This window comes from Amphiprion ocellaris, chromosome 16, assembly GCF_022539595.1.
Source record: "Amphiprion ocellaris isolate individual 3 ecotype Okinawa chromosome 16, ASM2253959v1, whole genome shotgun sequence".
NCBI lineage: Eukaryota > Metazoa > Chordata > Actinopteri > Pomacentridae > Amphiprion > Amphiprion ocellaris.
In genome coordinates, this window is record NC_072781.1 from 8738230 (window position 1) to 8882408 (window position 144179).

General features: G+C 39.0%; 7 protein-coding genes and 1 long non-coding RNA gene across 10 annotated transcripts; 3 read left to right on the forward strand and 5 right to left on the reverse strand.

Annotated features, from left to right (window-relative positions):
* Positions 1–4939: 4939 nt before the first annotated feature.
* Positions 4940–6132, reverse strand: LOC111575546 (otoraplin). The gene is made up of 4 exons (XM_023280746.3): positions 5940–6132; positions 5643–5782; positions 5269–5379; positions 4940–5153 (listed from the first exon to the last, which is right to left on the reverse strand). Exons 1-4 carry the CDS (start codon positions 6052–6054, stop codon positions 5130–5132), a joined length of 390 nt encoding a protein of 129 aa, XP_023136514.1. The 5' UTR covers positions 6055–6132; the 3' UTR covers positions 4940–5129.
* Positions 6133–8453: 2321 nt separating this feature from the next.
* On the forward strand, positions 8454–19560 carry gtpbp2a (GTP binding protein 2a). Its single transcript, XM_023280741.3, has 12 exons — positions 8454–8870; positions 9945–9971; positions 10392–10576; positions 11094–11202; positions 11297–11494; positions 11722–11896; positions 15318–15537; positions 15685–15820; positions 15934–15992; positions 16095–16266; positions 16464–16628; positions 17457–19560. Exons 1-12 carry the CDS (start codon positions 8679–8681, stop codon positions 17637–17639), a joined length of 1821 nt encoding a protein of 606 aa, XP_023136509.1. The 5' UTR covers positions 8454–8678; the 3' UTR covers positions 17640–19560.
* A 106-nt stretch (positions 19561–19666) lies between these two features.
* Positions 19667–25022, reverse strand: polh (polymerase (DNA directed), eta). Of its 3 annotated transcripts, XM_023280738.3 has the most exons (11): positions 24906–24985; positions 24719–24795; positions 23671–23805; positions 23360–23592; positions 23075–23253; positions 22888–22991; positions 22649–22768; positions 22197–22320; positions 22009–22074; positions 21743–21915; positions 19667–21649 (listed from the first exon to the last, which is right to left on the reverse strand). In XM_023280738.3, exons 3-11 carry the CDS (start codon positions 23754–23756, stop codon positions 20689–20691), a joined length of 2046 nt encoding a protein of 681 aa, XP_023136506.1. In that variant the 5' UTR covers positions 23757–23805; positions 24719–24795; positions 24906–24985; the 3' UTR covers positions 19667–20688. The 3 variants fall into 3 exon arrangements, with proteins under 3 accessions (XP_023136506.1, XP_023136504.1, XP_023136505.1); XM_023280736.3 differs by having other exon boundaries at positions 24719–25022; XM_023280737.3 differs by lacking the exons at positions 24719–24795; positions 24906–24985 and adding an exon at positions 24466–24698.
* Positions 25023–25453: 431 nt separating this feature from the next.
* On the forward strand, positions 25454–43592 carry LOC111575529 (uncharacterized). The gene is made up of 28 exons (XM_055018764.1): positions 25454–27761; positions 27882–28211; positions 28468–28600; positions 28993–29084; positions 29165–29199; positions 30364–30438; positions 30526–30591; positions 32702–32786; positions 32870–33184; positions 33379–33678; positions 33812–33872; positions 34003–34091; positions 34212–34246; positions 35674–35730; positions 36098–36154; positions 36253–36279; positions 36604–36629; positions 39974–40044; positions 40320–40634; positions 40829–41128; positions 41264–41324; positions 41431–41525; positions 41646–41674; positions 41949–42002; positions 42109–42162; positions 42460–42543; positions 42645–42719; positions 42922–43592. The coding sequence occupies exons 1-28, from the start codon at positions 27377–27379 to the stop codon at positions 42982–42984; spliced, it is 3369 nt and encodes a 1122-aa protein (XP_054874739.1). The 5' UTR covers positions 25454–27376; the 3' UTR covers positions 42985–43592.
* A 7759-nt stretch (positions 43593–51351) lies between these two features.
* Positions 51352–57270, forward strand: vdac2 (voltage-dependent anion channel 2). Its single transcript, XM_023280745.3, has 9 exons — positions 51352–51510; positions 52723–52794; positions 52915–52964; positions 53586–53738; positions 53881–53933; positions 55737–55964; positions 56404–56554; positions 56661–56718; positions 56874–57270. Exons 2-9 carry the CDS (start codon positions 52728–52730, stop codon positions 56963–56965), a joined length of 852 nt encoding a protein of 283 aa, XP_023136513.1. The 5' UTR covers positions 51352–51510; positions 52723–52727; the 3' UTR covers positions 56966–57270.
* Positions 57271–58901: 1631 nt separating this feature from the next.
* LOC111575537 (neurofilament light polypeptide) lies at positions 58902–62291 on the reverse strand. The gene is made up of 3 exons (XM_023280735.3): positions 61194–62291; positions 60996–61120; positions 58902–60590 (listed from the first exon to the last, which is right to left on the reverse strand). Exons 1-3 carry the CDS (start codon positions 62136–62138, stop codon positions 59369–59371), a joined length of 2292 nt encoding a protein of 763 aa, XP_023136503.2. The 5' UTR covers positions 62139–62291; the 3' UTR covers positions 58902–59368.
* An 11276-nt stretch (positions 62292–73567) lies between these two features.
* On the reverse strand, positions 73568–77147 carry comtd1 (catechol-O-methyltransferase domain containing 1). The gene is made up of 7 exons (XM_023280725.3): positions 76990–77147; positions 76773–76891; positions 75354–75459; positions 74590–74708; positions 74144–74198; positions 73924–74057; positions 73568–73804 (listed from the first exon to the last, which is right to left on the reverse strand). Exons 1-7 carry the CDS (start codon positions 77078–77080, stop codon positions 73652–73654), a joined length of 777 nt encoding a protein of 258 aa, XP_023136493.2. The 5' UTR covers positions 77081–77147; the 3' UTR covers positions 73568–73651.
* A 13473-nt stretch (positions 77148–90620) lies between these two features.
* On the reverse strand, positions 90621–122149 carry LOC118471017 (uncharacterized). Its single transcript, XR_004848230.2, has 4 exons — positions 122066–122149; positions 107478–107547; positions 99683–99775; positions 90621–90963 (listed from the first exon to the last, which is right to left on the reverse strand). It is a non-coding gene; the product is annotated as an uncharacterized LOC118471017 (long non-coding RNA).
* Positions 122150–144179: the final 22030 nt, after the last annotated feature.

Consider the following 144179-nt stretch of genomic DNA (forward strand, 5'->3'; position numbering starts at 1 on the left):
ATACGATATGATAAACCTTTAATATACCAACAGTGGGGAAATTTGAATTGTTACTGCAGCACAAGTGCAAACATTTAACCCTTTGATGCACAACATGGGTCAAAAGATACCCATATTCAAGAGAACATGGCTCACTTTTGACCCATCAAAGGGTTAAGAAATATCTATAGAAACATAAAAATATACATAAGTACTAGTTCAGATTGTACAAATTCCTCTGGATGTAGAAATAACAATATTTTTCAGCTTTTTTTCAAGAATAGAAATACTGACAGACACATATTAATACTACACAGATTGCACAGATTTTATCTATACATTTATTTGGTGTTATGGATATAGGTATCTCACACTGACAGCTTTGTTAAAAGTGCAAAATCTGAGTACCTAATGAGATATATACAATATGCTTTGCTGGATTGTCTTCAAAATTTAAATCTGATGAGATTGCACACAGATTTCTTCCTTTTAGGTGGTACCTACAAGTGCTTCAATTTAACTTTGGAGAGCAAAAGATGACAAATTGTTTCATTAATAAAACACTGCTAAAAGCTATTTTTAGTAAAAGTAATAAACTCTCTGTCATTCAGGGATGATTCTTAGATTTTTTTTCGACACCGTACAATCATATACTCACGAGCTGGACTTTTTTGTATCAGTTAATGCACCTATAATACATCAAAGCAGTCTCAGATTGAGGTCTCTTGATTTGCATTAGTTGAAATTCATATGGTAGTGCAGCTAATTTCCTAAGAGTATCATTAATTTCCTGCCTTTTTCTTTCAGCCTTATGACCCCACTGACCTTAAAGAACACAATTAGCCAAATAGAGACAGTTAGTTGCTTCACATAAAGCTCCTCTTGGATCACGGCTGAAGGTCCACTAATTCCCCCAAACACCAGCCACACACATATACACGGTAACCTTTCACTGACTCATTCTGGTAACCACGGTGACTGGCAACAACAGAGGAGAAAAAAAAGAGAATGAAAGGAAGTTGGTTTTCTCGGACGGACAAGGTGAGGAGAGGGTTGTCTTGAAGAAATGGGTTTATTCAGGTGTGACAAAAAAAACGGAGGTGAATGCTGAGTTGAGGAACAAGAGTGGAATAACCGGAAAATCATCAATACCTTTTTCACACTCATTCAGATAGTCTTCTTCCTCTTCACTCCCACTGAGACCATCCCACATACACTCTCAATCTTTCTAGGAGACATTTAAACTGTTCATTGAAGGATCTATGTACACTGACTCACTTAAAAGGCGAAATGTCTGGAAATGTCGCCTATTCAGCTATTTAATACTTGTTTCTCCTTTTTATCCTTCCAAAATGCAGGTTCTCATGTGTCTTTCTTCCTCTAGAATTGAACAGTAGACATCAAGCAGTGGATACAACAGAGTCCCGAGTCGTGTGGAGGGTTGAACACACAAGACATGAAATCAATGGCTTCTTTGTGTTATTGTGTGACTGAGAAAATGGGGGGAATTACACTAGCTCTTGCAATTACATGACTCAGAGATATAACACAGACACAGTGAAAGAGAAGGAGAAAACGAGAGTAAGTTAGATAAATAGAGCCAGAGGGAGAGAATATTGTTGAAGTTGCACTTTTCTTCACAATGAATCACTTCTTTTGTCACATATCCTTGAAATATGGCAGCAAACACACGACACGGTGAGCTTTTTTGGACACACATTCTTGACACAAAGCAAGACTGACGAATGCGTTTGGAAATGCAGGAGATATTAATCAAGCGAGAAGGACGCCGCTGATCCGCAGGCTTTAGAAGTGATTGATTGGAGCCGACTGATTGATTGATTAGTTCAAAACAAGCAGTGAGCTGGCATTTTCTGACATTCTGAAGATTATTTGCGCCGACAAACCCCGATCATTCAAGCACCTCGAAGACACTACGGATTAAGTCAGTTCTTTGCCTGTAGTTATGCATGTATACATAAAGCAGAGAGGCTTCCATCACACTAGAGAATACTAAATTAGTTTTCTGTCTGTCATTGTCCTGAGTAAATACCTTTATTCTCAGGCTGGACAATGGGACTTCCATTTGCCAATGGATGGAAATGAGCTGCTTCAATGAAAAACATTCACGCTGAGTCATCCCATGTCTGGGGAGCAATACAGCGTGTCTGCGCTTCAAATGTTCTTCTTCGAAATCTTTTTATTTTCTTATTCCCACGTCAGTCCTGCTCACTGTAAGGTTACATCATTTTTCATGACTTCAACACAGTGCTCGGGGTGTTTTGTCGTATCCAAGAACTTTTCCCAAAAAATGCTGGGGGTTTTTTGGGTGAAATTATCTTTTATTGGTAATATCTTTCACTCCTTTTCTTAAAATTGCTTTATCTTCGGAACAAGAAAACTTGTTTTATAACCGAGACATGATGAGTTTTTCTGGAATGCAAATGACAACAACAAAAATACTGCTTTCCAACTCTAAAATGTCACACTCAGATGCTAACCAGATCTGAAGTTGTTGATCTCTCTGCTCTACAGGGTGCTGTGCTCTTAGCTGCAGAGGTGTGGGTGTGACACTGGGTGGAAAAAAAAACCCACAAAAAAAGAAAAGAAACGCACCTACTGTAGCCTGCGTTTGGCAGCTGCTCCTTTAAGCTCACATGGAGGATACATGCACACACACACACACACCAATGTGTGCGCATACATCAATCTCTTCTGTCACACTATCCCTGCCTGTCACCATGGTAACACCCTAAAGCTACAGCTGTCTCGCTGAAGATTGACTTAACTTGCTGTGATTTGTGTATTTTGTGGATTTGCATAGGCCCACGCATGCACACTCTTACAACTTCAATTGGCAATCAGCTGAAAAGATCCTGAGCTTTTCACCTCGTTGGGACAGTTGTTAGTAACAACCCTCGAATTTAGCATCCAGTTCCTCTGCGGATACTGTGTAATGATTCCGGTTTCATTCCAATAGCACTACATATTGAGACAGATGCTATTTTTCTGAGATTATTTTCTCAAGTGCTTTAGGAAATGTTTCATTTCTTCCTTCTTCTCTTCTCTTCTCTTCTCTTCTCTTCTCTTCTCTTCTCTTCTCTTCTCTTCTCTTCTCTTCTCTTCTCTTCTCTTCTCTTCTCTTCTCTTCTCTTCTCTTCTCTTCTCTTCTCTTCTCTTCTCTTCTCTTCCTGTCTTCAGACATGCCTCAGGTATGTTTTTGCTGAGTGACATTTTGTGGTTGCACATCTGAAGCAAGTTTGTATTGATCTGTGCTGAGTAGGGGACGGCAGGAGATTGATCGTTTGTGTGACAACCCTATTTCCTAAACTTGTAAGCACAACCAGAGAATGCCTCTGGTCAAACAGAAATAAACTAATGAAAATAACCTGTCTGCAGCGGCCGCAAAAATCAATGCATGCAGCAGTTATGCAATAGGCTTCCTGAGATGGCAGAGAAATTAAATGGCAGCTCTAAAGAACATAAAGTTTTCCTTTATCATAATGAAAGATGTTATATTCATCCACGTTATCTGGATGGGGGCAGTGACACAGAAAGAAAACATGACTCAAAACCAATCAAAAAGAGATTCCAGTCGACCTTTGGAAAGAGTCTTAACAGCGAAAATATGTCAGGCCACGTTTAATCATGATACTTCTTTGGAAGCTGTGTGGGTGGGTGCATGAGACAGACGGACTGGTAAACAGATGTAATCTCCTTGAGGAAATGATAATTTCATATCTCGTGTTATTTTAGCATTTTTGAACTCGAATGCTGTATTTACAAAATACTTGGAATACTAGCAAAAAGCAGTCTTTGCAAGCTTCTAAGGAGGTCTGGAGCTGGGACACTGACATAATTCAAAGCAACAAGATATATCTAAGAGAGATTTTAGCAAAACTGATGCATTTTTTGTCTGTTGTTTCTGTTTCAAGGTCAAAACACAACATGCACACAAGAGGAGCAGCTAAATCAACTGTACTGTAGCTTGACAGCTTGACAACTTTTCATGCAATCCACCTTTGTAATAGCATTTACACTGCTGATTTTACTCCAATTTGAATATGTGTTATGCCATATAGTGTTTTTGTTATTTGCCTCGGGTTTACTGAGATCTCCTGAGCAGATGCCACACCACATACAATCAAAAGTCAGCACCTCACCTGTACTAATGCCCCACATTAGATTCATCAGAGAACGCTAAAAGGCAAAACAGACGTGGTCGACAATGAATGGATTCTGAGACAAATATATCTTTGTGTCATTATTTCTTCCTGTGCCCTCGTCCTCAACTTCATTTTCATTCTTATCTTTCTCCGTCACCTGAATCCCTCATCCGCCTGTCCTGCAGTAACACCTTTTACCCCGTATTTTTGTAATTTTCCTCCCACTTAAGCACTTGTTCCCGTTTTCTCATTAGCCCTGCCACTTTTCATACTTGTTCAATTTTGCTCTACTTTTCAGTTTGTCACTGATTTTTTTTTTTCTCCCCAATGTGTTCCAGCTATTGCCTGTAACTACCATGCCAGTTTTCTGTATCCTAACTTGTACTTATCTGCTGTTAAAATTACTCTGCATCTTGGCCTTCTGCCCTGAGTTCTGCACACCAGTCATGACACCTTCACGCAATTATTTCTCTAATATCACATTTCTTTTCGGGAGGAAAAGATAATCAATTGACCTCCTCCCCTCTTGCTTTAGAATGATTCATGTGTAGCACAAAACTGACTTTGATAACAGCATAAAAAACCTTGACACTTGAATAAAAAGACCACATCAGGGCTACAAATTGAATCTGATAATATGTTTGCGGCAGGTGATGGTCTTCACAGCAGTAGCAATTCCATGGAAGTTACTAGATGTGTTAGCAGAAATGCACAGTAAAATTGCAATTACAAGTCTTTTAAAGATCAAATTAGCAAACTGGAAAATTGATTCTTATCTTTTCATATCATCACCATTTTGGATTTATGTGGGGGAAAAAAGGTTTATTGAGCAAAATATCTTAAGCAACACAGAGCGCTTGAATGTCTAGACACAACAGGATATAATGACACAGTCTGACACAGGGACTCAACTGAATAACTCTCCTGTTAAAGTCAGAGCTACAAAAAGAAAAGCTTGAAAGGAAGTTTCCAGTCTGCCATGCCTTAGTCACAGTAGAAGTCCATGTCCTGAAAGAAATGTAAAGCATAATTTTGACCCCATGTACGATTCTATAAAATAAATAGAGGAAAAAAGTATTCATCACAGATTATAAGAAGACATAAAAGACACAAATATACTCACAGTTGTTTGCATCTTAACCGTTTCTACCGCAAACTTGTGCGTCTCCTTCACCACAGTTGCAGGAAAGTATCCGATGATGCCCATCTGGTCCACATACCGCTCACTGTAAACCTGTCAGCGAAAAGAACAAGGGCCTCTCTAGCAAATTAGCATGCACCACCCTGTATATGTTTTATGCATTTAACCTTCCTTGTGAAACTTGACATAATTAAATGCTTGCTCATTTCAGATACAGTGGAATTCTATATTTAACCAAATGTCTTTCTTGACATTTTGCTCCTGTCAAGAATGGCCAGGATGTTTGTCACAGAAAATCCTCTGTACCTTGCAAATGTGCAGTGTTGTTAAATAACATGCCACAAATATGCACATACACTTCCAGACCAGAAGACTCCAGTGCCCTCTGCTGGTACGAGTTTAGAATACACATAAACCATCTGACCCTTCCTGATGTTGATGAATCTGCAGTCAGGAGCAATGAAGTCATCCAGGGCTGTGGCCATGGACAGAACATCTGATAAAGCACAGAAAACAAAACAGAAACGTGAAATACAAGAATCCTCGAAAACACTATCAAGCATATGTATTTTGTTATATGATTTTGATATGAAATAGCTTTCCAGATGCATTTTACACTCATCATCATGCTTTTATTTAATGCTCTAACTTACATGAGCATTCTGCATCGCCACAGATCTTGTTGTCTGCTAGTTTGTCCATGACGACAGCTCTCGCAGTCTGATGCAGAAGTCCCACACAGAGCAGAATCACCAGTGGATAACTCATGCTGATCACAAGAGCAGAACCAAGAGAGTGTTGTGTACGTGTGCAGATGTGAATGGGGACGTTTGAAGGAACTTAAGGCTATAAAAATCCCAAAACACTTCTCTCAGCCAGGACTGAATGGGCTGAGCCCTTGCATCAGAGGTCGCCTGACCAATCAGTGTTGAGTTTCAGAAATGCCAAACTCTGGAACTATTCATCTCCCACAGGGGAGTTGGCTGACTTTTCTCAAATCTCTGTCTCTTTTGAAGGAACAAGGAGCCTCAGTTCATGGGAAATGTGTGTTTTGAGCTCTGTAAAACAGCTAAAAAATGGCCAGAAACACAGTATGTTGCTTTTTGAAAAGGTCTTTGTGTGCCATATTTGTGGACAGACTGCACATACAGAGATATAACTTTTAACACATTTTGTGTAACTACAACTAAATCTATCTGACCCTGACCCATCTTAAGTAGACTTCAAAATGAGTTTGGAACATATTTAGCTGTAATTCAGAGCTTCTGTAATGCTAAAATTTCTAAAATAATAAGTCATGCAAATTTGTTTTAAATGTGAAACTTACAAACTGCAAAATATAGTGTAAAAAGAAAGGATGGACCCAGACTTGAAAGAATCACTGTGTACAAAATGTGATAATGTTTGGAAATAAAGTATTTGATTCTGAAAAACGTAATAATGGCACAACCAATGTGCATGTGTACTAGGTACTGTAAGTAGCTGTAACAAAGGAAGCAAATGCATCAAAGCTTGGTGGTGACAACTTGCCGTCTCGTCTGGAGGTGAATTAACCAATTTGCATGACAAATTAATAAATTTGAACATCTTCATCATCAGATAAAGCTTAAACTGTGATTTAAGTACACAGTGAGGTCTTCTTTCAAATGGTATCAAAACTGTGTCAGCATACTTTTAAATTTGGCATTGCAATCTTTTAGATTTTCTCAAAGGGCCCTGTGGACCTCAGATCAGTAAAGAGGAACATACTGGTATTTTCAAAACACTTTCAAAACAGAGTGTCCTTAGGGGGCGCTCTTGTCCCTTCACTGTCTCTGCAGGAAGACAGTCAGAGTTCATGAGACCTTTGCTTTGAGCTCTGTGAAATTAATAAATTACTGAACAGAAACACCCAATTTTGTTTTTTCAAAGGGTCTTTTAGTGCCATATTTGTAGACAGACTAAAATTCCCAGTGTAAGAAGAATTACTTTAAAGGCATTTTATGTGTCTAGTTCAACATGACTGTGAAGTATGTTTATCTTACATATGCAGTGCTTGTGTGATGCTTAAGAGGCTAAGTAATGTGTCAGTCAAAATAGTTTTAACTGCAAAACTTACAAAATGCAAAATATAGAGTAAAAAATAAATTGATTCAGACTTAATGAGCTGGAAAAAAAATCACTGTGTACAACATGTGATGATGTTGGGAAATAAACCACTTGAACCCGAATAACCTAAGAATAATACAACCAATATACCTATATATTATGTACAGAAAGTGATAGTAACGGTAGGAGCAAACGCATTGGAGCTTGTGGCAACAACTTGTGTAGCCTGGAGGTAAATTAGGAAATTTGCATAACAAATGTATTTGGAACTGGAAAAAATCCAATACAGCCTTCATCATGATGAAATTGTTGAACAATGCTTGAAATACACAGTGAGTGCTTTCAAATTCTATCAAAAATTAAGCCAAAAATACGGAGAGGTTCTCTCAAGGGACCCATTGAAGCTCAGATCAGTTAAGGACACTTATATTGTGTACCTAGGGGGCACTCTTGTCCCCTGGCTATGGTTATTTTTCCTTTATTTTGTTTGTTTGTTTGTTTGTTTGAAATGGGAGGGGAGGGGGAGGAAGTAGTAGATATATAAATATAATAGATATGACTACCTGTACTCTCTAATCAGCCTTTAAGGGTATGACGAGAGCTTTTAAGAAAGTAAAACAAACCTTAAAACAAAACAAAGTGATGACAAGGTGAACTCCTTTTGCAGCCAAAATAACAAAGCAAACACGTCACAGAAAAAACAAAATATTTAGAATACACAACATCAATACAGAACTGAAAGGGTATCAAAGCCTCTAAATGCCAGCCTATAGGTCAGACACTGCGTGTCTAAGGCGATGAAACATTTCTTCGATTTTGTGTCCTCATCTTTTGTGAACAGACTTCCCAAAGTCTTTGTAAACAAGCACGCAAATATTTCCTTTTTCGTCTGATGCAAAGCGCTGCAAATCGGTGCGGGTGTGCGAACGCTGTGTCGACCTGGTTCAAATAGGCGGGCGGAGTTAACAATACAAGGCGGCCAGAAAACAAAAGCAACCGCTCGCCCGCGTTGTGCAGTTTGATAAAACAGGCACACCCTTTGACGTTTCGGGCCGTGACGTTGGCACACCGTAAACTCAAAAGGATAGTCTCGGACGGTGCTGTTATTGTTCGGATTCAGGAGTTTGGGGGGAGGTCGGTGCTTTGTTTTTATTCTGGGGGCAGTAAGCTACCACTAGCAGGGAAATTTCGGTCAAATATTAGCACCTTAATTCCTGGCCTGAGGTCTTTTTTTTTAAAAGTAACATAGCGCCTTATTTCGTCCAGGTAGTGGTAAGCTAACAAGTTAGGTCCTAAAGTAGCCGATGGATGCGCGGGTTTCGGACTTATTTGGCTCAGGAAATGGACACGGCTCTGGGTCTCAAGGTGTTGCGTCCAAGTCGGGGAATGGCTTTGGGGTAGCCCCTAAAAAGTCTTCAGCAAAGAACAAGAAGGCAAAAGCTCGATTCTCCCGCAACTTCAAACCAAGCAATAACACCCCGTATCTACCTCCAGAGGTAAGGTGGAAATTATGGACACAACTAAGCTAGGGGCAGTCGAGCTAATATTATTTACGACACATAAATGGTGGTAATAACAGTAACCTAGCCGGTGTTTGGGTGCTTGATGGATGTTTGGTTTCATTTCCTGTCCCCGGCGCTAGCTTCGCTACTCCTGACTTGAACCTGCAGTGACACGTAGCTAGTCGGTAAAGGAAAATGAATGAAATGTCGGTTCCAGATTAGCAATCTCACATGTGCTATCAACTGATAATTTGCCATTTTCTGTACTTTTTTGGAGTCACATGCTACATGTGTGTAAATCAAAAGCCGTGTGATATAACTAAATGGCTAGTATTATGCTAGCTTAGCATTGCAAACAGCTGTGTTTGTAAATAGGGGGGCGGGTGTGCTGTACTATATAGCCTGCCAGCCTAAATATAATGTTACCAAGGACTGGACACTACACAATAACAAATTATCACTTGGATCATTTTAATACATGAGTTACTTCACTTTTGGCTCACTCGATAGTTGCCATTATCTTTGTTTTCTCAGAAAACGAGGAAGTAGACATTATGTTGACTTCGAGCTACTAATAGACCAAAATATGTTATTGGAGCCAAATACAAAACATATTGCTTTCAGGTCTAGATTGTGCTGTCATTTTAATAAAACTTATATGTAATTAAAGAGATAAAGTGTACTTTATCACAGCACCATGGTCATAAACTGTTTATGAGACATATTCCATGATCCTAAAGTGACCTCAATTGTTAGTATATTTATGGATTTGTCCTATTTCTACGGACATCGCCTAGTTAACCTTACACATATTTAAAAGAACCTTTCCGCCTTTCATGCTTGTTTTAATAATGTGTTAAGTATATGTGTATTAAGGCTAACTAAGCAGTTAGTTAGTTTGTATAGCTGTCAGTGTTTGCCTATTCACAGGAGGACACTGACTGCTTAGTCAGTCAGATTGCTTTTCTTTTTGCCTTTAAACAAATCAATAGCCTGTTGTCTCACTTCTCTACAGTCTGACAGCTGTTGTTCCTTTTCTGTCTCTTTGTCTCTCTCCCCGTCTCTCAGGCTGAAGAGGGAAACATAGAGTACAAGGTAAGCAAATCAGCTATGATGCGAGAACCTTGTTTTGATCAGATTCTATATTGGTTTCCTTCAGAGAGAGCTAGTTGCCTTACATAAATCTATGAAAAAGGGTTCATGTAGGCCATACTGCTTCATGTCAATAATGTACATGTTATAGCTAATTTATTACTCCAGTCAGTCAGCAGTATGTACGTCAGAATATACAAGTACAGTCTCACCATGGAAATTTAACACCACAGTGGATTAACAAGAGCATTTTTAGTATCTGGACAGCTGTTTCTCCTTTACACCAACACTGACTTTATTTCAGTTTCTTATTGCCTCTGTCCTACAGTAATCATTTGTAATGTTAGTTATTTGAATCAGTATTATTAAATACTCTCCACAAGTTAGGTTTAAGTTAAACACTGTTGTCTTTCCCTTGTCTAGCTGAAGCTGGTGAACCCCACACAGTACCGCTTTGAGCACCTGGCCACACAAATGAAATGGAGACTGCAGGAGGGTCGAGGCGAAGCTGTCTATCAAATAGGTGTTGAAGATAATGGCATGTTGGTGGGACTATCAGAGGAGGACATGAGGGCGTCACTAAAAACCCTCCATAGACTGGCAGAAAAGTAAGTCCACAAAGATAGACATTAATACATCTTTTTCACGGCAGGCATTTGGCTTAATAATAAATAATAATAATAATAATAATAAATTGTATTTGTAATGCACTTTTCATTTAGGCAAAATCTCAAAATGCTACATTTAAGATATAAAATGGCTTGTCTTTGTAGCAAAAGCACAGGAGTAATAAATAACGTTAACAACAGCTGAGTTCCATTAAGTGTCTATTTCACCCATTTCAGCCAGCCAGCATGTACAATAAATACAATGCTTGGAAAAGGGCTCACCTAAATGGATTGCAACCATTGTTGCTGTTAGCAGGTACACCTGTGCTTTTCCTGGGATAATCTTGTCTATAATGTCTGCTGTGAGTAACATTTATTATTCCACTTTGACAGTAACATTTACTCTAAGATTCCATAGCTAAACCCGACCTAAACTAATGGAAAGTAAAAACTTACCAAAACTGGTGAGAGATTATTATGCAATTTAGATATGAAATCTTTTTTTTTTTCCTGACAGAGTTGGAGCTGACATCACCGTTCTCAGAGAGCGGGAGGTGGACTATGACTCCGATGTTCCCCGTAAGATTGCTGAAGTTCTCATTCGCAAGGTGCCAGATGACCAGCAGGTTAGTGGGCCTACTGTGAAGGCGTGTTGTTTGTTGACTGTTCATTTTTAACTGTATGGCATTTTAATTTTTTTTTTTTTTTTTCCGTCTGCAGTTCCTAGATCTGCGGGTAGCTGTACTGGGTAATGTGGATTCGGGCAAATCCACTCTGTTGGGTGTTTTGACACAAGGTGAGCTAGACAATGGACGGGGAAGAGCGAGGCTCAACCTCTTCAGACATTTACATGAGATCCAGACTGGACGCACTTCAAGCATAAGCTTTGAGATCCTTGGCTTCAATAGTAAAGGAGAGGTGAGAAAAGAATAAATTCCAAAGAATAAATAATGTATATGCTAGTTACATAAGCTTACAACATTCGTCTTAAGTAGCAGCGAGAGTTAAATATGTTATGGTTCTTGCAACTTGGGTTAAATTCCTGTACAACTTAATGTCATTGTTGAAATGAAATTGTCATCATACTGCTGCATCAGCAACTAGTGTGAGTAACTGATATCTAGCTTTACTTTTTTCCCTCCTAGGTCGTGAATTACAGCGAGTCTCGGACAGCCGAAGAGATTTGTGAGAGTGCCTCTAAAATGATCACATTCATTGATCTGGCAGGTCACCACAAGTACCTGAAGACCACCATCTTTGGCCTCACCAGCTACTGTCCAGATTTTGCTATGCTGGTCGTCAGCGCAAATACTGGCATTGGTGAGCATTTCTTTTCATTTGATTGTGTTTTTCATTTTTTGGTGTGTCAATTGAAATGTGCTTGTGTCTCCTCCTTCACTCTTCATCCTTTGTCTAGTCACTTGGACATTTAGTTCAGCCAAATTAAGAATGAATCTTTCACAAGCTGGTGATACAAACTTGCAGGGCTGATCTGACATTGAGCCCATGTTTGTGTACACCTCACCTCCACACTGTAGTGGACTTAACCAGCTGTGCTTGACACTTTGCAGACATGTGATATCTGAGCTTACATAACAAACTGCCCTTCCTACCACGCCCCCTTTATCCCTCCTCCTCGTCCCTGCCTGCTACAGCCAGTCCCAAAATATCTCAAATACCATCCATTCACGTCGACCCACTGGAGGTAGTTCTGTGCTTGATCTGAGTGTTAACCTGACTCCGGCAAATATGTCCGTAAACTCGTGTGTATTTTAACATTGCTGACTTTGCAAAAGGACATAACACTTAACAGTCATTCCCTAAATACTTGCAGGCAGCCTTTTAAATAGGGTTAAGGCTTTCTGTTTTGTGTGATTAAATACCCAAATATTTTTTTTCTGAATAAGCCGACCATTTTAGATTGTATTCTCCGCTCCTCTGAAAGCTGCTGTGTTTCTTTCTACAAGGAGATACTGTGCAGGATACAGGGCAAACAACAACCAAGCAACAGCTCAAAATACACATCTGGTACCATAACTAAAAAGGCAACTAGGAAGACAATGCAAATAAGTTGGTCATGTGCTACAAAAGAACACAGTAATTTACACGTTTTGTGTTGCAAAAAGGATTTTCACAGTCCAACTTTACCCAAATTGGAACCATTTAAAACCAGTTAATCTTTTTATTTAAAGTACTCTCTCCTCAATTCTGGTCTTTATCTGAAAGAGGAAAATAATGAGCCTCACTTAGGGTATCATATTTCAGCTCCTTGTTTTATTTATAGATTCTATAGTGCATGATGTGCTTTCACCAACCCAGACCCTTTATGATAACAGTAAGTGAAAGTGAGTGCAGGAAGCCTGTGTCCAGGGAGGGACATACTTTGAAACCTGAGCTGCTTAAACTAGTGGGACAGGCCAGACTGTTACTGGCCTGACTGTACTGTGCTTGTGATGATATGTTGTTTGTTTACTCTTGTTGCTGTAAAAGTAAAACACATTATTACGTAGTTTGTAGGACTTGGTATTAAAAAGAATGTTGTCAAAAGTGGGTTCAAATCCACACAGCACCATCAGGGGATGCTGCAACATTAGATTGCTCAAATATTGTGGCATGTCTCTGTTTATGTCAACTCTGTCAGATGATGGGGTGAAGGTGGTGCTTTGACAGTCACAAGTGAATCCAAATAAGACCTCCCCTGTGTTTGTGTGTGCTTTTGAAGGTAATGGTACAAAATCACATTTGGTTATTAAGAAATCTGCAGCTATATTTCATTTTGTAAGTTACAAGGAGACCTGTACATGAAATCTGAGCCTTTGAGAAAACGCTTGTTACTTAGCTCTCCAGGTCACCGCCTGCTTATTAGATGAACTGTACTGAGCTGCTGTTACTGTACAGATGGCTGTGCTTAGCTATTTTTAGGGTCCTTTCTAACATATAATTTGAGTAATTTTTCAAAAGTTTGTTGACCCAAACACACAAAAGAGTTGTGTGTTTGTGAGTTATTTTTGAGTTAACTTTTTTTTTTTTTTAAATCAAATTTTTGTTTACTTTTGTCTAACCACAGTAGTAGAGGATATATACAGACACAAGTAGAAAACTATTAGAATGCTCAAAGGTTTTGTTAGGCACAGTCCCAGAATGTTTGAAAAACTGGCATCAGTAGAAAGAGATGCAAATCTCTGATTACTCTGTCTATGGCCTGGATGTGACCCTCAGTGTACAGTCAGTGTTTTATTTATATTTATTCATTATTATTATGCCACCACCAAAAGGAAAAATATGCCCAGTGCTGTAAAAACACATAATTAAAATATTTTTTTCTACAAGGAAATTAAGTTCAGTCCTGAAGTTTAGAAATAGAGATTTCCCCTGATAAGAAAGGACACACGCATTTGCTGTTTTATTATTTTATATATTAGAAATTAGCTGATTCTGAAATTGAAATCTGAGGAAAAAACTCCATCTGCAGTACTACGCATTTTTAAAGCCTGCATCTCCATCTTCTTTAATTAATATTTATCTGTGCTTGAATTTCTGTATTGCACAGTAGGCATTGCTGTGTTTGCGCCTCTGAAGTGGGGCATGCTGGGGAAAATGAGGTCAAGAATGAGGACCATCTTAGCTACGCGACAGACAGAAAGGGACATGCTGTCTGCAACCCAAGAGCTACGGCTTTAATTATGAAACAGAGTAATTGATCTGTGTAATGCATAGCGCTCGTCTTAGGTTGTAACTGTGACAGGCCAAACAGGCTAAGGGGATGTAATCAAAGTCTAAGAACGAGGTACTACACTTTCTTCTATGCATCTTTACCCTGAATGCACCAACAATAACACATCTAGCAAAACACTGCAGCTCATCTGACAAGAGGTCAGGTTGTTCTGAATCTCTGGCAGTCAGCAAATGTATGTTATGGGACAGTACCCTTAAAATCCTCCGTGACCTAAAACAAGTTGAGACCTATACTCAAACGGAGACATAACCTACTACAGGTATCGTTTTTTCTCACGTGCCAGCTTTGTTTACAAAGAAATATAACCCACCAGACATGCGCTCAGGACACGGCTGACTTTGGAACAAGTCGCTTGGTTAAGACTGGGTATTAATTGCCATTCTGGATGACATACAATATGCATAAGTGACATAATTACTATATATGGTATATATCACTCTGCTCTGCAATCCTGTCTGTTCTCTCCAATTACATAACAATAAATACGTCATGGGAAATTCTTCCCAGTCTTGTCAGTCTTTATGTCATCTTTGACTTACATTAATTGCCAGCTTATAGATAACCAATGTTATCTGAGGTCACAACAGGTCTTAACTGCACAGATTAGAATGCTGTAATGATTTCCAAAGAGCTGCTTGCCATTCCCTGAGAGAGCAACTGTTGTGTTTGTACACAGAATAAATTTCCATACTTCAGAAGGCTCATTGATTTGATATTTTAAGTTCACTATGTGGCCCTGTCTGCATCGTGACATTTCCATACTTGGTGGCTTGTAGGTTTGATTCTATCTGAGGCAGCAGTGTGCATTGATATGTTCTGCTTGGTTGTGTTTAAGTCCTTCCTTCTTATTTAATGTAAAATTGCCCTGGATCAAATATAGTCCATCATATTGAACAGATCAAATAAACAGGGCCTCAGTTGCGAAAGCTCTTTTAGTGATAGGAGGCAATTTCAGGCAAGAGCAGCTACAATTTATCACTTCTCCCCCTTCTCACTCTTTTCCAGCTGGTACAACACGGGAGCATCTTGGCCTCGCCATGGCCCTGAAGGTCCCCATCTTCATTGTCATTAGTAAGGTGGACTTGTGTACACGGGCCACGGTGGAGCGCACAGTGCGGCAGCTGGAGCGAGTCTTGAAGCAGCCAGGCTGCAACAAGGTTCCTATGGTTGTAAGCAGCACAGACGATGCCGTCACAGCAGCACAGCAGTTTGCCCAGTCACCCAAGTAAGAAACACATTCATATACATAATTACTTGAACTTGTTGTCCATTTAATGCTTTGTAGTTACATGGCTGCTTCCTCTAGTAGAGGTTAGAAACTAGACTGTCTTACCTTTGTGTCCTGATGATGTTCTTGTACTCTTCCTCCCAGTATAACGCCCATCTTCACCTTGTCCAGTGTGTCTGGAGAGAGTCTTGACCTGCTTAAGGTCTTCTTCAACATCATTCCTCCCCTTAGCAACAGCAAAGAGCAGGAGGAGCTTATGCAACAACTAACTGAGTTTCAGGTAAATCTTGGTATAACTTTATTCATGTGTGCATGTTATCATACACACTTCCAGATGCAATCTAGGTACTAGGTGATACTGGATGTGATTCACAGCAATGTGCATCATTACAGGTGGATGAGATCTATACAGTACCAGAGGTGGGGACGGTAGTGGGAGGTACTCTGTACAGGTCAGTGTGTGGAGTTATTTTTTTCCTTCAAGTTGCACTTTTTCATTTACTTCTCCATTTAGCATGAGCTACTTCTGATTCGCTATTTTTAAAAACATGCAGTGGTATTTGCCGTGAGGGGGATCCTCTTGTGGTAGGGCCAACTGACTCAGGCCAGTTCCACAAGTTGACCATTGGCAGCATCCAAAGGAATCGCTCGGCATGCAGGGTACTCAGGGCTGGCCAGGCTGCGACACTTGCACTGGGCAACTTTGACCGATCGCTACTACGCAAGGTCAGACTCGTGAGACTTTTACAGTGTGTCTCTGTTTTTAAAGGAAATATTTGGTTCTTTATGATGGTGCCAAAGTTGCTACTAGAATTCAGAGTTTTCAAATACATATTTTTTAATATTAACACACTGTATACTAATTGTATTTTATTATGTGACGTGTGGAAAACCATCCATATCATCTTGTTTACCATTGACAGGGCATGGTAATGGTGAGTCCAGAGATGGATCCTACCATTTGCTGGATGTTTGAGGCTGAAATCGTGCTGCTTTTCCATGCCAAGACCTTCCACAAGGGCTTCCAGGTCACTGTGCACATTGGCAATGTGAGACAGACTGCAACTGTGGAAGCAGTGTATGGCAAGGTTAGTTAATCTACTAAGCAAACACTCTTCCTGTTGGACAGTTGATCCCAGCATAAATCACAATGTTGCCTACTGTTTTGCAGTTGTGTCGACAGAAAATGTTTCTCTTAATTAGTCTAATTTATCAAATACATGTTGGGGTTACAGCTGCTTTGAGCAAGGCGAGACTATAAAATTACATAACTTGACAGTTTAATGCTGGTTATATATATATCTACCTGACACACCTATTCTCATTACGTTTTTGGTTACATTGTTCAATTGTTAAGTTTATATACATCGTCAGTTTGGGCAGATACGTCTGCTTAACAGAGCAAGGCTGGTTTTACTGCATTGCATACATGACTTGTGGTGAAGTTCAGTAATCCTTTTATCTCTAGTAGTGCTACAGAGCTGTGTTTGTGTGAGTGGGTCCCTTGTTTTGCCTTGTTTATCTTACATATGCACGCACATGGGTGATATGATATAGTCCTGCTAATAGTGTCACACTATTCCACAGCTGTCAGAGGCGTGCCAAGATATGCAAAAGTGCTGCAGCAAACGCATGACTGATTTTTTTTTTTTTTTTAAAAACTGCCTTTACAAGTGTTTTATGAGGGGAGAGATTCACTGCATATGTTTGTTAGCCCTCAAGGATTTACAGTATAAATAATAAATTTTAGCAAATAACTTTGAATCTAAGCAGTTGTGTCCAACAAAGCACCACAAAGTTATTTAAATTTATAACTCAATACCGCTTAAACCACGGCCCTTTGCTGCACTTGATCCAACTGACTTGTTCATAATGTTACCTTTGTTTTGTTTTTGTCCTACATCACTGTACCACAGGAGGAGCTGAGAACAGGGGAGAAAGCAGTGGTTCTCTTCAGGTTCATCAAGCATCCAGAATATCTGAAGGTGGGAGCGAAGGTGCTCTTCAGACAGGGGGTGACCAAAGGTATCGGTCATGTCACCAAGCTGCAGCCCATCGGCCTGTACCAGCCATCCCAAAGGGAGGATGAGGAAGCTTGATGTTGCTTGGACAATCACAGCAGAAAACACCGTCCCACCCCCAAATAAGGTGCTTTATAAACCACCTCCTACTTTCTCCAAAGGCCACTCTGCCCTTTTCCTGGCACAGTAAACCCCTTTTACAGGGTTTTGTTGTTTTTTTTTCACCCTTTTCCAAAGCCTTGTTACCACCTTACTTGTTTATCATCTTCAGCCTTTTAAATGACTGCTGATGTTTTAACGTGCTTTTTGGTGTTGAGATTTAAAAGGGTGTTACTTTTCATGGCACTGATAAGAGGATACCTCTCAACAATCACTTAGCAACATCTACCAAAGTGATATATATAGAGAGAGAACATTTTGTTGCAATGCACAGATCAATAGGTGGATACTACAAAATTGCATTCTAATATCTACAGTGAAGTGCTGCTTACAGAGTTTACACCGAAACGCACTCCTAACACTCAATTCAACCAACACACTCACACACACTTCGCACTGAAACATAAAAGCCAGTGTAGATACACCTGTGGCAGGTAACTGTTTACAAACTCAACAGTTGCAAGTATGAGATGCTTTGACATGAAGGTTGTACCATGTATCACCAATGTGATACTCCACAGCAGCTTGTCTGTGTTACCAGCATAGTGCCTGACTGATAATTACAGACCTCTGATCTCACATATTTGATCTCCCTTAAATCATATCGTCTTCATAGTAACTGCTGCTGAATTATGTGAGATAAAAGCAATGAGATCCAATCATGGGTTTCAGACATGGCTTGTCAGTCACACAGAAGCTAAACCATCTCACTTTAAGCTATGTTGCTGACAATGGCACTTTACAAAGGTGAAGGAGAGCATTGTGAGGTAGGACTTGACCCAGTTTGTATGTACGTCTGACAAAATAACTCACAGTGGTGATCACCTTTTATCTGTCACGTTTGTCTGTGAGAATTATTTTTTATTCACTAATAATGCCTCACAATAGTGCGGTGAGATGGTAACGATCTTGCTGCCTATGTTTCAAGTGCTTTAGTTACTCAGGTCAGTGTAGATATTGTATTAGACAGCATTCCACTTTCACAGAACTACTCCAAGGGGGTTTCTGTTGCAGATTTAGAGGAGGGGTGGTAGGGAGATTTGAGGAAAAAAAGACAAAAATCGTTTCTCCCAAAGAGATTTGTTTGATTATGCATTAGTAATGAAAAGCTGCCTATTCTTGCAGCTTTGTTTAAAAGCAATTATATTTGAGGTACTTGATGTCGTCTCTTCACCTAAGTTACTGATGTCACGAACTTTGAAGGGGTTTTATCACAGTGCCTAATGGAACTACAGTTTGAGTAGCCTTCCATTACAGCCCAAAGTTTTTACAACTACTTAAGTTGGTGCTACTACTAGAACAGCTTTTGATATTTAGTAGACAACTTTGAAAAAGAATGTTAAATACTACTCTGTTCTGTTGTTGGCCTCACCATCTGTCTTATTATTTCATGTTATAGTAATTTATACACACGTTATTGTCCGACTGGCATCAGTGATACAGAGGACAACTGAACTCTGCTGGTTTCTTGCTCATGTGTTGTTCATGCACAGTTTGTGTGCAGTGAAAGACAGATAAACTAAGAATGCATTTCAACCAAAATATTTTATAGCATTTATAAAGAGTTCAGGTGTTGAAGCTTGTTTTAATGCATCTCTGAAGTATTTTCTAGATTTGTAGTTCAGATTTTACAGTTCATTCAAACACATTTTTCACAGATGCAGTGTTCTCAATAACACCGGCACATCTTCACGTTTTGGAAAATCACATTTAAGGCCTGTATTCATTTGAATTGAAAGTATAATATTTTGATCATTGTTTGGGTGAAATGCAATATTTATGTACAGATCCAATTTGTGTGTCATGATGTACATGAATATAACTTTTATTGCCTCTTTAACTGGTGTTTTATTGTGTCATTTTAAGTAAAACAAAGATCCTCATCAACGACCCCGAGGTTGCCTTCTGGCTTTCACATCACAGCGTGATGACTCACTGAACAAAAGTGAATTTTAAAAGGCTTTATTTCCTGATCTGGCTCCTCCTATGCTGTTTCTCATCTGATGCAAGACAATGCAACTCGCTCAGGTCTGTCAGTGCGCATGAACTGTAGAACAATAATCCCCATGACATAAAAACATAAAGAGGGTGGCTTTATGTGGGTGCATTGCTCTCCTGGCCCTACTGACAACTTTGTTAATGGTCTGACACACCCGTGGCTCCTCATGATTTATGTCCTAATGAATAAAGCAGATCACAATCAATCACAGACTTCTGAACAAACACATTATTTCCCTTTACATTATTTTTTCACATGTAGTTCCAATTACAAAGGTAGTTGTTGTGCTAAACAGCAAAATGACTACTTTTTGGATTTGACGAAGAGAAATTAAAGTTGAATCTTCATGTTGTTTGTGCAGGTCTTATCACCAGTGTGACCGGTGCTCTGGGTTTGCCTGATTAGTCATGTTGTTTTCTGTCATAAACACTGAAGTAAATGCACTTAGAGTAGTGTTTGAGCTGCTCACCAACATCATTTGAATTTATTGGCATTTCAAATACTGTATAATGTCTCAGAGAGCCAATAATCATCTACAACTTAAGTTCATAAAGCTTTATATTGACCAAGTGATGTTTCTTTTTTTCTATATTAAACTGAGTACTGGCACCTGGTGGTATGTCAGAGTACTACAACATATTGTGCACTATTACTAAGTGTAAGATTTTTTATATACTTTACAAACTACTCTCTTAAAAGTATTGTATTTCCCATTTTAATATGAGCATATGTATAACAAATTAAATAAATAAGCATTGTCTTCTTTAATTTGTACACTGATATAATATAAAGCACAGTAACATTGATGATTTAGAAGTCCTAGTGTATCTTGAAAGAATATGGCTTTCCATTCTTTGAGCAAATACAAGAACAAATCAAATTACTTTTACACAAATTTTGCTATAAATATGTGCATAATCGGAAATTAGTTTCTTATTTTACATAAAAATGCAGTTCTGTGGCACATCTTCAGTTCCTCTTGAAAAAAGAGTCCAGAGTACCTGTACTTCCTCCTTGGGAGCGGTGCCTTTTCGTCGGAGGTCCAGACTGGCCTTTGGTTTTTGTCTTGCCCCGGGAGGACTGGGCTGTGCCTGCTGCTCCGACTCTGGGAGCATTTAGAGAGGCACTGGAAGAAGAAGAAGAGACGGCAGATGAAGAGGAAGGGATGTTTGCTGGACCTGTGGGTGAAGAGAGTGAATTCTGGAGGTCCAGGGCAAAATGATAGTCGTTGTGCTCGGGCATTTCCCAGACCAACACCTCTTGACCACAGCGTTCGCACTTTAACAAGTCTTCTCTGGCCACACTGGGAGGAAGGTGATTTAATTCTGGATCAATGTCCACTTCATCCTTTAATTCTTCACATAGCGGCTGGTGAGATGTAAACTCTGAGGCATGGTTTGATTGCAGGCTTGACATGCAAGCAACAGTGTCTCCAGAGTCTTCATTTTTGACAGATTCCGGCATTTGTTCTGTTTCAGGATCAGGTATTGTTGAGACTGAGACCTGTGAGCTTCTTTCAAGGCTCTTCTTGTGGAAGAAGGAGGAAATGCCAGAGTGTGAACCAGTTTTGGTTGAAGCAGGGCAGTTGGTATCTTTTTCCAGCTGGCTATCAGCAGCTGGGGTTTTGTGAGGGGAGGAAGATGTGAGGAATCCTGTGGAGTCTAAATCATCACCACCCTCATCTACATCCTTTGTATCCTCTTGTTTTTGTTTCTCAGCTGCTTTTTTAAAGAAGGACTGGATGGTGCCAGGTTGTTTGCGTGGAGATTCATTTTTTGGTTCAGAGGATGGCGGGATGGAGGTCTGTGTGTTGGAGAAAAGTGTCTGGGTTGAAGTGACTTCACCGGAAAGAAAGCCAGCAATTCCTCCTGCAGTGGGAGCATCACTGAATTTGCTAGCTGAGATGTGCAGCAGGGTGAGGGGTGGAGTCCTGGGGACATGACACAAGACGGAGGGTATAAATCACACAGCATTTCTTCAGCTAATGACTCGAAATGTTACTGCATCAGGACACTCTAATTACCATGCAGCCTGGTGGTTTCCTGCCGTGTTGAGACTCTTGATAATGGCAAAGCTGTCACCGGATATTTTGGTCGCCTCGTAGCGAGCTAAAGCACAGCATCGAGAGAAGCTGCTCGGCCTCTTATCACCAAGCTGACGTACACCAACTGTCAACAACTTAGCCACTCGACCATTCTGTAGGATGGCGAGAAATGACAGCCAGTCACATGAAGGTAGTTGTATTTATTGTATCTGACATCATTGTGAAACCCTAAAGCTCTTTCTTACCGCATCTCTGTCCTTGGTCAGCCTCTCCTCCAGCTCAAGGGCCAGTTGATGAAGCCAGTACTGTACCTACAAGGAGGTTATTGACAAATAACATGATAGATGTATATGGATAGAACAGTATGTAAAATAAAGTAATACATTTACTATGGTGATATAACACAGAGGGAAGAGAAAGTTATGGCCTGTACCTTCTCTTTAGTTGCCAGCGATGTCCTCCCAGGGAAGTTTTTACTGCAGCCAATGGACTTGGGAAGCTGTCTGGGTTTCACAGCTTCAAACTCAATTCCTCGACACAAGTCATACAGCCACTGGCTGCAAAGCAGAGGGATTCAATAATAAATGCAGTTGGAAATCAAGTACAAAGAAAATGTTCACAGTTGATGTCCAGTTCATTGCTGAAGCACCGTATTAAACAGGTTTGTCTTTGTAGGGGAAACCTTGATATAGATTCCATTTTGTTTTGTTTGTGGCCAGACAACAGCTGATGTTAAACAACATATTAGGACAAGAATGTAATTATTATCTTAGGACTTTGCAATCATTATGATAGTGTCTGAGATATTAAATGCAAAGATGAGGCAAGTTTACCGGTCATCTTATGACACTTTCGACTTCTAAAGGGAAAACCGTCTTTTCTTACCCCGTTTTATCTCCAAAGTGCTGTCCCAGTTGGGCCTGAGAGAACTGAATGAGATCTCCCATGTTTTGTACTCCCAGAGTTTCTGTAATTGAAGCACCCAGCTTGCCCCCCAGATTACGACTGCATGGATGAAATAAGGAATACAAAAGTAATTTGTTAGTATTTTTTTGTTTTGTTTTCATGTTTCTAAGATAGAACATGAAGTAATGTGTGATGAATAAGTGATGCTTTGAACTTACATCTTGCTGATGGGCAGAGAGTTAAAAAGTTCTGCGACAGAGTCCAAAGGCAGAATAGTCTGCCTGTTAGGTTTGTTCAGACCACAGGCTAGTTTAGCCAGTACCTGATAAAAACAGGCAGTAAGTCATTACCATTCCAAAGATAGCTACTGCACTTATATTAGCATTACATGAGAGTTTGGTCTACCTTGTTGTGCGATATCCCTGCTGAACAGCGGAAACCTGTGTGTTTCTCCACTGCGGTTCTCATTTCTTCAACAATGAGGGCCCCAACAGTAAGCTGCAGGTCTGCAGAGCTCTGCCCCCCTGATAAAGGGCCACGTAAAGATGCCAGCCACTGCAGGAGACCTCTGGACCGTTGTTCCTCTGAGGACAAAACATGATGCTCTGATGTTTTGTTAAGTGTCCAGCTTCCTGTGTCTAGTGGTGAGACAATTCAGTGAGTAACTGATTAGCCAAAGTTAGGTCATACCTTTATCCAAGACAGGGTCCTCTGCTGATGACTCCAGTTCAGCTGAGCTTTGCGGGTACCCCTGGATGTAGGTGGTCTTCAGGAGGTGAGGGTCTATTTGTTCATCACTCATGTTTTTCAGTCGTTGCTGGACTGCAGCAGTCAAATCCATGTAGGCCTCATCAATGCTGGCTCTCTCAATCACAGCAAAACGAGACATCACCTCAATCACCTCCACACTCGCCTCCCTGTAACTGCAAAGGACATGCACAGATTTACAATTCATCCAACTAACCAGAGGAAGTTTGGGGGTGTCCATCATCAGCACTTACAGTGTCAAGTCTGCCTTGCCATGAGACTCGCGCACTCGTGCCACCTGGAGATCCTTACATCGTGTTTTTGCATCATCCACCCACATGTTCCTGGTGACACCATGGGCCCTGGCCTCGTAGCTCACTGCTATGATACTAACAGAGGATAATATTTAGTTTAAAACCATGTATTCAAGTTTTGCTGTAAGAACATGTTAGTAATAAATCCAAAATGGTCTTCTGTGGGAGATGAGGGCGGGTGAGTTGCCAACATAGAGACGACAATCTAAATGGCCAATGCAACTGAACTGACAAACACTGAGTACAGGTTCATCTGTGTGGATATGTGTTGGACAGACATATATTTATAGTTTGTTTAAACAATATAGCCACCATCTAGTTGCATGCTGTGTGCTAAAATCATAGACTGTGAGGGGGTTCGAGCCTTTAACCAGAGGTCAGTGAAAGGCCAGAGAAAGATTTAAAAAAACATTAAAGATCCACACCAAACACCATCTTTTAGCTCAGCAAGAAATGGTCACAGGGATGCACATTCAATCCACAAAACTACACAAAATCCATCTGCTGACGAAAAATTTGATAGTAAAGCTATAGAAAAGCTAAAAAATAATGTGTTCAGAACGTTTGATTCTATTTCTTTGTTATAATTAACTCCAGGTTCAAGTATTCTGCAAAAAAAACTCGTTAAGTCATTTATCAGGCTCTACAGCTAATTGTTTTGAGTTTTTTTTTCTAATATAATAATTTTAGTTTCACTGGGGATAGCCATCTCTATTCTAGTATTTAAGCTCCTACCTGTTAATGCAGTAAGGGTGGTTTGACACCTCTTTTTCTCATAGCGGGAACGCTGTCTTGTGAAGCAGAAAAAGTTGAACTAATTGGAAAACAGCCGCGAATAAAAGAAGGAAACAGATGTTTGCATAACTTCCGGTTTTGCTATGAAACGTCACCGAGGTGTCCAGAGGTTTGACAGTTTGTGAAACGGTCTCAGCGTTCGTAGTCAGTTGCGTTGGTCAGTAAAACTGTCTTCTCTGTGTCTGAAACTCACCTGCCTCCTTTCCACGTCTTGTACTGGGCCACCACGCAGGGAGTGTTCCTCAGAGCCGGATTCAGCCTCTGTTCCACCTGCACGTAAAAACAGTCCATGTCGACTAACGCCACCACTCTCTCCTTTCCGTATTCCATTAATGACGAGAAGAGATGGTTTAGTGAAAAGAAAGAAAAAATACACCCACACTGGCTGGAAAGCTGTGAAGTCACTGCTTTTAACCACCTGCTCTGGGTGATCAGTAAAGTTAAACTGGGCGCCGATATAAACCTCCGTCGCTTTGCATTTCGCGCGGTCACCCGTAGTTACATAAAAACGTCATCAAAAGTCGACGAAGACGTATACAGCGTTTACAGCAGCGTCGGAGGCGGGCGGCCATTGTGGTGAGGTCCTGTCGTAACTACACAAGCTACTATTTTTACAGGGTTAACACAAGTACAGTTTTTACAGCGTAACAATGGGAGTTATTTTAGTATTTTTACACTGTTAAAACTTTACATTTTTGTGTTGTACATCATAAAAGAAATTCAATGTGGGAAAACATGTACAAGTTTTGGCAATAAAAGTGATAACACTTTCAGAAACAGCATTGATAGTTTATAAAAAAAAAAAAAAAAAAAAAATATATATATATATATATATATATATATATATATATATATATATATATATATATATATATATCAATTAATGTGCACTACAACGAAAACAAAATCAAGTCAGCATTTGTTGTCTCCACCCTTTGTGTTCAAAATAGCATGAACTGGCCTTGGTATTCATCAACACCTTTTGTCATGGTATATGGCATTCATGGTTGTTCTTTGCTTCTTTCAGATCTTACGTTAGATGCTTCTGTCTCTTTGTGTAATCACAGACTCAGGCTCTTAGGCTTACACTGATATCAGAACAGTGATGGAGGGGGAAAAAGACCCTTAATCGATGGGACAAAAAGACAAATGCGAGTTCTAGGCTCCTGTTAACTAAAGCTCGACTAACTTATGTGATTGTATAAGCCCATTTAACAAGTGGCAAATAGCAGGGTTGATAATAGATATTTTAAAGTAAGTCCAACAACAGCAGTTTGAGCCATTTTTTGGGCTACCGGTGTCACATTTGCATACTTTGTCGACCATACAGCCAGACAGACAGGAAGGCCATGTTCTCTTTAAAGAGAACAGTGCAGCTCACACTTCTGCAAAGTTACAGTGTTTCAGAAATGTCTGATGTTCACATAAGCTTTTATAGATAGTTTGACAAATTTAAAGCTGAGACAGAGCTTTTTCAGAAATAAGGGCAATTTAAAATCCTTTAAATCTGATTTATGACCATCACTTGTCGAAACTGTATAGAACTGCTAATATTAGAAAACCAACGGGCGTACACTAAAAATAAACATGCGCACACTGAGAAATGTAAATGCTTTTTGTCTTGTTTCTGTATTCTCAGTCACTACAACAATATATTGCAGGTTTAAAGGATGACATAAGGTAACTAGAACATGATCTCCTGTCACTTGCATTGTATAGACTGAAATAAAAGCCTCTAAATTCATGCACTGTTTAAATCAAGACATTAAAATTAGTCATTACGACAGATTTGTTGACAGACTATTTTAACTGTCAAAAATAGCTATTCAGTCACAATCCTTATAAAAAAAATATGTCTATACTTTTTCAGTTTTAATACATCTAAATTGACACGTTGGCCTTTGAAATCCTGCATCAGTAAGGTTTGGCTTTTATTGAGGTTTGCTTGAGCTCTTACCCAAACAGGAATTGCAAATTCATAATTGACACCTCGTAGGAACAGAGGCATGTCAAATTTTGCATCTGTCTGCATGCTGAACTCTACATCAATATTTGATCCTAGATAAAATGCAAATGCTAGCATGTCTGGCAAACTAGCTTCGTCCGAACAACAACAACAACCTATCTTGATTTCCAAGGAAAAGCATTGGCACATGGTTGACTATGTATTCTTCTTTTGTTTGGTGTGTTCAGGCATGAAACATCCACTGTGCCATCTAGCAGTATCCAGGACTGAGGCAGTCCTAGATGCCACTACTGTAGTACCGGCAACTTCAATTGGAATTCAAAACAAAACTTTATGAGATTAAATGTAATGTACAACATCACACCTAAATGATCAACTCTAATAAGATGGATGCTTGTGTATTGTACCTTGAACCTTTTCTGCTTTATATTGAAGTATAAGCCAAATTTAAGTTTTACAGTATAGTGAGAGGTCCCGGATAATGTTTAACTTATGTGTGACTACAAATAAAGTAAATAGAATTCAATAATTACTGATCACATTTTGATAGTCTTGTAAATGAAAGCCTGAAATACTATAACATTTATAGCAGGACCAAAGGAACCATTGTCAAAAAGAGGAAGTAACCCAGTTAGAAATAGCATCTGTGATACTGAAAGGGCTCATTTGCTGAAACCACTGATGCCAGCATGACTTTTTTATATATTCCTCATCTAATTCTTGCTGGACTTGTGGGTAAGTGAGCTAAACCCTGAGCTGTTCAGTCATAAAATATGATCCGTTACGTTTAAAATGATGATTGGTTATTTTCAATTATTAATATTTGGTTTTGATAAAATCTATAGTCTGTGACAGATATGTTGGCTATGTGGTAGTAACCTGTGGATGATAGTGGCAGTGCATTTAAGGAGCATCACTGCAATTTACCTGTCTTCTATTGCTTTGTCAGGAATTCACTGTCACATTACTACAGTGAGTAAAGTGCCAATGAAGGTTGGAGATTCCATTTCTATCCCTTGTCTCTATGAGCAGAAATACAGTGATAATGTCAAATACTTGTGTAAAGGAAATGTATGGATTTTGTGCAAAATCGTGATTGCAACAAACCAGCAACCTTGCTCGGGAAGGTTTTGCATCTCTGATGACACAAAACAAGGAATCTTCACTGTGACTATTACTAATCTGACTGATGAAGACAAGTTTTTTTGGTGTGCTGTGAAAATTCTACTTCCAGATGTTCATCAATATTTTGAGCTGTCAGTTACCACAGGTAAACCCTTTAATGTTTCAAACAAATCCTTTTTTAAAAGTACCTGTTAGAAAAAGAAAAAAGATTTTCTTACATTTAAAATACAGTCAGATTATGATTTATTTTGTGCTTTTTTTCAAGGTACACCAAGTCTCTATGTGAGCCAGAAGGAAATTACAGGACACGAAGGAGGAAGTGTGACTGTTCTATGCCGCTATATTTGTCCAGAGGTACCTCGGTGGTGCAGGCTGGGCAGCAGCTGTGTAACAGCTCAAACTGGATCAATAGATGGAACAACTATGGAAATCAATGCAAGTGTTCCTAATGTTTTCAATGTGACTATGAGTGAGCTGAGGAGTGAGAGCAGTGGCTGGTATTGGTGTGCCAGTGAAAACCAACAGATGCCAGTGCATATAACTGTTCATGAATTATCCTCAACTACTGCAACTATACTGAGGCCCAAAACAACAGGTAAGATACTAACCTAACTCATTTATTTTAATCTTCTTAAGCTCATGATTTTTCTTACTGTCACTTTGACAGTCATATTCTATTCTATTCTATTCTATTCTATTCTATTCTATTCTATTCTATTCTATTGATTACAATAATGATTACAAATCTTGTAATATACAACATGCTCACTAACTGTAATATAATGCACAAAAAGCAGTAATACCCCAATATGATCTACAAAATAAATTAACATGACTTGCTACATTAATAGACCTCACAGGGATTCCTTCAACCACTTGCCAGACTTCCTTCTTGCTCACAAGTACTGAAACACACGCAGCTCCAGCCGCAAACGTCACCGTAAATGGAACAGGTAGTGGAAGTCCCCAAGATGAACACCAGAGGTCTGTACTCTAGTTTATTTCACTTTTGCAATTTAATAGGTTCAGGTCTGATTTCTGCATGTCCTCCCCTCTCCACCATTAGAGTTCTTCTCTGATATGATCTACATTTTCTCTTAAAAACACCAGAAGACAAATTTGGGCTTGAGAGATTGTTCTTCCAAATCAGTCTTGAACAGAAGTTTTTGTTTTTCAAAAATCAGTTCAACTCAAATTCTCTGTACCCCATAGATGAGAGATGCTTGTATTTATTTTATTTTTTTTAGTTTAGCAAAATAAGCATTAAGCATATAAGCAAAAAGGAATCCATTTCTGACAGCATTATGAGTTGTACAAGGAGTGTTTTATTAAATCCACTTGAATATTTGTCACATCTGCATATCTCTGTCTTCTAGTTTCACAACAGTAATAATTGTCACTACCACCATGGTCTTGCTGCTGGTAGTTGTTCCTGCTGCTTGTTTGGGATGGAGGATGATCATGCATAGTAAGTCAACTATAAACTCTGCTAAAACAAATTCACATTTAAAGAAAAAAATCTCTTTTTCAAAAATGTATATGTTTCAGATAAAAGCAAACCTGAAGTATGGGACATCAATGTGGTGAGTGATGCCTGTTCGTTTTGTAACAGAGATAATATTCATCATCGTCACTTGCATATTTCCTCTTTTCTTGGTAAATATTTTACAATATTACATACACGTTCTGCTGATAAAACAGATGAAGTAAACAACATTTAAAGAACTTGGCTAATCAGGTGTACAATGTAGTTTAAGTTGCTGATTACAAATGCCTAGATTGACATCAGCTGCATACTGTGGGAATACTGTGTTGCATTACGTTGATGAAATTAAGTAAGGAAGACTTTTTTCTTTCATTTGAACACTTTAAACTCACCTGCTGCTTAACATTGCACTTAGATTTATACAAGCCAGCATAAGGATTCAAAGCCATGAATATTATCAAACATTTTACGTGTAAATGGTGTTTTCTGCTACCTTTGAAACATTTGCAGAATTGTTATTTGCAAGTTTACTTCTTTCCAAGCAGCCTGAGGTGCACATACAGTCAGATTTGTAAGTATTTAGACGGATGATACAATTGTCATAATGTCTCTGTACAGCACTACAATGGATTTACAACTAAACAAGATGTGATGAAAGTGTAGACTTTCATCTTTAAGTCAAAGAGTTTAACAAAAATGGTTGCATAACAATTTAGCAATTACAGCCTTTTTAAAATTTATTTCACATAGTCCCCACCTATTTTTGTCAGCTTAAAAGTAACTGGACAATTGACTGATAAGCAGCTTCATGGCTAGATGTCATCTGTTTCCTTGTAGGTTTATGGCAAATTAAGGATAAAAAGTTTTGAAATTGATTCCAAGTGGTTGTTTGATAGCTGTTCAAGAATTTACAAATAAAAATACATGGTTATGCATTAAGCAGTGCATAACCATGGGGGAAAAATGTGAAATAGGGTTAAAAATAGACCACTTATGAACACTTCAACCCAAACAGGAAAAAACTGTGTTCTTGAAAAGAAGTCCAGGTCATAAACATATACATACGTTTAAGCAGAGTTTACAAAAGTTTTATGCTAGTGCTGCTGGAGATACCTAGAGTTTGTCAGTATTCAGTACAGCATTTACATACCCCAGTGATATTCAAACTAAGCAAACAAATCTACAATTCAACAGGAGGAGCAAGCAAATAAACTGAACATATTGTCTATTTATTGTTATAATTGTAATTCATTCCTCATAGGGCACAGAAACTCCTGATTCTGATATGCCTTACGCTACCATTGTTCATAACCAGCATGCAGGAGCCAAGACAAAGGTGAACACTCTATATAAGGAAAACTGTGCCGAAAAAGATATTTCCCCATAGATTATTTTTTCATATTCACCATATCTCGTCCAGCAGGACTGCAGTCTTGCGGAGAGTGTGACATACAGCACCATTGTCCTGAAGGATAACATGCAACAAATGGTACATGATTAAATTTCAGTTCATACAGACCCCAAAATATCTTGGTTATCTGTCACTGACACACATTATGGTACTTAATAGTGTTGTTGTTCTGATTAATTAATAGATTTTCAGCGTCACTTATCAGTGCTTGTTTTCTTCCTTAGGCTGAACCAGCTGATAGAAGTGTGATCTACAGCACCATAAAACATAACGAGCTCTAATGAGCAAAACGGGATGAGAGGACATCAACCCAGAAAGTTTACAACACTGATGAAGTCATTTTAATGGTGTGTGAGGGTTTCCATTTGCTGTGAAGAGAAACAGGACATTTTTAATGTAAATGTTTGTATTATAATTTCAACACTCATGTAACAGTGGTATTTCTAAAGTTTCAGTAACTTACTGTGAAAAAAAACCCACAAGCACATTGTAGTTCCTCAAGAACTCAGAGCGAGGAGAAAGAGAGAATTTACGAGCTACGACTTTTTGAATATTTACAAAATGTAGTAGTGCTGCTAATGCATTGGGCCTTGTGTGATGTTTTGTTCTGTTTTATAGAATCTGGAGGCCCTTTGTGAAACCATCAATTAGCATAGCAGTATTTATGCTATTCTAAACAATAAATATAATAATCTTCAATATGCAGGTCAGGTTAGTGTGTGTCATTGTATATGTTTTTTTTATGTTGTTTTGTTGTTTTTTGCAGGAAATAACTTCACTACAGTGATTAAGATGCATCTCTATGCAAACATTACCCACAATACAGAGATCATGTGACATACTTATATATAGGATATTGTTTGACCTTTTGTACACATGAAGTTAAAACAAACCATGTACCTGTCACTAAAAATAATCTGGCAGATAAAGACACTGATTATTACTGGTGTGTATTACTGGATTCTTTTTACATTTAATTTGCCAGAGGTAATAACATCACGAAATGTATTTCAAGTCTTTCAAATCTTCCATCACTGACATCATGAATGTGGGAGTTGCGGTTTACTGTAATGTTTATTGGGCCTAAAGTTCATATTTGTAAGTTAATAATATGTGTATCATATGCAAATATGCACATACTAACATGAATAACTGCATTTATCAAAACATCTGTTTTAATTAGTGTATATTTCCTTATTAAACTTTGCCTTATGCTTCATTTAGTTTTTTCCTGTTTTTAAACGTGTATTATCCATTTATTGTCAACAGTCATGTAGAATCTAAGCCAACACTCTTACTACACTGAGGTGCTGCACCTTGATGACTTTACTGATGTGCTGATTATCGTACGTGATGAATTACAGTCCAAGACATATTTTCCATAATACACAACAAACAGGAACATAGAGAAACACAAGTAAATTCTGCAACAACAAAGTGCTTCAGTGGTGATAAGACTGTTTACCTTCTGGGTGAAACATCTGATTACAGAAAGACCGTTTCTTACTCATAGAACTGAACGCTAATTGCTTCCTACAGGGCTGATCAGGCAAACCAACTATTTAGGTTATTGATTATTAGCATTTGCATGTACATCAATGGAGAGTAAAAATCGTTTCCTGTTTGCTGAGTTTAAGAGAGGACAGAGACAGCTTCCCTAATGAACTTGCACTATGTTGTAATAGTACGAATAACTTCCAGTTTTCATTTACCTCTGTTTGGAAATTCCCACAGAAATTCTGTGGCACTGATTCCCTTTTGCAGGAAACACACAAACTCGACAACACTGCATTGTGAAAGAGCCAAAGTAAGGAGCTGGCTTTTACTCAAGTTACTCAAGACTTGACATCTCGAAGACATCTGAAGATGTTCTTGATCAATGGAAATCCTTTTTTTTTTTTTTTTTTTTTTTTTTTAAGAGATTAACACATTTGCCATTTCAGATTTAAGACATTTTTTACTCATATCAATATTTTTCTCAGTGACTTCCAGTACTTAAAATTTTTCCATTAGTAATTTGCCAAATTTTGCTAAGAATGTAGCAGGAGAGTCACCACCTCACCGAAGAATAGATATTTTACTGGCCATTAGTCAGTGTAGGTACATGAATATTTGGGACTTTTGAAAGGAGGAAGAATGACTGTGAATGCAGTCATGTTTGCATACTTAAAAAAATTAGGAAGTGTAGAATCAGTCTTGTAGTGTAGCCGTTCAAGTTCACATCGATATGGCTGTTCATCTCAGCACTCTTCTTATCCTCACTGGACTAACAGGTTGGTGTCATCGCTCATTGCATATATATGGCTATAAGTGTTACATTTTATTTTGTATTGAAATGTTGTGTTTGTTGTTGCAGGAATTTGCTGCGTAACAACGGTCAGTGAAGTATCAGTGAAGACTGGAGACTCAGTCACCATCCCCTGTCTCTATGACAGAGAGTACATAAACCACGTTAAAGGCTTGTGTGAAGGATACTATTGGAATCAGTGCTCATTTGCAGTTAAAACAAATCAACCAGATAGATCAGGAAAGTTTTCCATCTCAGATGACAAAAACCAAAGAATTTTCACTGTGACTATGAAAAGACTGACAAATAAAAACACTGATTACTGGTGTGCAGTGGAGAAAAGTGGCTCAGATATCAGACATTATTTTCACCTGTCAGTCACCAGTAAGTACCCTTCTTTTCAATCTTTCCTAATTAGTAAAAAAAAATAAAATAAATGAAGGATAAACCCTAAATAAGGTATTAAATTTGTGACAGTAACAGCTTGTGTTTTTACTGTTACTTTGTCAAAGTTTATGATGTAAAATAAATGTGAAGTCTTTGAGCTACCAATGATTTTCTCTTTGTTTTCCATCAAGGTACACCCAGTCTCTATGTGGATCATCAGGAGGTGACAGGAATTATTGGAGAAAACGTAACCATCAACTGTCACTACAGTAACACTGGAATAATGAGGTGGTGCAGGCTGGGAAAGAACTGTGTAACAGGGCCATCTGGATCAATAGATGGAACAAGAGTGACTATCGATGCACAGCCTTCGAAGGTTTTCACTGTGACTATGAGTGAACTGAATGCAGAGAGCAGTGGCTGGTATTGGTGTTCCATAGGAAACTTCCAGATGCCAGTGCATGTGACTGTTAGTGAAAACCACTTCACAAGTAAGTACTCTAAGTGATTCTAAATTATAAACATATGCATTGCAACCATCTGTAAATGTTTTGGTAGAACCCCAGGAGATATAAGGAATAACAATTGTCACACTACTAATAGTTGTCTTGTTTTGAATTATAGCCACAAATTCTTACAGTACTGATGTTGGAACAATCACCACAGTTGCAAATAAACAGAACAGGTCAGAAGTGTTCGCATGGTCAAAGAAAAGAATCCTGTACAGGGAGCACCTTTATAAATGTTTTAAAGATGTTATCATAATTGATTAAACTTAACCAATTTTCTTTGTGTTCTCGAAATGTTTCTTGCAGTATTGGCCTAAAGAGCCCCATCATCCGTCTGAGTGTGTTGGCCTTCATTGTAATTGTGGGTTTGATCGTCTGGTTTATGTTGAGACACAGTAAGTGTGATTATACTTCCAGGCCACAGTTCTTTGTAATTCTTGAATATTTTTACTTTGAGTTCAGATTAATGTGCATTGTCACAGCAAGTCAGTAACAGCAGTTTTGTTTTCCTATAGAGCAGACCAAAGCAGAATCATCATCCAGAACAGTAGTAAGTTATTAATTCATTTCCCTGCTTACATGGTCAGTGATACTACAAGAATTGTGAAGTGAATCAAACAGAAGAAGAGGCTGTTGTCTTCTGCTAAGCTCTTCAACACGATAAGCATACCTGCAAAGCATCATACTGACTGTAACTGAGAGCATTTTGTCAGTTTTTTGTCAAATTTTTACGACTTATCTGAGCTCATCTGAGATGAGTATTGATAGTTTAGCAAATGTTTCATTTATGACTGCTTTCAAAAGGATTTATCTGCTGTACATAAAAATATATCATTAGTCAGTACAGACTTGTCTATATGTAGTCTTGCAAACAGTGTCATACCCTCCACCTCCACCTCAGCTTAGTTGGCAGCTCTCTCTCTCCGGCCTTTCCACTTTGCCTCATGTGGGTATGATTTCCTCCATCCTCCATCCCAAAACCTTTGGACCCCAGAAGCTCACAAAACCTTTCAAGATCTCAGACTCTATTTTGTTTCTGCCCCCATCCTTGTTCAGCCAGATCCTGCTCTCCAGCTCCTTGTTGAGATGCCTCTGACACCAAAGTGAGAACAGTCCTGTCTCAACAATCCCAGTGCGACAACAATCTCAACCCTGTGCTTTCGTCTCCAGAAGACTCTTCCTTGTGGAGCGGAATTACAACATTGGGAACTGAGAGCTGTTAGCAGTCAAGCTCACTTTAGAAGAGTAGAGACACCGGTTGGAGAGGGCGGACCAGCCATTCATCATCTGGACAGACCATAAGAACCTGGCCTATATCCAAACTGCCAAGAGGTTAATTTTCCGCCAAGCCCTGTTCTTTGGTAGATTCAACTTCTCCCTGACGCACTGTCCTCTTTCCCATAACATTAAACCTGATGCCATCTCCAGACAGATCTCCACAGAGGACTATCCTGCCTCCTCCCTCCGCCCCTCCCAGTCACTGTTCTTTGTCTTGTCATACTTGGTCTTGGTCAGTACCCCTCCTGAGAAGTGTATATTTGCCCTCTAGGTTTAATCTGTAATGATATTTGCTTGCAGCAATTTTGCATAGCTTGGCCCCTCTAGGTCCTCGTAGCCTTTCTGGGTCTTGGTCTTGTACTACCCAGTTGGATAGCTTATTTCCTCCAGCTACCTCCAGTGTCCCTTTAGCTCCTTGTTTTTATTTATTCCTCTATTGCCCCAGTACAGTTGTTAGAGAGTTTCCTGGTCCCTTCACATTCATCGTTCCCCATCCTAATTATTCACTGTGTTATAAATTTAATTCACGTAAATCTGTGTTTTCTGTCATCACTTGGGTCTCTGATTTTGTGTAATAAACAGCTTTGGGATTATTTTATCTCCTGTAGCTGTTTTCTAACTTATGGATTTTTGAAGTTATCTATAGGAAGAACTGCAGAAAGTCTTCTGACATGACTCTGGTCTTCTCCTTCACCACAGGTGGATGAGGGCATAACATTTTCTACAGTCAAACACAATAATGAAACTTCAAGCCAGGTAACCTGCAACTGCAATGTTATTAAGAAATCAAGTTGAACATTTTCCATGAACGAATAGTCCCTCAGCGTGTAAGCAGCAGGACTATGCCATAACAGATGGATCTTCAATATTCTTGTTAAAAGGAATAACAATATAATGTTCTGACTTTTTTAACATTAATTGTAGAGTACAAAAACCATCATCAGAAATAAATACATCATGTGATTACTAGACCATATTTTGCCTCCAGTAATTTCACAGATTTTGATGGGTTTGTTTCTAAAGGGACTCATTGTTAAATGAATGCTTAAATGATGAACTAAAGTATTGAAATTAACTGTTTCGTCTTTCTGTAAGTGACAGTTGGTTTGCTCATTCAATACAGACACAAGAGGACGCAATCTACTCTGAAGTTGAATTTATTAGAGAAAATTCGCCTCAGGTAACCTGAAGATACTAACACTACATTTGTACTTTATAAAACACTTGAAAATCAAACAGCTGGAAAATATTCCGTTTTTCACATCTGTCGTTACCTAGAGGTCAAATGCTGAAAGTGATGTGGAGGTGATGTGAAGTTCTGTCGCTGCCATAAACAAAATGCAAAAAAGGTAAATATTAAGAGACCTGAAACCAACCTCACAATGTTTCTAACTTACAGGTTTTTTTAAAAATTAATTTCAAATCATTTTTGTTCTTTGTTTCAGCGTGTTTTGGGAGTTCCCTTGAATTAAACTGAATTTGGCCACATTAATGCCATGTTTGAGGAATTTTTATCCCTTTCTTTGCTTTTCCATTCTAATCTCTGTGTTTCTGTCAGGTTTCAGAATTTTTTATGTCCTCTTTTGCTTGAACTTTCTAATCTCTGTGTTTACTTCTGTTCTCCAACAGGGTGAAGCAAAAGATGTGGTTGTTCCGTACATCACATAAGCTGTACACCACCAAAACATTTAAATGTTACAACTGTTTGTCTTGTTGTCTGTCTTATTGGACAGTTTTATTTTTTCTTTAGATTGTTGCCATGCTGTGGTTTCTGCTGTTAATGACTAGATAACTTTTCACTTCTCCTTTTTTATTGTAAGCTGTTACATTTTTTCTTCTCACATAATTTCTAAATATTTTTAAAGACGCATTGACCCATTTTTGTCTTTACAATTTAATTTATATTTGTATATATAATATAGATAACCATGTATTGGGCTCCCTGGTGGCACCAGCCAAAAGCCTCCAATTCTTCCAATGCGTTGAAGGTAGATGGGATTTTTTTAAAAAATTGAATTTATGCTTGCAGTGGGTCCTAATTTGAAGTCTGTGCTCTCTTGACAATAAAATGATGTTCAACATCAGCAATAGGGCACATCATTTCATGAAAAAATATTTATCAGTCAGTAAATTGAATGTTTATCTTCTATGAAATAACTTCAGACTAAAATAGTGTCTTATACACATGACATAGCATGCAGTCTTAGCTCATATCGGACATGGTGTAAGTAAGAGGATGTGAGAAGGAAGGAAAGAAGGTATGCAATAATACGGTTTGAGGAAGTTTGCTTTGTTTCTCAGCACTCCTAGGTGTGCCTGGCTTCAATAAATTAGAGTCTATCTCAGCAAAACAGTTTTGGATGACATTAGTGTTGGTTTTTAGGTAACAATGGCAAACAGATGCAGATGGACCAGATGACGGTTGATTAAATTTTAGACTTATACATGTCACACAAATGACATTTACCTGAATTGACTGAAAACTAAATGATATCAGAATCAAAGGATGGTAAGTAAGCGTTAAAGTACCATTGTGGATTGTGCTTGAGATACAAGTTACAATTTGTTTTCCTACATTCTATGCAGATTAATTAACATTTTTCTCATACAGTCTATGGTTGGAACATAGCAGCTCTGGGAAAGTCTCTCTCACTTTTACAGCCGAGAAGCTATCTAGTTGTGTTAGATGCTTGATAAATGGCAGAACTAAATGTCTTTATAACTTAACAGATTTTATGTCACACTTCCAAATTTATAACAACCATTAAACACAATAAAAATGAATTTTCACCATAAAGGACCTTTAATTTTCTACTTTTATAGGTTTGTCTTATATTAGTTAGTTTTGTGGGTCCCCAAGGATCTCAGTATGTATTGAAAGGCCTAAAAATTAATTTTAAAGCCCTGAAAACAATGATGAGATTTACCAAAGGATCAAAGAAACCACTGTCAAAAATGAGAAAGCCTTCCAGTTAGAATTAACCTCTGTGGTAATGAAAGGGTTCAGTCACTGAGACCACTGATGCCAGCTTGCCTTTTCCATATATTCCTTGCCTAATTTTTTGCTCTCTTGCTCATATGAATTAAAACACAACCGTGTTCCAGTCACTAAAAATATTGTGACAGATAAATACACTGATCATTACTGGTCTGTTGTAGGAAAAGTAAAAATGGAGGATCAGATGTTGGCGAGTCTTTTTACCTTTCAGTTGCCACCATTATGTGTATTTCAGATCTTTCTACAAATTTTCCTTCACTGACAACATGAATGTTGGATTTACTGTTTACTGTAATGTTTATTAGGCCTACAGCTCATATTTGTGGGTTCATAGGGACTCAGTGCAGTAATGAAATGTCCTAGGATCAGTAGGGAGAAACAGCTTCTTTTGTTGTTATGCTGTATCATTATTAGTATGTTCAGCGCCCTCTGCTGACAAAGCTTTGTCTAGTTCACTTTTGGCTATTCAAGTGGCCTCGATGAGCCTTCTGCTTTTGTTAAATCCAGATAAGACTTGTTCGTCACCAGATTGCAAATTAAAACGTGTCCAAGTTGTTCAATTAGCTCTATAAGTGGAATTCAGAAGTGAAAAAAGTCATGTTTTCTGCAGCTAATTATCTTTTAAAGCTCACATTGAGGAACTGACTAAAAAACTTACTTAGTTACTTACATAAATTACACTTGTTTTTTTTTTGTTTGTTTTTTTAAAGCAGTGCCCTTCGTTCAGCAGTAGGTTGAAGATTGTTCTGAAAGCATTTTTATCAGGGCAGGAATACACACATGGGGTTTACATGCAATGCAATTCCTCAGACCCTCAAGCCTCGTGATGCTAAGTTCTTTTCAGAGTTTTGTGAATGTTGATGTTGCGTGTGTGTGTGTGTGTGTGTGTAGCATATGTAAATATGAACAATCTAACAGAAAGAACTGGGCTTTCCAAAACATCTGTTTGAATTCGTATGTATTGCGTGTATTATGTACTAAACATGGCCTGACGCATCATATTGCCTTTCTGTTTATGAATTTATTTCTTCCATTTATTGTCAACAGTCTTGTAGAATCTAAGCCAACACTCTTACTACAGTGAGGTGCTGCACCTTGATGACTTTACTGATGTGCTGATTATCATACGTGATGAATTACAGTCCAAGACATATTTTCCATAATACACAACAAACAGGAACATAGAGAAACACAAGTAAATTCTGCAACAACAAAGTGCTTCAGTGGTGATAAGACTGTTTACCTTCTGGGTGAAACATCTGATTACAGAAAGACCGTTTCTTACTCATAGAACTGAACGCTAATTGCTTCCTACAGGGCTGATCAGGCAAACCAACTATTTAGGTTATTGATTATTAGCATTTGTACGTACATCAGTGAACAGTAAAAATTCTTTCCTTCATGCTGAGTTTAAGCTTCACTGATGAACTTAAACTATATTGTAACACTACTAATAACTTCCAGTTTTCTTTTACCTCAATTTTGAAATTTCAACAGAAATTCTGTGGCACTGTTGTAGCTGTACTGTCAACCTTTTGCAAGAAACACTCAAACTCGACAACACTGTTAGCTGTGAAAGGCCAAAGTAAGGAGTTGGCTTTTATTCAAGTTACTCAAGACTTGACATCTTGTCATTGATGATGATCTTGATCAATGGGAAAGCTTGGTTTATTTTTACACAATAACACCGTTATCATTTCAGATTTAACATATTTTTACCACAGCACTCATTATGTAATTATTTTTCTCAGTGACTTCCAGTACCTTCAGTTTTTCCATGAATGTTTTGACAGATACTGTTAAGAATATAGCAGGAGAGTCACCAGCTCACCAAATAATCGATGTATGTTTTGCTAGCCATTAGTCAGTGTGGGTACAAGCAATACTTACTTCATCAGCCCACATTTGAAAAGTGACTGCCTTTACAAGAGGAAGAGTGATTGCAATGCAGTCATGTTTGCATAATTACAAAAATTAGGAAGTGTAGAATCAGTCTTGTAGTGTAGCCGTTCAAGTTCACATCGACATGGCCGTTCATTTCAGCATTCTTCTTATCCTCACTGGACTAACAGGTTGGTTGGCTTATTTTAGAGTGCCTCTGTATGCATTTCTTCATCTTCATACTTCTAATGTCAGATGATATTTTGCAATAACCAGTAGTCAGATTCAGAATCAGAAAGGTTTTTTTGCCAACAAGGTTTTCACGTACGTGGAATTTGACTGTGTGTCTTAGTACATATCAGTCAGTGTTTCATTTCATAAGTTGCAAAATTATCAGTGATTTCATATGTGAAACATGCAGGTTTTAGAGAGTGTTTGCATTAAAGTGCTCTGTTTGTTGTTGCAGGAATTTGCTGCGTAACAACGGTCAGTGAAGTATCAGTGAAGACTGGAGACTCAGTCACCATCCCCTGTCTCTATGACAGAGAGTACATAAACCACGTTAAAGGCTTGTGTGAAGGATACTATTGGAATCAGTGCTCATTTGCAGTTAAAACAAATCAACCAGATAGATCAGGAAAGTTTTCCATCTCAGATGACAAAAACCAAAGAATTTTCACTGTGACTATGAAAAGACTGACAAATAAAAACACTGATTACTGGTGTGCAGTGGAGAAAAGTGGCTCAGATATCAGACATTATTTTCACCTGTCAGTCACCAGTAAGTACCCTTCTTTTCAATCTTTCCTAATTAGTAAAAAAAAATAAAATAAATGAAGGATAAACCCTAAATAAGGTATTAAATTTGTGACAGTAACAGCTTGTGTTTTTACTGTTACTTTGTCAAAGTTTATGATGTAAATTAAATGTGAAGTCTTTGAGCTACCAATGATTTTCTCTTTGTTTTCCATCAAGGTACACCCAGTCTCTATGTGGATCATCAGGAGGTGACAGGAATTATTGGAGAAAGCATAACCATCAACTGTCACTACAGTAACACTGGAATAATGAGGTGGTGCAGGCTGGGAAAGAACTGTGTAACAGGGCCATCTGGATCAATAGATGGAACAAGAGTGACTATCGATGCACAGCCTTCGAAGGTTTTCACTGTGACTATGAGTGAACTGAATGCAGAGAGCAGTGGCTGGTATTGGTGTTCCATAGGAAACTTCCAGATGCCAGTGCATGTGACTGTTAGTGAGAAACCCACCACCAGTAAGCACACTAAGTGATTCTAAATTCTAAACATATATACATTACAACCAGGTTGCTTTGGTAGTATCCTAAGAAATATAAGGAATACTGATTGTTACATTCTTCTACTAATAGTTGTCTTGTTTTGAATTATAGCCACAAATTCTTACAGTACTGATGTTGGAACAATCCCCACAGTTGCAAATAAACAGAACAGGTCAGAAGACACTTTAAGAAAGTCTATTTTTAAATGTTTTAAAGATATAATTATAACTTCTTAAACTTAATTAATTTTAATTGTGTTCTCAAAATGTTTGCCGCAGCACTTCTGTTGACCTAAAGAGCCTCATCATTCCCCTGAGCTTGTTGGTCTTCATTGCAATTGTGGCTTTCATCATCTGGTTTATGTTGAGACACAGTAAGTCTGATTGAACTTCCATGCCACAATTCTTTGTAATTCTTTAATAATTTTAATTCAAGTTCAGATGAATGTGTATTGTCACCGTGAGTCAGTAACAGCAGTTTTGTTTCATTATAGAGCAGATCAAAGCATCATCCACAGAAATGGTAAGTTATTCATTTTGCCCTTTTTTTTTTCCATATATAAGGCTTTTCTGAATGCAATTGAGATGAGCATTGATAGTTTAGCAAATGTTCCCTCTATGACGGCATTCTAAAGGATTTATCTATTATGTCTCTTTCAGCACAGGATTCTCTATATGTTGACTATTTTATCAAACAGTGTAGAGCCATTTTTAATCTACTGCAGATGTGTTGTAATCCATGCATTTCTGAAGTTATGCAAAGGTAACCTGACCTCTGGTCTGCTTCTTCTCCGCAGGCTGATGAGGAAATAATGTACTCTACAGTAAACAAGAAAAAAACTTCAAGCCAGGTAAACAGTGGAGACCTATTTTTAATCTACTGCAGATGTGTTGTAATTCATGTACTTCTGAAGTTATCAAAGGTCGCCTGACCTCTGGTCTGTTTCTTCTCCGCAGGCTGATGAGGAAATAATGTATTCTACTGTAAACAAGAAAAAAACTTCAAGCCAGGTAACCCACAACTGCAGCATCACTGGGAAAACAAGTTAAACATTTTCTGTGAACAAATATTCCCTCAACAAGTAAGCAGAATGACCACACCACAACAGATGGATCTTCAATATTCTCGTTAAAGGGAATAATACTATAATGTTCTGGTATTAATAATCGAGCACAGTAACCACTATCAGAAACATACATTATATGATCACTAAAGCATATTTTGCTCGAGGTGATTCCACAGATTTTGATGGGTTTGTTGAACTAATGTAATAAAGTTAAACTGTTCATTCCTTCTGTAACTGACAGGTTGCTAGGTCTGCTCATTCAGCTAAGCCTCAAGAGGACGCAACGTACTCCAATGTTGAATTCACAAGAAAAAGCTCACGTCGGGTAACCCTGATACTAAAATTCAAATTTGTACTTTGAGTAAAACCGTTTAAAATCCATCAAAGCTGGAAAATGTTCAATTTATCTCATCTGTCCTTACCTAGAAGTCAAATCCTGAAAATGATGTGGAGGCGATGTACAGTTCAGTGGTGACCATAAAGAAACCAAGGGAAAAAAGGGTAAATATTAAGAGACGTGAAACCAAGCTCACATTGCTTCTAACTTCCAGTAATTCAGTCGTTTCAAATCATTTTGTTCTTTGTTCCAGTAAGTCAGGGGATTCCCTTTATTTTGTCTACTTTCTTGTCAGGTTTTAGATTTTTTTATGTCCTCTTTTGCTTTTCCTTCCTAATTTTTGTATTTGCCTCTGTTCTCCAACAGGCTGAAGCTAAAGATGTGGATGTTACATACAGCACATTAGCTGAGCACCACCGAAACATTTAAATGTTGCAACTGTTGGTCTTTTTGTCTGTGTCCTACTGTACTGTTTTTTTAGATTCGTGTCACACTGTGTTCTCTTCTGTTATTGATAATCTCTTGTTTTATTATAAACTGATGCTATTTTTTCTAGCTGCCAAAAATATATTCATATACACAATGAATAATCCTGATATTTATTGTCAAGATGTTTGGTTTTTAATGTGTATATTTAACATTTTTGTATTTACAGTTTATTATATATTTGTTGATGTTGTGTATTCAAGAAATGCATTATTTGCAAATGAATGTGGATAAATGGACAAACTTGCAGTGTATAGAATGGCTGAACTACATTAGAGCAAACAAAAAAAATTGAATCTGAAAAAATTTTATTCAGCGGTACAGATTATATTATTTGATAAATATATTTTTATTAACTATTCTGTTTTTGCTACTGTCATAACTCACTCCGCACAGCTTTTAAAAGTGTTTGTCTACAACAAAGTATACTAGATACTTTCACACATCTAACTTCCCAAAAATGTAACTTCCTTACAGTAAGGGGGAAATGGCAGACAGGCAGGGTGGGACTGTTACACTTGCATTTATGAATAAACCATGAAGTAGATTAAGATGTGTGGTGAACTTGTTAAATGTAATCTGCTCATTCACTTGTCATTTTGTTTCTGATGACCTCTTGTGCTTGTTTTCTGTTTTAATTGGTGCTTTTTTAAAAAAAAATTAGGATTATTTACTGAGTTCACGTTTGCATCTGTTGATGATGTTCAGTCAAAAACATTGTACATCATTTCATGCTAAAATCTTTTTCAACCAGCATATCAAATGCTACTCTTCTATTAAAAAAGATAAAACTAAAATAGTGTGTCATGCATATGATAGACTTCGGACAGTCAGAGCTTGTATCGGACATGATGTTAGTGTGGGAAAAATGCACGAATGTAGCCATTTTCGAGGGTGAAAAGAAAGAAAGATATGCAAGGAAAAGGTTTGAGGAGGTTTGCTTTGTTTGTCCAAGATGTGTTTGACTTAAATAAATCTAGGATCTATCTCAGTAAAATAGTTTTGGATGACATCAGTGTTAGTTTTTAGGCAATGATGGAAAGCAGATCCATCATTGCTTTTTGTTTGTACTTGGTGTGTTAAAGAATATTTAAAGATTAGGATGTATTTTTGTCGTACACTCTATGCAAATTAATTAACAGCTCTAAAAAATTTTTTCTTCTTTCAGATGGCATGGATTTCATAACTAATTAGTGTAGAGAAGAAATTCGTTAAAGGTCCCATATTGTGCCCAATTTCAGCAAATTAATGAAAACCTCGTATGTCTTCACAATGTTCATTTCAATTTTTCAGCTCAAAAAATACTGCATATGTTTAATTTTACAATAAATGTATAGCCCCTGCTGTTAGAGCTGTTCTAAACGGGCTGTTTCTGTGTTGCTGCTGTCTACCCCCCCTTCAGGAAGAAGACTCTCTCTGCATCTGTCTGTGATTGGCAGTATGAAGTATAATAGCTGATCGCCAGGCAGCCAACACAGACTCTAACTTTCTGTCTGATTGATCATTTTACCTTGAAATAACTCTGAATTTTCAGCCCAACTATAGTTTTTAACTCATGTGTTGGGTGACTTTGCTGGACATCTTTGTGGTTATAAAAAGTGACTGCCAGATAACAAATAGGATGCATTTCAGTCACTATTTCATATTCGTTCCATTGTCCGACAACAGAAACTGCAAAAATAAAAAATTGTGAATGAGAAAAGCTTTATTTGGAATTTTGCTCTCCTGAAATTCAGTATATCGGAGCACAGAGAGCAGGAGAGAAGAAAAGAAAAGTAATACACTGGATTTTCAGGTTCCTTGGATGCTGGGAGTGCATGGAAGCTCTTTTTACACTCTTGCAGGAAGCAGGATTTAGTGTACTTTTCTTGTGACTGAGACATTTTAGAATAAATACAAGGAGCTCTAGCAAGTGAACAAACCTGGCAGACTGTGAGGCAGCTCAGACTCATCTCACAAGCAGCAGCCAGTAAAGGGGAAGGATTATCCATCCATCCATTATCTATACACCGTTTAATCCTCACTAGGGTCATGGGGGGGGGCTGGAGCCTATCCCAGCTGACTCAGGCGAAGGCAGGGGACACCCTAGACAGGTCACCAGTCTGTCGCAGGGCTACATACAAAGACAAACAATCACTCTCACATTCACACCTACGGGCAATTTAGAGTAATCAATTAACCTCAGCATATTTTTGGACTGTGGGAGGAAGCCGGAGTACCCGGAGAAAACCCACGCATGCACAGGGAGAACATGCAAACTCCATGCAGAAAGATCCCAGGAAAGCCGGGACGCGAACCAGGGACCTTCTTGCTGCAAGGCGAAAGTGCTAACCACTACACCACCGTGCAGCCCTGGGAAGGATTATGCAAAGTTTTATTTCTTTTTTTAGAAGTTCTATTTCTAATCCTAATTTTTAAATTTCTATTTAATTTATAAAAGTATTTGTGTATTTTACCATCTAATTATTTCTTTAACTGTATTTCATTGTTCATTTTATTTTCTTTTAGCCTTTATTTATTCATGTATGTAATTATTTTACTTATTTACTGTCAATACTATTATTATCATTTTTAGTCTTGTGTTTATGGTTTGACCTTGTATGTTTCTTTTAGTCTACTTGTTCTTTCCCTTTCTTGGATGTGCATTTTGTTTTCAATCTGGTGTTGTACTAATTTATATTGAGAATCTCTTCCCACGTTTGGACTGACCAGCCCTCTTTTTCATTGTCTGCCTTGCAACAATGGGAAAGAGGCACCGTTTATGTTTTGACAACCTATATCTAATGAGTTATTGATGCTGGAAGTCTGAATCTGTGAATATCTTTCCAACTTTACTGAACTTGGGGCCACTACCACCTAAGGAGTGATATATTTAATTCTGAAAAAAGCATTTAGCCATACTTAAAGATTTAAGTGCTTTATTAACATGGAACTAAAAATTTTGTATTGTTTTATTATCCCAGGTTCTGTCTGAAAAGAGGTGGCATCATTTTAAACAGTGAAATCAAACTAACAAAATGTAATGACCAACCAGTGAGCAATACTGGATTCTGCAAAAACATAAACAACTTTTTTTTTAGATCTAAATCTTATCTTAACACAGTTAATGTATTAACTTATTTTTGTGTGTATGCATGTATTTATTGATTTATTTAGTACTGTTAACATATCAGAGTTCTGAGTGAGTTTTTCTTAAGATAGGCAAAGGCCATTTATTGATTACATATAGGCTGTTAAATGTTTATTAAAAACTAAAAAGCATTTAAAAAAAAAAAACAACTTAGGCATTTATTGAGTCACTAAAATACTGTAGAGTACAGACCACATCAGCATGATTATAAGCATCCTCTGGTAAATGAACAACCAGATACTGATGTCTCTCACCATATGGACTTCAGGAGATGACTGGGGGATGATAAACTGTGACCTACTGGTTGGGTTCTCTCTGTTCTCATGTTTCTTACATGTTTGTCCCCTGACAGCCGGGTCCTAATGTTTTTTGAGCAACACACCATACTATGATGTTTTTACAATGATGGTTCTACTATGGAACCAGTTTGACATGTTCAGGTGTTCTTTGTGTGAAAACTCAGAGATTTCAGGTATCAGAAGGTGGTTTTCAACTTTCTTTGTTAACTTTCTGCTTCAACTTTAAATTAAATTTCCTTCACTAAGCCAGCCCTCTGGACTTCCAGGAAGCTGTGTTCCTATTGGCTGTCCAGGTGGCTGCTTGGTGTTATCAGGAACACCTGAGCAGCTTGGTGTTATCAGGAACACCTGAGCAGCTCAGTGTCTTCCTGCTTTATTTAGCTGCAGACAAACATTTCCTCTGCTTCTCTTCACCACTGAGGTTTGGCTCTGTTGCTTCAGTTTGTTCTTTAGGCGTTGGTTTGCAGCTTCCAGCAGTAAAATCATCTTTAATGTGTTTCTTGGTGTGTTTTAGGGCTTTGTACTGGATAGTTGTCTTGGTAAATGTGGTTCTTTAGCCACAGTTAGCACATGGTGCTAATGTGTGCAGTGATTAGTGGGTTTGATGCAGCTGAGTTGTGTCTTTATCTTGGCTGTAGTGAGTCTTCAGAGGTTTTTGGTCAGACACATTCTGTATTCTTGCTTGAGAACCAGCGTTGGTTGTCCAGAAGGTAAGAGTTCCTGTCCTGATTCTCTGTTCTCAGAGGTTCTCTGGTAGGCTGCAGGAGACTTTAGTGTTTGGGTTGTACTAGTTTGGTTTTTGTATGGTTTCATTTGGACGACTATCTTGAGGCCCCTCCATGTGGTTTAGTCAGGTTTTCTGGAACAGTTCTACAAAGCAACCTGCAGCAGAAGAGACTTTGAGAGTTTTTAGGAAGTTCTGGAGACCAGACTGTAGAGCAGCAGAAACATTTGTCAGCAGTTTGAGCAGGAGAAGGTGAGCTTCAGAGTAGAAATGAGACAGAAACCTTCTTGACCCGTGTGGTGAGGTCCTGTACCAAGAGTTTGAGCAGGTTGTGAAGAGTCTGTAGTTCTTTGGTCTGAAAGCACAAGAACAGTCGACTCATTAAAGGAGAAAACAGGAGATATTGTTGGTTTTTCTGTCGCTCTGCAGTTTCCTTAGACTGAATATCAAGTTTATATTTTAAATGATTTCCCTTGTGAGCCCAAGAAGACTTCAATAAACTCCCTCCATCCCCTGGACACAACATATTTTATTACCATGTTAAATGTTTTTTTGTTTTTTTTTTGAATGTTTTTGAGTTTTAATCATAGTTTTTTCTCTTTGCTTGTTTAGTTTTGTCATCTGTGTAAAAGGTGCTAAACAAATAAAGTTGAATTGATAAACTGAATAATTGACTAACTCATGATTGTGACAACAGAAGTATTTTCATTGTGATTTAAGGGTTTATTTCATTTTTAAGGTTGGGGTTAAAATCTTGACAGAAAAAGAAGATTAAAGAAATAAACTACATAACAAAAAGCAATTAAATCAAACAAAAAAATTGGTACAATAAAACTTTTTAAAAGTTTTATTGTTAAAAAGATTTAAGAAATTTAAGATGTAATTTTCTAATTAAACATTTAATTTTTTAATTAAATGTTTTGTCTTTTTAAAGGTTTAATAATCTAATTAAATGTTTAGCATTTTTTAAAATGTTTAATATTCTTGTTTAATTTTATTTTTTAAATGTTTAATTATGGAAAATATTTTATCTGTAATTTTTAATATTTGTATTTTAACAATTTTGTTTAATTTCATAATGACATGTATTGTATGTTGTTGAATTATCTAATTCAATATTTTGTCTGTTTAATAGAGTTAAACATTAAATACAATTAAATTATATGTACATATACCACCTTTTAATGTTTAGTTTTCTTATTAAATGCTTCATTGTATTTTCTGTTTAATTCCTATTTGAAGTTTTATTGTCTTTATGATGTAATTTTCTAATTAAACATTTAATTTTTTAATTAAATGTTTTGTCTTTTTAAGGGTTTAATGATCTGATTAAATGTTTTGCATTTTTAAAAATGTTTAACATTCTTCTTGTTTAATTGTATTTTTTAAATGTTTAATGATGGAAAATACTTTATCTGTAATTTCTAATATTTGTATTTTAAAAATTTTGTTTAATTTCATAACGACATGTATTGTATCATGTTGAATGATCTCATTCGATATTTTGTCTGTTTAATAGAGTTAAACATTAAATTACATTAAATTATATTAAACAGACAAAATATCGAATGAGATCATTCAACATGATACAATACATGTCGTTATGAAATTAAACAAAATTTTTAAAATACAAATATTAGAAATTACAGATAAAGTATTTTCCATCATTAAACATTTAAAAAATACAATTAAACAAGAAGAATGTTAAACATTTTTAAAAATGCAAAACATTTAATCAGATCATTAAACCCTTAAGACAAAACATGAGTGCTCATATAGCTCAACGGGTTAAGCGGGTGACCCATGTACAGGGGCTGGTCCCCGACGCAGCGTCCCGGGTTCGAGTCCCGCTAGTGGCCCTTTGCTGCAAGTCTTCCCCATTTCCTGTCTGTCTCTCACTACACCTATCCAATAAAAAGACAAAACATTTAATTAAAAAATTAAATGTTTAATTAGAAAATTGTATCTTAAAGACAATAAAAGTTCAAATAGGAATAACACTGAAAATACAATGAAGGATTTAAAAAGAAAATTAAACATTAAAAGGTGGTAAAACATTTAAAAAGAAAAACTTAAAGATTTAATCGAAACATTAACAGACTGTCTGAAGGTTCAAACTAACAGAGACCTACTCAAGAACTTTTAAGATTTCAGTCCTCAGACTGTGTGAAGGTTCAAACTAACAGAGAAGTACTCAGGAACTTAGAAGATATCAGTCCTTGGACTGTCTGGAAGTTCAATCTAACAGAGAACTACTGTGGGACTTAGAAAATTTCAGCCCTCAGACTGTGTGAAAGCTCAGGTCCTGAGGACTCGGGAGGTCTGGAGGCTTTGAAAGTCTTGGAACTGAGGGTTCAACCCTCCAGCACAAAGGCTGAAGTCCAACCTCCTGAGAAAAACGATCGAGTCGAGACTCAAGTTAAAAAAAACTCGAAAATGGCAAAAAAAATAGATGATAAATGCGCAAAAAAAAAAAAAAAAAAAGTATCGCGCGCAGCTTAGAGGGAACAGTGGTCCCAAAACTGTTGATAAATTATTTCTCAATAAAACCTCATAACCAGTTACATAAGCACACCCTCTTTACTGACCTCTTTACCAATAAACCCCAAGACATACTTTGCCAAAATCCATAATAATCCATAAAATCTTTATTTGCACCAGCCCCATGTGAAAATGACATCAGTCTGTATTTGTAGAGCATCTCATGAATGTAGCAGCACCGTTTAAATGTTTCATAACACAGAATATAAGCAAAGAGTATATAGGGATACAGACAAACATGGGAAATAAGAAACGTGCTCTTCAATAGTTATTGTCATTATTATTACTAGTAATATTATTTTTGTGTCCACTACAACCCATACAATCATCTAGTGTAGTCAAACAGGAATGTGTGCATGGCGAATCAAATCCAAAACAATCCATGAACCAACGACCACGTCTTGATTGCACTTCATATTATTGACCACTAGATGTCCTACTCGAGCACTGTGTGTCATTGAGACCTCGAGTAATGAACCATGTTTTGAATGAAGTGTCGAAGCTTCAACAAAGCCTCGATCAGCCATCACTACTTGTACAGCTGAGAGAAACGGCAGAACTAAATGTCTTAGTATCTTAACAGCTTTTACTTTACACCTCCAAATATTTAACAACCACAACACAACAAAAATGTCTTTTCAGCATATGGGACCTTTAATGTTTTGTTTTGACATTTGTTTCCTTTAGTAGCTTAATTCTTTGGGTCCCCGGGGGACCTTAGTAACTTAGTACTACTTGTTTAGCTTTTTTAGTGTGTTGGTCTCAGAAAATCTGCTTTGTTATATCCTCGTGAGACCCAGCGCATTCATTTATGTCCTCTGTACTGGACATTTGTATTTGTTCTATATCTCTGGACTCATTTAAGCTACCCTACTAAATCCTAATGTGTTCAATAGAGGACATCGTGGCTTTTCCAGTGATATCTCATGATTGGAATGGGAAAATGGGAACTTTGTTTTCTTCCAGGGACAAAATGGAGGCGGCAGCAAAACTCGCTTGCCAGGAAAAGAGAAAAGTTAAGTCAAATACTGTTAAGATACTGTTGTTTTACTTATGGTAGTCATATATTTTCTTGTTTATGAACATGTCAGGAATTATAAATTGGGGTCAGAGTTCAGTTAAACGTTTGTTCAAGATGTGTTTGACTTAATCTGCACTTTATGAATGTCAAATGTAATGGACATGAGAATGATTTAATATATTTTCTATGTAAAGTAATTAATGTAATAAAAAATAGTTGTTTCTAACTATGTTTCATTCAACTGCTTAAATTTTGCACTATTGTTATTTAATTTAGTTTCTTAAAGTTTAATTAGAAAACAGATCGGCATGTTTTCTTGTCAGCCTATTTTGATTTCGATGACTCGCTGTTTTTTTATGGTAAAATCGTTGTCTACTACAGTGGACATGCTGTAAAATTTAAAATAAAAAGATTTTTTATAAAATTCTAAAATGTGAGTTGTTTTTTTCTTAGCTCTAAAAAGGCAGGAAATAACAACAAAAAAAGGTTTCATATCGAAGATGCTTTTTTTTTTCTTCGGTTCACAGGATGACATTGTGGCAAATACGCGGACGACAGTGACGTAAAACCATTTCTGCTCAGGCACATGTGCGGCCCTCCCGGGTCCTGAGGCGGGATGTGATAGGTCTGGTTTCATTGCAGTGCAGTCTCCTTCAGCTCGCCCTCCAACCGGTGACGCCTGCCTCGGCCGTGCGGTGTGAGGAACATCTCCAAAAAAGTCACTTTCGTTTACCACTAGCTCCATCTCCTACCGGTAAGAGACTCTTTTATTCACTCTGACAGTGTTATTCTACTTAATAGCAGGAGAGAATATGTGTCAAAGCGCGCTTTACACAAGCCGGTACTCTGCAGGCTAACAGTTAGCTATGCTAGCTGCACTTAGCATGCTGCGTCTGACACGTCGGGTGAAACGGCCAGGTTTGCGTGATTTTTCACGTTTCCTTCTGCCGACAAAAGCACAGTGTGTCCTTCAGAGCTACTCTAGAAGCACGTCAACAACTTATATTTTAACCATTGACGATGTTGGTGTTGTTAACTACCCTCTGGCCTACTTCACAGCTTGGTTTAACAAGCAAGGGGACGGTTTGATTAACACATCTCACTAATTGGCACAGGCATGTACCTTGCCACGCCTAGCTGTGGCTGCCAGTTCACGGGTGGAGCAGTTTTAATAAGAGCCAGGCCTGAAAGAGGTGCACTAGTGCGTCAAAATGGCTCCTCTCTTAGTCAGTAACCTTGTCTGTCGACTGGTAGGCACTAATGGGACTACCTGCACCACTGGAATGCTAGAAGAGGTGTTAAATAAAAAGTGAAACCAACTTTGTAACTGTCATGGTTAAGATTGGGAAAGTCTAACTAGTAAGTCTGCAGTAAAGAAGCCCATTCATCTGGCTATCAACATGATGGTAAGATTGGTTAAAAATGGGCAACAATGAAAGGCCCAGCTTTCCTCTCAACAGGTGTGACAACTGCAGAAAGGTTACATACTACTGCAGTTGGCGTCCTCATGTGAACCAGGCTTGTGTTCTTCAGCCTTAAAAATAATTGTATTAGATGCAGAAATGTAAAATTACAAAGTTGCTAGCTTGAAAATGTATTCATATTGTTACTACAACCATGATTCAGACAAACTTTACATAACTGAATGGTTTTTGTTCACTGCAACTTGTAGAGGCATGACATGAATGGTGTGTTTAAAAGAGATCTGCTAATATATTTAATTATTGGTGCCATCCAACTCATACAGAGACACTTGTCCAGCTTGCTGTTCAACAGTTTCCTTGCATTTTCAGTTGATTTATCAGTTGTATACATATATCATTCTCAGTGAATTTTTAATGGTGTTTTTTGTAGTCCACACAATTCCCCTTTTGCATTGTTGTAACTGTGTGCAGTGTGCTGTAAACACATTTTCACTGTAGATCAGGGGCATAATTTGACTTTTGTATTTTGCTTCTATCTACAGATACAATGGCCGTGCCTCCCACATACGCTGACCTGGGCAAGTCTGCCAAGGATATCTTCAACAAAGGCTATGGTATGCCATCTACAGTTTGACCAAGTAGTACTGGGATATTAAAGTAGCTTAATTGCTAAGTCTAGTTGATATAGTTCACTAACTATGAAATAATCTGAATAATACAAATCTTTCTTTCAGGATTTGGCTTGGTGAAGCTTGATGTCAAGACAAAGTCAGCCAGTGGAGTGGTAAGATCATTTTTCTTGTCATTTTATTTGTGGTTTAAAAATAGAAACTAACCTCTGACTCCATAGTCGCTACACTGTATGGTATTTCCAGCAGTAACAATAACAAGCTGCCACACAGAACAATCAACTTTTAATATTGCTCACCCGCACAGATTGTCTCTGCAACTGATTTAGTTTTATTTTTTTCTCAACATTTTGCAGATTTTATTTATGTATATGTTCAGTATCCAAAATTTGCCAGAACCTAATTTGAAATCTAGAAATTGCTTGTTTTGTCTGACCAACAGTCACAAACTTCATGGTAATCAAATTGTTTTACAAAACACAACTGCAGACCTAACCTTATGTTTGTGAAATTTTAACCTCTTTCTGTTTGGCATTTTTGCTTGATGAATTGCTTAATTAATCATCGAATGTACCAATTAATTTTCTGTTAAAATTATCCTTTGCAGCAACTTTTTAAGTGAAGTAATTGTCTTTCAAAATGTTTTTTTGTCATTAACAAGAATTGCTAGCAGCCCAGTCAAACTCAAAGCAGGCTTATTTTTTATTTGTTATTGTTTGATCTAGAGTAGCCTGCTTTTCTTGTGACTGGCATTCTTCTAACACTGTGTCTTGCAGGAATTCAAAACATCTGGTTCCTCCAACACTGACACCAGCAAAGTTGCCGGCAGCCTGGAAACTAAATACAAGAGGTCAGAATATGGTCTGACCTTCACTGAGAAGTGGAACACTGACAACACCTTGGGAACAGAAATCACTGTTGAAGATCAGGTGAGCAGACTCCTCGAGTATTTTCTGCTCTTGTTATGTAACAATGGATGTCAAAAAGAAAAGTACCTACACATGACACATGCATGACCTCCAGTATTCATATATTTTATTGTTAAATGGTTTATATTGTTGCTTCACACAGATTGCCAAGGGACTGAAGTTGACTTTCGACACAACCTTCTCACCAAACACCGGGTAAGGCGATAATTAAAATGAGTTCATTTGAATTTCACTTGAAATGTTAACAAATGTGGGCTGCAATGCCTGCTGCCTTTCTACACGAGTAATTATGGCAACTTGATCTTTGCTGCACATGCTTCTGACAAGTGTCACTGCCGACCATGTGACCCTAGTCCCCAGTATGGAGCCAGTCTGTTGTAACACATTACTGTGATTGGCTGTCAGTTTTTGCACCTTTTGTGTCCCTCAAGTGTGTTGCAGTTCACTGGAAAAATCAAAACAGTTTTAGTAATGTGCACAGATACTCAGTTTCAAATGTGTTTGCTTTAGAAGTTTAAATCACATCAAGAACAGAACACATGGCCCAGAAGATGCGTGTCCTCTTTCATATTGAGTGCTGTATGGTTGGTGACGGTGGAGTTATGTGCCTACATTGAGACAGCATGTTCAGGGCTGCAGTGTCATGGTCAGAATGGCAAATAAACACCAGCATTGAGCAAAATGCTTGTTTAGTAACAATAATTGTCATATTAAAAAAGAAGTTTAGTAGTGTCTCTTTATCTATTAATGATTTTAAAATTAATGCAGTGATTCATAAATCGTGTACCTTGTGTTTTAAAGGTCGACCGTGTGATTCTAGAGAGAGATTGATGTTAGTTTCTTTAGAATTTGTATATAGATTGTGTTACATTGACCGTGACTGTTGCTCCCATGGCTCCCTTTCCCCAGTCCTTTATACAGTTACTCCAGGGCTCCAGACAGACATTTCCACTGGTAGCACAGGTGCGACTAACCTTCTCAATTGGTCGCACCTCCCACCTTGTCACAGGCAAAACACATAACTTGCTGAACATCTGCTTATCGATAGACACCACATTTATCCATGTTCAATAAACGCCCTACATTGCAGACTGTGGTAGCTGTGGTGCACTCAGACAGATGTGTGACCAAAAATGACCTTGAAAAGACTAAACTTGGACGTTCTAATGTCAGACTGGTCCTAGATGAAACAGTGATTTCTTTACTACATCTGGTCTTTGCTATGAGAGGAAAAAACATTTCATGAGAAGATTGCAATAGATAGTGTTCATGTAATGGTGCACAGCTAAAATCATTATTGTGATTAATGTTCATTTAATTTTGTGACCCTACTTCTGCATTAGCCATTGTAAGCGAATGAATAGCTTGTTTTTTCCCTTCATCAGTTCAGTATCTTCCTGCCTCTACCTGCCTCCTGATCATCACGTGTCTGTCGGTCCTCTTTGTCTGCCTCTTCCCTCGTTTTCTTTTTAAATAATCAGCTACAGATCACTTTATCTTTTAAACACACATCAACTGAACAGCTTGTTTTATGCAACAGATAGGGACCGACTGACAGAGCCGCCGAAGTTATGAAAGTAATACAGCCACACCAATACAGCGAGTAGTGATCATTATTCACTCGCACAAATGCATCCAGTTAGAATTTCAGCTCAAACTCTCTCAAAAAAAAATCACTAATGCAAACATTTTCGTCGCAGTCTGGAGCCCTGTGGTGTATCTTGTGTGGATCAGTCTACTTTGTTTCCCCATTTACATAACGAAGGCTGTGTAGAAATGTCAGGTTTTTGTATTTTTATACTGAATGAATTGCAAGATGGTGATATACTCTGTATCATAATTTTAAACATGCAGTTAATTTTTGTGTCACTTTATGATGGTCAGAGTACGCTATTCATCTCCCCAGAGAAAGTTGCAGTATAAATACAGCATTATTTATTTGCATTAGGCAAAATGTGGGTTAGTTTGAGCTCTGCAAAGGTTTCTTCTCATCAACAGCAAGAAGAGTGGCAAAGTTAAGACCGCCTACAAGCGCGAGTATGTCAATCTGGGCTGTGATGTTGACTTTGACTTCGCTGGTCCCACCATCCACGGGGCCGCTGTCGTTGGCTACGAGGGATGGCTCGCTGGTTACCAGATGAGCTTCGACACTGCCAAATCCAAAATGACCCAGAACAACTTTGCCATTGGCTACAAGACAGGAGACTTCCAGCTACATACCAATGTGTAAGTAGAAATCTTTTTACGCACAGTTTGGATTTTTATCAGGTGTTGGCACTTTATTTTTATTCTAATGAGTCTTGAAGGCTACATTAAGAATACACAAGTAACCACAGAAAGAGCTTATAAAAAATGGGCATCTGTAGGTTGCTGTATACACACATCTTTCTTTTTTTTTTTCTCCTTCCCCTATGGTGGCACGAAAACCCCACCACCAGATGCTATTCTTGTATGTGATATGTGATACTGAAATTGTTTTAAGCTTGTAACAAAATTTTTAATTGCCCCCTGGGGACAAATAAAGTTTTCTGAATCTGAAAAAAACATGACAAATCAAATGGACGGAAGGTGGAAGAATATGGTTTTACAAGCAGATGGCAAGACATCAAATCCCCACATAAGTTCCTGTTGCATAACATCTTTTCTTCTTTTCTAATATTTAAAGCAATGATGGCGCTGAGTTCGGTGGCTCCATCTACCAGAAGGTCAGCGACAAGCTGGAGACAGCAGTCAACCTGGCATGGACCGCTGGCAGCAACAGCACACGCTTCGGTATTGCAGCCAAATACCAGCTGGACAAAGATGCCTCCATCAGTGTAAGTAAAGGCAGCAGAGGATTGAAGATTGAGGTGGATGAGAAGACTGTAAAACCTAAAGAATTAATTGTGACTGACTGACTTGTATGTTGCCTTTTCCCTATAGGCTAAAGTGAACAACAATAGCCTTGTTGGTGTTGGGTACACCCAAACTCTTAGACCAGGTAAGTGGTTTCCTAAAGTTTGACTGGCCACTGACCTATTCAGTTTATTACGTCTATTTTGGGAAACATCCTGCATCTTCAGAACCTGCGTTTGAGACGAGTAATTTTGTGTTTGCACATGAGAGGATTAATGTTGGTTGCTGTTGTGTGTGCAGGTGTGAAACTCATCCTGTCTGGCCTGGTCGATGGAAAGAACATCAATGCAGGAGGCCACAAGCTGGGTCTGGGCTTGGAACTGGAAGCTTAAGCTTTCCTCAAACTGCAAGGGACTAGGGAATATCAGAAGAATCTGGCCTTAAATGTATGTCCAACTCAAACCAGCAAGGGGATATCTTGGAGAGATTGGTTCAAAGGCTACTGCAACAAACTCTTAACTTGAGTACCACTTCAAGCTGGTGCTTTTGTCATTGGTACATTTTACCTTTGTTGCTTTTTACTTAGTAGTTGCATCTACTCAAGAGACAGTTTCTGACATGTTATTTAAAAATCATGTCTTTGTTCCTGTCCAGCACTGCCATAATAATTTGATCAATACAATCCCTCTGTCATCAACTTTGTGTGGCTTTTTTGTGCTGCCCCCAGACACTCCGTTTTTTTTTTATGTGAGAACATTAGTTCACGGATTTGTGTGGTGAGCGTTGCCATACTTTCTCGCTGATTTCAAAAATCATAATCATCTGATATTCCTTTGTCATCTGAACAGTTTTCATTTGCAAATAATGTTAAGTACACTAGACATTTTTTTTCTGCTGATATTTAAATACTGCTGCATCCCTCCTGTTCATGCACACGAGGACAAAGTTAAAGCTCTGTAATGTTCTGGTTTGCGTCGGCCATCGGGGTTTGTGATGTTCTGTTAAAGCTGCACACGTGACCATCCCTTAAACTTGGCAGTTTTTGGGTTGCTTAAAGTTGGATCTGTAAGTATGAGAGAAACCTGCACACACGGCCGACCAAGCAGAATTCATTTTTGTTTATTCTGTACTAACGGACGACTCGGGGGCACATCGTTATTGTTCACAGCAATGCCAAACTATCATTCGTGGGAAGAGGTGTGACTTAAAGTTGCACATGTGCACACTCAAAGTGCTTCCCTGTACTGGGCAGAGACAGAGCCCACAGGAAGTCTTGGAGGTCCTTATGTGTATGTATAAATTTTCAATAAAGTCTTTGAACTCCAAAAATGCATCTTAGTATGTGATGTTGGAAGTGCTACAAGCTCACTAACGTTAACCACCACTCTCAGCCCACCGCATCCCACTGGTTGATGCAGCCTTACATTCACCGTTAACTAGCTTGTTTGGTTGAACAATTGTTTCTAGTTAAGTGTTCAAGTGAAACTTCTTAATACTCTTAGCTTCTCTGGCTTGTTAAGGTACCTTTTTACACAACACAGAGTCTTTGAAACTTTGTGTAATGTTTTAATTTACCTCAGATTGCATTGACGCACTCTTCAACAAAAAACATGTTTTGACAAACTGAATAGGGAGCATTAGGAAACTAATGAGCTTTAAAAAAATCAGAAAAGTAATTGTAATATGAATCTGTTTTTGCCGTGTCTAGTTTGATACAGAAAAACAAACTGCTTGGGTAACTTGTCTTCTAGTCACATTAAGTTGTGCTTGCTTGTACTAATGAGTTAGATTTACCCACATGCTGACTATAAAAAGGTTAGAGGAAATAGGATAGATGACACTTGGTGCTGCACTTTCTTGCAACATGCTGAAGCATCAGGGATGCAGTGGGGGAAAAAATACAGTTGTCTATGAATGATGCACCTTCATTGCAGCTGCCCAGTCAATGTTAAAGCTGCACTTTAAAATGCAATCAGGATGATGTAGCCATCGCACGATGTTTGATTTATTGCCAAGCTTGTCATTAGTGTAGGGTTGGTTCAGGCATTTGTCCCTGTGTAAAATGATTATTATTAATCTAATGATCTGATCGTAAGCTACGGTGTTTTTGTTTTTTGCTTCAAGTACAAGTTCTTGGTCGGCGTTGAAACCAATCGATCTGATGACATGAGGTTGTTTAGACACATAATGAAAGACATAGACTTTAAAGAAAGTTACATTTATAGAAATACAACACATGTAAGTGGACTGCTTTTATTTCAAGAAAGCTAAAATAAAGCATCTGTCAGCACACATCAGCCGTTAGAGAAATGTAACCCAGAGCCACAGTATCTTTTGATATTGCATTTATTTCTCAGCGCATACCAAAGCAGATAAAGATCAACAAAAATCCAAAAGTGGACCCTGCATTTAAATTCATAACCACATTAGTTTTATGGTGAGTCAAGAGTCTTTTTTTATTCATTGCATTTAAAGTTCAAAGGCAAAGCTGTTGCAAACTTTAGAAGGATCATGTTCTCTCCCTTAAAAAACTTTGACTTTGAAGAGAAATTACAGCTTCGCTCTTTTGGCCTGACTCAGCTTGTGCCTTGAATTTGCATTTGCATCAGATAAGCCATTCTCTATTTTCAGTCTCTCTATCCCTGATATTTGCATTCCTCAGCTTCTGTCTTTAAGGTGGAAATGTCCCTTATCCTTTCTTCCTCCTCCATTGCAGATATGTTTAGGTTTTTGTGCACTTTTCCTTGTCTTTCTCTGACTTTCTACTCTCCACCCTCCCAGTTTTACCTTAAGGATCATTTATTTTCTGCAGACAGCTTTGCTTTCTGAACCTGACTGCTCTCTGCTGCCACCTGATGTAAGTCTTTGATTTCTGCAGTCCCAGTAGTCTTTTCCTTTGGCAAAGCAGTTTGAACTGTCTGGATGTTATCGCCACTGTTTGACTTCATACCCTCCACTTTTGGAAGACTTTTTGCCATAGATTTAACAGATGACTCTTCATCTTTATCTTTATTGCTTTCATGTTTTGCATGTTGAAGGCTTTTTGCTACTTTATCGTCACCATTTGCAGCATCAGGTTTACTGATTTCCTTTGGTTCTGCATGACTGTCTGCCTTTTGTACATTTTTTGGTGTTGAAGTTACTTGACCATTTTCTAAAAGTTCCCCTGTCTCTTTGGACAGAGTGCCTTTTGCCTCTGCTGTGAAATCTGTTTTAACCAAGGTTTTAGCTTTATCCTGCACTTCATCAACACTGCTTGGCTCTTGAGTTTTGTCCGAGGTTTCATCTACAGACTTCTTTGCTTGAGCTGAGTCCAAACTATCTTCCTCAGCATCTTCTTCTTGTTTCCCACCTTCAGATTTTATTAACTGTTCACCATTCACAATGACCTCTGGCTTTAAATCAGCTGGTTTTGGAGACAGATCTGTCTGAACTGTTTCTATGATCACTGCAGCTTCTTTCTCGTTCTCAGTATTTTCTTTCTTTTCCTCATCAAAGCCCTCACTCAATAAAACTTTACTTTCAGTATTTTTATCTATGCCACTGTCCCCTTTTTCGCCAACTGCCTCAGTGACCTCCGGCTCCTCTTCTCTATTTTGATCTTTTTCACCATCATTCACCTCACCTGGGCTCTCCTCACCCCTGTTATCACCACTATTCACTGAATCTTCCCCTGACTGATCCTGCTGACCGTCAGACATCTGGTCACCTTGTTCCTCTCCACTGTCTTTATTATCACCGTTCTCTTCCTCACTGCCCCCTCTCTCTCTTTTGGTACACTCATCTTTTTCCTCCTCCGATCCCGTCTCCTCAAACTCTGACATCTCAATTTCCCTGGTGGTCTCGGTGATGATCTCCTCCACAAACTTGTAGTGGGGCTCCACTCGCCTGTGCGGGCCTCCTGGCCGGCTGTGGCAGGGCAGGGTGTAAATGGGGGACTGGTGGTAGATGTAGGGCAGGGAGATGTGGGTGTCTGACATGGTGGAGAGCCGAGCCTCCTCTCCACAGAGAAGTTTCCTGCGGGATGGGAATAAACATATTTTAAGTGGTGATATTTAATCAAAGATAGTAGATGATAGCTACTAAAACAGGTGCAAAAACTACTCTTATAGCCTTTTCCAGTGTACTAGACTTAGCAAAAATATTGTTTTTTAATAAACTGTGGGTTGCCTTTATGGCTTAATTGCTTGTATGGGTTCCCCTTCGACTTATAGGTAATTCAATTACACATTAGCATTTTATGGACTGTTGTGATACTGTGATTCCCATAGTGCAACATGGTGTATGTTTGGCCAGGTACTTACTATTGCATTTAAATGCAGATTCAATGACAGCAGATGAGGATGAACAGTGGACACTTAGAGCAACAAAAAAAAAGCTAACATTTGGATATTTTTTCAGCATAAAAAATACTTATAATACCTGTAAGACAATATCTCCACATCCAAAGCCATCTTCACATTTAACAGGTCCTGGTACTCCCTCAGATATCCAGACATGTCAAATTTGCAGTTTATGAGCTCATTTTCAAGTTCTTTGATTGTGTTCTGCAGCAAGAGAAGACATTTGTTAGTGTATGTGCACGTGAACAAAAAGCATTTCTTCATTAAAATGTTATACCTGGTAGTGGATAATTTCCTCCTTGTGGCGATCCTCCACATCATGAAGTTGCTTCTCCAGTGCCTCTCTGGTGCCTTTAGCGCAGTCCAGTTCGACGGTTTTGGCCTGCAGGCGCCTCCTGTACTCCTGGATCTCTTGCTGGGAGGCTTTTAACGCGTCCCTCTTGCTTTCCGCTGCTTCCGTTAATCGTGCAAACTGAGATCGGAAAGTTTCCCCAATCTGCTGGACGTCGCACACGGTGTGACCTTCCAGCTGCGTCCTGATGTCCCGGAGTGCCGCAGTGACGCCGGGGTGACCAAATTCGTGCGCTCTCACAGTCAACTGCGCATCCTGTATTTGGTCAAACATTTCTGACACCTCGACCTCATGGTTTCTCTTCAGGAAGTGGATTTCGTCCACCAGAGACTGCGCCTTCTTGTCCAGCTGCAGTTTAGCCTGATACGCGTCGCTGATGTCCTTCTTCAGGACCATGATGTGTCCCTCTGCGTCGGATCTGCTGCGCGACTCCTTCTCGTGTTGCCTCCTCAAGCTGCACAGTTCCTCCTCTAGACTCTGATGCTCGATTTCAATCTGATGCTTCTGATGAGTGATGTCCTGAACCAGCTGCCTCAGCTTCCTCAGCTCTGGTCCGTACTCCTCCTCCAAACACGATGCGGGCTTTGCTTTCCCTCGGATCTCTTCGATTTCTCTCTCCAGCAGATGGTTGTGGCGCTCCAGCTGGTGCACCTTCTCTATGAATCCCGCAAGGCGGTCGTTCAAGCCGTGCATTAATTCTTTCTCATTAAACTTCCCAGATACGGGTTTGGAGGAATTCATGTCCGCTGACGTCCCCCTAATGGCTACGCTGGTGTCTAATCCCAAACGTCTCGGTTGGCGCTGTGAATACGCATCTTGAGCGGTTCTGTTCAGGATGTGGAGCCTGTTTTCAGTCATGCTGTGAGTCATGCTGCCTCTGTGAATCTCCGGTGCAGAAAGGCTCCATGCGGGCTTTTATAAGCGTCGCCATCTGCTCGGTCTGCAGAACGGAGCTGTCCGCGGTGCTGAGAAGGTGAAGAATCAGCTGATGCTTCAATGAAGCGCTTACTGCTCAGTTTGTCGCAGGCAGCACTGACGCAGGTGAACTGACTGTACGTGTCAATGCAAATATAATTTACAAACATTATTATTGTTATTATTATTATCATTGTGCTGCATTTACTCAAGTACAGTACTTAGATACACTGTAGAAAAAAAATCAAACAAAGGGTGAAAATCTGGCAGCAAGACTGCTAGGAAAAATATGTTATATCCTAAGCTATAGAAATTATTAGGCTGGTTTGAATACAGTAAAACCGCACCACACATCGTGAAATACAAAAGTGCTATTTGTAAAAGTACAGGTTTTTAATTTTGACATTTACAGTTTTTGTTTTGTTTTCTTTTGTTGCAGTCAGTATGTTAGTTGGGTCAATATATAATTGCGGGACTTTTTGTAACATAGTTGACAGGTATCATAGTTGACATTTTTACTGTTTTCAGGCCTAAAGTCAACATGGCTGCCTATAACCAAACACCACATGACGTTTTCACAGAAAGATTCTTCTAAATATTATGCATACAATTGAGTAAAATTGAAATTGAAAGTTATTTATGAAGATATTGTAGTAAACCTGTTGGTATGCGATAAATCCACACTTGACTCACACACTACTTTATATTAAATAACTCAGAAAGCCGCCTTCAGGAGGAAATGACATCATGTGGAGCAGGTCATGTGATTTGGAATTAACACACTTCCTTGAGAGGTGTTTTTGTAATGGGGAACTTAGTTGAAAGTGATTTCTCGGGCACATATGCAATTTGTTATTTTCTATATAAAATTTGATATCTTGCCAAAAAATTGTCGTGATTATCTCAGCTTAATAAAAAGAACACAATCAAAACAATTTTTGAATAAGCTCATTTTATTATTGCTTTCTAATTATAAGGTGGTTGTTTTTAAATTCGGATGGATATTTCGTTGACATTTTAGTGATATCCAGTCATTTTTTTCATTAATAAGTGATTGTTTCCAAAATAAATAATTATGGAATTTGTAAAGACATGATAATAATGAATATATAAAACATTCGGATCTTTTTTTTTTTTTTAACTTTTACTTTTAGACACTTAAATGAAAATACTTTGAATTCTCCTCAGTACACTTGCATATGGTTTATCAGGGTACAGTAGGTTGCTTTAATCACCATGGAAAATTTCCAACTGTCCTCGGATTTTTTGTCTGAGCTGCTTCTGTCTCTTTGTGTCAGACTGACTTCATGATGTTGAGATCAGGGTTCTTTTAGGGTCAGATCAACTGCTGCAGGCAATGTTTCCTCTAATTTTTCCTGAGTCTGAGCAAACACACAAACTCCCTGAGCGTCCCTTGGACCACTGTGAGCAACATCAGACGTGTGCACTGTGGTCACACCAGCATCACATCCATTCAAGTTACATGGTTCATTAAAAGAATCAAATTACAGCATTTACATTTCTGTTAAAACACTTTGTCAACAGGAGCCAGTTGAAGGCTGCAGTGATTTTAGTGACACGACAATGTATAAGAGTGAAGTTATTGAATATTTGTCTCTCTTTACTGTTGCAGTGGTTTTGCAAATTGCAGACGGACCCTGTTCACTCCATAGACACCAATGTTATTCCTGTAGCTTGAAAGACAGCTACTTTTGATAAAACTGGGCTTGTAGCACATTGTCTGCCTTGCAACAATGGGAAAGAGGCACCGTTTATGTTTTGACAACCTATATCTAATGAGTTATTGATGCTGGAAGTCCGAATCTGTGAATATCTTTCCAACTTTACTGAACTTGGGGCCACTACCACCTAAGGAGTGATGTATTTAATTTTGAAAAAAGCATTTAGCCATACTTAAAGCTTTAAGTGCTTTAATAACACGGAACTAAAAATTTTGTATTGTTTTATTATCCCAGGTTCTGTCTGAAAAGAGGTGGCATCATTTTTAAACAGTGAAATCAAACCAACCAGTGAGCAATACTGGATTCTGCAAAAACATAAACAACTTTTTTTTTTAGATCTAAATCTTATCTTAACACAGTTAATGTATTAACTTATTTTTTTGTGTATGCATGTATTTATTGATTTATTTAGTACTGTTAACATATCAGAGTTCTGAGTGAATTTTTCTTAAGATAGGCAAAGGCCATTTATTGATTACATATAGGCTGTTAAATGTTTATTAAAAACTAAAAAGCATTTTAAAAAAAAAACAACTTAGGCATTTATTGAGTCACTAAAATACTGTAGAGTACAGACCACATCAGCATGATTATAAGCATCCTCTGGTAAATGAACAACCAGATACTGATGTCTCTCACCATATGGACTTCAGGAGATGACTGGGGGATGATAAACTGTGACCTACTGGTTGGGTTCTCTCTGTTCTCATGTTTCTTACATGTTTGTCCCCTGACAGCCGGGTCCTAATGTTTTTTGAGCAACACACCATACTATGATGTTTTTACAATGATGATTCTACTATGGAACCAGTTTGACATGTTCAGGTGTTCTTTGTGTGAAAACTCAGAGATTTCAGGTATCAGAAGGTGGTTTTCAACTTTCTTTGTTAACTTTCTGCTTCAACTTTAAATTAAATTTCCTTCACTAACCCAGCCCTCTGGACTTCCAGGAAGCTGTGTTCCTATTGGCTGTCCAGGTGGCTGCTTGGTGTTATCAGGAACACCTGAGCAGCTTGGTATTATCAGGAACACCTGAGCAGCTCAGTGTCTTCCTGCTTTATTTAGCTGCAGACAAACATTTCCTCTGCTTCTCTTCACCACTGAACCGGGTTTGGCTCCATTGTTTTAGTTTGTTCTTTAGGCATTGGCTTGCAGCTTCCAGCAGTAAAATCGTCTTTAATGTGTTTCTTGGTGTGTTTTAGGGCTTTGTATTGGATAGTTGTCTTGGTAAATGTGGTTCTTTGGCCACAGTTAGCACATGGTACTAATGTGTGCAGTGATTAGTGGGTTTGGTGCACCTGAGTTGTGTCTTTATCTTGGCTGTAGTGAGTCTTCAGAGGTTTTTGGTCAGACACATTCTGTGTTCTTGTTTGTGAACCAGTGTTGGTTGTCCAGAAGGTAAGAGTTCCTGTCCTGATTCTCTGTTCTCAGAGGTTCTCTGGTAGGCTGCAGGAGACTTTAGCATTTGGGTTGTGCTAGTTTGGTTTTTGTATGGTTTCATTTGGACAACTATCTTGAGGCCCCTCCATGTGGTTTAGTGAGGTTTTCTGCAACAGTTCTACAAAGCAACCTGCAGCAGAAGAGACTTTGAGAGTTTTTAGGAAGTTCTGGAGACCAGACTTTAGAGCAGCAGAAACATTTGTCAGCAGTTTGAGCAGGAGAAGGTGAGCTTCAGAGTAGAAATGAGACGGAAACCTTCTTGACCCGTGTGGTGAGGTCCTGTATCAAGAGTTTGAGCAGGTTGTGAAGAGTCTGTAGTTCTTTGGTCTGAAAGCACAAGAACAGTCGACTCATTAAAGGAGAAAACAGGAGATATTGTTGGTTCTTCTGTCGCTCTGCAGTTCCCAGTTTCCTTAGACTGAAGATCAAGTTTATATTTTAAATGATTTGCCATGTGAGCCCAAGAAGACTTCAATAAACTCCCTCCATCCCCTGGACACAACATATTTTATTACCATGTTAAATCTTTTTTTTTGTTGGTTTTTGAGTTTTAATCATAGTTTCAGCATAGTTTTTTCTCTTTGCTTGTTTAGTTTTGTAATCTGTGTGAAAGGTGCTAAACAAATAAAGCTGAATTGATTAACTGAATAATTGAGTAACTCATGACTGTGGAAACAGAAATATTTTCATTGTGATTTAAGGGTTTGTTTCATTTTTAAGGTTGGGGTAAAAATCTTGACAGAAAAAAAAGATTAAAGAAATAAACTACAGTAAAAAAGCAATTAAATCAAAGGAAAAAAACATTTAATATAATAAAACTTTTAAAAAGAAAATTAAACATTAAATACAATTAAATTATATTAGACAAAATATTTAATTAGATAATGAAATGGAAGATACAAAGCATGTAATTATGAAATTAAAAATTTTTAAACAAAAATATTACACATTAAAGATGAAATATTTTAGATAAACATTTAAAAAATACAATCAAAAAAGAATATTACACAATTAGAAAAATACAAAACATGTAATTAGATTATTAAACCTTTAAAAGTCAGAACATTTAATTAAAAAATTAAATGTTTAATTAGAAAATTAAATCTTAAAGACAATAAAACTTTAAATAGGAATTAAACAGAAAATACAATGAAGCATTAAAAAAGAAAATTATACATTAAAAGGTGGTAAAACATTTAAAAAGAAAAACCTTAAAGATTTAATCGAAACATTAACTATTGGGAAAGAAAAGGAAATTTTTCAAACAAGCTGATAAAACATTTGAAGAAACAACAATTAAACATTAAAAAGACAACATTTTGAAATCAGATCAGACATTAGAACAGAATAAAAGGTGAGAAAAGAGCAAAACTAAACATTTAAGAAGAATCAAACTAAAGATAAAACCTTTGAAAGGGCACCAGTTAAACTTTAGAAAATCAAATTAAACAGAGGAGACAAAAAAATTATCAAAAGACCAAAAACAGATAAAGGCCTGAAAGTGTTTTCTAGTCTGAAATGAAAACATCAAGTTGTTTCTTCAAACATTTCCTCTTTCTATGTTCTTGGTTTGATTGTGGATAGATTTACTAAGAACTCATTTCAGAAAACTGCTTTCCAGATAAAGTCTACTAGTAGTTGAAGGCATTTATCAAACTAATGTTACCTTCTGATCCCCACAAACTTTACTGTTCAGTGAAGAGAATCAAAGTTTGTTCACAATTTCTAAAAAACCCACAGGTGAAAGTCTGAGAAGAACTCAGATGGATGGTCTAAATGTGAAATCAAGACTCATGGTCACAAGTTTTAAGGCTTCTGTTAACTAGAAAGTTCAAACTAACAGAGACGTACTGAGAAACTTTTAAAACTTCAGCCCTCAGACTGCCTAAAGGTTCAAACTAACAGAGAACTGCTCAAGAACTTTTAGGTTTTCAGTCGTCAGACTGTCTGAAGGTTCAAACTAACAGAGAAGTACTGAGAAACTTTTAAGATTTCAGTCCTCAGACTGTCTGAAGGTTCAAACAAACAGAGAACTACTCAGGAACTTAGAAGATATCAGTCCTTGGACTGTCTGAAAGTTAAATCTAACAGAGAACTACTGTGGGACTTAGAAAATTTCAGCCCTCAGACTGTGTGAAAGCTCAGGTCCTGAGGACTCGGGAGGTGTGGAGGCTTTGGAAAGTCTTGGAACTGAGGGTTCCACCCTCCAGCACAAAGGCTGAAGTCCAACCTCCTGAGAAAAACGGTCGAGTCGAGACTCGAGTTAAAAAAAAACTCGAAAACGACAAAAAATAGATGATAAATGCGCAAAAAAAAGAAGATTTAGTATCTGAGCGAATAGCTCAGGGGAAAAGAAGAGTGACTACCAACTGGAAGGTCGCTGGTTCAAGACCCACCACCGGCCTTTTTCTTTCTTTGTCTTTGTCAGAATTTTGAGAAAATTTAAGAAGGGACTGGTCTTGAACCAGCGACCTGCAGCTCCATAGGCAAATCCTTAACTCACTGAGCTACAGATCAGATAAAAAAACATAATTTCGTCGTCCCTTTGTCATCGTAGTTTCAAAGTGACCACACAGGCGGAGCCAAGGCGGAGTCTGGGTGGAGTCAGGGCGGAGAGTAGGCGGGGAGTTGGGTGGCGGCCTCCCCCCCTCTACTCCCCCACCGCCCACCACACCTTCCCCCGCCCGACGAGTTCTTCGAGTCTCGAGGAGTTCCTCGAGTCTCGACAGGTTTTCCCGAGTTTCTTGAGTTTCCACGAGGTCGGAGGCAGAACAAGTTGTCATGAAGAGGTGTTGAAGTCGGCTGGGTAGACTGACTTTTTACAGCGACTAGAAGGAAGACCACTAGAAGAGCAGGTCTTTAACCACCATCCATAAAATCCATGGAGTCGCTCCAGAGAAATGAAGGGAGGTCAACTTTTATCAACCTCCATCCAGATGTTCAACTCGATATCTTTGAGATTTTTAGCACCACAAACCTTTAGTATCACACTTTATTATCCTTTATTAGGACTTTCATGGAATCCACCAGCAGATATAGTTTTTGTTGAGAAACTTTATTCTTGTCGTCGTGGGACTGCAGTATTTAAAACTGTTCCTTCTATTTGACCTCATGTTTATTAGTTTTAGTGGAGAAAGTTATTTTAGTTGTCAATTAGTCTCTTAAAAACTAAATAATAAATTGGATTAGTCAAGAGGTTTAAATTTCTTACTTTGTCATATTTTAAATATGACAAAAAATATAAAAATGAAGCATCTTGAGACAATTTGACCTGTAATTGGCATTATATAAATAAAATTGAATTAAAATTGTATGTATCTTGTAATGTTGGAGTAATTCAGCCATATATGCTTTTCTTAGTTTTGTGTTTTTATGGGTTTTATGGTTTTATAGTAATCAAAAACTGCATTGTTTTGTTTATTATTCTGCCTGGAAAGCACTTTGGTCTTCTTCTATGTTGTTGGAAAGTGCTCTACAAATAAATTTTTGATTTTGATTTGATTGATATATGTTAGAAAACACATTTTCTTTCTACATTAATCTGTTGTTTTCTCTAGTAATTCATTTCTTGTTTTGGTTTATAAAATGTCAAGCCCAAATTTATTCAGTTTACGGTCATAAAAACCAAAAAGATTTACATTCATGATGCAGGAATCAGGCAGTTTTTCACTTTTTATCTTAGTTTAGTCAGAAAGATAGTTGATAATGTGTGAATTGTTGCAGTTTGTGAGCCGTAGAAGGTTTTAATCTTTGGGGCCGAGTGTCAAAAAACATTTAGAATACAACATCAACAAAGCACTCAACAAAGGGAAATCCAACTTTTGCATGACAATGTCTAATTAAAGGACATTTATTTCCAACGTAAATGTGTGATATTCATCCTCTGGAGCTTTCTCTTCACATCGTCTTCCACCTGGACTGGTTTGGTCGGAAGCATGTGCAACAAACATTTGAAAAACTGCACTTTAACATCAATGAATGACACTGAAGTTTAATCTCTACATAAATGAGACTGAGTCTGAATGTGCTGCTCTTTCATTAACTCCTAAGTTTAGGGAAAGTTCAAACAAAAGAGGACAGTTCAGATATAAGTTGAGAATGAGCTTATTTTGAACAAACATCTCAGACTTTCTGAGCTTCAGTGCCTCTAGCAAGATAATTTAACAACAAGCAACTCAAGAGATTCAGAAGTTGGAGAGAGTTAGCTTTAGCTGAGCCAAAGAACATGTGGGACGCTAACCTAGCAAACATTTCAGACTTTTCTCTGTGAATTCTGAGAAATAATTTACTATTTAATGACAGAGCTACACATCTTAACTCAGTCTCATTAAAACAGACTCTAATTCAGAGTCATCCATCGATATTAAAGTGCAGTTACCCAAAATGTTTGTTGCATGAGCTCCAACAAAACCTGTCCAGGTAGAAGGCCACTTTGACAAACAGGAAGTGGAAGATTCCAAGCAGATTTATAGAAGGGGGAACCAGACTGTACTAAGTGTGGTGGAGTATAGAGGGGTATTTTGTGGGTTTTTAAGGCTGATAATGATTATTAGTGAGACATTTGGAGTAGATATTCATTTGCAGTAAATGAAAGTATTTAAAATCTTGAGTTAAACTTAGAAGAACACAAGCTCTAACAGAAAACTTTGATACGTTTTTGTTTTGTTTACAGATGTTAAGTTAAAGGAGTTGTATTCCTTACGTATAACCAATCAAATCACTCCAGAAGACAGAGCGACCACAGGTAGATAAAGGTTCAGAGCCGAAGTAGCGCCATTTTTAAATGTATTTATTACTGTAAATCAGTAAAAAATAAAATACTGATAATCAGTAAATCAGTCAGCCCACAATTACTACAATTCTACAATGTATGTCTCTTTCCTTTGACTTGTTATATGTACAATATACGATGTATATGATGGTGTTTTTTCATACCAAAGGCTATACTATGATGTTTTCTGAGAGACATACGATGCTACTCTGGTTGTTCTGGCTCTGGGCTGCTGCACTCCTCCTCTGTTGTTTTCTGGATTGTACTCAGCTGCATGCCTTCGTCCACCAGGCCTCCGTTGACTCGTCCCGCCTGCCGTCTCTGGAGCTGAAGCTGAATTGGAACAGACCAAAGTACAGTCCAATCACGATGCCAGCTGCCTCTCAAAAGGCTCCTTCATCTGGTGGAACTTCTTCTGAGGGGAAGCTGAGCTGGCCCGGCAGAACTTTGGAGATGTGTTCCAGTGGTTGGTTGATGTGTGGGGAGATAAAGAGGGATCTTTGAATTGTTCACAAAGGAAAACAGGGAACCCATTAGTAGTTTTAGTTTAGGGTGCTACTGCAGTGTGTTTTTGGGTTTTAAGAGGTGAACAGGAAGAGTTTTTTTTCATATTGATTATCTTTTACTTTGTTCCTGGTTGGAATGCCCATCAATGTCAACATGAAGTTCGTTTTAGTTCTGTTTATTTATTTTTATTTTACTAACACCCATTTGTTTTTAACCCCCTCACATGTCGTGTTGTTGTAAACTTACTCTTTCAAATAAATTCTCATCTAACCCTCTGGAAACCAGCGTTTGGACTGTTTTTGTGTTGCTCCTCACCTACTGACAGCTGTGGACTAAAGGCTATACTATGTCGTTTTTAGAGCAACATGCTATACTATGATGTTTGTTGGGCGACACGCTATACTATAGGCTTTTTTAACTGACATATTACTGTGACCTTTTTTTGTTTCAGTTTTTTTAGCAACATATAAGAATTCGAACAGTTTTAAAAGTTACTATACTTTTACTTGTGCAATGAAATTATTATTCTATGGCATTTTTTAGATGACATATTATACTCTGATGTTTTCTTGAATTACATACTATTTTGACAATATACTGCACTATGACATTTTTTGAACCACATATCATACATGACAATTTTAGGCAACATACTATCATTTTGCGCTTTTTGATCCACATAATAATCTATGTTTTTTTTTTCTTGCCAACATGCTGTACTATGAACTACATGCCACACTATGTTATTCTTGAGTAAAGCATACTATACTTTAACATTTTCTGAACTACATCCTATACTATGGCGTTATACACAGAGTGCTTTGGTTACATGTTGATTTATAATCTCGATTTTTTTCTGTTTTGTTTTTTGACGGGATTACCACAGACCTGACCGTGAACACCGTTGACACCCACCTCAGGGAGACGCTGTCTAAGATCTCAAGGCTTTTGGTTGTGGTCTTTCTGGCACGTACTCTTCCAAGATGAGCCGGGAAGTTTAACACTGATGGAATGACACCAGGTCTAAGCCGACAAACTTCCACTTCCTCCTCAACCCATAGTCTCTGGGAAACCTACATGGAGTAAGAAAATTAGACAGAGAAGTAATTAAGTCTGTACACAACATATTAAAAAGAAATCATGCTAATAAATTAAGTACAAAGAGCCGAATTCGCCAATACACTGGAGACCAGAGCTATTTAATTTGATAAGTATAACCTTGTTTAGTAACATTTCAATTATTTGAGAGCAGTCCTAAAGAACTGCCTGTAATCCCAATCATAAAATGGGTTTGGAGGAAGAACATAGATGGTAATCTGGATATACATGAGTTAGGCTTTATAACTACAATTGGTAGTATTGGTGGTAGTAATAGCAATGTGACTACTACTAGTAGTACACTCACTACTGCTGCTGATACTGGCACTGCTACTACAAATTGTAATACTATTACAAATGCTGATACTACTTCTACGACTCTAACAGCTGTTTATACTACTACTGCTGCTTGTACTTTTAGTATTACTACTACTGCTTGTACAACTATACTACAGCTACTATTAATCATTTGGTATTTGGTTGTCAAGCTGCTTGCTCGCCTTAGCGTTTTGCTAGTGGCTAACTAGTTAGCTCTCATAGACTGGGAGCTCTCAACAAGATTTCATAATGAAAAAAGAGCCAAAAACTATTCTTACCGATGAAAAGTCATTCCAAGTTTCCTTGTCTCAATCGTACGACGCAGTGTGTAACTGTATGCAGCACAGTGAGCCGGCATACTTGTTTCCGGTTTCACGCTGTCTACATAAACTGAATGCACTGAAACTTTTCCCCCACTAGCTTAGCCTCGCTGTAGCACGCAGCTCAAAGGGGCGTGTCCTATCTACTCATTCATATCTATGAGAACAACGGTGGCCGCACATAAGGACGTCTGACGTTGATTAGCTGCGTAAAAACAGTGGCTGCAGGTCTCCATATTCTTGTCTTTTCTTTATGATTCTGACTGTATGTTTAGGGTCATTGTCCTGCTGCAGAATGAATGATCAAACTCTTCTTGATTATATTTTCTGATGGAGAAGAATTCAGTTGTCAAAAATGCTCAATGGGCTTTGTTAAAGTATAGATGCACTGATGCAGCATGTCCTTCTGAAAGCACAGTACTGAAAAGTAAAAGTGTAATATTTACATCTTAGTTTGCTGTTCCCACTTCACTACATAAACTGATTTAGCATTTAGAATGCAGAAGTTTTCCTAGTAGTGGATTATTTCTACACTTAAAAGCATAAAATGACGTTTTCATTTTGTCTTGGTGTCTTCATATCATTTCATATCATATATCACTTTTAGTTCTAGTGTGAAGGATTTGGTGGCATCTAGTGGCTGAGGTTGCAAAATGAAATCGCCAAAATACAGCTTGCCTCACCTTCCTCTTGTAGAACACTGGGCTTCCACTGAAAACGTGAAAAGCCCTCTGTGGAGCAGTGTTTGGTTAGTCCAGTTTGGCTTACTATAGAAACACTCTAATGAAAACACAATTCTATTTGCCAGTGATTAGATCATTGAAAACATTAATATGATGAGTAAATGCCATTTCTGGGTCAGCGTTCCCCTGTAATAATATACACTGGACCTTTAGACTGAAATGTTCACCAGTTCAAACGTAGTTCTAAAGTATAATAGAAAATGTTAAAACCACTGGATTACAGAAATCAAAACACATGCTTTGGCTTTATTACATTTAAACCTTTAAATTTTCTGATGTGTGATCTGTTGTAGTTACAGTCATGTCAGCCTTAGGACAAAGGGACATCTTTCATGTTCATTTTCTTACATTTATCTCATTCTGAGCTGTAGCACTGTGCTATTTATTGATTTTTATGCTTGAAACTAGTTGTGTTGTTCACTTATAAAGACAGTTAACACAGAGAGCTAGTTGTAATGTTTAATCTGATGTACAACACACACACTACTGTACTGTTAAAAAAAACACGCGCAGTGTATAACTAAGGGTTTTAACGTTTAATGGCAAGGGTCAGCCCATCTCCCACAGTGAGCATGCTCAGATCAATCCTCTGGTCCTTGTGCAGCTTCTTATTGAGAGCATCCAGACTCTGAGAGGTCTGGTCACTGGGAGCAGGATTCACAACCTTTCCGCTCCACAGCACCTTCAAATACAGCAACAACAGAGATGCTTCATTCTGCTCACAGTCAAGACATGATGTAGTTACCACAGTGCCTCAGCGTGAATTCTCTAAGAGAAGCTTCTCGTGTGAGATGTACTTACATTGTCAATCGCGATAACGCCTCCTTTTCGTATGAGCTCCAGGGACTTTTCATAGTAATTGTCATAATTGCCTTTATCAGCATCGATGAACACAAAGTCATACGTCCCAGCTTCTCCGGCTGCTATCAGTTCATCTGATGAAACAGAAATGACAATTAAATTACAAAAAAATGGCATTTTTAAATCAAAAATCAGAACTGAGATATACAAAGGCACTTACTAAGGGTCTTCATGGCAGTTTGATGTTGTATATCTATCTTATTTTCAACTCCAGCCTAAAACAAAGAGCATGGATTTAGAGTTACACAATGATTTGTGGGTTTTTTTCTTCTTTAAAGAGAATGTTAGTGAAGGCTAAAACAGGAATTGATTTCACAGCTTAGGTTTGCATCTTTATGTGACACAGTTTCCTGAGCAGACACCTTTTAGTGTCCAGCCTGCAGGATTCTGTGGAGACGGACTGACAGCACCTGGATGTACAGTTTGCTGTCTGCTGCACAATTTTGCTCTGACAGAAGCAACAATCAGTGGTGCTCAATTTGCGAAACGCCAAATTCCAATGTTGTGCAAGGAATTGAACATTATGCACTTGTGTCAAAGGACTTTTACAATATTGGAAAAAAAAACACTAATGTAAACAACATATTTATGGATGATTGTTCTCACCTCTTTAAAAAATGGTTTGGCGATGTTGATGTAGGAGTCCTGTATTTCACAAGCTACAACACGTCCATTCTCCGGCATGGCCAAAGCCATACTTAGTGCATTATACCCCGTGTACATCCCTGCACAATAAACACCGATTAGATTATTTTAGAGTGTTATGATAGATTCTTTTAAGGTCATTAACAGAACCCTGAGAGTAAAGAAAGGCAGTGTGGATCTGAGCATTACAAGCAATTGAATTCCTGCCTGTAAAATCAATAATAATCAGTAGAGAATATTTAGTGTTGTAATTTAAATATCACTGAATTTACAGCATTGAATCATCTGTCTGAGGAAGTCTTAAGATGGTGAATTATCCTCTTTGAAATTAATTAATTTTATACAATCTGAAAAACTGGAGTAATAAGTATTTAAAAACACTATGGTCAGGTTGCTCAAATTCTAATTGAAATATTTTTAATGTGAAAAAAATACATCTTTTTAGACAAAGCAAAAAAGCCTGAATAGATCAGAACTGATTTCTGTCATTTTAAAATAATGTGTTTGGTCAGTCACATGATCCAAAGCACAACAATTTGAAACAAATAAGAAAAGAAAAAAAGATCTTATATCTTAAATCTTATATCATAATAACTTTTTTAAAAAACGGTGATATTTCATTGTAATATTCATTAGTAAATTAATTCCACTATTAGATGTTCTATTGCCTTCAAAATTTACTTTCTTTGCCTCCAAGTCTTCCAGTTAGTTTCACATAATCTCACCAATTTCAATAGCTTTAGTGGCATTAATCAGTCTAATGAGATTTGCCATAAACTGGGCTTGGTCACTGGAAACCATCATGATGCTCCACTGGTCTTGCAGGGTCCTCTGAAATGCAAATATCAAATAATTCAATAAACAGTACATCATTTTATTGTCTTGTCAGTAAACTGCATGTAGCTGTGCAGTTCTGTGACACTGTGCTGCCCTCTAGTGACCAAAACATGTACTGCTTAGATCCTGAAATCATGAACTGTGTTAATGATGCATTCTTTGTACTTCTAAGCGAAATACAAATAGACCCCAAAAAAAAAATAAGTGATAAATAAACTAATGGAATTCCAAGCAGGTACTTTTTAAAAGTCTTCACTGGTGTTAAATCTAGCAGCAGTGAGATCCAAAGTTTAGAAGCTACAACTTCAAAGTCACAATCATGTTTTAGCTTGGAGCACAAGACGACCAACTGGCCTTCATCTGACCTAAATAACCTGCTGGTGGCTACAGCATGTAGATTAATGTTGGCAGACGTCTGCACATGCAAAGTGAAAGTGATCCATACATTAGCTATATCCTTAAGGGGTGTGCAAGAGAAATCTGCCATTCCAGCTGAAATTACAGATGAGTCAACATATAATAGAGGGACTTTTAAAGTCCATGGGATATATCTTGCATACATTTTATGAAAAGTAAAATAACTAAAGTTTTTTTATGTTCATCATGATCATGTCTTTACAAATTACATAATTATTTATTATGGAAACAATCACTTCTTAATAAAAAAAAATGACTAGATTTCACTAAAACGTCAACTAAATAACCATCCAAATTTAATAACAACCACCTTATAATTAGCTAAACAATAATAAAATGAGCTTATTCAAAAATTGTTTTGATCATGTTCTTTTAATTAAGTTGAAATAATCATGAGGGATTTTTCTTTTTTGGCAATATAACAAATTTTAGGTGGAAAATAACTAATTGTATCTGTGTCCGAGAAATCACTTTCAACTAAGTTCCCCATTACAAAAACACCTCTGAAGGAAGTTAATTCCAAATCACATGACCTGCTCCACATGATGTCATTTCCTCCTGAAGAAAAGACTGGCCAGACTCCAAGGCTTTCTGAGTTATTTAATATAAAGTAGTGTGTGAGTCAAGTGTGGATTTATGGCATGTCAGCAGGTTTACTACAATATCTTTATAAATAACTTTCAATTTCAATTTTACTCAATTGTATATATAATATTTTAGAAGAATCTTTCTGTAAAAATGCCATGTGGTGTTTTGTTATAGGAGGCCATGTGGAGTTTAGGCCTGAAAACAGCAAAAATGTCAACTATGATACCTGTCAACTATGTTACAAAAAGTCCCACAATTATATATTGACTCCAATAATGAAAACCTGACTAAGTTTTCCTTACCAGTCTGAGTTTGGTGAGGACTGGATGCTCCCTCAGTGAGTTGTTGACTACATACTGCAGCACAAGATCTTCCCCTCCTGAACCGTGGGTCTTCCCAATTAAAGCAGACTTCCCCACACCTGATCAACAAGAAACAAAAACAGCAGCTAAAATGACCAACTGTAAAAAATCTGTGTCACCTACCAGGTCACATTTCCTCACTCTAGTTCTTTCGTACCAGTTAATACAACAATAAGTCCGACACAGAAAAGCATTTTAACGTCAGCAGCCATTGTGTCCTGAGCTCTGGGCTTCGTCAAAGAAGACATTGAACAGCTCTTTTCCTGAATCTGCTGAATCTCTCAGTGTAAGTTTTTTTTTTTTTTCCACACAGCTCCATGTATGTTTGCTTTTGGATAACCTTTGAGAGGGAAGCTCAACTTATTGATTTTTCAAAAATATTACAGAATGGGGATCATTTTTGTATGTTTAGTTCATTTAGAATGTTTCAGAATCATCTAAAATTATCTATATATTCGTCAAAGCAGGTAAATCAGGTTTGACTTTCACTTTTAAAGAGGTTGCAATGATCCAATGAAATAGTTGAAAAGCCCATTAGATTTTGATGACGATTTTTACATGTTTACAAAGGCAATAACACTTTCCAGTGGTTAAGTCAGTCAGCTCTTTTTATTTGCTGAATCCCTGAAACTCAAAATACTGCAAACAGTCCGTCAGTCATTTTGCAATCCAAGACAAGCACCCTTTGAACTGTTTCATCTGTGTTTGTTGTTCTGACTGTCTTCGCTACGCTATTACTCAGTACTCTGTATCACTGGTGTTCAGTTGAAGCTACTTTTAAGCACTTGTGTAGCTCACAAGACTGTCACTTTCATACATTTAAGCAAATGGCAAGCATTTTGAGATCCGGTTTATTTTAGGTAAAAGTCAAAAATACAATAAAATTTGGTAAGCAGAGAAAAGAGTGACATGACTTTGTGTGTTTGTTCCAATTAAACCAAGCAGCTGCAATTCTGAAGAAGCTGCAGATCTAAAAGACATTTCTACCTAGTAATGTGAATCTAAGTACATTAAAATCGAGAGAGAGGTTCGTGTTTTGTATGTATTTTTGCTATTATACATACTTGGAAATGATGGACATACATTCCTTAAAATCTATTTTGATAGAACTTTAGGAAAGCACTAAAAAAATATTCGAAATTTCTGACAGAGTGCAAAGATCACAACAAACAATTCAAATGAGTCCAAACAGAACTCTTTCTGATTTGATTTCTTGAAAAAATGACGAACATGTTCTGCAATCTGACACTTTACAATTGATTCCTGAGGATATTAGACTGTTACTTGACAGACAGGCCTTTTGCGTGTATGTTCCTTCCCTTTGTTTTATTTCAGGTAAATGCTGTGATTGCTCTATACCTGTGTGATTCAAGGAGATCCACGTTGGCTACTACATACATGAATCAGCCTATCATTGTTCAGGGCCTTCGATAAACGAGGACATCAGGAGTTCATTAGCTTCCCCTTGTGTCCACTCTGTCTGAATGAGTTGTGCTGGTTCGTATTAAGTCTTTGTTAAAACGATGATAAGATCGGTAGGAGGAGGTTTGTAGATTCAGATAAGTTTGTTTCATCTGTATAGATACGCTAGGTTATTGGTTGGTGCCGCCTTTGTGTTATTCAGTGAAGCCTTTTTCTACACTAGCAAAATAGGTGTTTAGTTTCTACTTTTTTTTAGTGATAGAAGTGAGTCAATTTTCTTTTATATTCTTTTCATTCATTTGGTACAACCGCCTCACATATTCCACATTTTATGAGCCTTTTGTCTTGTTGCACATTTGAGTTAAATTTGAGCTAAATAATTAAATAAAACTGTTAACTTTTGCCAGATCCATTTTGTCTCCTCCACATTATTTGATTAACTTGTTCCCCTTTATTTACATTCAAATAGGACATAACAAAGACTAACACATTTATTACTGGCTTTCTGTCTGACAATGCTGCCTCCCTGTGGTAAATATGTGAAAGAGACTTTCTTTATTTAAAGCAATACACTATAGATCAGGGTTGCTCCAACCAGTCGATCGCAGTCTACTGGTCGACCGCGGGCTGATCCCAAGTCGACCGCGAGGGTTGTAGAAATTTTTTATTTATTTTTTTTTTAAATAAAGTTTTTTTTTTTTTTAATGTGTGACTGTATGTTTTGTTGCGCATCCTATCAGTCTCTTAAACACTTCCACATAAAAAAAGTATTTTAAAAAAGGAGAAAAAGAAAAAACTAGGTCACGTTTAACCTATGGTAGCGCGTGACATGCATGACAGGAAGTTGACAGCTGTCAACAGTAGCTAGCAGCTAACAGCTAGCAGCTAGCCGTCAGAGCGGTCACGCTAAACATGAACATGGCCGAAGGGAAACGAGCCAAGACCTACCATTTTCACCCTGAATGGGAGGATGATTATTTTTTTTGCTTACTCTCATTCAAAGCCTATTTGTTTGATATGCAATGCAACGGTGGCGTTGGCAAAGAAAGGCAATCTGGAGCGGCATTTTAGAACAGTACACGGGAGCTACGAGAGGGATTTCCCGACAAAAACGCCTTTGCGCGCCACAAAAGTGCGAGATTTGAAAGCGCAGTTCGCAGCATGACGGTCAGTGTTCACCAAACCGAAGACCCAGGGTGATATAAGGCCGCAACTATTGCTTCCTATCGCCTCAGTCACGTCCTTGCTAAACACAAGAAGTCATTCGGTGACGGCGATATTGTGAAGGAAGCCTTTCTCGAGGCAGCAGATAGCCTGTTTGACGACTTTAAAAATAAAACTGAGATCGTGAAGGCCATTAAAGAAGTACAACACTCCCGCGATACTACTACAAGCTGATGTGAGGGAATGGCTGTGGATGTGGAGGAGCAACTGAAGAAGGATATTGACGCTTGCAAGTGTTTTTCCCTCCAGTTTGACGAGTCGACTGATGTGGTGGATGTGGCTCAGTTGTGTGTTTTCATCAGGATGATTTTTGAAGATATGAGTGCCAAGGAAGAGCTACTCACCATTTTGCCATTAAAAGGACACGCCAGAGGTGAGGATATTTTTTATGCTTTCATGAGCTTTGTTAGCGAGACAAAACTGCCCTCTCCAAGCTGATCTCCATCACAACTGATGAGGCGCCTGCTATGATGGGCCGCAACGCAGCGTGGTAACCTGCGCAACTTCCGTCACATGCAAGCAGAACTACAATGTCAAGGTAAAGGTGTGACACAGCTTGACAGCGCACGTTATGAAGAGCATGTTCAGAGCATCTCCTCAGAGTTTGAGAGATGTTTTACTGACTTTGCATCCATCGAGCCTGTAGCCAGCTATATGTGTTATCCATTTGGTGCAAGTATTGATGTTGGTGACATTGCCAAAGTCAAATCACTTTTTGACTTGGAAAGCTCCGCTCTTGAGGACGAGATTCTGACATTGCAAAATGACATTGAGATCAAAGCCAGATCAACATCTGCTCAACCTGGAGAGCATGTGGTGTTCTGGAAACTACTGGTGGAGGAGAAGTATCCCAATCTCAGAAGATGTGCCTGAACCTGACAGCTCTTTTTGGATCAACTTATTTGTGCAAGTCTGCTTTCTCGCACATGACAATCATCAAGTCCAAGCACAGATCAGCAATGACAGATGACCACCTTGCTGCCTGCCTACGCCTTGCAACCAGCTCCTACACTCCTGACTACGAGAAGCTAGCCTCCTCCTCCCAGTGCCAGGCCTCCCACTAAGGTAGGAAGAGATTTCCTTTTTTTCAAACTCAGAGATCCACCTGTTTTGTACCTTGTTTATTTTTCTGTTTAGTTCATATTAAGATCAGTTATGGCTATTGCTCACCATGCAGATTGGCATGCGTGTGTGAGAAAGAGGACCAGAGAGAGTGGGTTTGTGCTACAGCACACTATGCAAACTGGCAACTGTGTGAGAGGAATTTGTGTCTGTGTGTGTTTGAGAGAGGGAGGGTTTGTGATGTGATGTCGAGCGGTTTTGTGACAACAAGAAAAAATGTTGTTCGGTTCTTTACTGCAGGCTGGAAATGATGTGTGTGGGTTTGCGATGTTGACACTGGACTGGTAGATCTCAGGAGGTTGGCTACTTGAAAAGTAGATCTTCAAAAAAGGTCAAAAAGGTCAAAAAAGGTTGGGCACCCCTGCTATAGATGAATAGTGTAACATTTTTATTTAAATTCTCCCTCCTGATTGCATACTTTAAGATAATTATAGTTTATATTATTCAGAAATGTTATGTTTTAATTTGCAAACTAGGCATCATCTAATCAAATATGCACTAATTTGCACATTGGATAAAGTCAGTTATAAAGTTCTTGTTTTATTTTGTTGAGATATTAGAGCCAAAGGTTGTTTTTTGTTTTATTGTTTTTTTTTTTACAAAGTTAATTTCATATATCTCTTTGTGTCATTCAATAAATCAGAAAATACTGTCAACAGAATGTTTTCAGGAATAAAATGTTATAATATGTATAATATAATATATAATAAAGCAGGCTATGAATAGTGTATGAACAAGCCTGTCTAGATAAACCTTCAGACTATAGAACTGAATAAAACTGGTAAGACTGGTTTATGTAAGTGATACTAAAGTGGACTTTTTTTAAAATTATGCATGAGAAATAACTCATTTTGACAGAAGAGCCTTTAAAGCTGTGGAATGTAATTGGAATCCACAGATGCAAATAGACAAAGTTTTGCAAAATAAACACCTAAATGTGTATTTTAGATGTTCTTCTTTTCCGCTAGTCTGAAATCAGATGATTTATAGAAGAAAAACAATCCAAATCACAAAACTGACCAGTGCATAAGAAATGACTGTACTAGACATTACAGTTAATGTGAAGTTCTCATCATTACCTTGTTGAAAGGTTTGCATTAGTTGAACCTTATCAGGCTGCAAAAACTTAATTTGTCCGGTGTTTAGGTTTCCTGCACGATCACACACACGCTGATGGATTCATCCTTGGACACAGAATGCTAAATTGAAAATCCCTAGAATTTAAATTCATAAAAAAGGTGGTCTTTGAGGGGTATCCCAGCAAGTCAGCAGTGATTGCCTCAGTCAGTATTTCAGCTGTTGTCATTTGGACCTGCAGCGCTGTTTATTCAAAGGCAGAGTACCAAACAACCCAGGCCAGTGTGTGCAGCCTAAGTGCTCCCAAAAACAAGGCAAAGGTGTGGTGAAAAGCAAGAGGAAGAGAGAAAAAGAGGATAGACTATGCAACCGGACAGCAATATTAACACAATCATATATTTAAAAATGACTCATAAGCAATAAAACACACACAGTGCACTCAGGGGTTCTGCAGCTACAGCACCACTTAGGTTAAATTAGCTAATATTAAACAACAAATTTTAGATGGATATTGCAGTGAAGCTGACATTTTTTTTGTGAATCTTTTCTGCTTGTGCCTACAATACCTTTGAGTCACACAACTATAGAGGAAGAGGCCAAACAAAGGTCAAACCACAAGCAACAGTGACAAAGCTTTTAATGGATGAGTAAGTGCAATAATGTAATATTGAAACCAAAGCGAACCTGAGCAAGCAGCCACACGTGTGAGTCAAAGCTTCAGTTACATGGTGCTATAACATCACAGGAAGAAATAAACTACAGAGAGACTGTCAGAGTCTGATGGTGACAGTTTATTTCTTTTACAAACAGAGACATTGAAGATTTTACCTTGCTTACAACAGCTACTATGACTGAAATACATATTTACCCTGCGGCATTTGATGAAAGGTTAGGGCTGATAATGGTCCCCAGTTCTGTGGCAGACAGTTTGTGTTTACATTTAAGTCACTTTCACATCTTCACCTTTTCTATTTGCTCAGAGTAAAAAGAAAATTTTTAAAGAAAACCACCCTGCCCAAAAGCTCTGTTTTCTTGTGTAAGTTTGGTTAAATGCTGACGCCTTGTGTCACTGACAGCCTTTATTTCTATCTATTTCCGTGGCTGCAAGGTTGACCTCATAGCCTACAGCAGTCCACTCATAACTTGAAGTTTCCCCACAGGTTCACAACAGCGTTTTCCAAAAATCAAGCCTGTCATATTGTATCCTAAATGAAGTAGAAACCTAAACAATTCATTATAGACTCAGAACGTAGGTGTCAAATACTCTGGGATGTTTGAATAATCAGAATAAGACAGAATAATCCCCACACTAAGCTGGAAGTTAGGGCAGTCTGTCTCACTCTTGTAGTTTTGCTGAACCCAGTTCATGCAAAGTTCAGAGTTTTGAAGAACATGACACAATTTACATATGACAAGGAAAACCTCTTTACCATGAGTTACTTTTTTAAAATAAATTTTCAGAAATTATTAAAAAAATAAACAAAATATGGAACATTTGCACAGCAAAGAGAGTTTTAAGGCTGCAACATTTACAAGTATAACTTTCACTATAAAAAAATTAATTATTTTTTACGGTAAAATCTCAGCAGTAATACATGTAGCATTTTTCCATTAAATAATTGAAAAATCTATTTTTTTCAAGAGAAAAAAATGTGAAAAATACAGTTTTCTCCTGATTAACTGGTGATTCAGTGTTATATAAACTGCATCAAACTGTTTCAGAGTTTATAAATTTTTACTGTCATGGTTTGACAGCTTTTCACTGTAAAATATACATTTTTCAGAGTGTATCTACAATGGTATCAGCAGTTTTGTGATATATATTTTGATAGATATAATTACTTGGCTGAGCAGGCCATTAAACCTTCTTGGAGCTATACAGCATATGCTTTTCCCACATTTAATATTTTAAAATGTCATAACTCCTCTCTTGTGAAGTGAAGATTTGTCAGAAGTAGAGAAGATGTTTCTGAAATCCTCTGAGACCTTCCACAATCTCTTTTCGTTCTTGCGGTTCCCACCTTCATTCAGTCGCATCCATCCGTTCGATATAATTTAGCTTCCATGAGGTTTTTCCCCAGATTTACAGCAGATTAGGGTGCTCTGTGTTTTAACTGGCTCCCCACAAGAAGTGATGGAGTCCTGCAAATACGGAGATGTGATGGTTATTTCCCATTAGATATTTCTGTATTGTTCTGAGTAGTTTAGAGTGGGTGTGTTAGAAAAAGGTGATGCTTGCATGCAGGAATCTGATTTTAATAATACAAGAATCAAAATTAGAGTATGAAAAATAATATTAAAATCAGACAAAACACAAGCACAGTGTTAAATCTGTCTAATTTACAACTGTGAAGAGTTGTTTTCTAACTTTAACTCTGATAATTGATGTGATAGAAGACCCCTTAAGGAATAGATTAGAGTGTTTTTGCTGTTTTTTCCCTCCACTTGATTAGAAGAAGTTAGACAAAACCGTGGATTTTATTCTCCCTCTCTGTCTAACATGAAAACAGTGTTTTCATGTTAGACAGAGGTCACTTCACGGCCAGGAAGTGATTTCAGTAACCAGTGACTCATATAGTTATGTGACTTTTAAGACAGACTTGAAACAATCTGCATTTGGGGCCTTTACAGAAAATACTCCATTCTTTTTAATGTTCAACATTTACTTTGAGCTTCTCTGTCAGACAGGTAAAGTTTAATGAGCAATGCTTCGTAGAGCAAGACTAGTCGAGCGTTTTCACAAACCACTCTTTCAGATCATCTCGTCTTGTAACTTCAAAACGGGAACAGGGAAGACGGTAGCCAGGAATGTTCAAAAAGGAATTTTGGGGATGTGAGTGGGATGCAAGGTCTCTCCAAGGACACGGAGCTTCCTCTGTCTATTCCCTAATTAAGAATGCACAGATACAAACAAAAACACGCCGCCGACAAGAGAGCACATCACTTAAATGAGCCATGACACAAACTGTCTCTAAAAAAATGTTTGAGTTGTGACGAGGAAAGGAAGAGGATGTCTCAGAGTGTGCACACAGCTCTGCTAAAGTCCTCTTGGTGAAAATGAGATGCTGTGTTTTTCCACCATCCTCTCCCTCTCTCCCGCTGCTTCAGGCCTCTGCTTATGTGACGCTAATTGTTTCTGCTACTTGTGCCAAGTACCTACTCTTCCCCGGCACATTCTACAGACAGGCCCTGGTCCCTCAGCTGCTTTTTGTGTCTGTTTAAGGAATGAAAAAATGTGTGCTGCCATCTGCAGCGAGCACACCACTGTTCCTCCTCCCGGCCGTTACTGTCACAGTGCCACAATGATACACATTCACATACTCTCTCTGAGGTGGAAGAAAAAAAAGAGCTATGTGGTGGAGAAACAAGAAAACAAAACTGACACGTACAACTGCTAATATGAAACAAAATAATTCAAGAGGTTCCTGTTTTGATGCATTTAGCGTGTGGGAAGGAAGACACTGTACATCTGAAAAAAAGGCTTTTAAATTTTGCAAACTATGCAGAATAGAAATGTAAGTGTGTAGTAGATTAAAAAAACAAGTCCGGGGCTGCATTTGAAGCATTAAAAAGAAACTCCTGCAAGAAATCTGTTTAAGTTTTTGGCCTTACAGCACATCTGAGTTCATTCTGGCTGTACAGTGCCTTTATTTTTTTTGTTTTAGTGCATAAATGTGACCAGCAAGTGGCAGTGTTGATCAGCTAATGCACAGACTTTCCTCTGCACAAGCTCAACATAAGCTCATGGCACAAAGACAGTCAAGCCCTCAGTCTGCTGTCTGGCAAGTAATATCACTTTCCTCTTGTTGAATTGACCTGTGACACCATCAGAGAGTATGCTGGTGCCATATATTGACATGTTTGTAATGCCACATGGCTGTTACATCATCCGTGTGTTTATCGCAGGGGAGGCTGCCTCTGATGCACTCTCACAACAAGAGTCAGCTTGGCACCATCTCAGCAGTCAGATAAGCTCGCATGAATATTAAGTGATGCTAATCACAATGGAGAGACCAACGTCAGGACGACTGACAGACATTTCTCAGCATTCAATTGACATTCTCAGATTTGTCCTCCGTTTGACAGCAGCATCTCCCAACATGACAAGTCTGTTTAAAGCTTCCAGAAGTGGCTCACACACACACACACACACACACACACACACACACACCTACACCCACACACACACACACACACACACACACACACACACACACACACACACACACACACACACACAAGCACCGGCGCGCACGATTACAGATGCATTGACACTGATTTTACTCAAACTGGGCCACTGTGTGCCCAAGACCCAATCCAGTGTTTCTCAGCACATGTGCACACAAAGAGGCATCAGTTTATGTAGGCCATTCACAGGGCTGCAGAATGTAGATGAGGATATAATAAAATATTCCCAAGAACTGCTTTTCAATCATGGAAATCTGGATTTATCGTCTCTGCATTAGACAACACTGTATTTTGCAGCAAGAATGTTGAGGATAAGCCGTTCGGTTCATTATCATCCTCTTTTTGTGTATTCAAGCCGTGCAGAACAAAACACTGGATCTGCTTCTTTGAAAGAAAGAAAGGAAAAAAAAAGCAGAAATGAATGGCAGGTGTGGTTGTTTGACTTTCAAATCACCTCGGCATCTATTCTATTAACCTGCCGTGTAAATAAATACAGAATTCAATTTCCATGGAGTCACGCAATAAGTTGACAGTCCTCAAGAAGATCAAACAGGCTGCTCCAGGGCACGTGAACCACAGTGAAAAAATCTCGGGCATATGAAAGGTGTTGACACCTTGAGCAAGCCAAGGAAGAGACAAATGTCACATCCTCAAAAACAATTACTGGATGAACCCCTGGTTTTAAGCCAGCAGGTCTTCCAGCATTCCACATACAGTAAAGCTGCACCTCACGGTGGTTGTCAGTCTTCGTGTCAGAGGATGGGTACTTGCTCTTTGTAGCGCAAATATTCTAACTGGCCATTTCCACATTTCTCTAATGTTTCGGGAGCAGAAAAGTTGCGTTTTTATTCCCTCATCTCCACAAATACTATCTTTGCCTTTGTTCGTGTCCAGAGTGGCTACATCCTCACTTTCGTTTAGCCTCACTCTCATCTGACTGCCGTGTCCCATTGTGACCGCACTTGAGGCACTAATGATAATGTTATAACCCAGACCAATTTGCCATGGCAATCAGGCTCACTTAATTGAGTTAATTATAAGCTCCCTGTCTGAGATGACCCCTCCGGACTTGAAAAAACTAAACAGAGAGAGGGAGAGAGAAGGAGGGTGTGGATGGAGTTTCTTCAGGCACTCCATCACTGTGCAATAGACACATGGAATATGACTGTTTGGAGGCATGAACTGAGGCATATGTGCATGTGTGTGTGTCCATGACAGTTCTTCGTGTAGGGAGATGGCGTGTTGGGGAGAACAGGCCTTCAGGGTGGTTGTAAAGGAGGAGAGGGGTGGGACAGTGGTTGAGGAAGAGGGTCATGACGGAGAGGACGGAAGGTGGGGGAGGAGTTGGGCTCGAGGTTTGAAATCACAACAGAGTCTGTGTAATAGACCCGGACACACACCACATCTGAAGTTAATCCAATCAGGGGGAAGCACAGCACTGCCATCCGCTCAAGACACAAACATAAGGTCAAGAGCAGCTTGTATTAGCGCGATGATGTCAGGGAGAAGTGGTGTAGATAATTGACTTTCAGCATGTTTAAGAGGCTAAGAGAGATGAAGAAATGAAGGAAAGCAGAAGCTCTGCACCAGTTCCAGACGAGCAGATGTGAAACGAAGGCCAAATGAGTCAGTATTTAACCAGCAGGTTGACATCAACTTTTGTTTTACAGGTTGTCTGGCTGTTTTAGTGTTTCAGTCTGTGCTTTTAATCCAATAATACACACCAGTAAATGCTCGCAAACCTTCATGACAAAGCGTCCATATCAAATTAACCCTTTTATAGAATGTCATACACTGATAGCTTTAAATGACAAATTTCTTATGTTCCTGTACTTTTCTTTGATTATATATTTCCAGATTTAAATAAGGGTTTTGTCAGATTTACATTAATATATTTAGGTACAAGTGGAAGCATTTGAAGAAAAAAATTTGATTGGCAAATTTTTTAAAAATAGGTACGATGTATCAGAAAATATGTATACTATCTTTTATTCTTCAGCATGAGGTGTCAAAAAAGTGTAACAGCTCAGCAGTGACTTTGCCTTCTCTAAATAGTTTTTAGCGGCTTGAGGACACACAAAAAAAGAAAAACAAGAAGAAAAAGTTTGAAAACCAAATTTTTGAAAGTCAGAATATAATTTATTCTCATTTTTACCCTGTAATTATCCCTTAGATTCATTTCCCCTGCTTGCAGGGATCTTTATGGTTTGAAACACAGTTTTAAAAACTTACAGTACAAAGAGAGAGGAAACAGTTTTGAATGCCTTGTCATTTATGGTTACATGAGTAAAAAAAAAATAACACGATTAACAACATGAAACATATAATTAAGAGGTGGAATTGTCAGTCAAGTGTTGTTTGGCTGAAGGTGCTTTAGTTTAACTGCTTCTGCAATATTTAAGTGTAATCCCCATACATGCCAGCACAGACACAATACATGCAGTGCTGCTTAAGTGCTAAAACCAGAAGTACATAAAGTACATGTGCGTAAATGCACATTTGGAATGTAACAATAGAGGACAAGCATGGCAGGGCTGCGCCGAGAATTGTACTGTTTTATTCACAGTAAAACAGGACACACTAATAAGAGATACAGAGCACCGCGCCGTGATATCTGGGGATGGAAAGCAAATGGGCTTTTGAGAGCCAAGTATACTGGTCCCTTTCATAGGCGACTTGGTTCCACCCATGATCGAATGCAACATTCTAAAAGGACTATTTACTCTTTTCATTTCCTCTTGTGTATAACAGACGAAGGAGCGTGTGGCTTGCTGTATGAAAACAGGACCTGGCCTAATGTTGCATGAAGACCATGGTGAATTCATATTGATGGGAAAGCAGCCTCTGAAGCCCAGCAGCCATGATTTTTTCATAAGCCACCGGGAACAAGAAGTCAGTCAGCTGACAGGTGCTAACGCCGCCAATTGTGCCGTGGATAAGAGATGGGACATGGAGAAAAGAGGGAGAGAGAGAGAGAGAGAGAAAGCAAAGGCAACAACTGGCTCCTCTTTTCTAAAGCGCCTCTGTGTGCAGAATGTGTACGTGCTGCGTTGTGTGTGCTCCCTGCACCCTGTTCCCTTCTATAGCTGGAGAGGATTTTACGGAGGAGACTGTGTAAACACCAGAATGCATGTCAAATATGATGAGTCTTGATAGCTGTAAAACATACCCAAGGACTGCTCCTCACTTATTATCTACAACCAGAGCCCTGGAGCTATGTCTGCATCCTTCTGCCTTCCCTCCACTCATGTCGCGCCACAAGTCCCTCTCTGGAAAGCATTGATTATTTTGGCATGAGCCAGGGAGAAAGAGAGGTGTGATTTCTTTTGTGTTTCCTCAAGAAAAAAATCAGCAAAAATAAATATTTTCGCGAGCATGGTGCAGCCACAAGGAAAATATGAGCACATTGGGGAAGAAATAAAGATGATGGATTTGCTAGCTGACGTGTGCGCATGCTTGTGTTGCCTTGTGGAAGAGTGCGTGTGTGTGTGTGTGCACGCCTGTGTGTTTGTTTTAGCTCTGCAGAGTTTTTTGGCTGCTACAATTGGTGCGTTGCTCTTCGCTCACGTGCGTGTCGTTTCTGAACTGTACATCTGGAATAGTATTATCTGTATGTAATTGTGCGGCCCTGTTTTGCTGTGTCTCTGACTGTGTGTGTGTGTGTGTGTGAAAGAGGCAGAAAGCCTGCATGCTGAAGAGAGCGACCGAAGCTGCAGGCAATGTGAGGCTCCAGGGAACCACTTGAGATTGCAGGCAGAGGGACTGATAAGGCAGCTAGCCATTCATCAGGCCAAATGAAGGCAGTAAAGTTGACTGGAGGAACCCAGGCATCGCCCCAGGATGCCTGCCGGCCCCTCAGTGAAGACCTGTGACTAACACATGCAAGCGGGCATGCATACGCGTACATACACACACAAATAGCTGAAAGAATGGGGGAAAAGGACAGGATGAATGAACTGGGAGGAGGTATAGGATCCTGGACTGGGGCTCAGGAGAGCAGGGGGATGTAAGTGTAATAGACCTCTAGGAGCAGAAGCCCCATCTCCTCAGAGCTACACCCAGCATCTGAGGCTCCTGTCTGGGGTGCACGTGGCCCTCTCCACTCAGAAAACATCCATCAGACAGATATTACTGTAATCCAGAGGTGATACATTAGCTCGGGTGCCAGGGGGACAGTGTGTACTGGTGATGGATACCTCTAGAGCTCCCAGCCGTTGTCACAGGGGCCTCTCATTGAGAGAACTGCTCGGCTCACCGCAGCTGCTGCTTTATGTCACGGTTTGAATTTATTCCACTGTAACTGTCTTTGTATTTTATTCTTAATCACACCACCCAAAGGATGGAGACATATTTCCGCCAAAGAAGGTGCTACAAAGTTGCACACTTATGAAAACAATACATTACTTAAGCACTTAGGCCAGCCGAAGAGGAGAGATGAAGCTATTTTAGAGTGTAGCTGGTGTGTTTATAAGACTATATTAGTGTCTCACTGGTGCTTTGATAGAGCTTGTACCATCAATTTGCACAAAGACTCTATCTTTGCTTACATAAATCCCACCTCAGGGTTATTATGAATCTGATTTATTTGCTCCGCTTATGTTTATTATTGTGTTTTATGGTTTATATTCTGTGTTAAACGCCATCAATAGGACTGCAGAGCATGTGTGTCTCATCCTGCAAGGGATGAAAATGGTTTATGGAGCACTGAGTGCCAATAAACAGGCAGCCACAGCCTTTTGGATGTACATCTTTAATGTTTTATGCATGATGAATTCAATAGTTTAGCCCAGGTTCAAGGCCAAATGGTAAGCGCTGACAGGACTTCCCGAAGGCAGCTACACATGACAGGAACAGGAGATTGAGCTGTGCGTTTGAATAGGGATCCTGTCATATTCTGGTTCTTCTGGGTGTATGTGTGCACCTGCCAAATGGACAGAATGAAGGAACCCACGAGCCAAACAGAGCATACGCATTTGGCAGGAATACCAACCACCTTCTCATCCGCATTTAGTGTCTGGTCATCTGGACACCTTCATCCTCACGTTGTCTTGGGCCAATAAAGAGGTGTGGTGTGGGAACTGTGGGCCGCGTACGTGATCTGTCTCAGGAAAAATGAAAAGCAGACAGCTCACCAAGGACAGCACAACAGATTGATGTTATCACCAAAGCAGCATGCGGTGACACACTGTCTTCAAAATGTTCTGTAGCAGCCAATAATAGGAAAATAAAGGCAACCGGTGTGGGATTTTCCCGTTATAGATCACTGCTCAATTGATCACAATATCGACCATCGAAAATATACGACTGAACTGCTTTCTGCTGAAATATTGGCTCTGCTGTAGTGCTTTGGTTGCATGACCAACCCATCAAATGTTTACTGCTGAATGATTTGTCACTTGGACTTGTCACAGAAATGACCAAGAAAAACAAAGAAAAGCATTAGAACCACTGTCAAGCTGGTTTCATTACATGGCTATTGTTTGTTGGAGGCATGTATTTAGAATTAATAGATCTGTGTTAAGCCATTAATAAGATCAGCTTTTGGTTTTATACCCACTGTGTTGTTTCATTTTAGTTGTAGCCATCATCTTGCTTTGGTGTTGTATATTCAGTTTCTAAGGACAATTATTTTCAATATGTATTAACTTTAACATTGACAAATTTTTTTTGCTATTTTGAATGGATTTGTGTAGAGAAAACACTAAATACTAACAATTTATGCACCTACAATATATAGCAGCAGGCATAAAATGAAAGTCTGTCAATGACTCCTGATTAAAATAACTTTCTAAAAAGGCATCAAAATGAATTAAGCTAAAAAGACAATGCGAGATAAAGCAAGGATGATATTCACTGGGTAATTTTGCAACCTGGAAGCTCAAATGTAAAACATTAATAGAGTATTATCCATTAAAAAAAACATTAGTTATACTGTATAAAAGTACATTTGATTAGATAGTGGAGTCTAAAGCAGTATCTGAACAGAATAATGTAATCTAAGTCAAAATATTTTGAATTTATAGTATACAGTGCACTTTTTTATGCTCATTGCTTCGAGGCCAGGTGAGAACGATCAGCTCCATCACAATTCACAGACCCAGATTTCACAAAGTTTATACGGCAGGTGTAAATGAGCGAATGTGTGGATTTCCTCGTGTTTCCAGCCCGGCGCCTGTCTCTGCTGTGAGTGAGTCTTTGATAGCTGCTGCACTGCGAGACAGACAGGCCTGTGCCAAGACGATGGCATCAAAAAGCCCACGATTGACAGCTACTGACAGCCATCTTCCTCCTAAACACACTTCAGGTCCCCTGCGCTCCCCCCCGCCTCTCTCCCCCAATCCTCCCCCCCCCCCATCTCTCTTTTTTCTCTCTGTCGGGGGAAATTGAGGAGACTCAGAGATAAAGAGAGGGATGTCGTAAACTGGCACCTGTCATCATGTTTTGTTTTGGTCAGGGCACAGAGAACATTCGTAAAGTTTTAAAAGACATTTTGAAGGATTTAGTACTTTCACAGCTACAATTTGAATCTCTAGGTGATCTGCATAGTCCCTCACATTGGTTTATGTAATTTCTGCGCATAAGCATGAGTATGAAATATACTGTATGTGTGTGTTTGAATTCATATGAGCCCAAAGGGTGAAAATTTTCCATGCGAACAATCTGACAAATTAATTTTTTTACATTAATTTGGCTAAAGTATGTACTGGAGATACTTAGCCCTCTCAGTGTTGTTTTCCAAGGCACGGCACATCAATGTGAAATGCTGTCACCGAGACCGAGACGCCTGACATGAAACACAAAGAACGTGAGATCTTTGCCAGGCACATATGCACACGCATGCGCCCGCAAGAAAACAAGCCCGCATTTAAACACACGGATAAACACGCACGCACACGGATTTCTCAGTTTGTTGCGGTGTTTCATCAGCTTCAGGTTTTTAGCCAGTGTTTCTTCACGGCATCTCAACCTGTGGAGCCATTATCTCATGACACACTTATCCTCCTCTAAATGATTTCTCTTCATCTTCTGCAAGTCACCTAATCAAAATTGAAAGAAGAGAGCTTAATGCCATTCAGGGATCCCACTGCTTTCAACTGCATTTACTGTCATTATGAAAATGAATGGCGGCAGCTGAGAACTCAGATGTTCTTTCACATCGTGACGGAGTGCCTCTTAATGTGTCTTATGATCTTTGCCGTTTGCTGCCTCTTGACTGAAAGGCCTTGGTTGGGGACCCGGCTAATCACACTACACATCTCACGCATTGCATTTGGATTCTATATCATCTCTGTTCCTCTTTTTCTCACCCGCTGCCTGTCTCGGTGGCGTATGTATTGCTCATCGAGATCATTAGTGTGTGTTGAAAAGAGCACAGACAGAAGGGACGTATAAAGTTTCACCTAACTTGAAGCCGGTGGTCTTTTTGTGTAATGACAGAACGTTGGCTCAGAGAAGTCTAATAACACAAGGATTGTCAAGTCTCTCATTGGACACTGGGGGAGCAGGAGGGAGAGGACTTGAAGTAAATGTCTTTCTACTCGGGAAACCTGGCATAGCTGTTCACAAATGTAACAACAAAAACATTCCACAGTAGCTTGAAACAAAGTAATTCTTTACAAGGATAATCCTCAAGATATGTCCTTGTGTGTTAAATAAATACAACGATACACTGAAGCCAGTAAGAGGATTTCAGTGTAAGTTCAGTGTGACACATAATTAGTTTCAGAGGTCGTTGTCTTTTTGTTGAGTCGAGGTGTTGATGTTCCTCAACACAGCTTGTCTTTGGGTTGTCACTGCTGCACTAACTCCTACACAGTCGAAATTTATTTGGAGACTTTTTTTATTATTATTGAAAGAACCTATCACCAGCTGTGTGTTTCAGAGTTATATTCCAGATGTGCCATTGTGAGGATGGGGGATGACGTCTCCATCTCACCTCTAATCCGCGACCGTCTGCTGGGCGTGTTTGCTGAGGTTTTATACGTATTTACAGAGAATGTAATTACCTCTTTTAGACATGCAGCTGTTAGAAAAACTGATTTTTATGGATCGTGGCCATTGCCAAAAAATGTAAGCTCCCTGGGTTTAATTTGTCAATTATTAAATCATAATTACATTTTCTTTGAAGCCATTAGTTACAGGGGTTTAACAATCATTTTGTATTAGGCCAATAACTTTTTTTTCACAAAAGAAAAAAAAAAGTCATTTAAATCTCAATGATGTGTCTGAATTCTTTACCCCAATTTAGCCAACACAGAGCAGAGATGATTCATGGCAGATGGAGGCATGATTTATAATTAGATTATGGCTTGATGGAGTAGAATTTATTAATGACGAAGACACATACACACACACACACGGCCTTGAACGCGTTTTTCCTCCAACTTCATCAGCGTATTGCTCACTCATCTGTAGTCAGCTGCTGGGTTGAGTTACCAAGTTGCGGTAACACATTCTTACAAGAAATTATGCACAAGCATGGACAGGCCAGCCTTTAAGTGATGGCCACAATATGCATTTGCCTTTAAAACTTAAAGGGGGAGTTTAATTTGTTGAGGGTGTCACATGGCAGGAATGAGTAATTATTCCCAACACCCCTGTGGACCCTGGTGGTTAATGTATTCCAGGGCCCTAGGGGGAGCTGTCAGGAGGAGGACACCCTCTCTGCAGCTCTGCTCACTGGCCATGTTGGATGGCTCAGTGTTCAACATTCCCAATACACAACCACAAATCATTCTCTGGGGGTATGCATTGTGCTCTTTCCTCTAAAGCTCAAACCATTAAGGTGTTATTTGGGCGGTGCTTGCTAAAGTTTGTTAGCTATTCTTGAGGCACACAAATGGCTACTTGGTTTTCCACCTCAACAGTTGGACAGACAATCAGAGATGTCATGGCAGGAAGGGAAGCGATCATAGATTTTGTGTTGTTTTTTTTGAAGTCGGAGCCATCAAACATTTGTGTTTATCGCTTGAGAGGACCATTGTTTTGTTGTCTTCCTGTGTTACTGTTCAGTGTGAGGTTCTGGCAAACTGGTCATTTCTTGTGTGAGCAGCTGTTGACAATAACTTATAGTGCAGGAGAATACAAGCTCTGCCTTTGATGTTGAGCTGTGTTTGGGGAGGCGGTCAGTAACTGGGTCAAACTGCGCTTACAAATAGGCCTGCTTTTGTTTTAACCCACTTCTTGTGCCAAACTGGTGCCATGCTCAATATCGAGATTTAGCAATGACTTTTGGTTGCTTTTGTTGTAGCTGTCCTGGCCCAAGTTTAAAGCTGCTACTATCTATGTTCTGTTCTATGGTAGCACCTCAGTATCATTCTGCTAACTGCTATCTGGCTTGCTTGTATTTCTATGAACCGACTGCAAAATGTCTTGGGCAAAGCTAAGCCAAGGGTGCAACTTTTCAGAGTGGTAGGTTGCTAACCTGGAGGTTGTTGTTGTTTTTTCCAGTAGCAAAGTGAATTTTGAAAACTATAACTGCAGCTCACATCTGGTGAATCAGACTAGTGTCATAGATACAAAACCACAGATATTGTTTAGCTTTTGCGAACACAACTTTACTGTTTTGCTTTCCTCTCACAGCATGCAAATGTGAAAAAGCTAAAGCAAAATTGTAAAACAGACCAACACAGTGAGCATTTAGCAGGTTCATTGTGAGGTGTTTCTCTCAGGAGTTGGTGGAGATCAAAAGAGAGCTAAAAGGAGGCTGAATATCACCTTAGAAATTTTAAATGAATGCTGCTCCATATCTGCAAGCTTTACCATATCAGCTTGAAGGCATGTCATTGCAGTGTGCACAGCTCGAACTACTGTCCATAAAAAACATGTGAATACAGATTTAAAGCATAAATACTTCAGAGCACTTTGAACAACCCGCATTAATTAAAAATATCAGTTAATTTTTAAGAACAATTTGTAGTTTAAATAATTAGATTTTAAATTCATAGGGTGAAATTTTCCAGGATTTTCTTAGATCCTCAAAAAGAGGCAAAAACAGGCAAACTAAATGTTATTGCCAACCTTTTAATTTTATTTATTCCTTTAAAAGGTCTTGTCCTACAGGGAAAAATTGGGCAAAGCTAGAAATGAAAACATTAGCTCCTTTGTGATTGTGATGCATAACGTTAGTAAAATAGTACAACTGTAAATCAAGAGCCATCATGAGCTACTGCACAAGAGCTTTTTTCAGTTCTGGAATAAGGTTTTGTTCATTAAGATGCTCGAGCCTCCAGTCGTCATAAGTTGACACAGTTTAGAACATGTTGTCTGGGGCATTTGTCTGGAAGCACTGTGAAACTGCTTTTACAGAGTTCAAGCAAAGTGTAACTTTTATTTGTAGCTCTCTCGCTACCCGAGAGTGTAGCTCGAAGACAAATAAGAGGCCTTGCTCTTTTAAACAGCACTGATAATAACCGTGCCTTTTGCATCCATGAGAAATCTCCCATTATCTATTGATTCAGTCTCACCCTGTGTCTCGGTGACTTACGCCTCCCTCTAATTCCCATTACCGGGAACACTGTACCCTTATCAAGGGAAACAATAAGCCACTTGTCAGCGTTGCAAGAAAATATGAGGAAGCATCTGCCCGGACCAGAGGAACTCATGATTCTGTGGTGAAAAAGCGCTCCGCCTCCCTCCTTCTGTCTGCCCTCTCTCGCTGCAACCCTCCCCTTTGTCAGTCCTCCCTGTGACCTCTGGGAAGGCGTGGAGGCAGCGGCAACTGAACAGCAGAGTAAATGTGATCATCAGGGGATAAGTCAGAAATTAAATTTTGCTCCCTCTGCAGGGGGCAGCGTTTTCATGTTGGGGACAGGAGTGATATGAGTGTTTGGGCTACACACAGGTGGGTGTTAAGGGAGGTGTTGTTAAGGTGGAGGGGGACCTCGATGCTTTCTCGTCTTCCACCCCCAAATAGCAGCCCTGCTACTGAGCCGTAAAACCTGTCACTGAGATATGTCTCTGTCGATGATGGCATCCGACTTTTTTTTTTTCTCTACTTCCCCCAGCTGCCCCCGTGCAGGGCTGTTATCTCCTTCCTCCCTGCTATGTCTCCATGCTCTTTAAGACAAAGGGTAATAAAGCTATAAATTGTGTGGTCTGCAGAAGGTATGGACATTCTGTCTGGGAGACGCTGTAAGAACTGCCATAAAGCACCCTCAAAGTCATAGCTAAAGATTTACAGTTATTTAACATCCTCCTCTTCCCCTAAATCACAGTGATAAGAGAATTAAGTGATGGCTATAGGTTCTTTGTCCTTAGTCTATTGATTTTCTTCGCCCCTCAGAAGGATCCTGAACATTATAATTATTGAGTCCTGCAGTTTAATGCAGGTTTACAGAGTAGGAGAGGCGCCCTCAGTTCGATTCTAACACAGTTAAAACAAAAGGCACCCGTTTTTCAATTTTGTAATGGGCTTCCAATTATGCTTCATTTACCTTGTTTGGCCAGAAAACGGTTTATCCGGGGCCCCTGTGCTATAAACAGCTTCTTTGTGCGGTGACAAAACGTCAGTAATAGCTCTATTTATCTTGAATACTGGCCTGCTTCTTCAGCAATTATTCAGCCATGTGGATAGAAAGGTTTTTGTAACCCAGTTTTTCCATTAAGAACATGGCTCACACAGTTAGTCATTTTCTCAATACAGCGATCCATGATATCATAAAAGCATCTTCTGTTAGATAAAAATCAAAATCAGCTGGTGTGTGTCACTGTTTATCTCCACATTATGAAAGCTTTATCCGCCCTGTAAACTGTTGGTCTGATGGTAGAACAAATTCTTGACCTTTTATAGATGCTTGGTCACTAAAAATGTGGCCTGATCTTCTTGAAGCCTTCACTCTGTTTTTGTGAAGGTTGCTCCCATGAATAAGGTATCTCAAACGTTAGTGATCAATACGTATCTTCGACAGCAGACATCTGGATTGATGAAAGATTGGAGAATTCAGCTGCTTCGGAGTAGGTCTCAGTCTATTCAGAGGTTTGGTTGTGAGCTGTGTGAACACGTTCTGTATGTGTGTATTTGCATGTGCAGCATTTAAGTAACATTCCTGTCATTTTAGTCACATTTACTTGTTTTTAAATGTAATGGGAAGCCAAGCCTGAAATTACCTGTTGTACAAGGTAGCAAAACTCGCCCAATTAAGAAATCATGTCAACTTTGAATAGAAAGCAGAGGAATACAGAAGGTTTTTATGTTTGCTGTGATGGACTGTGTAGCCTGAGCAATTTTTCAGGGAGAATTAAAGGCAACAAATGTCTTTTCTAAAGGTAAGATGTCATGTTTGCTGCTAAAAATACAACTCGGCATATAAAAATAGTACAAGACAGCATAGTGGTCAGAAAACAAATTCTTAGTTGTCAAAATGACACATTTGCAAATGTTAGCCAGAGATATTTTTTCAGATTGTGAAATTCCAAAACCAAACATCCTTATCCATTTCTGTAAATTTTGTTCTTTTACTTTGTGCTTTTAGATTAGCACCATTTAGACAAATAAGCATGCTAACTGACAAATCCTCACACAGAAATGTCATTTCCTTCCAAAAACATCCACATCACCACTAAAACAAAAGGATATGTTGAAAATGAAATGTTTACTCATCTACTACCCCTGTGATAAAAGGTGCACTCACTGATATTTCTACATGAAAAATGTATCAAACAACAAGTGTAACATGAACAGAGTCAGTTGTTATGATCAAGTCACATAATTACTGTTCAACTTTGCAATTTTAGAATCTTTCAGCTCACTGTTCTTGCCTTACTGATACAATTTTGTTGTTTTGGTTCAGTATTGATGTTGAGATCAACGCTGTTTTCTGCAGATGCAGTTGTACACAGTTGTAATGCAGCACATTAAAAAATACAGAGATATTTACCTGGCTCTGATAGGTTTAATCAGCATTGGGTGAACTTGCTTGAAAAGGACTTAAATGTAATGGAAACTCATTTATATGTAAAATTCCACAAACCAGCTTTAAGTTTATCACAAACTACTTGGTCAATATTAAGGAAGGACATTGATCTTGAATGAAAGTAACCAGTTCCTGTAAGAGATGAGATGTGCAGTCTGTAGTGTATCTAGACCATGTGTACATTCAAGCGGTGTAATCCAATAACAAACACTTGTTAGGGGACATCTGTGTGCTATTTGTACCTTTTTTTTATGACAAACAACAAGCTCGCTTGTCAAGAATACACACAGCATCACATCACACATTTTGAAGAGGTGATTCTGTAGACTCTCAAACTTGCAAGCACATTTTTTGCAAGTATGCTAATACATTCCCTCTTTTTTTCTCTTTTTCGTTTTCTGTTCTATGTAAAAGGACACACACTCGCACGGAAACACAAACGTACTCACATTCACACACCCACACTCACCCCTGAGGCACCACAGAGGGCCACAGCCCCACTTACCACTGCCTGACAGTTGGCTTCTTAACAAAGACGCAGGGAATATAATTAAATCATTTACCTTTGATACTCAGCCAGCTTTGTAATTAATTAATTCACCCAGGGTGTGCAGGAATTACATTCAACATGAGAAGAGAGAGGAAGAAAAAAAGGAGGGAAAAAAAAAAAGCTGCATACTTTGGGGACAAAACCCGACACTGTAACTCGCCTTTCTCTCTCCGTCGTCTACCTGGCCACTGCGGTGTCCTCGGAGACAGGGAGTAAAGAAGTTAAATGCTTTTCTAGTTGAAATAATGACCCTGTGCTGATGCTTAGGCCTCATCAGCCAGAGTGCCTGAGGCCAGATAAGACTGTGGCAGGAGGACAGGCCCTGCTTACACATCCCTCTCATTTGGTCTGACCTTTGCGGTGGCTGTGATGTGGGAAGGTGATTGCTGTCAACATCATCAGTGTCACACGGCTCCAGGAATAGCCTCGGTGGAGATCGGTGGTACCTGTGGAAGAGCATGGCGTAATGAACCCTTACACGGGTTATAATGTAAAATCTGGACATCGTGTCAAACGTTAGTGACACTCTTTATATTCCAGTGCAATCAAAACACATTATTAAATCATCCCTAAGATTGTTTCCACTTCAACAAGATCTGCTAGTTCTCTTTGTGTTGTGTTTCTAGTTAGACTATGCAAATAGAGTGTTTGGTATGAATAAGTGTTTTTTTTTTCTTTTTTTTGTACTCTGCGCTGTCTGTTAGCTCTTTGCCTTGGGTGCGTTTTTGCTGAAATGATTATCACATTTTCTTTGCACTGGATCTGAGTCAGACCTCTGTAACGCTGTGCAAGAGCAGAAGGCAGCCTAAAGCAAATTCTTCAGTGTCATCCTTGTGCCTTTCCAAGAACATCAAGCATTTGAATCAATGAGCTTTCATCAGCTATCTAATTTTTTACCCCTCCGTATCACTTAGCTACTGCACTGCCAGTCAAGTAGAAGAAATACAGCAGTGTTGTTTTCATTTTTTTCCTTTCCTCTCAGTTTGTAAATTACTGCCACAGCAAAGTTAAAAGCATCTGAATGCCACTTCTGTAAATTATTGTCAATAAATTGCAGTGAATCATATGGATCTGCAAGAAGTTTGATTTATAATTTGAGGCTGACGTGCGTGTGGATGTATTGCTCCGAGAGCTGCTTGGAGGATTTGGTGGGCTCTATGGGCACATTCATCATTCGATACTGAAGCCATTTTTAATGTGTACCACTATTACAGCTTGTACTGTTCTGCCTATAATAGGATCATGTACTAGCTTCTGAGCATCAGTCAGCTATGCTTTCTATTGTGTGCTTTCTTCTGAAATTTGACAAAAATCTTGCAGAGGACAGCAGCATTTTGTTTTTAGATGCATGGTGTGTGTCTGAAACTTCTGTATAGCACATATTTTCCCATTTTTGTAATAGTTTTTCATCAGCTGAAGATGTATACCGGGCTCTGTGAATCAGGTTTGCCAGCAGCACATCCCATGGATGCTCTGGAGAGTTTGGAGGCCAAAGATGAACAACTTCGGCTCTTTGTCGTGTTCCTCAAGCTGTTTTTGTGGTGTGGTAGGGTCCATTGTCCTGCTTGGGGAGGCAGCTGTCTCTGGTTTTAATGTTGTGGCTTTTCACATTAGAGGCTTTGTATCAACTGTTACTCAATTTCTTTATTTCTTCCATTTCAATTTCTTTCTAAATTTTAACTCCATGACCATGACTCGCTAGTGTTTCCCAAACCAGCTCTGCAAAATTTCTAAAAACAAACAAACAATAACAAAAAATCCATCCCTTGATGAACACAGTGAGGTGCAACTGAAATCCTTCAAGCAGCATATAAACTAATTTTGGTCCATTTTCTTGTAAATATGAGCACATCAAGGATCAATTTAATGTGTTTGTACAAACATAAAAATATTGTTAGTGGAGTAAAAGTGCTTCAGTCAAATTTGAGCAAAATGTTCTTAGCAACAGGAAACAATCATTCATCAAAAAATAAGAATAAAAAAAAAAAAACCCTAATTTTTATTAAACTGCAGCCGATGGAATTAGATGCCAAAAAGGATATCATTACTTCTGGATTGTTGTAGCTTTGTTGATGCTGTTGACAATATTTTGGTCAGGTCAATTAAACAAGAATTGCTAAAGATATTAAGTGAAATGTATCTGCTTTCAAAGTTTGACGTACTACTCAAAATAAATAAGGTTTCTAACTGGGGGAAGCATTCACTGTATGTCACAGTGATTCATTTTAGTGCATTTTATTATTCAGTGCGTCCATTACTAATACTCTTTTAATTCTATGCAAACTGTGAATGTGGTTAAATGGAGCTGCAGTGATAAGAAAAAATGACATAGAGGAGAGCTAGGTGGGTGTCCGAATTAACTTTCACTGTCATTTAGTTGTCACTTCATGAACATGTTTATTATTTATATGGAGTTTTTCACCTGCCCTAATCAACCCTCTAATATTACCAGTTCTCACCAGCTGTTTTGAAATGTGGGACTCATCAGACTAGGTGACCTCCTTCCGTTGCTCCACCTCTAATGCTTGCATTCCCATTATAGGTGCTTCTGGCGGCGGGCGGGAGTTAGCATGGGCACTCTGCCCAGCCTCCATCTAGGCCGGTCCCATAAGTAGCAGGGTGCAGTGCATTGTGTGCTGTAACACATTCCTCCCATACTGTGGCCTTGTTGTGCCACAGTAGCCCTCCTGTCAGTTAGAGAAAGATAGGTTGTTGCTCTTTTGCAGTGATGAGCCTTGGGTGTCCGACACCTTGTCTCTGGATTTTAGACAAAGGGATTCATTGCACATCTGTTTCTTGAGACAGGTGCAGAGGAGATGATCGAGCATTTCCAAAAGTTTCAAACAGTACACTGTCTAACTTGCAAAAATACATTTATTCATGGCATTCTGATGCTGGACCGTAATCAGATTAAATTTTTAATATTTTGCAAAATGCTGAATTTTTTTGGAGTCATACAGTGTTTGGGAGTCGAAAACTTTTGTGCTTGGTCCTTTTTCAGCTACCAAGTCCATCATCTGCTCATCATTATTTGGTCCTTGTCAGGTCTTTGTATCCACAAATTTCAGATAATCCATGTTTTTTGCTCCATATATGTACAGCATGATATTGTTTAATTTAAAATGCCAGATTGAAAATTAACGAGTAACACCCTGAGAAGTTTGGGATATCTTTAAATAAAAAATATACAAATAAAGTTAAAGTGCATTTGAACTGTACTTAAGTAAAGCAGTAAATTTCCACTGCCAATTACCATAGAAATTTTATGTAGCATATAACAACCTCTTCACTACTTTAAGTCTGCCCACAAATGAGTTATTAGTACTGATCATTATCAACGTACACAGTAGGTTGTTTGTTAAATCTTTGCGTTAATTTTTAACAATCTGTACTGTTTGCTGTACAAGCTACTAACTCTTAGAAAAGTGCACACGCCTCCACCCGAGCCTGCAGGTCAAGATATTGCATGTATCAGATGGTAACGAACGAGGGCTTTCATGTCCCGCGGCCATGAGCAAACCAAGGGCAGTCATGTGGTGACAGCATTTACATCCCTCTGAGATCTGAAGAGCATTTACCCAAACCATATGCTGCCTTCATAATGGTTAGTGATATTTGTGTGAACGCACCCAACGAGGGAGAAATGAGGCTGGCGTTAACCTCTGGGTATTCCTTGGAAGTTAACACCCCTCTCCCTGAACCTCGTCTCTCTCCCTGTGCTTGCCCTTCTCCATGCTCGCTTCATCGAACCCTCTCCGTGCTCTCATCCCCCACCTCTATCCCTCTCCTTCCTTGTGCTTGGGGTCCAGTGGAAGTGATTTATCTTAGCGTGAAAAGACTTGTGATGACGCCGGGACAGGAGGCCCCAGGCTCTTGGCATTGAATGCTTCGATGGCGTTTGCATGAAGTTCACGGCCCCCGAGCCACGATAAATGTCAAGTGCAACAAACGTCCTGTAAATAAGATAGAGCACTGCCAAAGCCGTGGTCTTATTGGCTGCCCAAGCAGAAGGTGGTGTCACTGTGTATGTGCGCGTGCGTGCGTGTTTGTGTACAGTTGTGTGTCATTGTATAAACCCCAACTTTATTCTCTCTCAGAATAAAAAGCAACAAATCTTGGATTTCATAGACACGGGCTATACTCTCAGAGCAGTTATGAGCTTTCCTCTGCAGGGGTTTTATTTGACAGCTATGTAAAAATGAGAAAATGTTGAAGGTGAAGACCATTATAAATGTGTCATTAAAAGAGTGTGTGTTCTGCACATTGTCCAACACAAAATCTGCTTAGCTTCAACGTATATCCGGAGGGCAGCACTTTATACTCTATCACATATGACAGAAAACTGCCAGAAGACATATTTTCTTGTTCCCTGTCAGGGCGAGCTAGTGGCTGTTTAAGTTCTAAATTTTCACCCTTTCACACTTGATTTGTGAAAACAATACACTTCTATTTTTTATGGAAACACTTTCAATTTTAGGTCACAATCAGTGCTGCCACCCAATGGATCTCAGTTGGATTAAAGGTATCTTATTAGATTAAAAAATAATAATAATAATGAGAAGAAAAAGTTAAATATTTTTTCTCTGTAATGTAAGGATATAAATTAAGAAGCCATGAATAGATAGGATATTTGTTGCCAAATAGCTGCATAATACATCCTGTCAAGAACATAGTGTACATACAGTAGGAGCTCCATCTGCTTCTGTTGGTAGAGGACACACATACTTCTGCCATGTGTTCATCCTTTCTAGACAAACACTTGTGGCCTGAGGCCAGCAGACACATGTTGGCCTTGGCTATATCACACACCATGTCTGTTCTTTTATTAAGCAAGACTCTCAGATTATTTCAGTCCACACATCTCCAGCCTGTGTGCACATGGTACACATTCATTTTAAAAACTACAGAATGAAAAAACATCTAAAAATTGTTCTTCAAAAGGAGACACCTACCAGAGATGGAGGCTGCCTTCCCCCTTTTTTCTTACTGGAATGACAAGGTGCCTTTATTTAATTCTAGGATGTCATTTAAGGACTTGGCGAAGCCATCATGGGAATCAACCACAGACTTCAAAGTATCATTTTATTTGATCAACCTCTCCTACTTCAGGAATTTCCCTGTTGGATGAAAAGGAGGAACAGTAGAGGAACTTATAGGGCTTCACGTTATTAGAGTTATCTGGGGAAGTACAGTCCTGCATATATCACCTCCGCTGGTGTCATCCCCCAGTTGATAAACTGCATTTCCTGTCAGTGGAGGACACTGAAGGTTACAGCTGAGATTAAAAAGAACAAAACAACCTCCCAACTGGAATGGTGACACATTCTACCAGCTGGAGGGCTCTGAATCATTTTGATCATTCATATGAGTAGGAATCTATGAAACCTTGATGAATCCTCCAGTGAAGCCTGAGTATGGATATAATGACAGTGTTTAACGTGTTATAGATTTTCCACATGTGTGTGAACATCCACACATGGGGACCGGATCGCATGCTTACATTTGACTTAAAACATACAGCAATATGCAAACATTTGCCTACATGCACTCAGCTGATTAAAAAGGCGCATAAATGATTGTTCCTTGTCATTTTTTTGATATAAAGGCACTGAGTTGTTCCTCCCTCTATTGAATTGACTCACAAACATCACTAGCAGCACTCAGAGTTGGTTCTGCCCAAGGAGCGTGGCCTGCAGTATATCCAACCCTCAGCAGGGACCATAAGCTGCGTTTGTTCACCAGCTCCAGACACACTGAGGCAATTTATGAGCCTCTGGCTGCAGGCTGATTAGAGCACTGCTTGTAAAATGTATTTTGGCATGTATGCAGGGTTTTACTGGATCTCTCCCTGTCACACATTACCCATACATCAGCGCTGAAAGAGAGAGGTGAAACAAGAGGAGCAGAGGGAGGGTGGTGGTGTTCGTGTCGAGAGAGGGCATTGTTTAATCCTCAAGAGCCTCCATTTTGGAAATGGTTTCCATCAAAATGTCAACACCTCATATTTTTTAGGGATAAACACTAAATCAAGTTTGATGATAATCTACTGCCTTCACTGTCCTTCATTTTTAGTTTTAAATCCTGCAGTGTTTATTAATAACAGGCATTCTGGTGTGTAGATGTCACGATTCTGAAATATGTTTCTTAAATCGTGCCAGATTTTATCATTGCCCTGAACAAAATCAAATTTTCCTATCCTTTAGTAAATCCATCCTTTTGAAAATTTTTACTCAGACATTGTGCAATGCTTGATTTTCAACGAGACAACACAACAGCATGTGCAGGCATTCCCTGGCCTGGATCCAAACCTTCTCAGGAAGTATCCATGAGCTCTGCTACCTGTCACCCAACTTTCAGCATGATTTGTGACAGCAGCATCTGACCAGGACAACTGCATTAACAAGCACCGAAAGGCCCAGCCTGTCAGGCTTCGCTGATACCATGTGAGATCTTTATTAAATTGCAATTATGAGATGACAAATCCTCTCATTGTTTCACCTTATGGACCGAGTTTGGACACGTGCCACCGTCACATGTGAGCCATTTCTCAGGAATGGCTCTTTACCATGCTGGTGTCCCATAGCAACGATGAACTCAGAAAATATGAATTGAGAACCTGATATGTCATTGATAAACTCTTCCTTTTTTTTAAGAATTGGTCTGTCTTGTTAGCTAATTTCATTTTATGCCACCTTTAGACGTTAGTTAGGTAAATATGATATCCACAAGCCAGCTTACAGCACACCTTCTTTTTACTGCAGACATTTTGTCTTTTCATAACATAAAAAAAAAAGAAAAAAAGGTGTGATTAAAAACTTTACCGATAGCTGCATTCCATTAAGGTGAAGTAATTCCTGGTCTGACTGTTATACAAGCTGGTGCACTGGTAGGGCTTACTGGGACACTAGATGGAACTGAGCCATCATTAGGGTTATTAGTAACACCTGTGCTTCCCTTGGTGATAAGCCAAAATGTCTGCTGTGGAAAAGGAACAGAAGAACTGCTAATTTAATCATTGAAAATTACTTGAAATAAATTATATCTTGCTACCTTGTGGTCTTAGGGTATATTCTTTAAGTCCAAGTAATTTAACTAATTAAATCAGAATAGGCTTAAATACATCTTGCTGATTAGAAGTGGAACCTGCTGACAAGAAAACGTTCACTAAAGTCAATGTGTCATTTTTTTTTTTGAGTGTGCGTTGTTTGAAGGTAGCTTGCTAATGAGTTACTTTATCCTTGTAAAAAACAGCAAAAACATTATAAACCAAAATATCCAAGAATTAAAGTTTAAATATCCATGAACAACTAGATTTTTGGTGAAAAGTGTAGGTCTGCTGCTATCTTTAATTGTGAAGCCTACTATCTTCCTCTTAGAATCACACCAGTTCTAAGCTAAATACTGAAGTGCTCATTAGCCACATTGTCAAGCAAGTCTACTAGGAAGCAAATAAACAATTACTCTGACCACACCGTCTTGGTGCATTAGCATTATTTATGACCTGGGTGTAAATATAAATCGAGGTGAATAGGAAATGAAGCCCTCTCTAGGGTGTCATTCAAGCCATGCTGGCATGCAGTAATTCTCAGATGCAGAAAATAATACAGTCTGCATATGATAATGCTTCTGGTGGATAAAATATGCCTGATACTTGGCATGTGTGTGGGCTGAGGCAATCACATATGCAGAGAAGCAGCAAGCGCGCCGGAAGGATCAATAAAGTGCATAGGATTTGGGATTTATGATGACGTCCTATCGATCAGTTAGGAGCTGACTGTTTGAGGCACTCAGAGATGCCAATGGGTATTATAACTAAATCAGAGGTTAGACAGAATTACTGTATAAGAGAAGATAAACTATAGCATTTTACTCTGACAGTTACTGTCGCACCCTTTCAGGACCTGATAAGTGTAGGCGAATACAAGCTGATTGTAGGCCAACATTGTCTGCTAATAGATAAAGTGACTTTATTTAGTTTCCAGAAGTCAAGAAAATGTGTTACTATGTAGCTCAGGAAAATAAGTTTAAATGTTACTTGGCAAAGCTAGATGTAAAAAAACTATCTCTCTCTTGTCTTTGATTATCTCGTAGCATCAAACATATATGTTAAATATGTCCTAACAGGCCATTGCTGCATATCATGCATACCTTTATTTTTGTTCTGCAGTGCTTTGTAGATTTTCAGTCAAACCATTTCTTCTCATCCTCAACAGTATGCCTGCAAATATCAGACAGAGGGCTAAAATGAGACAGAAAGTGAGAAAAACCCTCCTCCTGTTACTTCTCAGGGGGAATGGAGTCATTTAGTAGATTTCTCTCCATGAGCCTATCACTCAAACCGAGCTGCTTTCACCACACAGCTGATAATCATACATATTCTATGCACCAGAACAACATAAATCTCTGTCCCTGTTTCATCCCTTCGTCATTCATCAATCACACAGAGAGCAGGATGAAACACTGCCTGCTTGAAAATATATCATATTAGTACCTGGGATGTTTACCAAGATAATGTGAGACAACAGCACAGGGTGAAATATAGCACCACTGCATTGCTTAAATTAAAACCACTCCTCCTCCCCTTCAGACTACCCTCTACTGTGGGTGTCTGACTTTTATGTCTACAAGGAGTCCTGCAGACTGCACCCAAGTGTTCTTAGCCGTCTCTCACGTTAACGCGTAACTAAATTTCGAGGCGAGACAAGATACTCATGAGAAGATACTAAACAAAAACATCTGAAGCCTGTGCTGTACTTTATGTTATAACACAGGCATGCAATGTACAAATTGTGTGTTGCATTGAATAAGCGACATCAAACCTAAGTGCCTCTAGAAAACAGGCTTGTATTCAAAATAACAATGACAACTTAAAATGGACCGTTCTGAGTGTTTTGCTCCCCAAACACATAGTCATCATCTCTGATCACTCTGGTGCCCTATCACGGACAGTCACTCCAGACTTCAATGGGTTACAATTCACCAAACTTGGACCAGAAATAAATTGCGCCTCATAAAATCAATACTGATCAAAGACAGATAGCCTTGAATGACTCAGAACCCAATTGAGTGGATCAGTGGACATCCTCACTCAATATCCCTGCACCAAATTTTGCAATTAGTCATCAGTGTTTGAATAGGCCTTTGATATCTATATTTCACTCTTCTTTGCTTTTTTAAATCTTCTTTATTACTCCCCTGATATTGAATTTTTTTAATCAAGTTTCTTCAACCTAGAGTTTCATGGAATTCCAACTTGCTGTCACATTCTCAACAAGAAAATCACTCAGAGAGCACAGCACAGTACTCCGCCAAGGCTGTTCATTCCCCCGTATGGCATTGTCAGAAATGCAGCATTTTTTTTTTTTTTTTTTTTTTTTTTAAGAAATGCAGCATTTGTCTATTAGTTATTGATTATCAGAAATCACGGCACTACAAAATGTGTCCATTTAATATAGATGTACCTACAAACAAAATGACCTTGCCCTGAGCACAGGTGTGTGTTATGCATGTGTATGTTATGTACGGATAGATACCGACTCGCGTGACCTAAATATGTAGTGGACAGCGGGAATTGATGGGACTTGGAAACACCCCCACAATTTAATCAATTGTTCCTTGTATAATGTCGGACAGATAAATCCCGATAGGTCCGCAGTGGTCAATTTGTAGTACGATCACAATCATGTGATCGTCAGCAGGTAGCTGGTAGAATTCACCTGTTGTCATAGTTACAGTGACACCATGCCGCTATCTTGCAATGATACAGAAATGAGTCTGGATCCACAAATCTGTGGGTCCAGACTATAAGCCGCATCATTGCCTCAATCGAATCAGGTGGTCCTTGTGTCATTTCTGACCTTCCCTGAAAATTTCATCCAAATCCGTTAGTCCATTTTTGAGTAATGTTGCGCACAGATGGAATAACAGAATTTTATCGTCACATAGCTCCGCCACATTCCTTGGCGGAGTAATAAATAAGTTTGCCAGTACATGTTGAACTGCAATGGTAACCTGCACCAGTGCTCAGCAGGAGTCATGCAGTTCTGGATTATGAAGAGAGCTGGATACTATGCGGCAGAGGCTATTTTTTCCTAGAGGCCAATTGGAATTATTGTAACATAGACTACAAGCCTATATATTAGTTGAAGCTACAAACATGTAAAACTGTCTACATCCACACGAATATGTTTTCATTTTAAAACAAAACTATCTCAGATCAAATAAGTTTTTTTAAACACCATTTCATATAGAATGTATACTGTTTAAATAGTATTTAACAGATTTTTTTTTAAATCGCAGAAAAAGGAAAGAAAAAAAACCTGACCAAAATGGTAAATAATGTCCAAACCTCATCAAAAGTTTTGGTGATTAGTTATTTTACAACATTTGAACATAAAATTACACTATGTTTTACAGCATGCAAATCAGCAACGATATCAATATTTTACAGAAAACGTGTACATGGAGGATTTAAAAAATGCTAAATCTTTTTTTGTAATTATTTTACAGTTCTTATCTGTTTTGTTAAGTTGTGTTAAGAAAAAGTAATATTTTACTGTATTCAAATCAGCTAAAGATATCATTAGTTATATTTACCATTACTTTCAGAGTTTTTTTTACATTTTTTTTAACATTACAATATTTTACCCTCTTTTTCTGCCATCCTTGCAGTCATATTTTTGGGGGGATTTTGTTCTACAGTTTACTAACAGCACTGAAAATGCAGATCACATGTTAATTTTCTTAAATAATAGTTGGCTTACTGCTACTACTCCATGCTATTACTGCTTGCAGGCAGCATGATAAAATGCAGAATTCCACAGCATAACAGTCGCCAGTGTTGACAATGAGGTCAGCAAATACACAATTCGTCATCCACCTTGAATTAACTTCTGATGTCAAGGCTGATGTCTTCATAGAAGTGCAACAAATCAGAAAAGGACATGTAATGACTCATAGGACACAATCGGGAGGCGGCGTCTGTGCCATCTTCCTTAAAAATTTCCATTTCTACCTGTCCAGACTAAAATACTTTTTAATTTGAAATAAATTTTCAAATTAAAATGAAGTCTACCTTTTTAGGAATTCAAAAGTGCAGGAGTAGTGTAGAAGCTAGACCTAAATGGAGCAAAAGTTCTGTGTTTTAAAGAGAATATATGTATTGGTGTTGGACGTAGCCTGTTACTGTGCACCTTGATTGACAAAATGATGGACACCAGATCACATTGTAAGGCAGAAATGTTCAAAAGCTGTTCAGAGAATCCACACTGGAAGGTTTTGTATGCAAAAAATAGTTGTGTCAAGAATAACACAACATTTTAGATTGTTTCAGAAAGTTAAGAGTGCTGTTCAACCGTAAAGTACTTCAGTTGGAGCAATCCAATGCCTTTCTTGTGTTTCTCTAACCTATAACACTACTTTTGTATTCAGCAGGAAATGTAATATTATCTAATTTGCTGTGTTGTCATTCCTACTCCTGTGTCCACTTCCAGATTTTCACCAGACTGTCATTGTTCAGTTGGTGTATTGGGAAGGCCTAACAAGCAGGACTTGTTACTTTCAATTAGTTTACATGAAGGAGACGTTGTCTAAAGTAAGCATCTCTACTGAGTTTGCAATTGGTTCTTTTAAAAGTGTTACATGTGCACTGTGAGTACTCGGTTTGTTGTCAGTGTGGCGTGTGACACAGAAATTGCATTTTTAATGGATTTCATACTGTTCGGACAGACTGCATGTACTCATTGGATTTCTGTATATATGTTTTCATCCTGTCTGAGCACCATTTTTGCAGTAGTTTTCAAGCCACTTCAACTGACAAATACGTCAATAAAACTTACATTACACTGTATCTTCTCTCACATTAACAACATTTATACTATTGAATTTCCATCGACATATGCTGATGGCATGTATCATTCTGGAAATCATTAGCAACGATTACCTCGGGCTAATATCGCTTATATTTTATTCACCAGTGGGGAAAAAGATAGAGTCCTGCTTTATCGGCACTACACATCTCAGAGCACATTTTTCAAATGTATAATTAGTGTTTTGATATTCTATATACATCACAGTTCCTTTTGATTCTGTGTGTATTTGGAGTTTTGTGCACAATTGTCTACCTAGGACAGTAAGCTACAGGCTGCGTATAGCACTCAGCTCACAATGAAGGTTCTTTCCCTCTCTAGTGTATCCCCTTTTAGATTAGAAATGTAATTTTAGGAGATGAATGCATTCTATTCCAGTTTGCAGTGATCAGGAGTACTGCTGTGCAGAAAACAGCATTGCTTCCCGATTATTGAATTTTTATGGCCAGGTAATTAATTGCAGATTCCATGTTTTGTTCTATTTCTTCCTCTCTGACATTTTAATTTCGACAAAAAGCCACGGTCTCCACACGGCCCTTCTCTGGAGATCCTAATGGCCTATAAAACACGATGACTTATAGATATGGCAAGACTTCACTTCGCCAATGATTGTTTGAAACCTTGCTGATCACACAGAATTTAGTCCCCCTCTTGCTTCCTCCCTGCTGCCGTATCATCCCTCCTTTTCCTTCCCAACCTCCTGAATTCATTTCTTGTCAATTAAACTGCAGCTACAGTGCCCCATCTGAAGAATAGGAATCTATCAATGTGTCATCGACCGGGAATTCATTATTGGATGCGGCCTGGTAACTTTTCAAAAGCAGTGTTCGGGCCATTATTCCTTAAAGACGATTGTCATTACTTGACCGGGCAGGCGAGTGTCCTTGGCGTGCATTGCAAGCACTGCATTTAAGGGCAAGGGGGAATCAATCGTAGCGAAGGGTGACAGACGCCATATCTCAAGGTAGACAGGTTTGAATGCTTATATCAAATCAGAATCCTTTGCTAGCACAGGGAACATTAGTTACCCCGGTGTCAGGAGCACATGTAGGCCACAGCCAGCCATCCAGGAAGAAAGACGGGGGGGAGGGAAGGCGGTTTGTTATTTTATGCAGGTCGACTAAATTGTCCCGTGATATTGATGAGCAACTATAAAACATAATTCTCTGTCTTTTTTTTTTTTTTTACAGTAAAAGCATATTTTAATGCCTTGGCTTTTGTGTTTTATTTATTTATAAAGCTAGAACAGGCAGGCAAATGAAAAAAAATCTTTCATTGCAAATTGGTGAAATACTGCATGTTATAATGCAAATTCAGCAAGTTTATGTTAAGACTATGGCTCATTACATTAGGCGGCGAACAGACTGTATTAGCATTTAACAATAGCCCTCCCTATTATAGTAAGATACAGAAGAGAGGATGATATGAATAAGTCTAGTCCTCAGCTGAAACACTAATCTTTCCTGTGCTCCCTGCTACTCTAATATATGTCCACGGGATGCGTATCCAGCAGTGTTTATTTGTCATCCCTCCTTTGCTTCTTTCTTCTTTCTGCTGTCCCCTTGTCATGGTGCTCCTTTCTGCTGTGTAAGCACAAGACCGTGCAACATATCACTCCTGAAGCATACCCCCTCCTAACCTTCAAGAGTTCTCCCTGTACAGTCTCCACAGCTCCGTAATGGCTGATGCAGTTACCATATTTCAGTCCTAATTGGGTCGGAGCTACAGAGCCAATTTGGGACGGTAGTTTGGAAGAGAGTTCCTCTGCGACATTGTTAGGCATTGGGATGTCTTCTGTGTTGCCAGGTGCGGATTGTAATTGCCACTGAATGAAAAGAGCACCTCAGAAGTGGAGGGCCGCTGTGGTTTGGCGGGGGCATGAGGGTACTTTATCCACAACGGTGTTTTCCTCTGTTCCTGCTCAATAAGTCAATACAGAGAAGATGAGATTGGGCGACTTGTCTTGTTTACATCTTTCAGGTCTGCTTTTGAGGAGTTCCTTTGCCCTGAGAGAACAGTGTTTGTTCTATGCAACCAAGTTGTGCACTCATCAAAATGACGTATTACTTACCGAGCACCTACTGTACTCTATTTTCTGCCTTCATCCTATTTTCTTCGCTGAAGCAAATGTGCTATCTCGCCCATGAAGCATTGCTCAAAGATGAAGATGCGTCTCACTGTCTGACCTTACATGCCGCTCCTCAGAATCAGGATCTATGGCAGCCATTTTCTCTCTAGCCAGTCATGAAGGAGCAAGAGATGTAAATGTCAGTCTGTGTCTCCTTAACACTCAATAAAGGGCTGGGATTGGGCCCTCCGCTCCGCCAGTCGATTGGCCATCTAATGAGGAGAGGCCTTACCATAACTCTGGAAGATTCACTACTGTTTGTGTTTCACCAGAGGCCCTAGCACAGTAATAATTCCAAGTGGATAAATGTTTTCCCGATAACAAGCTGAAATAACCTGTCGGGCTGAAGTTGATGTAGACAAGAAGAATCACACAATTAGCGATCAGTGGGGATTTATCCCGGTAGCAGGAGACAGAAGGCAGGAGGAGCTTAGTCCTTTTCTCTGTCTGGCAAATATCAAGGCTACCTCGATCAGATGTGCTCTTTCTTCTGTATTTCCTTGGCCTGGGTGTCATCAGTCACTGGCTTTACCTCTGTAGCAGCCCTCTGTTTTTACCTCTAAATGCCCCCTCACACTAGCATTTAGCTTGTTAATGTAATTGAAGTCACTCTGAGGGGAAGGTGTTATGGATGATGCTCCTACAATGAGACAATGCTCCCTAATCTCCGTTTATCTAGAGGCTACTTCCCACCTTGAAAAAGAGAGGCAGCCCGAAAATCCATTTAGATTTGTTGAAACGATAATAATAAAGAAGGTTTTAAATTAAAGACATCAGTTTTTTCAAATTATGTTAATGGTTCAATCTACAATCGCTGTTTAACTGCACAGATTGTATAAAAGGAGACAAAACCGTCTTTTGCAGAAGCTTATTTGAGTTTTTGATTTTCTTCGTTAATTGGCACTTTCTCTGCAATCATGTCGAATAAAGGGCTTATTTGAGTATCCTAAAAAGACAGAGATTACATTATGTCAGACTATTATGCCTCTCCACATCTTATAATGTTACAAGGCACTCTAAAGTTGATTAATAACAACCAATTTCGTCATAAAGAGGTAGGACTACTGTAGCTATTGTAATTAACCTTTAAGTGTGATGGACTTTACCGTATATTTCCCATTTCTATTACTGACCCACATAGATCAAACCAGGATGTGCAGCCGCTCCTTGCATTCAGGGCCTCCCAGGAGCCTCAGCGTACACTCTGTGTCCGATGACATCATATCCCCACGGGAGTGTGAATTATCTTGTTTTCGCCAGATCTCTCATATGTATTTTCTCTGCTGTTCTTGCACAAATGTATCATTTAAACCATTAGCGGCACCTAGCTCTTTCATTAGAATGAACTATATCATCCCCTCCCCAGAGGCACCCGCAAGCCATCGGACTGTGAGAATACATTTCACTGAGAAGGAATACTGAAGGCGGCAACATGCCTCGGTAAAGTATTACTTAATTTATACTGCTAATGTATAACATTGATTCTCTGTGGGGAAAATAAAGGACAACATATTTTCAGAGCCCACATCATTAAGGTTTAATAATTTAGACCCAGTTAGCGTGATAATAAATATACTGGGGGAACTTAAGTGAGGGTTTTGGTGATGAATACAATTAGAAAACGTTGCACTTACATAGAAGAGTAATATGAATGGGGTGTAGAAATTAATTGGAGTAGGAGCAATGGTGTGGCCTGCGGTGTTTCACGGGAGGGATAAAAAACAGCCTATTTTTCCGAGCCCTTTCCAGAATACTAACTATCCTCTGCATGCTGAGTTTCGTTATCGATATCTACATAACTAACAAATGGCCGCCTGAAAAAAATGGCCTCCTGCCTCTCCGCTTTCTCCAAGTGCAGCTTTGCACGTTGAAATTAAAAGACAGTGATAATTTGGGATTCTTGTGAAGCGCTTCATTTTATTGCTGTTTCGATGTGCGGCTTTACATCATCCATGGTGGTTCTAGTACATCATTAGATGGGGAATAATGAGATAACAGTCACTGCTACGTATGCAGACTCCAAGATTCATATGCCTCATACAGTATGTATCAGCAGGACTGTGATAAGTCTTCACATCTATTTATTATATTGCATCTCAGCTTCCTATAATGAAGGTACATAAAAATATAAAGCAGTGATGATTAAAGTGAAATATGACGTTAAACTAAAGGATTTAACATGTCCCTTATGAAAAACGGCCTCTACTATACATCTTTTAAAGAAGTCCTATTCAGTGGAATTGATGAAAAATATCGGCTTGCCACAGTAATTTATGCCAAACCAAATGTCATTAAGTTAAACATGGCTTTCGATTAATGGCTGTCTCAGATATTAAAAACAAATATAAGTTATAGTGTGTAAAATGACATGCATTTTGTGACACAAGCGAGTAAAGTCTTCAAAAATTCCTATTGCGACTACATGGTTCAAAATGTAGCACTTTAAGTTGCATCTAAAACACATTAATATGTACAAAAGAGAGGTTTTTAGGTTTTCTTAAAGGAGCTATAAATAAATATTTTAATAATAACTACGGCTAGTTTATCTGCTGTGCAAAGTGGACAACTGCGCAGGAGCCCCAGGTGTCTAGAAGCCCTAAAATCCACTGCATCAATCCAAATGTTGAGATTTTAATACATAATTTGATTAATCACACATTTCTTAGTACAATACCAACTATGATTGGTCATCCATCTCATCATTCTGGTCTTGTAAAGTCCCTCTTGCCCCTCTCTGGTTCTAAGACAACAGCAGCTACTGATTATTTTCATTATCAACAAAACCAACAGTTATGTTCTGTTTAGTGCATAATCATGAATCAGAAAATATTGAAAAGTTCCCACTATTGTTCCCTGAAGCTCAAATGAACACAGTTAAATGTCTTTTTTTGACTGATCAGCTGTCAAAAGCCCAAAGTGTGTTTGGTTTATTAGCACAGAAAACTACATAAAACTAGCAAATATTCACATTTGAAAAGCTGATACCAGAGAATCTTTGATGTTTTTATAATTCTTAAAAAAATTATTTAAACCGTTAATCACCAAGTGGTATAAAATTTTCTCTCTAATCTTGTGGTCAACTCATGATTTCAGCCATAGAGCAAGCATTGTCTGGTTGTCTGGCGAAATTAAGAAACCTGTATAGTGGAAGTCAACAACTAATCTTTTGCCCCCGGGTCCATCAGAACGTCCAGCTAAATTCATAGGGAGTTGCTTCGAGTTTTGGTTCACTCTCACAGTGTTGTTTTCTGCAGAAAAAAAAGCTTTAAACTGTACAACTACCATCTCAACACCAAATGCCAATGACAGTTAATGATTAGCTTTTAAACATACTGAGGCATTTACATGTAAAAAGCCTGATATGAGTCTAATAGAGAGCAAAAGGAGGCTAAAAATTTGGCTTAGATACATCAGGTGGTCAGAAACGCAGCTCAAAACGAATAGTCATGTTGCTCCAGAGCTGCTGAATGTGCAACTAAATAGCAAACTGTTTGCTAACAAGTTTGTCTTATCACTTTTGTAACTGATTTTCCTTTTTTTCTATTTTTGGACTATACTTTCCAATCCTTCCCCGTGGTTACCATCTAAAAAGCATTGGACACTTTATTTGTAAAGTAGATAAGGGCATAAATCTCAAGAATAAATTGTCGCTGCCAAAAAATGGTACCAGAACTATTTATTTGTTGTAAGGCAGTTGTCTCAACCCTAGTTAGTTGTGGAAGGTGCCCAGAATTGGCAGTGCAAATGTGCAAAGTTCTTGGTGCTATTTTCTAACAAAGACATATTTTATATAAATGTTATAATGAACTTACAGATGTACTAAACCCTTCATCTGTACATTACAGATAGATGGTAAACCCTTAAAAAGAGCAAATAGTGCAGTGACAAGTTGCAAGTAATCTTTTTGGCTGCTGTATATCCTCCTTATGGCCTATTTTCATTTATTTTTTTTGCCACAGTAACAAAAAAGCAGTGACAATCATGCAGTATCGATACACCGCCAGTGGAAAAACAGCAAAGGGGCATTTCTTAGGACGTGCAAAAAGGTTAAATTATGTTTCTACTATCCAAATAAGCATAGCAATGTTGGAATTTTAAGATATTATTTCCTATTTTTCGGTTGCTATGTACAAAATGGTCAAATTCAGCTTGATTTTATCGGTTGCAAAAAGCTGCAGTGCTGCCCCTGAAAATATTGGTTGATTTTTGACTTCATTCCAAGCAAGTCTGTCCAAGGAGACTGAGCTATGAGGGGTAGAACGTGTTTTCTAACACTGATAATGTTCTAGTAACAGACCTTGCTCTTCTGGAAAAAAAAAAAAAAAAAGGTGGAGAGCTTGCAGATTTTTTGAAGAGCTTTCCCAGAGCTGGCTTTTACATCCCACCAAAAGATTAATAGTACGCCGCCCTTGAAAAATGAAAATCAAAGGTATCAAAAAGCTCCTAGGGATTACAGCCGGGGAGTCTGATATCAAGCCCAGTTTACTCTTTATGATGTCATTTTCTTTTTATGGAGGAAGAAGGGGGTGAAAGCTCAAGACAGATATGGGATCCAGGTTTTGGGGGTAATCTCCCATATACCACAGTGCATAAATCTGCACCATTGATCCCCGGAATCATGCTTCTATTGACAAGAGCGAGTCTTTCTTTTTGAAAAGTGATAACTGTGCAGGGCAGTCTCACTAAACATTTATGGATGTCGTTCCTGCCTCGGTCTGGGCCCCTGCTCTGTAATAGCTTTTAGCGTCATGTAACACTCCTACGTGTGAGTGAATGCACAAATGTGTCTGAGACCCTGCTGAGTAAGTTTACGCTTGCCGTTAATCATTGTCTGGGCCAGCTGGCTGTAGCCAATGGGCAGGTGGGCCTGTCAGGTTGGCAGCCTCAATCATGTAGCACTGAAACCGAAGCCTGAAGGGATGGCCATGGCCCTGGTGTCTATTAAGACCCCCGTCAACTGGTGCTTACCAAGTGCTATTTTGACCGACACGTTAGATAACGGTCCAGTGTGTTGAACTTGCTCAAGAGTGGTAATTAAATCCTAATAAACAGACACATAAAATGGAAAAAGAAGACATGATGTTTTTATTTTGTGTCTGGTTTCGTAACAGTGAAACATTAGTCGGATTAATTCACCAGCTCGTGGAATTGGATCCCTTTCCACTGCACTGTAAATATGGTCTCGATGCTCTTGAGTGCTGTACTTTAAAAGGAAAATTCCGATATTTGCTATCAGTCTAATGTTTTTGCCTGGTTTTGCTACTGATTGTGATACTATTTTACTCCACTGTGGAGGTTTTTTAAAACACAGACTCCAAGAACAATGTTGCTACGGTATGGGTGCCTCCTGAGTCTTTCAAAAAAGCTTCACTTCAGCAGGAATAATCTCAAATGCTTGTCTTTGAGTCCTCCCAAAAGCAAAGAACAAGAACATGCTCCTATAGCTGTTACAGCAAACTGTATAGCATAGAGGTTTGCATAGATTTGGGGCTCACTCACATATAAATATAGAAGCTGTAGCAAACGCAGGACAGTAGTTTGTGTCTGCACGTTTTTATTTATTTTTTATTTTTCACTTGTTTATTGAGGATAAGATATTGCTTGTATGGATGCTTATTTCCCCAGCTAAAGAGCTAAATTTGTTTATGTAAATAGCAGTTTTCCCAAAGCTCAGAAAATAAGCTGCTTAATGCTCAGAACACATTGTCTTTTTTATTTGTTTATTTGTTGTCTAGTACTGTAGTTCTTTAGTAGCTGTTACTTCTGTCTATTAAATACTGTCTCTGCTGTTTAATTTTATTACAAATCAAATTAGTCACACCTCTAGCGACAGTCCCACAAGTGCTCAGCTCATCTCTTACCAGCATCTTGTCTTATATGAGTTGTTTCCACATGCTGACCCTACTGTCACAATAGATTTGATAGAATAGTGTAGATATTAGAGCTGAGGAAAAGAGATTCTTGCATGGAAAATGTGAGAGCACCATTAAGGAATAGTTCTTTTTTGTATAGGTGTTCGTTAGTTTGGGAGTGCTCATTTGTTTTCTGGTCGAGAGTTGGATGAGAAGGTTGATATTCCTCGTGTCAAATGGATAACTACAGAGCCAGAGTCAAAAGACAATTAGCTTAGCATAGCTTAATGTCAATATTGGAAATGTTTAAAAAAAAGTCTGCACTATTACCCCTTGAAAGTTCACAAATTAACACATTAACCAAAGAAAAACAAAACTGCAACAGCAAGTTGTGGTTTTAAAGGGGGTTAATTCCTGAAACCACTCGCCAGCTAGGGAAACCTATAAAAAGTGCTGCCTGGCTGGTTGCTGAGTGAGGATGTGATGAATGACATTGGTTAGGATTAGGGTAAGAATGCAGAGATTAGTACAGTAAGCCAATCAGATGCAGAGTAGGGTGGGTCATGCCTTCACCACACTGCAAAACGAAAATCACCAACTAGATATAGTGACTTGCAGAGGAATATACTATAAAGCATGATTTAAGGTTAGCAAGGTCATTTTAGGTTTAACCTTAGATTTTCAGGGCTACTATGGTGGTTTACGTCTTCCCAAGGTTTGTCACCACAGTAACTTTTGCTGCCCCCTAACCTGCTACAGAGATAATGGATCCATACATATAAAAACACCATCTACTGACCAATAACTTCTCTTGGAAAATGGCATCACCATACCTGGGAGATCCTGAGGAGCTATGTGCATGGATAGTAAGAGTCTCTTAAGAGGGCACGACTATTTGTTTTCCAGAATTTCAAGCAATTTCAAAGCCTTTTAATTGTTTTGTAGGCATTTGCATACTGATATAATCGCAAAAATGAGATTGACAGGGCCCCAAAGCCTTGTTCTTGTTGAACTTATAAGATCTGCAGCAAGCCTACTTACTGCATGTTTTTATATTTGTTCTTCGCTTACTCTCCACACACTCTGTCAGGGTTGCAGATTAATGAATAAGGCAAAAAAACTGTCCTACACACTATGAGGATGAGATTGAATTTATCCTCCACCATGACCACCACCATAAAACTAGTTGTATTTTATTCTTTTATTCTCAAGCTGCTTGATTATTCATAATTTAATTATTTTTTCTTCTTAGTGAGGAGTATAAAGGGACCACATTAGCAATTTCATTTCACAGTGTTATGGTACATGATGGTAATCAAACTGAATGTTGAACGAGACACTCAAACCAATTTATACACTGTTGTAACGTTAATCAGATTATGCCTTATTTGAAACTGTGATATTAAGTCTATTAACTCATATTCACACATCTTTTTTGCCAGCTATTCTTTTTTTTCCTGCAAAAGCATAACTTGACAGTTGTGTTACTGTTAACCCATGTTATATTCCATTACATTTCCATTTCTTGTATTTGTTAAGTATAGTAATTTGTTCTACTTGTGAAGAATATGAGGCTCTAGGCCTGTCCATGATTGGACATCTGGTGCTAATGGGTGCTCATAGCTAGATTCAGAAAGCTTGGCTTGATTTACTGATTTGACAACCAGCTTCATGTGACCACAGTTGTTAGGTTTAGCCAAGTCAGCTTTTATCTGGCTTAACTAAACCTAACAACAGCTGGGTAACTGAGGGTTAAGTTGAACTTGCCTCATAGTATAGGCCTCTGGAGTCTTGTTGTCAGTGTGAAGTTGTCAGGCAACTAGACTTCACTATTTGACATGCTTATGTCATTTTTTGTACATAAATTACATAAAACATGTTACTTAGTTAACTTGAAAGGTGCAGGAGTGTGAATGTATGTAACATTAGACATCTAGCTATTTCTATTCAAGCTGTAATGCGAAGATGCTAATTGCTTCCTATTTGCTTCATGTTTAACTTGTGGTGATCTTTTCATCTCATTCTTGGCAAGAAAGGGAACTAGCATATTACCCAAAATATCAACCTGTTCTCTTAAACCAAGTGAGTGCTCACTTTGCAGCATTGGTTTGCTGCACCTTCAGACTGTACATGCATCTGTGCACAGCCGCTAACTAGTATCATACATGAAAACTCTCTACTGTGTGTTTTGTGAGCGATTACAAGATGAGTGATTGAAGTCAGCAATGAATTAGCAGCTCCTGTGTACTGGGAACAAGTTGGTACAGTTTATAAACGGCTTGAAAACAAACCAGCTTGGCCTTTCTTGGGTTTCACACGGCCATCAAACTGTCAGGTCCAGGATCAGGCGTCTACCCTTGAGTGTCTCCCCATCCCTTGCTGTGCCAGTAAATTCTCTAAAGAGCAAAGACTTCTTTACTGCAATCTTTTAGCGTTACACTGACAGCTATCACAGCCCGCCGCTTTCTCTCAACTTACATGCATGTAATAGCTGCTCTTGTAAATCTTTAAGATCTTTACGGCATGTTAATTAAACATTCAGGGATGATGCGACACTTATTTCGGGAACCAGTATAATTTTGGGTACGAACGTTCTTGATAAAAATCAAGGGGTTTGGAAACAGAGTAGAACATATTCCTCTGCACACAGCTTTTTCCTTCACCCTCATTTCAGCATGAATTCTTTGCAGCTCACAACAGTGATAACTCGCCCTGGTCTTGCTATTATCTCCCGAGCCCAGTTTCTCTCAGAAAGTTGCAGTGAAATTTGTGATCCTGTGTAATGAGAGCTGAGGGTGCTGCGAGAAATCACAGTCATAAAGGTAGGTGCTGTAGATTATATTGACAGCATAAACACATGCACATTGCACACATAGTCACATCACTCACAGCTCTGTTTCCAGTCTTCTGTTCAGCTGCATTCCTGTGGGCAAGATTTATAAAAGCGCCAGTGACAACACATCCTACTTGGCCTTTAAGACCCGCATAAGTGTTGCTGTGCTGAGGCCAGCTGGGTATTAATAGCTGGCATGGGGAAACATAAATTATTGCTCTCTTACCAAAAATGTCATTCAATCCCTACCTCTACTTGTCAGGCTTGTCCTCTTGAACTGCTCAGTAAATCAAACCATATGTTCTACCCAGGAAATAGTCCAAATCCACAGGCTCAGCAATTGCCAAATCAACTTATCAATCAAGCCCCATGCCTATCAATTTGAGGAGAGTAATTGTTTCTCTAAAGGGTCCTGTGTCCTCTATGCTGTCCTCTATTCTGTAACTGGCGTTCACTTTGTCCAGCAGTTTATTAAAGACACTTTGTGTCTGAGGCATTCATTAACTGCCACGTCCCATTGTCCAGCCTGTCAAAACACAAGTGTTAAAAAGAGATACTCTGGCCTATTTTGAGCCAGGATAACCTGAGGGTCAGTCAAAGAGGAGGGCAAAGTGTGAAGGAACGGACTGGCATTGTGTGAACATGCAATCACTATGCAATTAGCATGGCCTGAGCTGCAAATCACACAGCTGACGCGTCACTGATTGCAGTGGCCGTCCTGATGCACCAAACAGATGGAAGTTGGAGGCATGCTTAAGTTAAATCGGCCAGTTTATATATTTTTATGAAGCTGACCTATGATTAATATATGTATGGAAAAGAAGATAAACAGTGGGATATATTCATTGTAGCAGTTTGGAAACAGTCATAAAGCTACTTCTGTTAATATCACATTGGATTTGTTAAGATATTTTCTGACATGTTGTAGCAAAACGCTTGGATTTATTAACTTATTTTTTGGACTCTATTGCCTCTGTTGTATTATCAGCAATTTCCAAAACTAAAACACAGTTTTAGTGTTTAATATACCCATGTTTCAGGTTAAATAAACCCATGAAATCAGTACTCTGTAAAATACAAGCACATCAAAATAGTTAATATCTGGACCCCATGAGTTTCTGTTACCTCCAAACTGGTCTCCTTTAAAGGAGCCAGTGGTCCAGTGGAAATGAGAGGTCATTTTAAGTGCAGTTAGCACTGATCACACCCAGGGGGATTGTTTACCCAAATATGATTTAGTGATAAATGAACCCAAATTTGTCGTCATCCACCACTGCGTGTGTAAATCCTCTTGGCATCACCGGTGAAGCGGTCATGAGGATAGGAGCGGATTCCCTCGCTGGTGTGTGAACATCTGCTGGGCCATTTAGCCAGCTAATAGATCAGCCTGGAAACAGGGAGAGAGAACGAGAGAGAGACAGCGAGAGCAGAAGACGTGCAGGTGTTCCTGGTCAGAGCCAGAAGACATCAAACCAAAAGCCCAGGCCAAATCCACCAGAGCACAAGCTGAATGACTCACAGCCTCTCACAGATAATAAAACAAGCGTAAAGTTTGCTTAAGGTACAGGTGGGGGTGTTTTGCACCATACTCAAGAGAGACCCAGTACAGGGAGAAAGGTAATTGGGTGCATATGGGAGGAGGTAAATGAAAGAATTTTGAGATTATCTCTGTGGAATACCTAATGGGGACAGGACAGAAAAGGAAATTAAAAATTATTCGAAGCAGATGGACTGTTCTTTGAGTTTTTCAGGGAAATTTATTAGTGCCATGAAAGAAATGTGTCTGTTTATTTTTCGCTGCCATGAAATGAATGGCCTGCTGAGTTGCGCTTGTGTTAGTTTATGACTGCCTCGCCATTATTCATAATTTAGAATGCATTTGTTATCGATTCATGATTTACCGTGATTTATTGGTGCTTGTCAGTTTTCATTCAAAACTCCACCACTTTTATTTCAGCAGCGGGCCCCGAGTTTATGCAAAATATAAACAAAGTTGGGCGATATGCGGATACTGTTTCATTTGTACCTCATTACATAACAGCCTTGGCTGGATTCAAATGGTGCTTCACTGTAATTCATTTGTTCCTGTTATTTCCTGATTGCCAACAACAATAAAATGAAATGTTCTACAATGCAGTATCAGTCAAGAAACACTTTGTAATGGAAATGTTAGTGGGAACATGTCAAAATCCCTCCAAGTTCAGACGCTGTTTAAAGTTCAGTGTGGTCAGGTAGGAACACAATATTAACAATTGATCAGGAACAGCAGTTAAGGATTATGCCGGTCCCAAGAGGATTTGTTAGGAAGCTGTTCTTTTCCTATAGCAAGCATCATTAAATTTACGGACTCTGGACGTCTAGGAACATTAAGGTTAGCATCAATATTAGCCCCACATATGGTTCAAATTTGGAAGAAATATCTCAAGATTAAAAGTCTTATATAAGAGAGTCAACTCAATGTGTTATAGTTGTATACATTTAGTTGTAAATTTAGCCATACTTATAGGTTAACCTTTACTTTCCCCAACATGGCTGTTACAACAGGATTTTAATCATATTCACTGTCGCCACAATTTGTTCTATATGAAGAACAAACACTGTCATTGATACAAAGCAGCTGATTCCAGGCTCAACCAGCATCATCAATCATCAATCAATTGCACAGCCAGCAGTTTTATACTTTTAGTTTGAATCCAACTTGCGCTAGCTATTGCAAAGAAAAACAAACGCAGCACCAGTTTGAAATTGTTGATAAATGTCTGCCAAAGTATACCATCTCCAGAGAGGGAAAATAATATGGCATGTAATATGATACTTGCTCCACCTGTATACCAAGTTTTTTAATGTTGTTTCTGTGGGTCCATATATATTTTGCAGTTGTAGAATGAAAAATGATTTGTTAACTAATACACATTCTTCTTAGGACTAGAAAAGGTTATTGCAAAGCCAATTTTAAGAAACATAAATAATTCTATGTCCTTCACATTTGCTGCTAATTATATTTCTGTTTGCGGGTGTTAAAATCCCCAACACTACCATTGTGCTCTGCTTTTCGTGTCGAATTAGAACTCATCTAAGAACTATAAGGACTTTGCTTGATGAACAGCTGATGCACACATTAGTCTTGTTGTACCAGTTAGGATGGTAGAAGTAATGCTGTACTAGTTCAAGGTAGACAAGACCACCAAATTTCAGTCTGAAAGTCTAAGTAAGTGAAAACTAGGGATGTCCGATATTGGCTTTTTTGCCGATAGCCAATATGCCGATATTGTCCAACTCTCAATTTCTGATTCCGATATCAACTGATACCGATATATGTGGACATGGAAATGTTTCCACCCCACAGACATATTGTTAGTCAGGCACAGCAAGCTTGTTACTGCAGCCACACTTGTGTTTGCGCGCTTCACGACGCAGTTTGATGATATGATCATTTGTGCACCGGTAAATGCTGGCAAAATCCAGGCATTATTTTATCGGTTTTCATGATAAGCAAAAAAAAAAAAAAAAAACGATAACGATATTGACCGATATTGCATTTTTATGCCAATATCGACATCCCTAGTAAAAACCGTGTGTAGGAGCTTTTTAATATCCACTATAGCATAGTGAGTAACAAACAAAAAGGATTATATTTTAGCTAGTGTGATATGATTATAAAATGTTAAACCTTACACAAATCTCATGCATTCATAAGACAGAGGCTATTAAAAACAAAACAGATGATGTTGTTATCAGCTATTTATTTCTTTGTCTGTCAGTTGCAAAAATAACATCTGCAGATCTGCAGGTCTGAACTGCTGCTTCCTTTCAGTTTGGTGCTGCAGGTTTGCAAGTGAAAGACTGACCAGGCGACATTTTGCCTTGACAAGTGTCCTTGAAACTCAAGCATCTACATAAAATTCAGTCGTTGCTAAGTTCATTATTTACCCACTTACTATTCCTACTGTGTCATATCAAGCAGCTCACGTTGTAAAGAATGTGCAACCTCCTAAATGTGCTTTGAGTGAGTTAGATGCCAGTTTCTTGAGGTGCTCTGCATCTGAACCGAACTAAAAGACAAGCACTATACAGCCTCACTGTGAATACACTTGAACTTTTGTGTTGAGCTACTCGTTACTTCAATTTTAGATAACAAAGCTTATACCTAGAATTCGGGACAAGTGGTGAGCGAAAAACATTCTATACACCTTTGTTAGGACCAGATGTACTACTGGAGACCCTATGAGACCCTAAAAGACCTTTCATTTCTTCACAGATAAAAAATGCACACACATAAAAAAACACAAAAGACAGACAGAGATGTCTCAGCCTGAATCATTCGCCTCCTCTTCATGTGTGCCCCTCTGAGCTGCAGGCCAAGAAGGAAGATATGTTGTGAGAATTGTGAGAACAAAAACAATTCTCACCTTGAGATAAACAAGAGGCATCACCGAGGCCGGCTCCCTTCCTGCTGTGTTCAGTGAACAGTTCCATCCGAGACAACCAGGAATTCACCCAACAGTGGAGTTCACCCACTGTCAGTACAAATAAAAACCTAGATCCGATGAGTTCTGACAAAGAAGTGCACTCTGGGATTTGATTTCTGTGGGCACAGATGAGAAGCAGCACCAAGTTGGAATCAATGGAACAAATAATACAAAAATGAAAGAAGTAAAGAAATAATAAACTTGTTTGCATAGTTTAAGAAACAGCTTTGTTCTCTTGCAGCATCCAGGTATCGTTTTATTTGATAAAGCCCTAAATGTCACGCAGCCTAAAATAGCTGTGCTGGTAGGAGCAATTAATGTTTCACTTGAACTGAATTTTTATCAGAACAAAATTAATTTGGTTAAACGTAGGAGCAGATGCAGCCCAGCGGTTTGACTTGTATGATTATCTTTTCAGTAGGCAGAAGACACACCCTCACATCACTGGACTGCACTTGTTTCATCTGGATCTAAACTGAGCTGTACCTTTCAAGTCTCAGATTGACACAGCTGAGTGAAACAAACAAAACCCTTCCCGACATCTCAAAAGCCTCTCTGTATCTGTCTGAGGTTAGTGACGCTCCACCGGCTGACACATGGTGGAGGAAACAATTGCTTCATTAACAAGAAGCAAAATAGTTTCAAAAAGACCTCATTCGCTGCACTGTGAGAGAATTAATAGGTTTCACAGCGTTGACTGAACTGAAGTAAATTAAGTTCAACGCTGACAAAATCATCTGATGGTAGAGCTGCCTCTGTATTTTATAGGTACTTGGCATTGCTGATGAAAAGGGCAGAGACTGTTATGTGAAGACTGACCCCCATTTGGATGTAAAAATGATGAAAATTAGCTTAATTGAGGGTATAGTACTGGGAGGTGTCAAATTAAAAGGTATTAATCTGATTGAACAGATTTAAAAATGCGTTTTGACATTATTAGACCAACGCCTATTGTGAAACAATTATAATAATGCTGCATTAACAAAAATTAGTTATGAATACGAAGGCAGGAATGTAGACCATTAAATTCAAATTATTATGTGTATTTTTATTATGTAAAACCAAAGTGTTTGCACTATTTTCAGTAGTCATTGTGTTTGCATTCTGCATTCCCATGCAGTAACGAAACTGCATATAAACCCACACTGAATCTACTGGAAAAGATGCATACATGCATTGGAGGTCAAATGATTTTAATGTAAAAAAAGAAGGCAACATTTGAATCACAAGCATCAGTATCATCATTTCAGATGACATTCTTGACGATTTTCTTTAGTCTTTTTATTAAAACATCGTAACGCGATGAAAGCTCTCAACTCAGCTGTAAACAGGTCCACGACTTGCTATTCTTCTGTTGCACGTCTGAGAAAGCAGCTGCTCAAGGTGTGTTTGCTGCTTCCACTTGTCAGTACATGTCATTTCACACACACCTCTGGGATCTGTATTATTGAAAGGCACCTGCTGTTGCCACCAGTAACCACAGGCGATGACAAATGAACTAGGACTGAAACCTTAAAGCTGCTTTTCTTCATATTGCTTTATTTGATAACAGTGTAAAAGGTGTTGGCCATAGTGATGAGCAGAGAATTATCACCCAACTCTTTGGTGCATTTACACGTGTTTCAGCTTGCTGATTTTTTATTTTTTTTGGCCTCTTAATGACAGTGTTTTAGTTCAGGTTCATTGCCCTCATCAACGTGTTTACTCATAAGTGTTTCTAGCAAGAAGCTCAGACAAACCTACTATATACCACCAAACATACAGCAACTAGTTGGTGAACACAGCCAAATCTGTTCTTCAAGAGCCAACAGAGACCACAACAAAGCCAAAATGTGAGTGGACTGCAGTATTTTTGGCACTAAAAGTAAACTTGGTATGGTTTCAAATATGCCTCCATGAGGTTGAGATCAGAGCCCTTGGGGAGGCACAATTTCTGCTGCTGAACTCCTTGTTCTTCTTGTCACTGAAGATTAGTCTAGCTCACCAGATATAGACCTTCTGCATCTTTGAGTTCTCAGATATTCTCTGTGTGACGTAAAATGTATCATTTCCCAGTCTACAAAAGTCTGCACGGTCCTCCCTGCACAAGTCCATGTGCCGCCCAAAATTTGTGTCCAACAGAGGTTACACTAGGACAGTACACATGCTTGGCAGTAGTGTAGATGCACAGAATACACAAATATGTACTACTGTGCATATACAGAATGGAGTCCTTAAAGACAAGATAAGAAGTATATTACCAACAACTACTCATCCACAAGCAAGTATAATCAAGATGTAAGCCCCATGTGCATTTAATGCATCGCCCTCATTTCATTGTGCTATTTGCGTGTTACTGATTTCAAATTCCATTTCTCTATTGGAAACAATGACAACAACTAGATAACATCCTATATGCTTTTGTTGAAGATTTGGATCATGCACTTGGTTGTTTGCAGGGAATTAGACAAATTTAATAACTGTGCTCACTTCCTAGTTTGCAGATTTTCTACCCAAACAGTATCCCCCAACACTATTTTGCAGGGGCACCATCGCTTCATCCTGGGCTTTCCATTACTCAAGGCATTTGTGACTGGTTTAGAGTAATACAAAGAAGCCAGGATATCTTTTGTCACCTTTAGCAGAATGATAATGAGGCCAGACCATTCTGCAGCGCTGACAGCACTGTGGAGATTCGTCTGACTATGTGAGACTGCTAATGACAGTCTTCTTGGCTCTGGCTGTATGTTTTGGGTTGTTGTTTTATAGTACAGGAATATTTTGGGACCAATCCAATGCCTTCCTGGTGGTACAGAGTAATGGATACAAGTCTAAACATCTAAAAATCCTAAATATTTCTGTCAGTATTGTATATTTGATAGGTAGAAAGACACACCACTTCCAGTTAATAGCAATGTTGCTCCATGTCTGATAGAGTAAACAGGAAAACGTGTAACTTGGTCACAGTAAATACTTAGAGTTGATGATTTATCAGTGCTATAATGTAATATAGCAACTGAAACAACTTTCACATTGTTGTATTATTCCATAGGTCACGTGGTGATAATTTGAAACCTGTCATTAACATCTTGAAACTTGCAGCTGCCCAAACTTGAGCTAATAGATAATAGATTGAGCTAAGCAGATGTAAGAAAATGACATCCTACTAGGGGATATCAAGCATCAAATTGAGAGTTAAAGTTCCAACAGGAAGGTTGCAATTAGTTACAGTATGTGCCCCTCCACCCACCAACTCCAACTCAGGCACAGACACAAGCATTACTACCCAACCCTTCCACTACCCTATAATGCATGAGCGCCTTGCTTGAACTGAATTGGCGTGTCAGCAGGAGAGCAGGGCTTTGTCGTTGTAATGGATGCCAACATACTTAACCCCACCATTTTAGACATTAGCTTCCACCATTGGAACTCCTGAGAGGGCTGCTTCTGGAAACACTTTTCGTATGCAGTCAGTTTATAGCCGCTCCCTCTCAGTCCCGCGAATGCTTGGCAGGGAGGAAGATCTTATGATTATACCAGCTTTTGTTTTCATCCTCACCATGCCTGGATGGGTTTGGCTTCCAAAGAAGTTCAAGATGTGGCAGACAGACGGGGGAGATGGAGAGATAGAGTGAAGGTGAGAGAGAAAAGAAAGCCGCATAGAGAAACATGACTGAACTGAGGGTGCAGTGCAGTCAGGATGGAATCTGTCACTCAGCTTATTGCATGTTGATGACTCAGGGTAGTTTCAGCTGTAAGCAGCTCCTGATTTATGGACAGTCAGTGAACTCCTGCAGCCAGTGAGGTAGGGAGGAGAGGGAGATCACAGCCCCACAACCGCAACAGGGCCTCCTTTTTTTCAACAGAGCAGATAGAGTGAGAGAGAAGGACTGAGAGAGGGAGGCAGGGCCTGCATTTTTCCCCATGCCAGACTGCTTTGCACGGCAATTAGCTGTGTCCTCATTTAGTTTGCCCTGTCCCAAAGGGTAATGAAAGTCATACATCATCTTCAGGGCCTGCTAATTATCCAGCTCAGTTGCAGGTAAGCTTTGTAACCATGAGAAGGTCTTGTCGCCAAGATATTTATTGCTCTTCCAATAAGAGGGTAAAAAAATACTCTCTTGAAAGGTTGCCTCTACCGAGCTCCTCACATCCTTGACATACCTTTTTCGCAAATGTGCTAGTCAAAGGGGAAATGTCTCCATTCCACATAAATCATCTCTTCTGGTGCAGTAGTGCAAAATGCTCGACCGGAGCTGTGCGCAAGTGCTGGAAACCGGAGAACATAAACATTTTGGGGGTGAGCTTGTCTGTGTTGATTTACATGTGGATGGCTAATGAAGGAAACACCAGTGAAATACTCTGCTCAGTTACACTATACCTGGAGGACTGCTCCTGCTGTTTCAGTACCTATTACTGAGAAACATGTATGTTTGGGTTGGGTTGCTCCGGCCCTGAAATGCATTGCAGTTTTCTTGTCACACTAAATATACTTATTTGGATAACAAACTTAAGAACTTGCAGGTAGTCTTCATTCCATGGTAATAAAGACAAAGTACTGTACATGCATTTGAATTAGAATGAGGTATTAATCCATTTTTTTTACAGTTGTGTTTATTTGATTTAATCTCAACAGTTCTGTTTCATTTGCCAAAAACTTTTTTAGTTCCTCTATACTATACAATATTCTAAAGTCTCAAAATGTAGCATTATTTGTGTACATAAGAGCTGCTACAACTGAGAAAGACAGGCAGTGCGCAGTGAGTACAACGTGAAGGAAAAGTGAGCAGATCATAGAATATTCACTGCCATCCCGGCTAAGATGACACCATAAATCCACCGTGATGTCCTGACATGTTTGGATGTTTTGACCTACATTTGCTGTCACTTACATACACCGATAGGGAATCTGTCTCGGTCTACTGATTGTGGCCCTCATTCCTTTCTGCCTTGCCGCTGTCGTCTTCACCCCGCCGTCCTATCCGCTTTGAGCTTGGCCGCCAGTGCAGTCTGGGTATTGGAGTCTGGAGAGCGCGAGGTGAGAGCTGGAAGGCAGAGAGGAGACTTATTGTCAAGGTTATGCCTCGGAAGATGATTGATGCCAGGCTGGGCTTTCCTGTCAGCCTGTCAGGAGGCAGGAATGTTTAATGTTCTCATTATTGGTTACGCTGTTGTGTATATTTCTCTGTCAGCGCCGCCGAGCCATCTGAACTGCCAAAGCACTTCAAAGGCCTGCAGGTCATTTATCTTCCCCTGACGCTCCCAATGCTCAGCCTCAGCTGAGTGCCAGTGATTTGTTATGACTTGAGAGCTGGCTGACAGACAGGTCCTCTGTAAGGAGGGAGAAAAAAGGAATCCTTTTTGTCACACTGTGAAAACATCAATGTTCCCGTAATGGGCTACAACTGTCAGTGGAGGCCAGCACCTGACAGTTGTGTGGCCTCACTAATTTGCAGTCCTGGTGACTCGCACTCTTCCCAGTTTAGATTTGGTTGTGGTGTCACATACAAACAGGCTGCCATCTGTTGTTCACCGCTGCTGGAGAGGGCGGAGGAGAAGAGGGGAAGGCTATGCTAATTGAAGACTCCTCGTCATTTCATATTAATCATCAAGCCTACATATTCTTTTCTTTTGAAGTCAGGGCAGAGGAATGAGGAAAGAAATAACTGTCTTGTACGAAGACAGGGAAGAAGATGTGGCTCAGGAACACTGTCCAGAGCAAGGGTGAAAAAAAAAAACACAAAACAAAACAGCAAATAGAAGGCAGAGAATAAGAGATAGAAGAGGGAGGAGGGAGGTCTTCCAGGGGGGGTGAGAGGAGGCTAGAGGAGAGGAAAAGGAAGAGGTGAGGAAAGAGGAGGGGCATGGGTGGAGAGAGAGAGAGGGAAGAGAGGAAAATCAGATCTTTGTTTCCTTTCCCAGGCCATGACATGATTAATCGTTTTCTTCTGATCTAATTTTGGAACATGAAAAACAGCACATTTGTCTTGAAGAAAAATGATGTGCCGCACAGGGAAGATGGAAATTTCAAGCCCTGAAAAAGATTAAAGTGAAATTCCACTCCTTAGACCTAATCATGAGTTGTAGATTATACTGTCGTCTTAACCAGATGGTGGGTTTGATTCCCCAGACCCTTCCTCATATTAATGAATGCTAGACTGTTATATTTGACTTTGGTAAGTGAAATGTCTATCAGGCCTAATGGACTGCCAGCCAAACTAACACACGCTGCACCTCTTTCTGCTCTTCCTGCATTTTTCATGCCTTAGACTGGTGCTCTATGTAGAACATTGTGTTTCTCTTTCCCATTTCTCACAGTGTTGTCGCCCGCCCTGCCTGCTAAATATTTTCACACAGAGGGTGGAGAACAAGAACAAACTTGTGTCCACAGCTAATTTCCTCCCATAGGTTAGGGCCATAACTCTGGACTTACAAGCGTCACCTGGGGCAAGCAGGGACGGGAACTCAATAGCAATGTGATTAAGCTTCCAGTCAATATGACTGCATACACGGCAGTATGTTAACCAACCTAATTATGAGAGGGGTGATAAAAGGAGAGGAGTGGGTGGCCGGGCATTTCATCCTAGCACACATATGGTTACCCTGTGGCACTGTCCTTTCCCTACCAGAGAACCTCATGCACATATGTGCACGTACACACACACACACACACACACACACACACACACACACACACACACACACACACACACACACACACACACACACACACACTAACCCTCCAGTATTTCATTTTGAGGATAGCCCTTGCTGCAGACAAATTGGGTTGCGCAATTAGTTGTAGCAAACTATCCACTAGAAACCATGCTATTGTCTCCAGCGTTAGTTTTGTTGAGGAGAAATGGCTACATCTGTTGCATAACTTCTTGTGATGATATTTTATTCCTATCAGAGCAGGATGATGACATTGCACAGTACAGTATTTATTAAGTAACACTGATACTAATTTCATTTATTTATTTTTTTTGTGGAACTCTCTAAGCTCAACTGCAAAACAACTGACATCAGCTTTTTATAATGTTGCCATCCATTATTCTTCTGCTCCATCTGTTTACCTTCTGGGAATAGTCCCACCTCATGAAAATACAGAGACAATACTTTTGTGGGTTGTTTGGGCTGCTAGTGAAATGCTTGGAGGCCCCCCCCTTTTTTTAAAGCTAACTCTGCTTGCATTTTCTTTCATAAGGTAAATCCAGTGTAATGCCGTCCACTTTCTGGCTCGGCTTTAGCTGTCCTGTCTGCTTCTGGACAGCCTGAACTGTAAAATCTGGTAGCTGATGAACTCTCGTGGCAGGCTGCCACTCTCCTTGTTCGCTAATGTAGGGAAATGCAAATGTTTGGAGGAAAATCTATGAACAGGGAAAAGACCAGGGTGAGCGAAAGGAGGGAGGCAGAACAAAACTTTATTCATGAATATGCCAGGCGCAGACTCAAAACAACAGCCCCCTGAAAGTTGGACGCCATGGCGAACCGCGAACATGAACGTAGGGAGACAGGGAGAGCACAATGCCAATATGTCACACGCTAAATAGTTTTAAATTAGAGCCTGTATATGCCTGTTGGAGACTACATTCATCATACTCAATGTTGGTCTGTTTCTTGCAACCCTGGCAGTAAGAGCTTCCACATGCCAGTGTCGGCGCTGGGGAGAAACAGAATCGGGTTATCAGCAGAAGTTTACTTGTCTTTAATCAGGCTGTAGCTAATTACCAGGCTTCCACACAGTGTGGCCATAAGTCATTAATCATGCGGGGCGTCTGGGAGCTCTCAGCTTTGTCCTGGACCACTGCAGCAGACAGGAGCTCCCTTTTCCATGATGGAGCTCTTTCCCTCTCTCTCTCCCACCCTCAGAGCTGCGATGCCTCTAGCGGCAACGGCGTCGCCCATTAGGGTGTAAATTACAGGCTTCATCGTAGATACCCAAACAAAGACCGTCTGTTGTACTTCCAGTTTCCTCTTTCCAGCAGCCTTTTCCCTGCTCCTCTTACAAAAGATGACTTCAGAATTACTTAAACGCGACCCACGCATGTACGCACGCCAAAATGTGTCGTGTTAGTCTGCGCTTACATTATCAATCAATAAATCAGCGCTAGAGGATGATGTCAGTGTTTTAGTGGCGAGCTCGCTTGCTAGTTAGCTTGACTGACATTAGGTTCAATCAAAAGTTGCCTTGGAGAAAAGTGCTCCGGTAATATTTCTCAATGAAAATGGAGGTGAGAAATAAAATTGTCATTTAGCCTGACCAGGTGATTTATCATTCTGTCCATGCTGCAACGCTCTCACTCACCAGTGACTAAATGGGCCAGGGCTGTTTTCAAATTATAACACTGAAGTCTCCACAAGGATCCATCCACAGCATTCTGAAGGCACCATTTTTAATCTGTCGTCCATATGGCTAAAAGGATGGTCTACGTGACCGTCAGAGATAGATTATTCTGTTGAAATGTTTCTAATGGTGACATCCAAGCAGCCACCACCATGTGTAAAATAACAGGACAACAAGAAGGAGACCAAGGAAATGGACGCTGAAAGAGAGAGCGAGCAGGGAGGATGTCTTCTTCCATCACTCTGATCCCTCGGACAGCTCCATTCACCATACTCCATCACTCTTTGACAGGGGATATTTCCTGTGACCCAAGTTCGTTTCCGTGTTGCTAAAATTCCATGTTCAAATATACACATACAAGCATCATTTCAAAGAAAAAAACCTTTGAAAGGAGCTGGCATCTGCAAAGTGAAGCTTTCAACTGCTTTTCATGCAGCTGCATGGCAAACTCCCATGGCTGGCTGAACAACTCCAATGACCAGGTTAAACAAAATATCCCTTTGTCTACACTGGAGGTCAACCTGTTTCCCATCATCAATAACACACACATGCGACGCACAAAATATCTGGAGTTAAATGATTTTTTAAAAATTTTTTTCAGATTTGGATGTACAAACATTTGTCAGGAAATATGAATGGTTGCCATTTACTCCTTACTCTTCAGCTATTTGCTCACAAGGTTGTGAAGAAAGACAGTGCGTCATGTAAAAGTAAAAGACTGGCATCAAATGAAAGATTGTTTAAAGTCAGAACTGCCAAAGCTTTATGTCCATCATTTATCTTATCAGTAGATCAAATTCACTTCATGGCAGAGTCATAAAAATGTATGAGAATGTAAATGGCTGCGTGACCCATTCATCTTGTTTAAAGTGGCAAATGTAACATGCTTCTCATCCTGGGTGATAAACTCATACTTCACTCTTTTATGAAGGATTCATTGTTGATGGTGAAACATCCTGAATTTCATTAAGGCAGCAGGTAGAGAGGCTCTGCTAAGGAACTCCTGCTGCAGTACAGTATCAGTAAATCACTTGAGCTGTCTAATGCTCAGAATAAACCAGAATGCATTTTTTTTTGCAACAAAGTCCAATCTGACCTCAACATTTTCTCCTGCCATTTTGTTGAAGCTATTTATCCAAAAGTCAAGCAGAATGCTTGCTTGTTTTTCTTTTTTCTTTTTAAAAATCCACTTCACCTTTTAAAAATAAGATAGTATGTGACATTTTCACTTCATGCGCATTCTTTGATGTTGTGTCCTGAAAATAACATCAATCATTCTCATTTCCTTGCAAGTAGAAAAAGTCCATGTGAGTGACTTCCATTTGCCTTCCACAGCCTGAAAAGTTGTATTTCAAAAAACCTCAGTGGACAAAAAAAAAATGCAATCATGCCACTAAAACTCAATATTTCTGCTGGACACAGTGAGTGGTGAGTGAATCAAAGGGCAGGTTTTTCCTTCACACCAAACCCACCCACATACTGTACACACACACACATGCACACACACACACACACATTCAAAGTGTGACATATACACAAATACACACATGCTCCTATACAGAAACATACACACATTAGTCGACAGGGCAGTACACTGAGGTGGTTTATGCTTCTTGTCAGTTGGAGGGCGTGATGAAGTAATGATTAATATGGGGGATGTTTGGAAATGTAAATCTCCGCTGCAGCACAAATAAACCAGGGGGGTTTCTGGGGATGATTAAATGGACATTTCACAGTTGATTGAGCATGCAAAAAGTCATCCATTTCCCCCCTAACTCTGTAAACAGCAACGGCTGCCCCCTTTCCTGTGAAGTATATGATGGTCGTTGTGGTTTTATATGCACACACAGGCCATTGAAGACGAATGAGTGGCTCAATTTATATAACCACTGGGATCTCCTGATTAGGTAATTTATATGGAGGACAGGTTTATAACTGCTAACTCACCGTCATGTCCCGCAACAATTATTCCCGAAATCCAGCTGTAAAAGCAGACAGTAAATTCTGCATTTTTCTTTCGCTGTCACCGGGGCCCATAACCGGAGATCTGATTTTCAATCAATCTTTTTTTATGAATGAAGGGCAATTACATCAAGAGAGAGAGACTTTCCAAATTGATCTGAGTAGTGAAGACTGGCGTGTATAGTGTCTATCCAAGGTTGCCCTCAGTGGCCTTGGCGAATCTAAAAAGCTTCCAATTTACAGAATGTGCCCCACATATGAGTAAATGGAGTGTCGTCTCTTAAAGGGGCAGAAACTCATCTACTAAGGGTACAAACCCCATTAATTTTCTGTATGACATATCAGAAATATCCAAAGATTCAACAGCAGTAAAGCAAATCAAGATAGAATTTCCATCAGCCGTTGTGTAAACTCCTGCTACCTCAGTTTGCATATAACCATACATCACAACTGTAGCCTACAACACTGATCACAAAGTCAAATATAATCAGTGACAGTTTACATGACTGTCAGGTAGTTTATTTTGCTGTTGGCCCAGTGACATAGACTCTGGAGAGCTTTACTGTCATTGTCTCCAGCGAGGAACATGCATTTGCATCTACAATCAGGCGCCATCAAGGAAAAGAGTCATCAGGAGTTATAAAAATAACAACATAGACGTACAAACTACACAGTATCGAATTTAACAAGAAACAGAGCCGGTAATTAAAAAGAGGCAGTACCAATCAGATACAAATACAGGTGCTGTGATAGTGAGTGAGCAATGAAATATAAATGTGGTGATAAAAAGAGATATGAACATGTGGAATACATGCAGTTGGCAGAGAATAACAGCAGTCAAAATTTACAGAGTGAAAAAGTTATCCATGACATTTTTCCTCTTGTGGTTGAAGGGAAAACTGGTTTGGGCATTTGACTGTAAGTAAACAATGAAGTAAGTTGTCTAGGTCTTAGAGATATAGTGGTGTTTGCCTGAGGCACAAAGCAAGACTTTCTGGATTTAGAATTTAATGTTTTTGGCGAGGCAGAAAAAAGTTCAGAAACAAGCTAGTCAGGCTTTTCAGTAGACCAACAAATCATTAATAATGTTTCCAAAAGCTATTGTATGCTGTTCTGTAGGCTGTTTTTTTGATGTGTTGTGGATGTGGACAACATAACAACACTGCAAAATAACTACAACTCAAATCAAATTGTGATATTATAATGCTATTTGATATTATTTAATATAAATGGTTGAATGTCTGTTAAGACATTTCTAATCGTTTGCACAAAGTGTACAGTTTCAAACATAGCTTATCATCTGTGCCAAAATAAATCAATACAATAAGGTCATAAAAACACAAAATAACTATGAGTTGTAACACTTCCAAGCTACTTTCTGGTTTACTCTATGAAGGTGCCAGCTTAAAAATAGAAAAAACCCTGCATAAGTTGCATTAAAACTTTAAAAGTTTACCGCTGTGGTCCAGCATTCCTAGAAAATTGGTTTCGACATCTCTCTCAGTATATGTTGGTTTGTTCTGGACAGCATCTGGTGAGAAGTGGATGTGTGCTATTAACAAGTCCTCTGGTTGGGGTCCCACCCCAGCATGGCTGCTTGTAAATGGCACTCTCTTATGGAGACAAATCACCCACTGGTTAGGTTTCAATGAAAGGGGATACAGTTAGAGTACATAAATATAGCCGTAGGAAGCACCACTAACCATGTGATACTCAAACGATAGACTTTTTGTGGCCAAGAGCCAGGTTTCACTCCAAAGAGACTCAGCTACCAGAGCAGCTAAAAGCTCACAGTATACAGTGTGTATGGAAATTAAATCTGTAGCAGAGCCCCGGCTCAGATAGTTTTCAACAAGCACATTTAGCAGAGCAGATGAGATGGATGAACCATTAAATGGCACACAGAAAAATACAGAGGACAACTGTGTGTTGGCTCTGCTATGTGGAGAAAAAGGCTTCGGCGTTCTTCGGGATTTTAATGTGCATTTCAGCCAAAATAGAGTCAAAGAGCTGTGGAGAGGAACTAAGAGTTAATCAAGAAAAACGGCACAAAAAACATATATCACTGTTGGATGCTTATTAAAACCTGACAGCCAGAACTGTGTGTGTGTGTGTGTGTGTGTGTGTGTGTGTGTGTGTGTGTGTGTGTGTGTGTGTGTGTGTGGCAAGTGTGAATGTGCAAAACTGTATGTGTAGATTTAATATTTAGGAGAGCAACAGCAAAGAAAAAAGAGTGCCAGGAGGTTGCAGCTCTTTTGCCATATGTCTGCACAATGAGATATTAAGAAACAACTGGTATCTCAGTTTAATTTTATTTTACATGCACAATTACTGTTGATATTAATGCTAAAAAGCTTGTAGCCTCATTCGTGCACAAGCAACAGAGATCCATATACGATTAAATGCACGGTGGAGGGACGTGAAGCTCATTATTAATTGAAAGCAGTTTATTTAATGTCTTCATAGCATAAGAAGATGCATACAATCCAGACAGAAGGATGCGTGATATGTTCTCCTTGACAGACAGTGGAGCACTTTACCATGAGACACTGTACCGCACAGCTCATGGATCAAATTAGCAATTACAACTTTGAAGTTCACGAGATTTAAGGAAGAAGAAAGAAGAAAACATTTTGCATCTCCCATGGCTGACTTCCCCATCATCTTCATGTGTGTTCACAGCTGTCACATTGATTCTCTTTCTTTTTGCCAGGAACAAGGGGATATTGTTCGTTCGTTCCAGAGTGAAAGCATGCAGGCACTCAACCTGTCGAAACCATGCTGGGCTGTGCTGAGCTCTGAACTGGAAAATGCTGGCTGCCTCCCTGCAGTTTTGGACTGTCTAAAGCAGTGGTTCTCAAACATTTTCATGTCACAGAATTCCAGAGAGACACACATTAGACCAACGACTAAAACTCCATCCCCTTTGCTCCCAAAAGGCTAAGGGGTATGAGCGCTGTGCTTCTGTTGTCACTCTGACACACTCTGTACATGAGATAATTGCTTAAAAAACAGTAAATTTAAACTTTATTAAACCCCCAAAATCTGTATAACTTACTGTTAAACAAACCACTGGTCTAACAGTAGATGAAATTAATGCTACTAGCAAATGAACAAGTGTACTCTCATGAAAAGAATGGGCGGCTCAGCTCTTGTCAGGGAGAATAATCAACAGGTGCTCTACAGTAAACACTCGGATGATTAATCGCTCGCGTATCAAGTCTCTATTTTCCAACAGAATATTTTCTGATTGAACGAACTGCCAGTGACATTAAACATTAACAGAGAATAATATGTAAAAGAACAATGCCTTTTGATTGTCGGCATCCATGCAGTGAAGTTTAAATGACATAGCAATGAATAATGCTCTCCGGCTTTGTTTGCACACCAATAGCCGGGCCTTCTACAACGGTGCTTTTATTTGAACTGGCATTTAGACCAGCAAACACAAACATTTGCCAAAAAACTGAGCCATTCATATTTCATAATAGGGCTCGCATTAAGAACACAGAGGGTAAATCACACATCAAAATTTTAGAACAGATCTATTTTTTATTTGCACTGCATCGGATCACTCGCGTTACCCGTGGCGCTCGGCACTGAGGTCTATTCACGAACGCATACAAAGCACACAACACATTCAGCTGCACCTCGGCTGCTGCTGGTTATGCAGTGTTTCCCGACACCCTGTTTGGAGTGAAGTACCGAGCAGCTTATTAATCAGTGCTGAGAGGTCTCCCATCCATCCAAGCATATGGCTGCTTGCCTGTGGAACATTTTAAAGGCAAACAGGTCTATACAACAACCATTAAAAGCACAGAGAGCCATATCCCTGTAAATTATTTAGCTGGGAGAGCGTAGTAAATCAGTGTGAGTGTCATATACTGAACATGGCACGTGCAGGAGTGAAAAATGCATACAGAGCGACTATTCACACTTGGCGCTGAGCATGGCATTTAAAACCCCATGTCGTCCACCATCTCTCCACAGCCCTGTCAACTTCAGTCACAACTAATTCACTGAAGTTGATTCTGAATGATCCATTTTGGGAATTTGTACAATTGCTCTCTGCTGAGTATTGAGCTTATGTACACCGAAAGCGGTAGCTTATGCTACGTTTCAAATCAATGCTTTTCTGCATTGTTATTTCAAAGAATGAGGCAAGCAGAAAACCTCTCCAGTGTATCGTAAATGGAAACTACACTCGGCTTGAAACATATGATGAATAGAATACTGACTTGAAGCGTTTTGTGGCATTAATGGTCATCCGAGGAAAGCTTTTGCTGAAATTTGTGCTTTCAGAGTGCTAGTTTTTGTACTAAACATTTTGTAGTTTAGCCATAATCAGTTTTCCTTCACACAACTGTTCAAATATTCCATTTGTAATATTTGAGGCAAGAGTTATTCCTGAACGTCAGTGCTTGAGATCTGGCTTGTCGACAGGCTTCACTGTGACTGACACACTCATCAAAATGAGAATCCTTCTTGCCTGGGGGAACTGTGATACCTGTCAAATGGTGGATATCTTTTAATGTTCCTGTCTCAAATGCATGTCAGAGCAAATGCCAAGTCATAACATCAGTTATTACCTGGATGTTCAACGCCTGATTCCTCTTATTTACCTAAGGTTTCAAAAGATCCCTTCACTTGTCTTTCCGGCTTTCTTTGTGGTGGGAATCATCCCGGTGACAGTTTTTCTATCTTCAAATTTTCAGTAGATTTCATCTGTTTATTTTTTGATTGACTCCTCGGCTGTGTGGCATGTGTGCATGTGTGCGTCTCTTCTTATAATATTTAAAGCCTTGAAGGTTGATAACTTGCATTTGCCAGCTTCCAGGTTAAAAAAAAATTAACTGTTACAGACTTTCATATCAGGAACACTACGCAGCCTCCTGTGTGTTTGAGCTTATTCACGCACTGACTGTCTATAGGGGGTGCAGTTCAGCATTTGACTGTCACAACTCTTTGCCTTTTAAAGTCTGAGGGATGTTGGTCACCAGATGTTATTTTACAGTTAAATATAAATAATTAGAAATAATGCAAAGGAGTAATTCCAACAAACTTGCTCCCATTAAAGTGTTACTATACATCTGTGGAAAACACAGGTGACATCTCAAAGGCAGATGCTGGACCACCTGTCAGACTGAATATCTACTTGAATAGCAACATGAAATGAAGATAAACAGCATAGTTCTTCACAGGACATCGTACATTTGGACAGATGTAATGGCCCCTTTTACAAAGAGATGTTCCTCAGGTGGCATTTTAAGGACGAAATCAGCATCTACTTACAACAGGAGATTGTTAACTGGAACTCAGACTAAATTAAAGCATGACTTATTGCTATTTTACAGTATAATTCTCTTTCTTTTTGCTATTTTTTGTAAATGTAATCAACTAAAAATGTGCAGCAGTCATATTGTTTAATGTTTTTCCCTTTCCTTATCACATATTTTTCCTATAATGGTATTATCTGCAAGGTAATATAAAAGATCCTTCCTTTAGCTTTTTACACAATCCTATTTTAAAGAAGCAACCTGTTTCTGAAGAAAAACTAACAAATTTGCTTGTTCAGCATATGGCCACCCATAATATTACTACACCTACTGCAGGGTGGAAGACAACAACTAAAAAAAAGGGGGAAAAAACCAATGGACTGCAGGTGATTTGAGGTTCAGTTTCACAGTTAACACTAAAATGCATTAAAGCAATAAAAGTGATGCGAGACCCCATATTTCCTGGGGCCATGTTGCTGCATGTCTGGCCAAATTTGTCTCCCAGTCAGGCCCATTAGTCTACTGCGCTCCCTTCTTAATACGCTCCGCTCCCCCAAATGCCTCAGATCAATGTGTGATACATCGCAGCATCATCACTTACTGCATGTGGATGAGTTGAGAAATGTCCCCCTTTTTCCTCTTATTTCCTTGGAGAAGTCTCTATTGAAAGTCATATGGGCACCGAGCAGGGAGAAATAGTTTGGTTTGAGCTTGGTGGTACAGAGGGGAGCTGGGGATTGTTGGGTCTGCTGACATGAATGAATTGCTGGAGTAATGTGGAAGCTGGTAATAGTTGAATAGTTTACATCAACATGATAAACATAGCTCTCATAAATCACATAAGTGTTATATATTGCCTTTTTTTCTTTGCACTTGGCTCCAACCAGGAAATTCTAGAGGATATCGTAGTGGAGTGTACACTTCCTTTTTTTTCCCCATACTGTAAGTCCTGGGTCTTCAGTGTTCTTTAAATTGGATAATGGTCCTATGGAGTATCACCATTACACAAATAACTATTAATGCCCCCTTATTGTTCTTTGCAGGTTTGTGAGTGATTATGTTCGAAGAAAGCTGCTGAGGTTGGGAAATCCTGCTCAATGGTGCAGTGGAGACAAAAGATAACCACACTGGTGACCATTCCCTTATTTAAGTAAGTAGTAGCCACCAGTTTGCACAGAACTTGGTTACAAATTCCACCTTTTGTATCCAGAGTGGAATATGTGCAAATGTCTCAGGGTAATCACACACTGATTTGATCTTGGCTTGGCTGAGAGAGTGGTTTTAGCCAACTAGCAAATATGCTAACTAAATGAAGTGACTTAGTTTGTCATTTAATAGTGATAATATAACTTTACTCAACAAAAATGTTTTAGGGTAACATCAAAAACACCTGAATTCCATTTATTTGACCTCAATCCAGAGTCTTGGCAATTTGTATGCTGGCTTGCTGGGACACTTGATATAAATGTTAAAAGAAATAATTTTTACTTGTGCTGAAACCGTCCACCATACGAGAGGTTTGTAGGTTTTGCACACGGGTGTTAATTATACAATTAAAAGGTATAATATGTAGCATTTCCACATGAAATAATTTAGAAATTACAAGACCAATGTTGTATATTTTGCTTACTTGCATTATTCCAAATGTTTTCAACAATGTTCAGACCCAGAGAAATCATCCATCCATTATGGAGGCAGGGGACACTATGGACAGGTCGCCAGTCTATCACAGGGCTACATATAGAGACAAACAAGCACACTCACATTCACACCTACGGTGCTTTGTTAGAAAGCCAAAGGAATCCGGTATTTTATAAAACATTAATATGAGGCAAAGTTAGCCGCTCCACTCCAGTGGCCTGAGGTCACCACTGCCGGAAATGTGATGAAGTTTTGTAATGTAACTTTTGGTTGTATCCACTTTCCTTCAACCGACTCGGTGTACGCCCACTTCAGTTTGTTAGCTTCTTTGAAAAATTCCTCTGAGAGTGTACTTGAGCTTGTTGCATCCCGCCAATAGTTTTCATGTGTAGGCAGATCAAACAATGGCGACACATATGGAGCAAGATTTTCCGCTAAAGAAAAAGGTCATAAAGCCAAGTCGTCACACTTTTCCTCAAAGCCGACACATACAGTA

Bases quoted from the DNA above. Each gene is read 5' to 3' on its own strand.
- LOC111575546 (XM_023280746.3), bottom strand. From the start codon at position 6,054: ATGAGTTATCCACTGGTGATTCTGCTCTGTGTGGGACTTCTGCATCAG. The intron at 5,783-5,939 runs GTAAGTTAGAGC...GTGCTTTATCAG, and splicing joins TGGCGATGCAGAATGCTCAT to ATGTTCTGTCCATGGCCACA. The intron at 5,154-5,268 runs GTGAGTATATTT...CATTTCTTTCAG, and splicing joins CGGTTAAGATGCAAACAACT to GACATGGACTTCTACTGTGA.
- gtpbp2a (XM_023280741.3), top strand. From the start codon at position 8,679: ATGGATGCGCGGGTTTCGGACTTATTTGGCTCAGGAAATGGACACGGC. The intron at 11,897-15,317 runs GTGAGCATTTCT...ACTCTTTTCCAG, and splicing joins CAGCGCAAATACTGGCATTG to CTGGTACAACACGGGAGCAT. The intron at 15,821-15,933 runs GTAAATCTTGGT...GCATCATTACAG, and splicing joins AACAACTAACTGAGTTTCAG to GTGGATGAGATCTATACAGT.
- polh (XM_023280736.3), bottom strand. From the start codon at position 24,855: ATGGAATACGGAAAGGAGAGAGTGGTGGCGTTAGTCGACATGGACTGT. The intron at 23,254-23,359 runs GTATGACCTAAC...TTTTGTCCTCAG, and splicing joins GGACCCTGTCTTGGATAAAG to AGGAACAACGGTCCAGAGGT. The intron at 22,321-22,648 runs GTAAGAAAAGAC...TCTGCTTTGCAG, and splicing joins CACTTTGGAGATAAAACGGG to CCAGTGGCTGTATGACTTGT.
- LOC111575529 (XM_055018764.1), top strand. From the start codon at position 27,377: ATGATAGTGGCAGTGCATTTAAGGAGCATCACTGCAATTTACCTGTCT. The intron at 28,212-28,467 runs GTAAGATACTAA...CTACATTAATAG, and splicing joins ACTGAGGCCCAAAACAACAG to ACCTCACAGGGATTCCTTCA. The intron at 33,185-33,378 runs GTAAGTACCCTT...TTTTCCATCAAG, and splicing joins TTTTCACCTGTCAGTCACCA to GTACACCCAGTCTCTATGTG.
- vdac2 (XM_023280745.3), top strand. From the start codon at position 52,728: ATGGCCGTGCCTCCCACATACGCTGACCTGGGCAAGTCTGCCAAGGAT. The intron at 55,965-56,403 runs GTAAGTAGAAAT...TAATATTTAAAG, and splicing joins TTCCAGCTACATACCAATGT to CAATGATGGCGCTGAGTTCG. The intron at 56,719-56,873 runs GTAAGTGGTTTC...TTGTGTGTGCAG, and splicing joins CACCCAAACTCTTAGACCAG to GTGTGAAACTCATCCTGTCT.
- LOC111575537 (XM_023280735.3), bottom strand. From the start codon at position 62,138: ATGACTCACAGCATGACTGAAAACAGGCTCCACATCCTGAACAGAACC. The intron at 61,121-61,193 runs GTATAACATTTT...CTCTTGCTGCAG, and splicing joins AGGAAATTATCCACTACCAG to AACACAATCAAAGAACTTGA. The intron at 60,591-60,995 runs GTATTATAAGTA...CCCATCCCGCAG, and splicing joins GTGGAGATATTGTCTTACAG to GAAACTTCTCTGTGGAGAGG.
- comtd1 (XM_023280725.3), bottom strand. From the start codon at position 77,080: ATGTCTTCTTTGACGAAGCCCAGAGCTCAGGACACAATGGCTGCTGAC. The intron at 75,460-76,772 runs GTAAGGAAAACT...TTTGCATTTCAG, and splicing joins TCCTCACCAAACTCAGACTG to AGGACCCTGCAAGACCAGTG. The intron at 73,805-73,923 runs GTAAGTACATCT...CTGTATTTGAAG, and splicing joins GCGTTATCGCGATTGACAAT to GTGCTGTGGAGCGGAAAGGT.